Here is a 144,179-nt window from a genome sequence, read left to right as displayed (position 1 = left end):
TAGCATGGTATTCATTCACTGTAGTAGCTAATGTAAATTGGACAGTGAAGAATTTAAGCTTTCTGTCAATATCAGATATGTCTATTTCCTGGGAAACGTTCTTGTTACTTACAACCTACGTTAGCTCAACTGTCCCGCAGGGGACCCACCAATCCTGAAGAAGATTTAAGACATTATCCCATTACGCTACCTTTACAAGCTATTTTTATTAAATGAAAGCAGGCTTTGCTTTTATACTTACAAGACCATCAGGCTTGATTTAGTCAGCTGTTTTGTCTTGTGGTAATGTGGTGCCTGCCTGTATTTCCTTAAACCTTTATAACATTTCCTCATAATAACGTCTTTTTTTTGTCATTATGTGCCCAGCATAACAACAGGTGGTGGTGTGTTGGACACAGTAGCTCAGATAAATAAAGCAAGACCTCATTCCTGATTTCTGTAACGGTAAGCTTACCTGTGTAATATTGAATTAAGCTTAGAACCGCTTGTGTTTTAAACATGGTCCTGTTTTATCAATTGCTGTGTGTCACGTTCTGACCATAGTTCTGTTATTTTATTCTTTGTTTTAGTATGGTCAGGGCGTGAGTTGGGGTGGGCAGTCTATGTTTGAGAATCATACTTAGGTAGCCTGTGTTTCACTTTTGGTTTGTGGGTGTTATTTTCCGTGTGAGTGTTTGTTGCCACACAGTACTGTTTCGGTTTTCGTTCATGTTCACATTTATTGTTTTGTATTTCATAGTGTTCCATTTATGTCTTAAAATAAACGTTATGGGCACTTACCACGCTGCGCATTGGTCCTCCAATCCTTCTCGCTACTCCTCCTCAGAAGAGGTATGAAGAATGCCGTTACAGAAACACCCACCACAAATAGACCAAGCAGCGTGGTAATGGGCAGCAGCAGAGATCACAGGACTCCTGGACATGGGAACGAGATCTGGACTATGTCACTACTTGGGAGGAGATAGACAGGTGGTCGGTCGACCCAGGGAGAGTGCTGGAGCCCGCCTGGGATTCTCTGGAGCAGTGTGAGGAGGGATACCGGCGAATGGAGTCAGCACGGCGGCGCGGAAGGAAGCCCGATAGGCAGCCCCAAAAATGTATTGGGGGGGGCATACGAGGAGTGTGGCGAAGTCAGGTAGGAGACCTGCGCCAACTTCCCGTGCTTACCGGAGAGAGAGAGGGACCGGGCAGGCACCGTGTTATGCGGTGGAGTGCACGGTGTCTCCGGTGCGTGTGCATAGCCCCGTGCGGTACATTCCAGCTTCCAGGTGCCATGAAGCCGGCTCAGCGCATCTGGTCTCCAGTGCGTCTCCTCGGGCCGGTGTACATGGCACCAGCCTTACGCATGGTGTCCCCGGTTCGCCAGCACAGCCCAGTGCGGGCTATTCCACCTCGCCGCACTGGCCTGGTTACGGGGAGCATTCAACCAGGTAAGGTTGGGCAGGCTCGGTGCTCAAGAGCTCCAGTGCGCCTGCACGGTCCGGTCTATCCGGTGCAACCTCCACACACCAGCCCTCCGGTGGCAGCCCCCCGCACCAGGCTGTCTCTCCGTCTTCTCCCTACAGGTGCTCCCGCCTGTCCAGCGCTGCCAGAGCCTTTCTCCTGCCCAGCGCTGCCAGAGCCGTCCTCCTGTCCGGCGCTGCCAGAGTCTCCCGTCTGTCCTGAGCTGCCAGAGTCTTCCGTCTGTCCTGTGCCGCCAGAGTCTCCCGTCTGTCCTGAGCCGCCAGAGTCTCCCGTCTGTCCTGAGCCGCCAGAGTCTCCTGTCTGTCCTGAGCCGCCAGAGTCGCCAGTCTGTCCTGAGCCGCCAGAGCCGCCAGTCAGCCAGGAGCCGCCAGAGCCGCCAGTCAGCAAGGAGCCGCCAGAGCCGCCAGTCAGCCAGGAGCCGCCAGAGCCGCCAGTCAGCCAGGAGCCGCCAGAGCTGCCAGCCAGGAGCCGCCAGAGACGTCAGCCAGCCAGGAGCCGCCAGAGCCGTCAGTCAGCCAGGAGCCGCCAGAGCCGTCAGTCAGCCAGGAGCCGCCAGAGCTGTCAGTCAGCCAGGAGCCGCCAGAGCCGTCAGTCAGCCAGGCGATGCCAGAATCGTCCTTCACTCCGCCTGTCCGGTGCTGCCGGAATCTCTCGTCCATTCGGGACCCGTGGCGAGGGTCCCAAGTCCGGGGTCGGCGGCGAGGGTCGCCGCTCATAAGAGGCCATGGGGGCGGTTATATATATATACATGGATGGACGCTTCTCCCTCTCTGTCACGGGTGCCATGGTTGCCCTTAGTTTGATGATGTAATCCGGAGACAGGTGTTATATACAACAGCGTGTTGCCTTTTCGACTCAATCTGCATTTTTTGCAATCAAACACCAGAATTTCCTTAGCTTTCATACTCTGATTCCACTGGGCATTCCACTGATTTCAAAACTCAGTCCTCCAGAAAGTGGAAACAACATTTTTGCAGTTCAACCTTTCATCTTTCAAAAAAGCTGCGTTAGAAACAATTACCTACACATATTGACCAGGTCATGTTATAGACAGAAGCTTGCTACATAGCAGACCATTCAAACTCTTCTCTCGGCATGTCCAGCCCATCCATATCTCAGCCAATCATGGCTAGCGGGAAGGTTCCTAACTTTTTCCGTGGCTAAACCAACTAGGCTCGTAACTTAACAATTTTATTTGTGTTTACAGATGGCATACAAGTTCGTTGTGAAAGTTCACATGTTCCAGAAGCTCTTTGTTTTTTTTACACAGATCACTTCAGCCTTGTATAAAAAACCTTCCTTGGCAAAATATTGGCAGCTAGCTGTCCTCACTTGTTAGATAGCTAGCCAGCTAATTTTAGCTCTCATCTGACTGGTAACTTATTGTATCTGTGGTATAAGGTTACTTAGCTAGTTAGCTAATGTTACAGCTGCTGGCTAGCTAGCTACCTAACATTAGCTAATCAAAACAAAACCACATTAAGCTCACTAATAACAACTGACCCATTTTTCACGTTTAACAATTATCTGTATGTATTTATTGATTTTGGTATTTTTTGGGTATTTTATTAGGATCCCCATTAACTGTTGCATAAGCAACAGCTCCTCTTCCTGGGGTCCACACAAAACATGAAACATGACATAATACAGAACATTAATAGACAAGAACAGCTCAGGGACAGAACTACATCAATTAATAATTGTTTTAAATAAAAAATAATGGCACACGTAGCCTACATATCAATACCAATACATGCACACAAACTATATAGGTTAAAGGGGAGAGGCATTGTGCCGTTAGATGCTGCTTTGTCTGTTTTTTGAAACCAGGTTTGCTGTTCATTTGAGCAATATTAGATGGGACGTAGTTCCATGCAATAATGGCTCTTTATAATACTGTAAGCATTCTTGAATTTGTTCTGGATTTGGGGACTGTAAAAAGAGCCCTGGTGACATGTCAGTGGGGTAAGTATGTGTGTCAGAGCTGTGTGTAAGTTGACTATCCATATAATTTGGGATTTTCAACACAGACTCTCCTCAACTCTTAGCCAAGAGAGACTTACATGCAGAGTATTTATATCAGCCCTCAGATTACAATGAAGAGCAAGACGTGCCACTCTGTTCTGGGCCAGCTGCAGCTTAACTAGGTCTTTCCTTGCAGCACTCAACCACACGACTGGACAATAATCATTTTAAGACAAAACTAGAGCCTGCAGGACTTGCTTTTTGGAATGTGGTGTCAAAAAATCAGAGCATCTCTTTCTTACGGACAGACCTCTCCCCATCTTTACAACCGTTGGATCTATATGTTTTGACTATGACAGTTTACAATCTAAGGAAACGCCAAGTAATTTAGCCTCCTCAACTTGTTCAAAATCCTCACCATTCATTACCAGATTCAGCTGAGGTCTAGAATTTAAGAAATTATTTGTACCAAATACAATGCTCTTAGTTTTAGAGATGTTCAGGTGGTTGAATCATCAGCATACATGGACACACATGCTTTGTTTAATACCAGTGGCAGGTCATTGGTAAAAAAATTAATAGAAAAGAGTAGAGGGCCTAGAGAGCTGCACTGCGGTACACCACACTTTACATGTTTGACATTAGAGAAGCTTCCGTTAAAGAAAACCATTTGAGTTCTATTAATAGATAGCTCTGAATCCATGATATGGCAGAGGTTGAAAAGCCATAACACATACATTTTTTCAACAACATGTTATGGTCAATAATATCAAAGGCTGCACTGAAACAGTACAGCTCCTACAATCTTCTTATTATCAATTTATTTCAACCAATCATCAGTAATTTGTGTCAGTGCAGTACATGTTGAGTGTCCTTCTCTATAAGCATGCTGAAAGTCTATTGTTTTATATGTTTTACATCATCAACATAAGAGACACAGCTAAATCTTTTGTATGATCTCTTATACACTATTTTAGGCCCAGCTTTTGGAACATTGGCCTTCCTGGATATAGCCACTATATTGTGATCACTGCATCCAATGGGTACAGCTTTAGAACAATGTCCTACAGTATTAGTAAAATTCTGATTGATAAATGTGGATAATCTTGTCCCTTTAGTGTTTGTAAACCCTGGTAGGTTGATTAATACTCTACCAGGGTAATCCGGCTATTAGGTTATTAATTATTGATTAATAAGCTAATAGCCAGATTACAGGCCCTGGTTACAGTGAGAAGCTTCCTCTTGAGCGGACAGCTTGATGAAAACCAGTCAATATTCAGGTCCCCAAGAAAGTAGACCCCTCTGTTTACATCACATACACTAGCAAGCATTTCACACATATTATTTACATGCTGACTGTTAGCATTTGGTGGCCTATAGCAACACCACACAATAAAAGGCTTTAGATGTGCCAAGTTAACCTGCAACCACAACACTTCAATAACATAAATTGACATAACACTTCAATTGACATAAGTTATGCTCTAAGCATTACAGGGATATGACTCTGAATATATACAGCAACACCTCACCCATAAGCATTTCTGTCTCTTCTATAGATGTTATATCCTTGTATTGCTACTGTTGTATCATCAAATTAATTATCTAAGTGAGTCTTAGAAATAGCTAATATATGAATGTTATTTGATGTCAGCCCATTCCTGGGTAGCTTATCAGAGAGAGACATAATATAGAAAAGAGCAAACAAAGCAAGAGAAAAAATATATACATTCAGCAGTCCATTAATCAATTGGTGTATGTGTGTGGTGTGCTGCAGGGTTGAAGCTACAAACCCATAGGCTTGGCTCTCTCATCCCGTCCAAGCTTCTTGAAGGGAGGGTGGACATTGAGCCTGTCATAGCAGATGTAAGTAATGTCCTCACGCATTCTGGCAGCTTTCATGGCTGGGATAAATTATTTCCTCTTTTGGCGCACAGCTTCAGGGTAGTCCTCGTTGAGAAAGATATACTTTCCTCTCAAGTTCTTGGCTCTTTCCAGAACAGCTACCTTGTCCTTGAAGCTCAGGAACTTGACCACTATCGGGAAGGTGTTGGGTTTTCCAGTCCTGTGGGCGCACACCACCTCAATCTTCTGGTGGTCCATCTTCAATTTCTCAGAGATCATTTCCCTCACGTTGTCCTCAGACTGTCCAGGTCTCATGTGGTGATTCTGCAATTCCGTCCACAACCATGTTGTTCCACCTTGATAGTCCCTCAAGGTAGTCTAATTTATCCATTTGAAGCTATTTTCTTGTTGTTGTAACAACTGCTTGTGGAACTATTTTTGTTTGTTTAAAAGATCCTTCACCTGTGATAGAGAGACACCAGAGAGACACCACTGTCCTCAACGGTTCTCCCGCCAGCTTTGGTCTTTGTCATGGTAGCTAGCAATGTAGGTTACACTGTTACCCCTCGCAGTTCCAGTCAGGGTAGGTCACAGGGAAGATTGAACACAACAAACAGCAGGGATCTAGACAGCCACAAACCCAAATCCGCGGTACTGGCCTGCATTCAAGCCCTCAAGAAACCCTGCTAGCTTAATCTTGGGGATAGGCATCCCGCTAGCGGGACACCTGTCGACAACTTAGATAAAATCCTTCTTTATATCCCAAAAAGTCAGTTTAGTTGGCGCCATCGATTTGTGTAATCCACCCTTTCCAAATACAGAGAAAGGAATCCAACAACCTACCACTAAACTTTGTTAAAAACAAGTCAAAATATGTTTCTGTCTAATCCTCAGGTACCCTAAAATGTAATTAAACTATAACATTTCATACAGAAACAACTATGTTCAATAGGAAAGCGATATTAGAAGGTGCGCATCCTCTTCATCACGCGCGCACAGACTGATTTAGTCCCAGTACTGAGTCCCAGTACTAAAACTCAAAATTCTTCCTCGTTTGGGAAGAAGCAAGCCTGACACCTTGAACAAAGACTACAGACATCCAGTGGAAGCCATAGGAATTGCATACTGGGAGCTGGATTACATTTTTTCCCTATACGTTCTAACAGAAGAGCATGTGCTCTCAAATTATATTTTTTTCTGGTTGGTTTTTCTTTGGATGTTTTCCTACCAGATCTATCGTGGTATAGTCTCCTACATTATCTTAACATTTCTACAAACTTCAGAGTGTTTTCATTCCAATGGTACCAATTATATGCATATCCTGGCTTCAGGGCTTGAGAAACAGGCAGTTTACTTTGGGCACTTCAGCCAGGCGGAAATGGAGAAAAATAGACCCAAGTTGTTACAACAACAAGAAAATAGCTTCAAATGGATAACAAGATTTATTAATTAATAGGCAGCTGGCTAGCAGCTAGGCTAGCTGCTACGCCAAATAGCTCCTCAGACCCAGCCTTGGTTGGCAGGATCTCTGGACAGAGAGTAGCAGTCCTAGCAACTGATGTCAAATGCATCACGGGATCCAAACTAAAAAGTTAGCTAGCTACTAAGAAACTTTCAAAACAAAAAACCTTTCAAAACAACAAACCGAGCTCTCCCTCATTCCGTGTTCAATAGGAAGTGTTCAACAGGAAGTGAAATTAACCTCAGCTTAAGTACCAACATATAGCTATCTATAGTAGCCTAGGTTTCTCCTAAACCACTTCTTATCATGGTTGGCTGCTGCCTGGCTGGTGCAGTCGGCGAGCTGTTTGTGTTGCTGAGCGACTGAGTTACTGGCCTGTTTCAATAGAACTCTGAGATTTGGTTGGAAAAAGATGTTAGCATTGTCAGAAATGCTACGAAAAGGTAGCACATTGTTGTTTCTTAATGGACAGAAATGCGCAAGTGAGAGCGATAAATTATCAATTTAATAAATACCTTTGCACATAAAAACGTAGTCAATCTGGCATTGTTTATGTCCTATGGTCACTTTATGGATGCTATTGTCTCGTTCTAATCCGAAGTCTATAATATGAGCTAGCTACCCTAAAAACTAAATTGCTAACTACCCTGTTAAAATTCTGGTATGTGTTTCTCGGTAACAGACAGACGGCTCATGACGAGAGGTGAGGAGTATGTTGTGTACATCCAATCAAGTTGATTTGCGAATATTCATCATAATTGGTATCATATTTGTTTAGATATGATGTTAGGGAAATTTGATTTTAACAGTGAGCTTCAACCAATGCCTATATAGATGCGACTATCGTTTCACATTTATTCAATCAGCCTGATGCCTTGGGGTTGTGTTATACCTGATCAGATAAGAGCCACAGACACCTAGTGGCAGGTAGAGAGACCTACACACAGCAGACACTCTGATTGTGTGTGTAGGTGAGTTGTCATCAAATGAGACATTGAGACACATAACATACATTGCTGATAGGATAGTGCAATCAAAAACATTATTTTCCTGTGTTTTATATAATGAACAAAAATCTAAACGCAACATGCAACAATTTCTAAGCTTTTACTGAGTTACAATTCCTCTCACTGTCAACTGCGTTTATTTTCAGCAAACTTAATGTGCAAATATTTGTATGAACATAACAAGATTCAACAACTGAGACATAAACTGAACAAGTCCCACAGACGTGTGATTAACAGATATGGAATAATGTGTCCTTGAACAAAGGGGGGAGGGTAAAAATCTAAATCAAAAAGTCAGTATCTGGTGTGGCCCTAGCCCTCACCCTCCGATCCAACAGGTCCCAGACATGCTCAATGGGACTGAGATCCAGACTCTTCGCTGGCAACGGAAAAACACTGACATTCCTGTCTTGCAGGAAATCACGCACAGAACGAGCAGTATGGCTAGTGGCATTGTCATGCTGGAGGGTCATGTCAGGATGAGCCTGCAAGAAGGGTACCACGTGAGGGAGGAGGATGACTTCCCTGCGTTGAGATCGCTTGCAATGACAGCAAGCTCAGTCCGATAATATTGTGACACACCTCCCCAGACCATGACAGACCCTCGATCTCCAAATCGACCCCGCTCCAGAGTACAGGCCTTGTTGTAACGCTCATTCCTTCGACGATAAACAAGAATCCGACCATTACCCCTGGTGAGACAAAACCGCGACTCGTCAGTGAAGAGCACATTTTGCCAGTCCTGCCTGGTCCAGCGACAGTGGGTTTGTGCCCATAGGCAATGTTGTTGCCGGTGATGTCTGGTGAGGACCTGCCTTACAACAGGCCTACAAGCCCTCAGTCCAGCCTCTCTCAGCCTATTGCAGACAGTCTGAGCACTGATGGAGGGATTGTGCGTTCCTGGTGTAAATCAATGTTTAAACCCTTTACAATGAAGATCTGTGAAGTTATTTGTATTTTTTGTGCAAACCCACAGTTTCATCAGCTATCCGGGTGGCTGGTCTCAGACGATCACACAGGAAGCCGGATGTGAAGGTCCTGGGCTGGCATGGTTACACGTGGTATGCGGTTGTGAGGCCGGTTGGACACACTGCCAAATTCTCTAAAATGACGGAGGCGGCTTCTGGTAGAGAAATGAACATTTAATTCTCTGGCAACAGGTGGACATTCCTGCAGTCAGCATGCCAATTGCATGCTCCCTCAAAACCTACATTTCTATTTTTGTTCAGCATATATTTATATACTATGAGGTTGGCACAATACTCTGAAATTGTGAAAATGACGGTAATTCCCTTTTAGTGGAAGAGCTGTTTGAAAACACCAGGATGTAAATTAGTTAATAGACCAATAAGAAAGACCGTTCCGAACCTCTCTGCCAATAACAGCTAGTTTTCAGTGTATCTCCTCCCCGCTCAGACCACTCCCAGACAGTCCTAGCAAAATTCTTGCTTCAGTCAAAAGCCATACTGTGGACTTAAACACATTAAGATATCAAATCAAATCAAATGTTATTTGTCACATACACATGGTTAGCAGATGTTAATGCAAGTGTAGCGAAATGCTTGTGCTTCTAGTTCCGACAATGCAGTAATAACCAACGAGTAATCTAACCTAACAATTTCACAACAGCTACCTTATACACACAAGTGTAAAGGGATGAAGAATATGTACATAAAGATATATGAATGAGTGATGGTACAGAACGGCATAGGCAAGATGCAGTAGATGGTATCGAGTACAGTATATACATATGAGATGAGTAATGTAGGGTATGTAAACATTATATTAAGTGGCATTGTTTAAAGTGGCTAGTGATACATTTTTTACATGTATGGCAGCAGCCACTCAATGTTAGTAGTGGCTGTTTAACAGTCTGATGGCCTTGAGATAGAAGCTGTTTTTCAGTCTCTCGGTCCCTGCTTTGATGCAACTGTACTGACCTCACCTTCTGGATGATAGCGGGGTGAACAGGCAGTGGCTCGGGTGGTTGTCCTTGATGATCTTTATGGCCTTCCTGTGACATCGGGTGGTGTAGGTGTCCTGGAGGGGAGGTAGTTTGCCCCTGGTGATGCGTTGTGCAGACCTCACTACCCTCTGGAGAGCCTTACGGTTGTGGGCGGAGCAGTTGCCGTACCAGGCGGTGATACAGCCCGACAGGATGCTCTCAATTGTGCATCTGTAAAAGTTTGTGAGTGCTTTTGGTGACAAGCCAAATTTCCTCAGCCTCCTGAGGTTGAAGAGGCGCTGCTGAGCCTTCTTCACCACGCTGTCTGTGTGGGTGGACCAATTCAGTTTGTCCGTGATGTGTACTCCGAAAGATGTTTGTTTCTGTCGGCGCGATGCGTGAAGAAACCAGCTGGCTGTACCGACTCCCATAGCGTGTCTCGTGTGAGACATGTTTCTGTGAAGCAAAGAACGTTACAGTCTCTTATGTCTCTCTGGAATGCTACCCTTGCTCGGATTTCATCAACCTTGTTGTGAAGAGACTGGACATTGGCGAGTAGTATGCTGGGATTTCATCAACCTTGTTGTGAAGAGACTGGACATTGGCGAGTAGTATGCTCGGGAGCGGTGTGGTAGGGAGTAGTATGCTAGGGAGTGGTGTGGTAGGGAGTAGTATGCTCGGGAGTGGAGTGGTAGGGAGTAGTATGCTCGGGAGCCGTGTGGTAGGGAGTAGTATGCTAGGGAGCGGTGTGGTAGGGAGTAGTATGCTCGGGAGTGGAGTGGTAGGGAGTAGAATGCTCGGGAGCGGTGTGGTAGGGAGTAGTATGCTAGGGAGCGGTGTGGTAGGGAGTAGTATGCTAGGGAGCGGTGTGGTAGGGAGTAGTATGCTAGGGAGCGGTGTGGTAGGGAGTAGTATGCTCGGGAGCGGTGTGGTAGGGCGTAGTATGCTAGGGAGCGGTGTGGTAGGGAGTAGTATGCTCGGGAGCGGTGTGGTAGGGAGTAGTATGCTCAGGAGCCGTGTGGTAGGGAGTAGTATGCTAGGGGGCGGTGTGATAGGGAGTAGAATGCTCGGGAGCCGTGTGGTAGGGCGTAGTATGCTAGGGAGCGGTGTGGTAGGGAGTAGTATGCTCGGGAGCGGTGTGGTAGGGAGTAGTATGCTAGGGAGCGGTGTGGTAGGGAGTAGTATGCTCGGGAGCGGTGTGGTAGGGAGTAGTATGCTAGGGAGCGGTGTGGTAGGGAGTAGTATGCTCGGGAGCGGTGTGGTAGGGAGTAGTATGCTAGGGAGCGGTGTGGTAGGGAGTAGTATGCTCGGGAGCGGTGTGGTAGGGAGTAGTATGCTCGGGAGAGGTGTGGTAGGGCGTAGTATGCTCGGGAGCGGTGTGGTAGGGAGTAGTATGCTAGGGAGCGGTGTGGTAGGGAGTAGTATGCTAGGGAGCGGTGTGGTAGGGAGTAGTATGCTCGGGAGCGGTGTGGTAGGGAGTAGTATGCTAGGGAGCGGTGTGGTAGGGCGTAGTATGCTCGGGAGCGGTGTGGTAGGGCGTAGTATGCTGGGGAGTGGTGCGCGATGTGCCTGTCACTGGAGCCTGACCAGAAGACCGCTTCGTCTGCCCCTTTTACGGCGTCGTTGTTTTTGTTCGCCGGCTGGGATCCAATCCATTGTCCCGGGTGGTGGGAGAAATACAGGATCCGCTTCGGGAAAGTCGTATTCCTGGTCGTAATGATGGTGAGTTGACGTTGCTCTTATATCCAGTAGTTCCTCCCGACTGTATGTAATAAAACCTAAGATTACCTGGGGTACCAATGTAATAAATAACACGTAAAAAAAACTAAATACTGCATAGTTTCCTAGGAATGCGAAGTGAGGCGGCCACCTCTGTCGGCGCCGGAAGTTCCATCATGGTCACTGACTCCTTCATCACTCCTTAGCAATATCCACTTTCACTCTTTCTACATCTATTGTTTTTCGTCCCAGTGAGCACAAGATGTTAAAAACACGTATTTTCAACGTCTTTCAACCAAAAATATATATTTTATTCTGCTCATAGGTTATGTATTATCATTTGACCTTCCCTATCCCTATGTGGTCCAGCAGGCTGAGTTTGGCCCTCATTAGACCACCAATTATCCCTCGTCATCTGTCTGTGACTCAGCACCCCTTCATCTGCTGTGTCCTCCTGGCCATGGTCCTGCCTCACTGAGAACAGGTGGGCTTCCCTCCTTCACTCCTTCCCTCCCTCTTCCCTCTCCTTCCCTCTTTCCTACCTTCCCTCTACTCATGAAGGAGCCACCGCCAACCTTTCACTTAACCAACGCCCAATGTGTCACGGCCTGTTACCTGTATCTTTCAAGTTCCCTGAATTGTTAGCCTATACAAATAACAGCTATTGAGAGAGTTTGCAGACCATAAAGTGTTGTGCATTTTAACTTCGACATGGTTTACGATAAAAACAACCCCAATATTGTACAAAAAATAAAAGACACCAACACTAAAAGGAGAATGTGTTTGTGTGAGAGTATGAAGAGTATACTTTTCAAGTCCTGTGGTTTGTTTACAATTTTAAAAAAGGGTGTTATTGTTTGTTGTCAAGGGAGAATTAAAGGAAGGTGTGGTACTTGGACACTCAAGGACACACCAATGGAATAATACCATGACTGTCTATGACGTAACACAAGTAATTTAAAGAGCAGCGCTTGCTTTGAATCAATGGGTTGCAGAAATTGCCAAATGTGTGTCAAAGGTCCTCATGATTAATTTGGTTACGCAATATGTTCCCTGACAGTTCTCATTCAGGAGTGAGAGGAGTGAGAACCTGAAAGAGTGAGGAGCTGTGGAGATGGAGGAGAGAGAACCTGAAGGAGAAAGGAGCTTTGATGAAAATAGATCAAAAGTGAAGAGGAAAGCAGTCAAGAGTAGGAGGAAAGAGGAGACAGGAGTGAGGAGACAGGAGAGAGGAGATAGGAGACAGGAAATAGAGAGGAGGCAGGAGATAAGAGACATGAAATAGAGAGGAGACAGGAGATAGAGAGGAGGGAGGAGATATAGAGGAGGGAGGAGACAGGAGATAGAGAGGAGACAGGAGATAGAGAGGAGAGAGGAGATATAGAGGAGGGAGGAGACAGGAGATAGAGAGGAGACAGGAGATAGAGAGGAGAGAGGAGATATAGAGGAGGGAGGAGATATAGAGGAGGGAGGAGACAGGAGATAGAGAGGAGAGAGGAGACAGGAGAGAGGAGACAGGAGATAGAGAGGAGACAGGAGATAGAGAGGAGAGAGGAGATATAGAGGAGGGATGAGATATAGAGGAGGGAGGAGACAGGAGATAGAGACGAGACATGAAATAGAGATCAGACTGGAGATAGATAGGAGACAGGAGATAGAGGGGAGGGAGGAGATATAGAGGAGGGAGGAGACAGGAGATAGAGAGGAGAGAGGAGACAGGAGATAGAGAGGAGGGAGGAGATATAGAGGAGGGAGGAGATATAGAGGAGACAGGAGATATAGAGGAGGGAGGAGACAGGAGATAGAGACGAGACATGAAATAGAGATGAGACTGGAGATAGATAGGAGACAGGAGATAGAGGGGAGGGAGGAGATATAGAGGAGGGAGGAGACAGGAGATAGAGAGGAGAGAGGAGACAGGAGATAGAGAGGAGACAGGAGATAGAGAGGAGGGAGGAGATATAGAGGAGGGAGGAGACAGGAGATAGAGAGGAGACAGGAGATAGAGAGGAGGGAGGAGATATAGAGGAGGGAGGAGACAGGAGATAGAGAGGAGACATGAGATAGAGAGGAGAGAGGAGACATGAGAGAGGAGATAGGAGAGAGGAGATAGGAGACAAGACATAGAGAGGAGACAGGAGAGAGGAGACATGAAATAGAGAGGAGACAGGAGATAGAGACGAGACATGAAATAGAGATGAGACTGGAGATAGATAGGAGACAGGAGATAGAGAGGAGGGAGGAGATATAGAGGAGGGAGGAGACAGGAGATAGAGAGGAGAGAGGAGACAGGAGAGAGGAGACATGAAATAGAGAGGAGACAGAAGATAGAGACGAGACATGAAATAGAGATGAGACTGGAGATAGATAGGAGACAGGAGATAGAGGGGAGGGAGGAGATATAGAGGAGGGAGGAGATATAGAGGAGGGAGGAGACAGGAGATAGAGACGAGACATGAAATAGAGATGAGACTGGAGATAGATAGGAGGGAGGAGATATAGAGGAGGGAGGAGACAGGAGATAGATAGGAGACAGGAGATAGAGAGGAGGGAGGAGATATAGAGGAGGGAGGAGACAGGAGATAGAGAGGAGACAGGAGATAGAGAGGAGAGAGGAGACAGGGGAAAGGAGACAGGGTGGAGGAGACAGGAGATAGAGAGGAGAGAGGTTAGAGGTTAGAGGAGATTGGTGCTGTGACAAGAGAGGAGCTGGAGGAGATAAGACCTGGAAGAGAGAGGAGTGTGGAGCTGGTGAGGAGAGGAGACATAAGTGAGGAGAGGAGGTGAAGGCAAGAGCAGTGTAGAAGATGAGGAGGGGAAAAAATAGAAAGAGGTGATGGAAGAGGAAGAGATGAAAAGAGAGAGTGGTGTGGAAGAGGAGGAGATGAAAAGAGAGAGCAGTGTGGAAGAGGAGGAGATGGAGCGAGAGAGAGAGAATGCACAAACCTAAGAAAGAAATTGAGAAGCCGATCCAACCAAAACATAGAGACCCAGAAAACCTGAGCCTATGCCTTCACTATGATAAATCACTAAAACATTACAGAAATACACTACGGAAAAAGAACAGGACGTCAGAAATCAGCTCAGTGTAATTGAAGAATCCAACCACTTCTGGGAAAATTGGAAAACTCGAAACAATCAACAACACGAAGTTATACAGTATATCCAAAATGGGCAAACCACTTCTCCATTCTTTTTGGCCCTATAACAAAGAACAAGCAGCAAAAACATATTCATGTTCAAATACAAATATTAGAATCAACTATTTAAGAACCCACTGGATTCTCCAATTACAATGAATGAACTACAGGACCAAATACAAAACCTCCAACCCAAAAAGGCTTGTGGTGTTGATGGTATCCTAAATAAAATGATAAAATATACTGATCACAAATTCCAATTGGCTATACTAAACTCTTTAACATCCTCCTCAGCTCTTGCATATTCCCCAATATTTGGAACCAAGGACTGATCAACCCAATAACTGCCAGGGGATATGCATCAAAAGCAACCTTGGGAAAATACTCTGCATTATCATTAACAGCAGACTCGTACATTTCATAATCCGAAAAAAATGTAGTGAGCAAATGTCAAAAATGGCTTCTTACCAAATGACCGTACAACAGACCACGTATTTACCCTGCACACCCTAATTGACAAGCAAACAAACCAAAACAAAGGCAACGTCTTCTAAAGCTTTCGACTCAATTTGGCATGAGGGTCTGCTCTACAAATGAATGGAAAGTGGTGTTGGGGGAAATACGACATTATAAAATCCATGTACACAAACAACAACTGTGTGTTAAAACTTGGCAAAAAACACACATTTCTTTCCACGGGGCCAGGGGGTGAGACAGGGATGCAGATTATGCCCCACCCTCTTCAACATACGAATTGGCGAGGGCACTAGAACAGTCTGCAGCACCCGGCCTCACCCTACTAGAATCTGAAGTCAAATGTCTACTGTTTGCTGATGATCTGGTGCTTCTGTCCCCACCCAAGGGAGGGCCTACAGCAGCACCTAGATCTTCTGCACAGATTCTGTCAGACCTGGGCCCTGACAGACCTGGGCCCTGCCAGACCTGGGCCCTGACAGTACATCTCAGTAAGACAAGAATAATGGTGTTACAAATAACGTCCAGTTGCCACGACCACAAATATAAATTCCATCTAGACACCGTTGCCCTAGAGCACATAAAAAGTGCTGCCCTAGAGCACACTAAACATCCGTGCCACAGGTTCACAAAGCTGGGAACGATCTGAGAGACAAGGCAAGAAGGGCCTTCTATGCCATCAAAAGGAACATCAAATTTGACATACCAATTAGGATCTGGCTAAAAATACTTGAATCAGTTATAGAACCCATTGCCCTTCAAGGTTGTGAAGTCTGGGGTCCGCTCACCAACCAAGAATTCACAAAATGGGACAAACACCAAATTGAGACTCCACACGCAAAATTCTGCAAAAATGTCCTTCCTTGTACGTAAAACACAGAATAATGCATGCAGAGCAGAATTAGGCTGATACTCACTAATTATCCAAATCCAGAAAACAGCTGTTAGTTCAATTCTACAACCACCTAAAAGGAAGTGATTCCCAAACCTTCCATAACAAAGCCATCACCTACAGAGAAATTAACCTGGGAAAGAGCCCTCAAGCAAGCTGGACAGCAACACAATTAGATCCAACCAAATCATGAGAAAACAAAAAGATAATTACTTGACACATTGGAAAGAATTTACAAAAAATCTGAACAAACTAGAATGCATTTAGCCCTAAACAGAGTTTACACAGTGGCAGAATACCTGACCACTGTGACTGACCCAAAATTAAGGAAATCTTTGACTATGTACAGACTCAGTGAGCATAGCCTTGCTATTGAGAAAGGCCGCTGAAGGCAGACCTGGCTATCAAGAGAAGACAGGCTATGTGCACACTGCCCACAAAATGAGATGGAAACTGAGCTGCACTTCCTAACCTCCTGCCAAATGTATGACCATATTAGAAACACATATTTCCCTCAGATTACACAGACCCACAAAGAATTCGAAAACAAATCCAAGTTTGATAAACTCCCGTATCTATTGGGTGAAATACCACAGTGTGCCATCACAGCAGCAAGATTTGTGACCTGTCGCCACAAGAAAAAACACCATTGTCAATACAACCTATATTTACAGTGGGGAGAACAAGTATTTGATACACTGCTGATTTTGCAGGTTTTCCTACTTACAAAGCATGTAGAGCTCTGTAATTTTATCATAGGTACACTTCAACTGTGAGAGACGGAATCTAAAACAAAAATCCAGAAAATCACATTGTATGATTTTTAAGTAATTAATTAGCATTTTATTGCATGACATAAGTATTTGATCACCTACCAACCAGTAAGAATTCATGCTCTCACAGACAGCAGTGTATCAAATACTTGTTCTCCCCAATGTATGTTTATTTCTTTTCCCTTTTGTACTTTAACTATTTGCACATCATTACAAAACTGTATACAGACACAATATGACATTTGAAATGTTGTTATTCTTTTGGAACTTCTGCGAGTGTAATGTTTACTGTTCATTATTTACTGTTTATTTCACTTTTGTTTATGATCTATTTTACTTTCTTTGGCAATGTTAACATGTGTTTCCCATGCCAATAAAGCCACTTAAATTGAAATTGTATTGAAATTGAATTGAAATTAAATTGAGAGAGAAAGACAGACAGACAGACAGACAGAGACACAGAGACACAGAGACACAGAGACACAGAGACACAGAGAGACAGAGAGACAGAGACACAGAGACACAGACAGACAGAGACACAGAGACACAGAGACACAGAGACACAGAGACACAGAGACACAGCGAGACAGAGACACAGAGACACAGAGAGACAGAGACACAGAGAGACAGAGACAGAGACACAGAGAGACAGAGAGACAGAGACACAGAGACACAGAGACAGACACAGAGACACAGAGCTCTCTCAGAGGTCTCTATGTGCCCCCAGGCAGAGCCATCTGGCTGCAGCCCACTGAAAGCCCCTCCAGTGCATTTATCAGGGAAACACACAGAGAACAAATCACCTAATAAACTCCATACCAGGGGATAATTAACCAGGCAAGAACATTAAACAAGACCAGATTAATGTCAAAGGAGTGCCATTAGTTCTACTTACACAACAGCAACTGCCTGGTAGTCAGGCTTTTGCCAAAAGCCGAGATGAGAATGTTAACAAAAAGGATGAAAAGGGGGTTGGGAAGTGTAGAGTGCACTTGCCCTTTAAGGGGCCAGAGGTGGGTGGGTGGATGGTTATGCACTTGCCCTTTAAGGGGCCAGAGGTGGGTGGACGGTTATATCAGTTACATGAGTCTTGTGTTCTTTTATCCTATACAAAAGTACATTTGGTTTCAGACATCCTTCTGTGGAGGTTTAAAGAGGCGATATAGTATTCTTGTGTGTATGGTAAAAGTGTTGGGTTTTGTGTGTCTGGCTGGTTGGTTTTGTCTTTGGCTGTCTTCCCTGGTGGTATTTGCAGAGTTCGCCATCTGTCCTGTCATGTTGTAAACCTGTCGCTCTCTGGAGCGGAGGAGGAAGGAAGATTTTCACCAAGCAGCAGAATCATACTTGTGGTCTCAGCTTCTTACAAGGAAAAACTCCCATGTTAGCACAGATTTACTAATTCCTCCTTCTTTAACCTTCTCTCCCTCCCTCTCTCCCTCCCTCTCTCCCTCCCTTTTCCTTCGCTCTCATTCTCTCTCCTTTCAATCTCACACCAGATGGTCTGTATCTCAGATGCATATCTCAGGGTGTAAATGTATTAATGAGTTCTCCACGTCTTTTTCCTTGGGAGTCTGGCATGGGACTCACATTAGGGGGCGAAGAGCTTCGCCCTGACATAACCAACCCACATAAACCTCTCCAATAAGAGGCTGTTTACTTTACAACCTCTGGGAAGAAAACATGACTTCTCCTTTGATGATGCTTCATTAAAACATGTCTTGTTCATAGCTTTGGTAAAATAGCTTTTTACTGTATAAGGACGTTAACATGCTAAGGTCAAGTAGGGTTCGCTAGTGAGGATCCCTTAGCAATGTCTAAGTAGTGCCATTTCTTGCTACCTTGTCATTTTTCACATAATTTACTGTGCAAATTGTAACAATCATGCTCAGTATATCAGTAGGGACAGTGAAGGGCTGTGGAAATAATGGCACAGCTGTTGTATTGGCAACAATATAATATGCAATATTGTATCAACAGTTGGGCCTGCTCCAGTTATAACTGACCACATTAAGTTGTGATTATACACAGTCGCTTTTCAACTGTCATTGGTCAACAGTCCTGCAATATTCTATACTAAACACACTACTTACGTTAGGATTCTTGGGGAAGTGGGCAAAGCAGTGGACAGAACCAACTTTGAACTCTTCAACAATTCCGGGGGTGTCCTCAGCTACATTAGTATTCCAACACTGACAGGGGGTGCCCTGGTGTGTTGTTGGAGGGAGTGCGCAGGCAGCTGGCCAGCACCCCAGAGCACCCCCATCAATTGTCCCCTGGTTGGTTGTTCCATATTGATGAGGGCATCCAGCAGGTGTGAAGAGCTGCTGTTAACCTGATTAGAGTATTACACAGGTGTCTGGTTCCTGCACACCTGGCCTGTCCTGGTGCCAGTGGCCTCTAGTAAGTCTATAGGCTCATTTTACAACAAGGCCTTGTTCTTTGTCATAAAACGAACGGCAAAAGTTATTACCACAAGAAAAAAAGAGTACATTCATACATTGGTCACAAGTTTTTGACCAGCCCAAATGACAGCCAGGTGTTCACAACCCTCTTTAATGTGAGAGAATAGGGTCTTGGTCATCTGATACACAGCATGGTTCTAGAAAAAGAAAGCCAGCTTAATAAATAACCAACATCGTAACAACGTGACCTATCTGGCCCAGGTACCTGGCTCAGGTACTTTGATATCTAATAATACATCATTGGGATATTGTTCCTAAAAACATTATTTTTATTCTCTGTGCTCTGTGATATCAGATACCTTGGGTGGTACATGGTTTTCTTCCCACACGGTCAGTCTTTAATCACACAGGCATGTGTATCATGTTTCTGAAACCCCACAGCTTATTCACAGCCGCAGATTGTTGAGATGGGCCCAATTTCTCATGCGAAACTGGAATGCATTCGTTTTTACGTACATCAGTGCCCTAAAGACTCCCTCATGCCCTGGCTCCTTGGAGGCACTGTTCCCATAAGTGTAGGGGGGGGGGGGGGGGGGGTTATGACAGGAGTGCTCTGTGCTCTTTGGTAAATGTCACTCCTACCTGAGGGAGGCCTGCTTTGTGGATTAATGAGGTCAAACAGAACCCAGACCAAAGGGGGTAGGTGCTGTGACCTTCTCATGCTCTATGCACTACTCTACAGTGAGGGTTTTATAACCATAATCACCACCCATAAATGATGAGATTAGATTAGATTTGACTTTATTGGCTGATGTGTTTTGCATCACATGCTCCTTGCCACACAGGTATGATCATGATTAGCATCAGAGCTACTGTACTGTCTGGTATAAAAGTACTCCTGCTCTTGCTGCTCCCAGATTATATACTTAATGACAAGGCAAACACAGAGCTTTTAGCCAAATGTAATTCAGTGTGTTTTTCACAACAGTGCTTATGTGGACTATAGAAGGAAGGTGTAAACATGGACACCCCAAAACAACTTGGAGAAGAACAGTAGAATTGGAACTAGGTTGAAGGTAAATTGAAGGTAAGCTGCAAAACATTTGGACTGTTGGAGTGGTCTTGTCTCTTGGCTTGTGTGCCAGTAGGCAAGAAACGGATAAGAAATTGTCTTCCATATTCTAAAGAATTTATCCTCATAGCGTGCTGCCAGCAATTAAAGTGTGTTTTAACTAGATTGGAGGGTTGAGAGGAAAGCTTAGACCCAGGGTCTGTAGCCTCACCCTACTGCTGAGTACAGTATACAACTCCCCTAAGTTTCCTGTTCACAGACTCAACCTCCACTCATATCTCCTGCCTACGTCAAAACACCTCTGGATAGCCTGGTTTACTGGCATGACATGTTGCACAACTACCTCTTAGTCCAATAAACAACGTTCCTTTTCCTCCAAACATGCTGAAATGTCCCATTTCATGTTCTGAAGAATGACTGCAGCACAGACAGCAATCAGTCTAATGTCCAATGTACTGTACAACCGAGGTAACTCTACCATGTTATCTTTGCGTCGTTGCATCAATTAGGTGCCTTTTGAGTTGTGTAACTTAGTGGGGGGAAAAAACTTTGATTTCACCTAATTTTGTCGTTCTGTTATAAAGAGGACGTGTTGAACTTCATGAAAAACATGTTTTACCATCTCAAAACAAATACTGGGTAACAATTAAACACCCAACTGTGATTGTTTTCAATTAAAATTGCCAAAAAGTCACAAAGGTTGCTTCTTAGAAAAGAGCAATTTTTCACGCAAGATTTTAGCTAGGACTGTCTGAGAGTGGGCTGAGTGGAAAACTGAAAGCTAGCTGTTATTGGCAGAGATTTTCCACCTGGTGATTTACCACCACCTAATGTTTCGCCTGGTGATGTCACAAGGCAGGCCAAAACTCCATCCCACCAAAACAGGTTGAAATTTCAGGTGGTCTTTTCATACAGCTCTTACACTAAGGGAATTATCATAATTTTCACAATTTCACAGTATTATTGTGGAGATATATAAAACACTGGAAAATCACGTTTAGTACTGCACTGGGCCTTTAAGAGCCAAATAAAGTAACAGAGTTGACTGTAACAGGGTTGACAATTTCATTTTTAAACAGCCATAAATCCACTTGTGACAGGGGGAATGGACATTTGTTGTGCGCAACAGGGAGGGGAAATTAAAAGTAAGCTTCACCCCAAACAATGTATTGTAAAAAATAATTTGAGCCTGTCTATCTATGGGTAATAGTGTTTACATGTTATGTTCGACCCACTGACTTTTACATCACAAAACACCAGAACATGGTGAAAAAGAGTAGAACCAGCTCACCTGCTTTTATTCTAGGGTTTGACTATTAGACTTTAGTTCAGTTTAAGTAACAGGGTTGACTTTAAACTGAGGGACAGACGTAAATGAATTACTAAACACATGAAATAAATAATAATGTTCAAAAATGACTTTGTCAAAGCAATAAAATTACTATGGCTGCAATGATGTTGAAAACCTGGAGAAAGTTTGGGATTAAGTGTGTTAAAAACTTCCTAGAAGTCACGAGATTTATTTAATTCTCCATGTGGTCTATATTAAGGGGCATTTCAATTAAAACAGTGCATTCGGAATGTATTCAGACCCCTTGACTTTTTCCACATTTTTGTTACGTTTCAGCCTTATTCTAAAATGGATTCAATACATAAAATCCTCAGAAATCTACACACAACACCCCATAATGACATCACAATACCCCATAATGAGAAAGTGAAAACAGGTTTTTACTGAGCAATCGGGGGAGAAGGTCCTTGGTCAGAGAGTCACTCTGACAGAGTTCTAGAGTTTCTCTGTGGAGATGGGAGAACTTTCCAGAAGGACAACCATCTCTGCAACACTCCACCAAATAAGGCTTTTTGGTGGAGTGGCCAGACGGAAGCCACTCCTCAGTAAAAGGCACATGACAGCCCACTTAAAGTTTGCCAAGAGGCACCTAAAGACTCTCAGACCATGAGAAACAAGATTCTCTGGTCTGATGAAACCAAGATTGAACTCTTTGGCCTGAACGCAGAGCATCACGTCTGGTGGAAACCTGGCACAATCTCTACGGTGAAGTGTGGTGGTAGGACTGGGAGTAGGGACTGGGAGTAGTCAGGATCGAGGAAAAGTACAAAGAGATCCTTGATGAAAAGTACAGAGAGTACAGAGAGATCCTTGATGAAACCCTGCTCCAGAGCGCTCACGACCTCAGACTGGGGCGACGGTTCACCTTCCAACAGGACAAGGACCCTAAGCACACAGCCAAGACAATGCTGGAGTGGCTTCGGGACAAGTCTCTGAATGTCCTTGAGCAGCTCAGCCAGAGCCCGGACTTGAAAATCTGTTGATGTATCCTTGAGCAAGGCACTTAACCCTAATTACTCTGCTAAATGAATCAAATGTAAATGTAAAGTGCCATTGTTTCAATATTTCCTTTTCCAAGCCAATTGATTTGGCAGTTGAAAGGGGGCATCAAACACTTTATTGTCAACACTTTAGCAAGGACACTACTGTGTTCTTGACAGAGCCACTACAGCCCTTTGTCAGTGGCTAGTATCTAGATCCATGGTTCACAAACTAATAGCAGTTAATGTCTAGCACAGCTTCAGAAACACAGGACCAACTGTAGCTGCAACTATTAACAAACAATAATCCTCCACCCACCCATGGGGCCTTGCAATTAGAAAATAATACTGTAGGAACGCCAGGAATCTCAAACCAAACACCCAATTCCCTGCGAATGAATGCTATTGCTATCAATCTCCACGGGGCTTACAGAATTCTACATAGATCCTATCAACATCATGTGAGTTGTGACTGTGTCCTGTGGGACCCACTGCTGTAGCTTCAGATGAAGGGGGAGTGGAGGTGGGGCCTTTGGGGAGAAGGAGAGGGGAAAGAGAAGGCAGTGGATGTGGATGTGTTGGGTAAAGAGTAGGGCTGATGAGCTGGGCTCCTGATTCCTGAGAGAGAGAGAGAGAGAGAGAGAGAGAGAGAGAGACCAGAGAGACACCAGAGAGAAACATTTCACTTGCTTTGGTAATGTAAGCATACAGTGCATTTGGAAAGTATTCAGACCCCTTGATTTTTTCCAGATTTTCTTACGTTACAGCCTTATTCTAAAATTGATTAAATAAAACATTTCCCTCATCAACCTACACAGAAATACCCCAAAAAGACAAAGCAAAAATAGTTTTTTAGACATTTTTGCAAATGTGTCCACCAGGCCAAACTGAACAATCGGGGGAGAAGGGTCTTGGTCAGGGAGGTGGCCAAGAACCCGATGGTCACTCTGACAGAGCTACTGGGTGTTCCTCTGTGGAGATGGGAGAACTCCTCCCTAATCATCCTCCATAACCATCCTCCCTAATTTTACTCCCTAATCATCCTCCCTAACCATCCTCCCTAACCATCCTCCCTAATTTTACTCCCTAATCATCCTCCCTAACCATCCTCCCTAACATCCTCCCTAACCATCTTCCGTAACCATCCTCCCTAACCATCCTCCCTAATCATACTCCCTTATCATCCTCCCTAACCATCCTCCCTAACCATCCTCCCTAATTATACTCCCTAATCATCCTCCCTAATCATCCTCCATAACCATCCTCCCTAATTATACTCCCTAACCATCCTACCTAATCATACTCCCTAATCATCCTCCCTAACCATCCTCCCTAACATCCTCCCTAACCTTCCTCCCTAATCATCCTCCCTAACCATCCTCCCTAACCATCCTCCCTTAACCATCCTCCCTAACCATCCTCCCTTATCATCCTCCCTAACCATCTTCCGTAACCATCCTCCCTAACCATCCTCCCTAATCATACTCCCTTATCATCCTCCCTAACCATCCTCCCTAACCATCCTCCCTAATTATACTCCCCAATCATCCTCCCTCATCATCCTCCGTAACCATTCTACATAATCATACTCCCTAAACATCCTCCCTAACTATCCTCCCTAATCATCCTCTTTAACCATCCTTCCTAATCATCCTCCCTAACCATCCTCCCTAATCATCCTCCCTAACCATCCTCCTTAACCATCCTCCCTAATCATCCTCCCTAACCATCCTCCCTAATCATACTCCCTAAACATCCTCCTTAACCATCCTCCCTAACCATCCTCCCTAACCAATCCTCCCTAATCATCCTCCTTAACCATCCTCCCTATCAATCCTCCCTAATCATCCTCCCTAACCATCCTCCTTAACCATCCTCCCTAATCATCCTCCTTAACCATCCTCCCTAACCATCCTCCCTAACATCCTTCCTAATCATCCTCCCTAATCATCCTCTCTAACCATCCTCCCTAATCATCCTCCCTAACCAACCTCCCTAATCATCCTCCCTAATCATCCTCCCTAACATCCTCCCTAACCTTCCTCCCTAATCATCCTCCCTAACCATCCTCCCTAACCATCCTCCCTTAACCATCCTCCCTAACCATCCTCCCTTATCATCCTCCCTAACCATCTTCCGTAACCATCCTCCCTAACCATCCTCCCTAATCATACTCCCTTATCATCCTCCCTAACCATCCTCCCTAACCATCCTCCCTAATTATACTCCCCAATCATCCTCCCTCATCATCCTCCGTAACCATCCTACCTAATCATACTCCCTAAACATCCTCCCTAACTATCCTCCCTAATCATCCTCTTTAACCATCCTCCCTAATCATCCTCCCTAACCATCCTCCCTAATCATCCTCCCTAACCATCCTCCTTAACCATCCTCCCTAATCATCCTCCCTAACCATCCTCCCTAATCATCCTCCTTAACCATCCTCCCTATCCATCCTCCCTAATCATCCTCCCTAACCATCCTCCTTAACCATCCTCCCTAATCATCCTCCTTAACCATCCTCCCTAACCATCCTCCCTAACCATCCTTCCTAATCATCCTCCCTAATCATCCTCTCTAACCATCCTCCCTAATCATCCTCCCTAACCAACCTCCCTAATCATCCTCCCTAACCATCCTCCCTAATAAATCTCCCTAACCATTTTCCCTAACCATCCTCACCTAACCATCCTCCCTAATCATCCTCTCTAACCATCCTCCCTAATCATCCTCCATAACCATCCTCCCTTAACCATCCTCCCAAACCATCCTCCCTTATCATCCTCCCTAACCATCTTCTGTAACCCTCCTCCCTAACCAATCTCCCTAATCATACTCCCTTATCATGCTCCCTAACCATCCTCCCTAATTATCATCCCTAACCGTCCTCCCTAACCATCCTCCCTAATCATCCTCTCTAACCATCCTCCCTAACCATTCTTCCTAACCATCCTTCCTAATCATCCTCCCTAACCATCCTCCCTAACCATTTTCCCTAACCATCCTCCCTAATCATCCTCCCTAATCATCCTCCCTAATCATCCTCCTTAACCATTCTCCCTAATCATCCTCTCTAACCATCCTCCCTAACCATCCTCCCTAACCATCCTCCCTAATCATCCTCCTTAACCATCCTCCCTAATCATCCTCCCTAATCATCCTCCCTAACCATCCTCCCTAATCATACTCCCTAAACATCCTCCTTAACCATCCTCCCTAATCATCCTCCCTAACCATCCTCCCTAATAAAATCTCCCTAACCATTTTCCCTAACCATCCTCACCTAACCATCCTCCCTAATCATCCTCTCTAACCATCCTCCCTAATCATCCTCCCTAACCATCCTCCCTAATCGTCCTCCCTAACCATCCTCCCTAACCATCCTCCCTAATCATCCTCCCTAATCATCCTCCCTACCCATCCTCCCTAACATCCTCCCAAATAATCCTCCCTAACCATCCTCCTAAATCATCCTCCCTAACCATCCTCCCTTTTCATCCTCCCTAACCATCCTCCCTAACCATTCTCCCTAATCGTACACCCTAATCATCCTCCCTAAACATCCTCCCTAATCATCCTCCCTAACCATCCTCCCTAATTATCATCCCTAACCGTCCTCCCTAACCATCCTCCCTAATCATCCTCTCTAACCATCCTCCCTAACCATTCTCCCTAACCATCCTTCCTAATCATCCTCCCTTACCATCCTCCCTAACCATTTTCCCTAACCATCCTCCCTAATCATCCTCCCTAATCATCCTCCCTAATCATCCTCCTTAACCATTCTCCCTAATCATCCTCTCTAACCATCCTCCCTAACCATCCTCCCTAACCATCCTCCCTAATCATCCTCCCTAACCATCCTCCTTAACATCCTCCCTAATCATCCTCCTTAACCATCCTCCCTAATCATCCTCCCTAATCATCCTCCCTAACCATCCTCCCTAATCATACTCCCTAAACATCCTCCTTAACCATCCTCCCTAATCATCCTCCCTAACCATCCTCCCTAATAAAATCTCCCTAACCATTTTCCCTAACCATCCTCACCTAACCATCCTCCCTAATCATCCTCTCTAACCATCCTCCCTAATCATCCTCCCTAACCATCCTCCCTAATCATCCTCCCTAACCATCCTCCCTAATCATCCTCCCTAATCATCCTCCCTACCCATCCTCCCTAACATCCTCCCAAATAATCCTCCCTAACCATCCTCCTAAATCATCCTCCCTAACCATCCTCCCTTTTCATCCTCCCTAACCATCCTCCCTAACCATTCTCCCTAATCGTACACCCTAATCATCCTCCCTAAACATCCTCCCTAATCATCCTCCCTAACCATCCTCCCTAATTATGCTCCCTAACCATCCTTCCTAATCATCCTCCCTAACCATCCTCCCTAATCATCCTCCCGAACCATCCTCCCTAACCATCCTCCCTAATCATACTCCCTAATCATCCTCCCTATCCATCCTCCCTAATCTTCCTCCCTAACCATTCTCCATAATCATACTCCCTAACCCTCCTCCTTAATCATACTCCCTAATCATACTCCCAAACCATCCTCCCTAATCATCCTCCCTACTCATCCTCCCTAATCATCCTCCCTAACCATCCTCCCTAACCATCCTACCCAATCAAACTCCCGAATCATCCTCCCTAAACATCCTCCCTAACCATACTCCCTAGCCATCCTCCCTAATCATACTCCCTAATCATCCTCCCTATCCATCCTCCCTAGTCTTCCTCCCTAACCATTCTCACTAATCATACTCCCTAACCATCCTACCCAATCAAACTCCCTAACCATCCTCCCCAATCATCCTCCCTAATCATCCTCCCTAACCATCCTCCCTAATCAAACTCCCTAATCATCCTCCTTGAACATCCTCCCTAACCATCCTCTCTAACCATCCTCCCTAACCATCCTCCCTAATCATCCTCCCTAACCATCCGCCCTAACCATCCTTCCTAATCTTCCTCCCTAACCATCCTCCCTAACCATCCTCCCTAACCATCCTCCCTAATCAAACCCCATAATCGTCCTCCCTAACCGTCCTCCCTAACCGTCCTCCCTAACCATCCTCCCTAACCATCCTCCCTAATCATACTCCCTAATCATCCTCCCTATCCATCCTCCCTAATCTTCCTCCCTAACCATTCTCCCTAATCATACTCCCTAACCATCCTACCCAATCAAACTCCCTAACCATCCTACCCAATCAAATTCCCTAACCATCCTCCCTAACCATTTTCCCTAACCATCCTCCCTAATCATCCTCCCTAATCATCCTCCCTAATCATCCTCCTTAACCATTCTCCCTAATCATCCTCCCTAACCGTCCTACCTAACCGTCCTCCCTAACCATCCTCCCTAACCATCCTCCCTAATCATACTCCCTAATCATCCTCCCTATCCATCCTCCCTAATCTTCCTCCCTAACCATTCTCCCTAATCATACTCCCTAACCATCCTACCCAATCAAATTCCCTAACCATCCTCCCTAATCATCCTCCCTAATCATCCTCCCTAACCATCCTCCCTAATCAAACTCCCTAATCATCCTCCTTGAACATCCTCCCTAACCATCCTCTCTAACCATCCTCCCTAACCATCCTCCCTAATCATCCTCCCTAACCATCCGCCCTAACCATCCTCCCTAATCATCCTCCCTAACCATCCTCCTTAACATCCTCCCTAATCATCCTCCTTAACCATCCTCCCTAATCATCCTCCCTAATCATCCTCCCTAACCATCCTCCCTAATCATACTCCCTAAACATCCTCCTTAACCATCCTCCCTAATCATCCTCCCTAACCATCCTCCCTAACAAAATCTCCCTAACCATTTTCCCTAACCATCCTCACCTAACCATCCTCCCTAATCATCCTCTCTAACCATCCTCCCTAATCATCCTCCCTAACCATCCTCCCTAATCATCCTCCCTAACCATCCTCCCTAACCATCCTCCCTAATCATCCTCCCTAATCATCCTCCCTACCCATCCTCCCTAACATCCTCCCAAATAAATCTCCCTAACCATCCTCCTAAATCATCCTCCCTAACCATCCTCCCTTTTCATCCTCCCTTTTCATCCTCCCTAACCATTCTCCCTAATCGTACACCCTAATCATCCTCCCTAAACATCCTCCCTAATCATCCTCCCTAACCATCCTCCCTAATTATGCTCCCTAACATCCTTCCTAATCATCCTCCCTAACCATCCTCCCTAATCATCCTCCCGAACCATCCTCCCTAACCATCCTCCCTAATCATACTCCCTAATCATCCTCCCTATCCATCCTCCCTAATCTTCCTCCCTAACCATTCTCCATAATCATACTCCCTAACCCTCCTCCTTAATCATACTCCCTAATCATACTCCCAAACCATCCTCCCTAATCATCCTCCCTACTCATCCTCCCTAATCATCCTCCCTAACCATCCTCCCTAACCATCCTACCCAATCAAACTCCCGAATCATCCTCCCTAAACATCCTCCCTAACCATCCTCCCTAGCCATCCTCCCTAATCATACTCCCTAATCATCCTCCCTATCCATCCTCCCTAGTCTTCCTCCCTAACCATTCTCACTAATCATACTCCCTAACCATCCTACCCAATCAAACTCCCTAACCATCCTCCTTAATCATCCTCCCTAATCATCCTCCCTAACCATCCTCCCTAATCAAACTCCCTAATCATCCTCCTTGAACATCCTCCCTAACCATCCTCTCTAACCATCCTCCCTAACCATCCTCCCTAATCATCCTCCCTAACCATCCGCCCTAACCATCCTTCCTAATCTTCCTCCCTAACCATCCTCCCTAACCATCCTCCCTAATCAAACTCCATAATCGTCCTCCCTAACCGTCCTCCCTAACCGTCCTCCCTAACCATCCTCCCTAACCATCCTCCCTAATCATACTCCCTAATCATCCTCCCTATCCATCCTCCCTAATCTTCCTCCCTAACCATTCTCCCTAATCATACTCCCTAACCATCCTACCCAATCAAATTCCCTAACCATCCTCCCTAATCATCCTCCCTAATCATCCTCCCTAACCATCCTCCCTAATCAAACTCCCTAATCATCCTCCTTGAACATCCTCCCTAACCATCCTCTCTAACCATCCTCCCTAACCATCCTCCCTAATCATCCTCCCTAACCATCCGCCCTAACCATCCTCCCTAATCATCCTCCCTAATCTTCCTCCCTAACCATCCTCCCTAACCATCCTCCCTAACCATCCTCCCTAATCAAACTCCCTAATTGTCCTCCCTAACCGTCCTCCCTAACTGTCCTCCCTAACCATCCTCCCTAACCATCCTCCCTAATCATCCTCCCTAACCATCTTCCCTAACCATCCTCCCTAATCATACCCCCTAATCATACTCCCTAATTATACTCCCTAATTATACTCCCTAACCATCCTCCCTAACCATCCTCCCTAATCATCCTCCCTAACATCCTCCCTTATCATCCTCCCTAACCATCCCCCCTAATTATACTCCCTAACCATCCTCCCTAATCATCCTCCCTAACCATCCTCCCTAATCAAACTCCCTAATCATCCTCCCTAACCATCTTCCCTAACCATCCTCCCTAATCATACCCCCTAATCATACTCCCTAATAATACTCCCTAATCATCCTCCCTAACCATCCCCCCTAATTATACTCCCTAACCATCCTCCCTAATCATCCTCCCTAACCATCCTCCCTAATCAAACTCCCTAATCATCCTCCCTAACCATCTTCCCTAACCATCCTCCCTAATCATACCCCCTAATCATACTCCCTAATTATACTCCCTAATTATACTCCCTAACCATCCTCCCTAACCATCCTCCCTAATCATCCTCCCTAACATCCTCCCTAATCATCCTCCCTAATCATCCTCCCTAACCATCCTCCCTAATCATCCTCCCTAATCATACTCCCTAATCATCCTCCCTATCCATCCTCCCTAATCTTCCTCCCTAACCATTCTCCCTAATCATACTCCCTAACCCTCCTCCTTAATCATACTCCCTAATCATCCTCCCAAACCATCCTCCCTAATCATCCTCCCTACTCATCCTCCCAAACCATCCTCCCTAACCATCCTCCCTAACCATCCTCCCTAACCATCCTAAACAATCAAACTCCCTAATCATCCTCCCTAAACATCCTCCTTAACCATACTCCCTAACCATCCTCCCTAATCATACTCCCTAATCATCCTCCCTATCCATCCTCCCTAATCATCCTCCCTAACCATTCTCCCTAATCATACTCCCTAATCATCCTCCCTAATCATACTTCCTAATCATCCTCCCTAATCATCCTCCCTAACCATCCTCCCTAACCATCCTCCCTAATCATCCTCCCTAATCGTACTCCCTAACCGTCCTCCCTAATCAAACTCCCTAATCATCCTCCCTGAACATCCTCCCTAATCATCCTCCCTAATCTTCCTCCCTAACCATCCTCCCTAATCATCCTCCCTAACCATCCTCCCTAACCATCCTCCCTAATCATCCTCCCTAATCTTCCTCCCTAACCATCCTCCCTAACCATCCTCCCTAACCATCCTCCCTAATCATCCTCCCTAACCATCCTCCCTAATCATTCTCCCTAACCATCCTCCCTAACCATCCTCCCTAATCATCCTCCGTACTTTAGTTTCTGTCTCAATTAACTACACCATTAGTACACTCGTAGAAAATTTTCTATCTTCAACCTTAAAGGGTTCTCCGGGTTTCCCGATAGGAGAACCCTTTTAAGAACCCTTTTTTATTCTGGGTTGAACTCTTTTGAGTTCCATGTAGAACCCTTTCCACCAAAAATGGTTCTCCTATAGGGACAGCTAAAGAACCCTTTTGGAACGCTTTTAGGTATTTTTTGTCTTGGATGTGCTCACAAATATGTAAAGTATATTCCGTATGCCTCTGAGACCAGGCTGAGGAGGGGGTGGATTCACACACCATCACCACCACCCTCCTTCAACTCAACTCCACCACCATCATCACCCCTCTCTACATTAATGGAATGGCCCGGTCCCACTCACTGTTATTGTGTTGTCAGTGTTTATGGTAAACAGTGTTACTATGGGGAAAATAAATGTGGAAGTGTCTTTTTACGTAACATAAAGGTAGTGTCAGCTGATACAGCTGTGAAGCTTGTGCAATACAGTTTTCAAATGTGTTTTCAATTTGGAAAATGCATTGCCTGACTAACTCAGTAGCAAAACAACATCCCACGCTGAGTTCACTTTGGCTAAGTACAGCCATTTTTGAAGATGAAAGGCAAACGAACTAAAGTCATGGCTCGTGGTCTCGTCTGTAGCCCCTGGTTTACAATGTTGGGATTCTTCAATCCAAGAGAGGTGGAAATAATTATGTTGCACAACAATAAGCACAAACACTGAGTCCACTAATTGTACATGTTCTCATGTAGGAATTGGAGTTCAGACAGAGTACATGATTTATAATAAGACAACAGGGACACTATCCCAGACAAAGAGAAGGGACTTTTTGGTTGCTGGACTCAATGCTTCTGGTGAAGGGCCTCATTGACCTGCTCTGTCAAATGCTGCTTAACACAGGCAGACAACAATAAAGATCAAACTGAATGCTGTTTATTCCAGGTGCTTCTGGTGGCTTTGCATGTCACATTATGTATTCAGAGTTATAGCTATAGACAAGCACATATTCCCAATATTCACAGTCTTTTGTGAGCTCTGGTTTAATTTAGTTGGATAAACGTTAGTTGGCAACTCAACCAAATGTACATCAAAACTAGACGTTGAACTGATATCAGTGCCCAGTGGGATCTGTCTGTTAAACTGACGTCTGTGCCCAGTGGGATCTGTCTGTTAAACTGACGTCTGTGCCTAGTGGGATCTGTCTGTTGAACTGACGTCTGTGCCTAGTGGGATCTGTCTGTTAAACTGACGTCTGAGCCCAGTGGGATCTGTCTGTTGAACTGACGTCTGTGCCTAGTGGGATCTGTCTGTTAAACTGACGTCTGAGCCCAGTGGGATCTGTCTGTTGAACTGACGTCTGTGCCCAGTGGGATCTGTCTGTTGAACTGACGTCTGTGCCCAGTGGGATCTGTCTGGTAAACTGACGTCTGTGCCCAGTGGGATCTGTCTGTTAAACTGACGTCTGTGCCTAGTGGGATCTGTCTGTTGAACTGACGTCTGTGCCTAGTGGGATCTGTCTGTTAAACTGACGTCTGTGCCCAGTGGGATCTGTCTGTTAAACTGACGTCTGTGCCTAGTGGGATCTGTCTGTTGAACTGACGTCTGTGCCCAGTGGGATCTGTCTGTTAAACTGACGTCTGTGCCTAGTGGGATCTGTCTGTTGAACTGAAGTCTGTGCCCAGTGGGATCTGTCTGTTGAACTGACGTCTGTGCCTAGTGGGATCTGTCTGTTGAACTGACTTCTGTGCCCAGTGGGATCTGTCTGTTGAACTGACGTCTGTGCCTAGTGGGATCTGTCTGTTGAACGGAAGTCTGTGCCTAGTGGGATCTGTCTGTTAAACTGACGTCTGTGCCTAGTGGGATCTGTCTGTTGAACTGACGTCTGTGCCTAGTGGGATCTGTCTGTTAAACTGACGTCTGTGCCTAGTGGGATCTGTCTGTTGAACTGACGTCTGTGCCTAGTGGGATCTGTCTGTTGAACGGAAGTCTGTGCCCAGTGGGATCTTTCTTTTCTTTTATTTATTTAATCTTTATTTAACTAAGCAAGTCAGTTAAGAACTAATTCTTATTTACAATGACGGCCTACCAGAAGGCAAAAGGCCTCCTGCGGGGACGGGGGCTGGGATTCAAAAAAATTTATTAAATCAAAATATAGGACAAAACACACAACACGACAAGAGAGACACCACAACACCCAAGACAACAACATAGTATAGCAGCACCACATGAAAACACAGCATGGTAGCAACACAACATGACAACAACATGGTAGCAAAACAACATGGCACAACATGGCAGAAGCATAACATAGTAGCAGCACAACATGGTAGCAGCACAACAAGTAATGTCTATACTCAGTGCAATCTGTCTGTTGAACTGACGTCTGTACCTAGTGGGATCTGTCAATAGTATTATTTATCGTTTTCACAGAGTTAAAACATTTGGTCAATTTGGAGTTATGAACTCCTGCTGTACCCCCTATATGTACAGACTTTTGAAAACATGTTGTACAACCAGCAGTCTTTGTGATTCTACAGACAAAACTTCAAAACCACTTAAACTTTCTACTAAACATCATGTTTTAATCTGAAGGTACTGCATGTGCTTCAGGCTTCTGTTCAAACTGAACCTTTCCTTCGGGACAACTCTCACCGCAGTGACTCAAAAAGTGTTTCAAGCCAGTGATTTCCAGTCAATATAAAACAATGCATAAACATACTAATTATTGTCATCTTTTCAGGAGATGACAATAAAAATTCATTGCAGGCTGACATTTCAGATCCATGTGCCAGTAGTCTTGTGTTTTCTCTGATTCTAGGGAAGACAGACATAATAAAACCTCATTTCTGGTCATCTCAGGGAAATGAATCCCAGTTCCGTTGGTAAGAGGATTACATTATAGTAAAGGTAATTATTGGCTTAGCCTCTGGGAATACAAGACTATCTACCCACGAGAATCCCTCCATCATTCCATCATTTCTCAGAGAGCAAGATTTATAAATGTAAATTTCCTGAAGTGCCTGTGGGATGACATCCTGTGATCTTTTCTAGAAGCCCCTCATTGTCTGCTTCCAAATATTCATGTGGAGAAGTTTAATGACGAAGGTATCTAAATGTCCCTTACATCAGATCAGACGTGCTCCACAAGTGTGTCATAAAGAAATATGCATATTGAGTGGGACAGTCGCATATAAAGTACGTCATAGTATTTTTCTCTGAAATGGGGGACAAAAGGACTCTGTTTGATTTAGCTTTGTTTCATATCCAAACTCAAACAAACTAGTGATTCCTGTACATGAATGGCATGAACAGTGAGAGTCACAAACTAAGAATTGAGTGCAACAATGTACTCCAAAAAATAGGGTTACCACCATTTTCTCCTTTATCTCACAGAAAGAGATTCTACTCAGTTGACTCATTTGATGACATCTCTGCTATCTGTGTCTGTTTAATGGCAGGATGGGGATGGAGTCTGACTGTAAGTCGCTCTGGATAAGAGTGTCTGCTAAATGACTAAAATGTTAATGTAAAGACAGAGAATCAGTCGCCCGCTCTGAAAAGTAAAATAGCCTGTTTCTCCTGGCTTGTGCAACAGTAGTGACGCTGTCCAGTCCGAGACTGCAGCATGCTGATGTTGGTGCAGTTACTCCAACAGGCATCTGCTTTCCACCGTGCCTGCCATTCCAAGTAGGGTTCCCCAAGCCAGCAGATAATGTGTGCACAAAGAAGCCATTATGACCAATGAAAAAATACCCTACCCACTGAGTGCCGGCTTGTCTCAGACCTTGTGTCTCATTCACAAATAGTTTCCGCAGAAGCAGGTCAATAGCAGTTGCTTGGATGCTGGGTTGGTCACCGAGATCTTGCCAAGGTTGAGCTTAAATCAATGAGGAAGGTGCCTGCTTTTTATGCCTGAGACAAAATCTGCACTCCGAGCAGTATTTGTTTGTTTTAAGACAATATTATTGCAGGTATTTAAATTCAGGTCCTTGCTCTTGGTCTGCTGAAGGTTCTAGAATTCGGAAGGTGTAAGCTGACATTATATATAATTCTATTGATAAAGGATAGGAACAACTGCAGGTTAGGAATGACGTCTCTACAACCTTTTGTAGGGATTTGGGCTGATTACATTGTTGTTTGTGATAAATAACACAGATTTATTCGTTTAGCAATGCAACAGCAGGAAACTCAAGAACCAAAATTATACCGACTAATAGTATTCTGTTTTGTTGTTGGCCAAAGATAGGAAGGTCCACATGAAAAAGAAGGTATGTTGAGACTGTTTGTGATTGCAGGGCTTACAGTGAACGTACATAGTGACTGGACAGATGACCTAAGCTATTAGTAAAGTCAAAGAAATCTAAACCTTGCAGGGAGAATCCAATGACCAAATATCCAGGTAATAGTGTCTCTGACGCCTGTCACATATAGTTTAAGGTTAAAGTAGATGGAGATAAGTGACAGACATTAAAAATGCAAAAGGTTCATGAATATCCAATACCAGTAAACTGAATGCAAAGGCCTGAGTTTCTCCTTAGAATGCCCTGAGCATCTCATTAGAATGCTCTGAGCATCTCCTAAGAATGGCCTGAGGATCTCCTTAGAATGGCTTGAGGATCTCCTTAGAATGGCCTGAGGATCTCCTTAGAATGGCCTGAGGATCTCCTTAGAATGGCTTGAGGATCTCCTTAGAATGGCTTGAGGATCTCCTTAGAATGGCCTGAGCATCTCTTTAGAATGGCTTGAGCATCTCTTTAGAATGCCCTGAGCATCTCTTTATAATGGCTTGAGGATCTCCTTAGAATGGCTTGAGGATCTCCTTAGAATGCCCTGAGCATCTCTTTAAAATGTCTTGAGGATCTCCTTAGAATGGCTTGAGGATCTCCTTAGAATGCCCTGAGCATCTCTTTAAAATGGCTTGAGCATCTCTTTAGAATGCCCTGAGCATCTCTTTAGAATGCCCTGAGCATCTCTTTAGAATGGCTTGAGGATCTCCTTAGAATGGCCTGAACTTCTTTCAGATGTATATCCTGACGGATGTAAGTAGTGAGACATCTCTGGGATATCCCTTTACATGTCACTGTAACAATTAAACACTTTGGGGATAGATGTCTTTAGCCCGGCTTTAGCTCAATGAGCCATGTCGTATTCACAGTAAACAGTATGCACAACAGAGTGCACAACCTGCCACTACCCACCAATAACACATAAATCCTGATTATGACTCAGCGCTCTGTGCGGAGAGACGTATCTGTGCAAATACTTTTCAGACAGTTGTTATAACAGGGATTTGTGTGGATGTACATATTATGTCTCAGGTGGGGCCTTTTATCAACTTGAAGGTAGCACTTACTACCCCCAGGCCTGCTGTTCTTACAAATACTTCAGATTGGCTGGATTAAAGCGCTCCAATTTCTCTGTCAATGTCACAGAGGACACACTACGCAGACTAGCTGAAACTATTGTTTTAGGTTAAACCAATAAGAGATGTGATGGCACTGTAAGCTGTTTTTAGAAAAATGTCCTGTAATTATACTACACTTATGTTGTCAGACATGGGACTGCCTAAATGCTAATAGGTTGAATTTGGTGAATTATGTGAAACACTCTATCTTAATCACATCACATGATGCTGTAAACATACCAGTTCCAATATCAATCAGTTGATATCTCTTCACAAATACTCTTCCCTATTTATCTATGAAGCCTCATCATGTCAAAGCAAATCGTTTCTGAGTATTATTCATCAATTTTCGTATTCTGACAAATGAATCATCCCTCAGACACATTGACACAGCTGCTCTTTTAATGGTTTATTATTTGATGAACACCCAATATAAGTGATTCACCCGATTGAAATAATAGCTCCAAAATTACTCTGTACTAAATTGTTAAAAAGCATACTCTGTGCCAGAGAAGATACAGACAGATAGACTACACATGGGGCTTATTGAGTGAGGGGAGTGATAGCTAGATGTTGTTTGGACAGGGGTGCAGAAATCCTATTGCAGACTGAGGTTGCGTCCCAAATGAAACCCTATTCCTTATTTGGTGCTCTACCTTTGACCAGAGCTCTATGGGGTGTCATTTGAGACAGCCTGAAAAGCATCAGTGGTGTGGAGATAATGGTGGGTTGCATTGGGCCTTGTGGGGCTAATCAGCTTATTTTACTGCTGTTTATTTACATTGTGGTGGGATAATGTGCTGGTTCTTGCCTAGCAACCTCAGTGACAGCTAAAACCTGCAGGGCTTTATTTTCCCACAATCCACCCACACTAATCTCATGCAATGTGGATTATTGTTGGGCTGCACTCCAGTTTAGCATTCTCCCACAGAGAATCAGACACCCTGCCTCCATTCCCCCAGTCCTTCTATCCCATTGGCCAGGAGTGTTCGCCTGTGTTCTCCGCTCCTACAATTACTCTGTTCCCTTCATCTTTTTTGACGAGCCCAGAGCTCTCTGTTTGGACATCAGGTTTTCGATGCAGATGGGTTTATCGCACCACTAGATTACATCAATCCCACAATACAACATTCAAATAAACCATCTCTCTCTCGACCGACACAGACACTTACAGATTAATCATGTTCAGAAAAAACAAGGAAATATGGATCCTGTGAGAAAAGGTTCACCATTAATCAGCTGAATGTGTTTTGGAGGATCTTCCTAGCACAAATAACTTACTGGCTTACTGGTGTTTCTTATATAGTAGAGGACCAAAGGGAGTGCTCTCAGCGACATGATTCTGGAATGCATCACAGAATGAAATCCCCAAACACCAGTAGAAGGTATAAAGAGATCCTAAGTATCCTAAGAGATAAGGCCAAATCCCTATGAAAATACCAGAGAGATGTTCCATACTGTATGTTCCCCTATGCAGTATGCACATAGTACAGAATGTTCTTCCTGCTGTCTGAAACTGTTATCACTATCCAGCTGGGTCTGTTGACAGCCTGGTACAGCCCTGGATTCCTTTACTTATATGAGCAAATCTGGAGCCTGATGAAAACTTGTCTTTTCACCCCAAGCCACTCTGACTGACTCTGACTATGGTTCTGGAAAGATCTAATAAAAAAAGCACATCAGTTGCTTCGTGAACTTTATTTTGAAGTTTATGTAATTCAAGTAAACAGTGACCACAGACATCCAGGAAGTATACATTTGATGCATTTCAAATGTCAAATGTCAGCTGATAAATGTGGACTGCACTGTTAGTTTTTAGAAGTGCCTTTTATATAATCAAGGTAACTTATATAACATCAACAACAAACCTGCCCTCTCTGTGAAATACCTCAAAATAGTACAAATCCTTGGCTAAAATGCGCTGCTTCCACCAGCAGCGGCTAAAGCTATAACTTACATAACCTTGTCTGTGAGTGTCCTTCACATGACTCACCAAAAACCAGACATTTTGATGATGAGAATTATGTATGTAAATCTGCTGAGGCATAAGGCACAACATGTACTGAAGCATGGAACAGATCAACACTGCTGCAGGTTCCTGGCATGTGCTAATGCCTCCTTCTGTTTGTGTGTTGAATGAGATGTGGGAGCATTTGGTTCAAATCATTTTAAATGGTCCTGTCTTAGATAAACAGTTTTGTTAGAGAGTTGAGAGAGTTTATTAGATAACTATTTATGTGGCGGTACAAATCATATACAAAGGACATTGTGGTCTGGTTTAGTTCTTTCCACTGTTCCCTGACCTGGTTCCGATAGCCAGTCACTCTATATGCTCACGAGAAATCTATATACTGCTCAAACTGTTTCAGGTTAATAAAGGTTATTTCCAGGATTTTAATATTAAGAAACTGTATCTTTGAGATTGTTGCGCACACTCTTGTTGGACAGTTGATAGACACTTGAATACAAAGAATGCTTTTTCTATCGTCAATAAAAAAAATTGTCTGCTCAATGTTGAGAGTTCTTCAACGCGTTTCTGAAATAATTTATTTTCTCTGGTAGTAGGATGACCCACGTGGTGAAACGTGGAGAGAATCTGGCACCAACAGTTAACTTTCAATTAACTTTCAACAGCTGCCTGTCATTTCAAATATGGCAGTTCCTACCTTCAGTTCAGTTTCTCAGACTGACAGTGATTCACTCAAGTATCCACTAGAGCTTGTAATGGCTTGATTGAGTTTGATGTGAATTATTCATGTAACTCAATAAGTAAAAACATCCCTATATATAATCAAAATGGGATTAAAACAATTTGTGGACCATAAAAAAAAAATTGAATTGTATCCTGTCGTAATATAATGTAATGTAGATTATAATACTGGGTTGTGTTCTATTTAAACAGACAATCATCCCCTCTTTAGCCCTATGGGCCCTGGTCAAAAAGTAGTGCACTATGAATGGAATAGGGTGCCATTTGGGAGGTAGACATGATGATCTATGGCCCCCCCAGGCTCAGGCAAATTAGGATGCCAAGGTCTTTATTCGCCTGACAACGTCAACAGTGGCACAGCCCTGCTGTTGATTTCACTCATATCTCCCAGTCATACTGCACACCTAGTGGACCTTATAAATTCCTATGTAAGCTAACAGCCATCGCGGACATCTAATCAAATGGCTACATAGACTATTTGCACCCCCCCCCCCCCTTACACTGCTGCTACTCTCTGTTGTTATCATCTATGCATAATCACTTTAATAACTACCTACGTGTACATATTACCTAAATTACCTTGACTAACCGGTGCCCCCGCACATTGACTCTGTACCTGTACCCCCCTGTATATAGTCTCGCTAATGTTATTTTACTGCTGCTCTTGAATTACTTGTTACTTTTATGTCTTATTCTTATTTGTACTGCATTGTCGGTTAGGGGATTGTAAGTAAGCATTTCACTGTAAGGTCTACACCTGCTGTATTCGGCGCATGTGACTAATAAAATGTGATTTGATTTGAAGTCGTCCCTGGGAGTGAGCCAGCATATGTCACATACATATATCAACTCAATGTTGTTAAAGACATTGGACCGGCAGGATTCAGACACTATATATAAGTGAAGGTCCATCACCAGCATCAGACATGATGAGGATCAGAAAGCAGCGCTCCTTTTCAGGAGTTGGTTGGGTTTCCTCAAAATGACTCAGAAGGTCACAGGCACATATGAATGCACACATGTAGGCCTTGGCGGTGTCCCAGCAGCACCCTGAAAGGTGAACGTGAATCAATGTCATTTTTGCGGTCAGCAAACAGGCGTCTTTGGCGGAGATGGACTGTGTGGACTTGATTAATCATCGCCTTCACTGGAACAACTAATGTTTGGAGAGACCCATCTCCCCATCCCACTCTGTATGCGTCCCAAATGGTATCCTATTCCGTATATAGTGCACTACTTTCCCAAAGCCCTATTTTGACCGGGGACCATAGGGCTCTGTATGGAATATGGGAGGGAAAATGTAGGGAATATGGTGCCATTTGCTACTGAGAACCCAGAGAGTTGAAACGTAGCTTAGCTGATCTGTTTGGGTTTCATAGCAAGACCATCTTTTGTCAGAAAAAAGGCTGCATTTCCACCAACTCTGGCAGGGCCCCTCCATCAGTGACATTATCGCATCCAGTGGAAGACAAAGAATAGAATACAATGTTTGACTTAGGGATAAAGTTTACTTTGGGCTGTGAAGTAGTTCTGTGATAGACCATTGTCAAGGGAACTAAAAGCACACAGACACAGTACAGGTGTGCTCCTAAGAGATGGGGAGTTTATCATTTCATAAACAGTTGTGCACGTTGTCTAACCCATAAACGTAAGCACAGCTATTTTTTAAAATATAAATACTTCAGGTTAAATGAACTAAAGTGCTCAACTGATGATCTGCTGAATGTTAAACTTTGTTATTCAATTGTACACTTTTTGGATAGCATTAAATGTTTCCAATGCTTGAACTGGATGGATCCTGAATGGATGAAGAAGGTATCACTGTCTTTTGTGGGTATGTATAAACCAGGTCAACAAACATAAACTATCATTGATTTGCACTGATCCAATTGACTGGAATCCAGCTTCATCAATCTCTTCTCGTTGTGAATAGCTTCAAGTCAAACAGGGCAAATGTTACAGTTGGATTGCAAAGAATGACTTGTGCTTAGCTTCAAATTTAATTAGCTCACTTTTCATTTTTCCACACAGCTTCTGAGAGGCTGCAGAAAGAGACATTTCATGGAGGCTGGTATGAGTGAGTGATGACAGATGGGTTAAGAGGATTGGCTGAAAATCCAAGCCAGGAAAAGAAGGGTATATTCTGGTGAAGGCTTTCTGTTCACCAAATTATTGTAGCACAAATGGGAGGGTCAAAAGGTTTTTCTCAGGGCTATCTTTTACAAGGAACAACTCTGCATGGTAATCTGCAAAGAAACAATGGGTACATGTATTCCCATGTACCCCTATTAACATTGTTTATCCACAGATGTTCCAAATAACTGTTTTATTATGACGAAGACACAATATGCCAACACGTCTACAGTCAATCACTTTCCAATAGGATGTTATAAGAAGCATGACTTCAGTTGGCTGACTATAAATTGCTATTTTGAACTTTTATTTGGTTTTGATACATTTTCAAATAAAATAGCACTCTGTTGTTCTATGGTATATGATCAAGGAATGGGGACAATTAATTGAGTACAAATGTTTTCTCATCAATTGCAATTATACTGTATGTCCCTCTATTAATGATCATCTAATTACTTCCAGATGTGTCAGTGTTTCAATCTTTCTCAGGAATTTAAACAGGATAATCCCTTTGGAACGTCTTTGACGTCTCTAAATTGCTGGAAAAGTCTTGAGACGGCACCAAAGTACTATTTCACCACTACTGTGATTATATGACATGTTTGCCTTAGAAACATGTGTCAGTAGATTCAATCAGCCTGAAAATACATATTTGGAATGGAGAGGCAGTGTGGGCCATGCACAAATGATCCTACACTGTTAGAATAGTTTGTGGAAAGTTGCTCTAGCTGTCCCAGGCAACTTTGAAAATCAGCATAATGCTTCAATCAAATATATAATTAGTAGGCTAATCTAATTCTAAACTTTCCATTTTCCTCTCCTTCTTTAGTGTTTTTTCATAACTATTCCACTCTCTTTTATGTATTCCACTTCTCTTTTATGTATTCCATTTCTCTTTTTCAAGTGTTTGATTCGTTGGCTGGCTGTGCATATTAATGAGATGGGACAGAGCTGGTTTTTAAAAGCTGCTGCTCAACAACATGTAGGGATAAAAGGCAAGAAACGCGAGTGCCGTCAAATGCGGATTACATTTCATCTGATCTGAGCGCTCGGGATTTAAGGAGTTCGTCAAAACTCGAGAGTATTCGGAAGAATAGAGATCAAATACTGGTCCTCCTGTCATCTCTAAAGTTAAGGAGCGAATACAAGGAAAGTGTTGTTTGAGTGATTTTTACTAAGCGAAACCAGTCGGGAGGTCCGAATCTGAGGTTCATCATCAGCAGACAAGATGCATCGTTGTACAACAGCAGCGTTGCTTTTGTTAATTATTGCTTTATATTCCCTCCAAGCAGAAGGTAATTATCTATTGCTATTTGAGTAATGAAAAACGTGTTTTAAGCATTTTACATGTTAAACTGATGGTAATGAGTTTTTTAAAACAATTGGTTGGTTTGGCAGCCAAATTGCACCTGTAATGTTTTACCATTGTCATTAATTTACCATCTCCAAATCTGCTTGCTCACTTTTGGCAACAGTAGGCTATTGTTGTTTATAACCATTGAGTTATTACCTTGTTGTACTTCTTGGGTTGTTTTGTAAAATTTTGGCTTTGTTCGTTTGTTGTGTTCACCACTCACCCACAGTCTGTAGCCAGGTTACTTTGTATCAATTTTATTCTTCATAGTTTTACATTTATCCAATTCAGGGTGTTAGCCGGTGCTGGTCTTCACCTAACAAAACATATTACAGTTTTGTAACTGCAGTAAAAGTGCAGTAACTGCACTCAACTGTTGTATTTTGGATGCAGTAATTGAAGAATAACTGCAGTGTACGCAGTTGAACTGCAGTGATACTGCACTGTAACTGTAGTTACACTGCAAAATTACCTCATATTTTGGACAAGTATTTGTAGCATACTGAAGTTATACTACAGTGTACTGCAGTCATACTGCACTCTGACTGCAATCGTTTATTCTGATTAGTCTTGGTCAGTTATCGTGGTTGATGATGAGAATTGTAATGCATTGAGGAATTGGAGATGGTTGATGAGGTCGCCTTGAAGATGTGGGTCACAAGTTCCATAGTGAGCACGAGCCTGGCCACATGCATGCGCGGGAAACAGCGCGCCTTGATTTACAGTGGAGATAATAATTACTTTTTCTGTTTTACACTGCCGTTACTGAGCCCTCTTAAATCATTCTCTTTGTTTTATTCCATACAGGTTTAGTGAGTACTAGGCCTATGCTGCACCTGGCAATCTGTGTGAAGTCAGGAAATCATACCAGAGAGTTAGTCTATAGATGGCTGAAAACGTTCACACCAAAGTGTTTATTTGAAAGCTTTTATAAAATACATCTGTTTTCTTCACAGCCTACAAGTGCAGGTGCACAAGAAAAGGGCCAAAGATTCGCTACAAGGATGTGCAAAAGCTGGAGATTAAACCCAAACATCCTTTCTGCCAAGAGAAGATGATATTGTGAGTCTTTCTTTGAATCATTTTTCTCTCTTGCTCTCTCTCTCTTTCTGCATTGCCATTGTCAATCCGATGTTCTGTTTGTTTCAGAGATGTCATTGTGTGCTATTCTGTTTGTTTGCCAAATGCAGTGTCTTGTCTAAATAGTCACTCTGATGTTCTAATCTCCTACTGTATCAAAGCAGCTGATTGACCTATAAATATATTGCTCTGGAATGGAATCTGATAACTCCTCAATCTAGACATTCTTGAGAAAGCCTATTAGCTTAAATTAGACAGTAAATTATGGTCTTTGTCCACATGCACCATCCAGTCGCCTATTACTCCCTATCATTTGATCTATTACTTTTAAAGCATTGCTTGCTCAACTGGACCACAGCACAGACAGCTACTGTTGTCAGTGTGAGTGGCCTTGGCATCCAATAGGGACTTTCCCTCTCCAGATAAGAGTGACTGTTTACCTCTTTTTGAGGGTTCCAAAGGGAATTGTATTGCCCTATACTACTGCATGCATCAGACCCCATTGTCAAATAGACACTGATCTTACATTTGAGTCATTTTCGGTGGAAGCAGACCTTACTTTTGTAAAAGGTCACATACTCTTTCGCCATCTGCTGTTCACTTGAGGTATCACACAGAAATGTGTTCCCATCAACAGCATAGCAATACCTTGAAAACAAATGTTGTTTGTTTTGGAGTACAGTACATTGCTATGGAGTACAGTACATTGCTCTCAATATGATCTTAAGACTTTAGAGTCCGTCCAACAAAGAGTTGTGTTGGCCCTTGGACTATTAAACTGCTATTTACTGCTTTATTTACTGCTGTCCTGGGGTCAATGTGATAAACTTCATATTCAGGCAGATTAATGCCAACCAGTTAAAGCAGGCCTGCTTGCATAAGATGTTGGGGCCACTGACCTCAGTGTAAATTGAGACTCAGCAGGCTCCAGAAAGAGTGCGTCTTCTCTCCTTTGTTGGCTGGCATTGGGTCACATCTCAGAATTTAACATTCTGGGGGGGTGGGGCACCCAAACTGTCACAGCAGCGCTTCCAACTCCAATTTAGGAGTTAACCAAATTAACCAAGACCTCTTTTGGCTGGGCAGGTGAATCCTTCACTAAGAAGCAGACACACTAATAAGAGATTGATTTGAGAAGCCCCTGCATAGCTCTGGGCACAACACACAGCACATGTCATGACCGGCCGAAATATGCCATAAAGACAGACTAGTATCTCTAACTGCTGCTCTGAATGTCAATGGGTTCATCTGGCCATGCTCAGAGATAATGTATAGGCCTGCCCACCCAGTGCTGTTTCTAAAGCCTGTTCATAGAACCCCTCCATGAGTGTTTACATTTAAGATGTCAGAGATAGAATGTATTAACGTTATTGCAGTATTCTTACCACATTGCTTGGGTTGTTATAATTACTTTGCAGCTAACATTAACCAACATCGCTTATGATTCTAAAGCAGTAAGGTGGATTAGCTATTTTCTCTTACACTTTTCCTCGCTTCTTTGTTTGTCAGTGTCACCATGGAGAATGTGTCACGCTTCAAGGGGCAGGAGTACTGTCTGCACCCCAAACTGCAAAGCACCAAAAACCTGGTCAAGTGGTTCCGGATCTGGAAGGATAAGCATAGGTGAGAGATCATCCCACTCCATGAACTAAAGTTGTAAGAGTACTGCTGTTGCATACAGATATATGATCTTATTTTAATCACCCTGTTGCAGGAGAACTTTACTACAAGGCAGGAAATGTAAAACTTGTAGTGTATTTGAGATTTAATAAGGCTTCTGAAGTTTTCATCATTAATTATAATCTACATAATAATTCACATTTCCTGTTGCTGCAGGATCATTTTCCTGCTGTAGCAAACTGGCTCAAATTAAGATCCTACATCTGTACTGCAGTAGAAACACATTTAGCATTTTGCCGACGGTTATGTTACACACTGCTTTATAGGAACAGAACTGGCACCTATTGTTCATAATACGAACTATAGTGTATTATAGTGCTATTGAAAGTTTGGTTATAGGAATCTATATAGCTATGTAATTTTGTATGATATTTGGCTGTATTTAACACTTTTTTTCTTGTCTCCTTTGTAGGGTGTATGAAGCTTAACATATAGATTATGTATACAAAGGGAACAAGTGGGAAAAAAACAAGACTGTTTTTGTGAAGAACAAGACATTATCTCCCAGCAATCAGTACTTGGTCTTGGAGTGAGATTTATCAAGCAGTGATGTCTAGTTTTCTGGTGCCGTTTAAGTTGGCCATCAGGCTAATTATTGTTACTCACTTAAGTCATTTCAACTGTAATAATGGTCATATTTCTACAATGCCAACGTTCAAGGCTGTGGAAGATGATACAGGAGGAAATGCTGTGAAAGAGGTCCTTCATTAATCTGGCCCAATGTGTTTTTCTTTCGAATAGGAGATGTTTTGTATGTCCTTGAACCATTTGTTTATTCTGGTGACTACAGTATGTGGATGTCTTGTAAGATGAAAGGAACATAGGGTTCTTGTTATTGTACCAACTGGGAGTAATCCTGCTGTATCTTGCTGTGCACTCCAGAAGTGTCAAACATAGCACACTGTATACGTGTCTAGCGAATGTGATGAAGATAATTATTTAAAAACAACTCTATGTATATCATTCATTTTGTACATTTGAGTCCATTCAAAGAGAATAGTGTAGAAGAGAAAGAAACACATTCAGATGACAAGGTCAATGTAATTTTAGATGTCCTTGGTGCCATTCCCTTTCCATTATGCAATACATCAGTTGTAGGTTATTATGAGGGGTATGTAAAGTCAGCCTGTTCATTTAGATCTTGTAAGACATATATTTTCTGTACCTGGTAGGAACTATTGTAAACAGCTATTGTATAATAAATTGTCCATTTGTCGTATTTTGTATCATTTTCCTGATGTCTTCAGTGTTCTTCTACTGTATTTTACAAAGACTGGAGTTCATCAATATGTTCCATTGTAGAAGAAACTCTTATGGAAAAGTAATCTTATCAAGATATATCTAATTGTACATCATAAGAGTCAAGACATTGAATCATGAAATTGTTACTTAACACGTGGTTGATTAGAAAGCATTTTCATGATATTATCCAATATCTTTCTGAATGATAACCTTCAGGAAGGTGTGGTTATTTTGTAAACCATTGATATACATTGTTACAATGACAGATACATTTTTATTTCACCAAACAGAATGCTCAATATACATTTTCTTCAAAGAAGGTGCATCCTCATTTTATAGATACATATATCAATAAACATTTTGTAAATAGACCAATAGCCTATGTTAGTGAGAATGAATTCATCTCAGACTTTCTAGTGTAATGTATTGTATTATTGAGTTTTTGTTGTTTTGCTATTTAAATGTTCATTCGGTAAGAGAATTTAGGAGTATCTGTTTGGACTGACCCACCAAGCACACATTAAAAACATTCTAAGGAGTGTATGTCAACAAGCACAGCTATATAAAACATTTCAAAAGCACTGTCTAAAACATCCCTTTTATTGTTTCCTTGATATTGTATGTTAGTTGCTAAATCAACGTTGTATTTTCACTCCACACGTCTGAGCTTTCACACAGCCTAAATATCAAAACATCAGTCCATTTGTTATCGCTAGATGGTGCTGTGGTACTTAATGAACTGGTCACTGAGCCAACCCTCTGGCAGGCAACAAAGACACTACACAGATTAGAAACAATTAGTATTTCCTTATTTTCAGTGTACCTCAGACAGGACCCAACACACAGACAGCACACGCGATTATATCACACTGCAACTTTGCATTTGCCTTTCTAGAAATGCAGAGATGTCTGCATCACAAACACTGTTTTCGAAAATTGAATTGTGTGGCTACCAATCTCAAATAATAAATAAACAATGGAACAAGTTTGCGATTTAAATATGGTAGGGACACTGATGAAGAATGCATTGAGATTATGGTTGTTTTATTGAGCAGGGCAACAACAGCAAAAACTATCTAGTATTTTCCCCAGTAGATGGCGCAATAACTCTTTCTATCTGATCATTGTGGACAGTCCCAAATTATTACATTTCAAATCCAAGATACACAGTCTGTATCAAATAAAGTAATCTTTGGTTTGTAATCATGTCGAATCTATTGATCAAATATATTCAGGTTGGGACAGTCTGAAAAGTAAAACCTTTTAACCCGCCGTGACCAGTGCATTTTCAAGCAGTAGCTAGTTATATGTTGTAAATATTATTTTCAGGCCATATAATTTAATTTGTTAAAAATGATATGTGAACGAGTGCAATTGTATGTATAGACAATTTGACACTTGCATATTTATTCATATGGTCAATTATTTTTTTGTAGGCAGCATTACTGTATGTACATTTACCTGAAAAACACCTGGTAAACATTCAGATTGTCTAAACTGTGACTGTCTCTTCAAAATGTGTAATGCCAAAATATAGCTAGATATGATATATTCTGCATTTGAGTCGGCTGCAATGCTGTTAGTGTATCTGACATTCAGATGGTGGTGTTTGCCTGCTGCTAATGTGAGATGCGAAGTGGATGAATGAGGAAGTTTTCAATTTGGTTGTCTGGTGGTGCATCTGGGTAATATTCATTAGAGCACAACGTAGAAAAACGTTAAATAAAATGTGCACTATAAAACGAAAACAAGCTGTTATTATTGGACAAGTTCATGTAGTCCCTTCCTGTTTTAGTAAAACAAAATCGTTTGATGCCTTATGAATACAAACCTGTTCGATGGGAGAGGCGGGGATAACATTTGGCAGCTTCATTTCTTGTGGGTGTGAGCTGCGAACGGCATCTGAATTTTAACAAACAGGAACCGAATTGTTTTCAAATAGCTAGCTGTGTTTTCGACATTGTTGGTTTGCTAATATCTGTTTAATTTTGATCAAATTTGTCGTCCGTTAAGACGTTAATTAAAGACTCAAAACGAGAATTGATGGTTTTTGCTCTCCGTTCCTGTTGGATTTGACCTGGTAGGTGCACAACATTTGCAAGCCAGTTTAGCTAACATCGTTAGCATGCTAGCTTACATTTCCTAATTATGTGTACATGTATTTTTTGCTGTTTGTTTGACTAAATAATTGCATTGTTCTGTAGACACATTCACAGGCTGTGTGGTGGTTATGAATTTGGCAAAACGTCTTGCTAAAGATGTTCATTGTTTTCATTTAAACCATTGCCAATAATTGTATGCTAGCTAGCAAACGTTGGCAAGCTTGGAAAAGCAGCTTTTGCTAGTTAGCTTGCTAACTTAAAGGGGAATTGAAACACTAACGTTTGGCTTTAGAACACCAGCTAACTGTAAATCGCCATATTGGCATTGTTGCATCATCGCTAGGAGAGTTTTGGAATTCCTGAATTTACTGAGACCATGACCTCTGCGTACATTAATGAACATAATTTGCTGGTGTCAAACCTTATATGAAAACATGATACATGTTGAGAAACGGCCCTTTCAAATGATGACAGTGCAGGAGCTTTCATCTTTCCAAGTCCGTCCATTAGACTATGTTCACCGAAATTCACAAATTACATTATGCTATAGAGACCTCTGATTATTCACTGTTTAGGGTTTTAGGTGTTTTGGGGTTTATACACATTTTCCATGACTTCTCTATGAATTTTGACCACATTTTCATGACTTATTATAGCCTACATAGAAAAAGTTAAGATTATTGACACTGGAAGGCTGCTGTGTCTGATCCCATGTAGACCTGCCGTTGTGCCCTTGATCAAGGCACTTAACCCCCCACAAAGTAGAACTTTACCGTTAATTACAGGTTGTTAACATGTGGTCAACCCTCCATCTGGGGAGCTCCTGGTTGTGCAGGCAACTTTACAACCAAATACTTTTGTATTTTATTATATTACTAAATCAGGGATCAAATGAATAAGGTAGGCTACTTCAGAGCAAAGTTTAATAGGGAAATCCAATCTTTCCAAAGTTTCAGTGCTTGTAGAAAGGCTCCATTAATGCTTAACTATGGTTAACTAGCAAGAACTGCTCTAAGTTATATTTTAAATTGGCTATATAGTTAGCCTGTCATTATTTTATATCTGCTGCTGAAATATTATCGGGCACTGGCACACATGCAGCACACAGACACTGGAAGGGTGTTTCTGAAAATGGCTGATACTGTAGATTTTTAAGTGATTGATAATATTTAAGTGTGCCTTCATGACTCCATGACTTCATGGCCTTCCAAGTTATCAAATGAGGTTTGTAACAGCGCATCATGCACATACATACTGGCATTTTCAATCTGCGCAATCTCAAACAGCCTACTGTCATGCACAGATTCACAGACTAGTGGCAAATAAACTTGATAAAAGCAGAATTGGAAAATTCATTCCCACTCTCCATTGCTATTCAATGTAGATCCTGCCGTAATTCCGTTTTGATCAACCTTTTTTTGCATCTGTAGCCGGCGATAGGCTACTGTTTGTTTGTTTTTAAAGAGGAACCGGTACGCAATTCCCCCCAAAAAAGGGCCCGTACAACACTCCGGCCCATGTCACGCACTGACAATAGCACCACATCAATCAAATGGTAATCAGTCAAGAAAAAACACCTGTGAAAATGTGTCTTATACGCCAAACAACTCCTAAATACACAACTTTCTAATGCAGGTGTTGTCAAAGTGGTATCCGAGGTAGTGCACGGGGTCCGCAGCCAGATTTGAAAAATCTATAACCTTTTTTAAAAATGAATATTACTAAGAGATTAAACAACTTTTGGCCAAGCTATCAGTGGAATAAGTTTAACATGTGCAGTATACTGAACAAAAATCTAAATGCAACAATTAAAAAGATTTTACTGAGTTTACAGATCATATTAGGAAATCAGTCAATTTTAAATTCATTAGGCCCTAATCTATGGATTTGACATGACTGGGAATACACATGCATCTGTTGGTCACAGATACCTTAAATAAAAATATCAGGGAACCAGTCAATATCTGGTGTGACACATCTCCTTTGCATAATCAGGCTGTTGATTGTGGAATGTTGTCCCATTCCTCTTCAATGGCTGTGCGAAGTTGCTGGATATTGGTGTGAACTGGAAGACGCTGTCATTCACTTCAATCCAGAGGATCCCAAACATGCTCAACGGGTGAAATGTCTGAGCATACAGGCCGTGAAAGAACTGGGACATTTTCAGCTTCCAGGAATTGTGTAGAGATCCTTGCTACATGGCGCTGTGTATTATCATGCAACATAAGGTGATGGCGGTGGATGAATGGCACAACAATGGGCCTCAGGATCTTGTCATGATATCATTGTGCATTGAAATTGCCATCGATAAAATGCAATTGCGTTCATTGTATAACTTACTGTGCATTCGGGAAGTATTCAGACCCCTTGTCTTTTTCAACATTTTATGTTACAGCCTTATTCTAAAATTGATTAAATTAATAAAAAATACATGTCAATCTACACACTATCCCATAATGACAACTAAAATGAGTTTTATACATTTTTGCAAATGTATTAAATAAAAAATGGATACCGTCTCTACATAAGTATTCAGACCATTTGCTATGAGACTCAAAATTGAGCTCAGGTGCATCCTGTTTTCGTTGATCATCCTTGATGTTTCTACATCTTGATTGGAGTCCACCTGTGGTAAATTCACTTGATGGGATTTAGAAAGGTGCACACCTGTCTATATAAGATTCCACAGTTGACTGCATGTCAGAGCAAAAACCAAGCCATGAGGTCAAAGGAATTGTCCTTAGAGCTCAGAGACAGGATTGTGTCGAGGCACAGATCTAGATTCTTTGGTCTGATGAAACCAAGATGGAACTCTTTGGCCTGAATGCCAAGCGTCACACCTGGAGAAAACCTTCCCTACGGTGAAGCGTGGTGATGGCCGGATCATGCTGTGTTGATGTTTCTCAGCGGCAGGGACTGGGAGACGAGTCAGGATCGAGGGAAAGATGAACGGCGCAAAGTACGTAGAGATCCTTGATGAAAACCTGCTGCAGAGTGCTCAGGAACTCTTCCAACAGGACAATGACCCTAAGCACACAGCCAAGACAACAAAGTGGCTTTGGGACAAGTCTTTGAATGTCCTTGAGTGGCCCAGCCAGAGCCCGGACTTGAACCGGATCGAACATCTCTGGAGAGACCTGAAAATAGCTACGCAGCGATGCTCTCCATCTGACCTGACAGAGCTTGAGAGGATCTGCAGAGAAGAATGGGAGAAACTCCCCAAATACAGGTCTGCCAAGCTTGTAGCGTCATACCCAAGAAGACTCGAGACTAATTGCTGCCAAAAGTGCTTCAACAAAGTACTGAGTAAAGGGTCTGAATACGTGTATATATATATATATATATATATATATATAAACCTGTTTTTGCTTTGTCATTATGTGGTATTGTGTGTAGAGGGATTAAATCAATTTTAGAATAAGGCAGTAACGTAACAAAATGTGGAAAACATCATCAAGGGGTCTGAATTCTTTCTGAATGTGCTGTATGCTTGCCCATACCGTAGCCCCACCGCCACCATGGGGCACTCTGTTCACAACGTTGACATCAGCAAACCGCTCGCACACACACCATACACATTGTCTGCGGTTGTGAGGCTGGTTGGACGTACTGTCAAATTCTCTAAAACAACTTTGGTGTCGGCTTATAGTAGAGAAATTAACACGTTTCTGGCAACAGCTCTGGTGAACATTCCTGCAGTCAGCATACCAATTGCATGCTCCCTCAACTTGAGACATCTGTGACATTGTGTTGTGTGACAAATCTGCACATTTTAGTGGCCTTTTTATTTTGTAATGATCATGCTGTTTAATCAGCTTCTTGATACGCCACACCTGTCAGGTGGATGGATTATCTTGGCAAAGGAGAAATGCTAACTAACAGGGATGTAAACAAATTTGTGCCCAATTTGAGAGAATTACGATTTTTGTGCGTATTGAACATTTTGGATGTTTTATTTCAGCTCATGGAACATGGGACCAACACTTTATATGTTGTGTTTATATTTTTTGTTCAGTTTACAATACAATGTAATATTAATCTACAGTTTGTTCTCAACCCTGGGAACCAAGGGCCTGGGAGGCTCACAGGGATATTGGTATCCACAGTACTTTCAACTGAAAACGTATGTACTTAAAAGCACATAAAAGCTTTAAAACAGCTAAGTTTTCTCTCTGCCTCATGGCAAAATGTGTAGAATTGCAGGATATTAGCTTTAAAGCTGCACCAACGAAAAATCTCTGCCCCATGACAAAATATTTAGAATTGCAGGAATTTAGCTTGAAGTTTCTCTGATAAGAGGCGGGCCTTTTAAATGTTCTTTCCCTGGGCCTGAGACTTGGTTCGTCCAGCCATGCACTGCAGACGTCATACTAAAACTCCTTGTAGACTTAAACTCAAATCACTTTTTTTATTTTTTATGTTCTGATCACGAGGGGTCCCTGATGAATTTGCTATCACAAAAAGTTTGAGAACCCCAGCCTAATGAAGATATATAAACTCTTAGAGCATATTGAGTCATCCTTATTTTGTAAAGATTGATAATCTGAAATCAGAATGGTATTAGCTTTTACTGTGAAGGAGGTACACATGTTTTAGTGACTGGTGGAATGTACTACTATGGTATGTTCTGTTATCTGGCTAGCATATTAAACACATATGCACCAAAACCTATTACAAATTTAGTCTTACATTGATAAGGAAAGACATACACAAGTAATATAACTAGAATAAAATAACTTTATTGAAAGAATAAGGTTAGGGGAATTCATTCACACCTGGAAACAAAGTTACATCATGCTATCATAACAACCTACAGTTGAAGTCAGGAGTTTACATACACCTTAGCCAAATACATTTAAACTCAGTTTTTAACTATTCCTGACATTTAATCCTAGTAAAAATTCCCTGTCTTAGGTCAGTTAAGCTCACCACTTAATTTTAAGAATGTGAAATGTCAGAGTAATAGTAGTGATTTATTTCAGCTTTTATTTCTTTCATCACATTCCCAGTTGGTCAGAAGTTTATATACACTCAATTAGTACTTGGTAGCATTGCCTTTAAATTGTTTAACTTGGGTCAAACGTTTTGGGTAGCCTTCCACAAGCTTCCCACAATAAGTTGGGTGAATTTTGGCCCATTTCCCCTGACAGAGCTGGTGTAACTGAGTTAGGTTTGTACGCCTCCTTGCTCGCACATGGTTTTTCAGTTCTGCCACAAATTTTCTATAGGATTGAGGTCAGGGCTTTGTGATGGGCCACTCCAATACCTTGACTTTGTTGTCCTTAAGCCATTTTTTCACAACTTTGGAAGTATGCTTGGGGTCATTGTCCATTTGGAAGACTCATTTGTGACCAAGCTCTAACTTCCTGACTGATATCTTGAGATGTTGCTTCAACATATCCACATAATTCCTCATGTTGCCATCTATTTTGTGAAGTGCACCAGTCCCTCTTGCAGCAAAGCACCCCAACAACATGATGCTGCCACCCTCGCACTTCACGGTTGGGATGGTGGTGTTCGGCTTGCAAGCACCCCCCTTTTTCCTCCGAACATAACGATGGTCATTATGGCCAAACAGTTGTATTTTTGTTTCATCAGACCAGAGGACATTTCTCCAAAAAGTACGATCTTTGTCCCCATGTGCAGTTGCAAACCGTAGTCTGGCTTTTTTTATGGTGGATTTGGAGCAGTGGCTTCTTCCTTGCTGAGCGGCCTTTCAGGTTATGTCGATATAGGACTTGTTTTACTGTGGATATAGATCATTTTGTACCTGTTTCCTCCAGCATCTTCACAAGGTCCTTTGCTGCTGTTCTTGGATTGATTTTCACTTTTCACACTAAAGTATGTTCATCTCTAGGAGACAGAACACGTCTCCTTCCTGAGCGGTATGCCGGCTGTGTGGTCCCATGGTGTTTATACTTGCGTACTATTGTTTGTACAGATGAACGTGGTACGTCCAGACGTTTGGAAATTACTCCCAAGGATGAGCCAGACTTGTGGAGGTCTACAATTTTTTTTCTGAAGTCTTGGCTGATTTCTTTTGATTTTCCCATGATGTCAAGCAAAGAGGCACTGAGTTTGAAGGTAGGCCTTGAAATACATCCACAGGTACACCTCCAATTGACTCAAATGATGTCAATTAGCCTATCAGAAGCTTCTAAAGCCATGACATTTTCTGGAATTTTCCAAGCTGTTTAAAGGAACAGTCAACGTAGTGTATGTCAACTTCTGACCCACTGGAATTGTCATACAATGAAATAATGTGTCTGTAAACAATTGTTGGAAAAATGACTTGTCATGCACAAAGTAGATGTCCTAACCAACTTGCCAAAACTATAGTTTGTTAACCAAAAAATTGTGGAGTGGTTGAAAAATCATTTTTAATGACTCCAACCTAACTTCCGACTTCAACTGTACATACAACGTTCATTAAGGTATGTCATCAAAATTCAACTGTAATTACAAAATATTTTAAAAATAAGAATTGGCTTTTACAACTTCAATTCTTCTTGCATGCATTCCACTAAGTCTATAGCCTAATGAGAATTTGGCTGTGCCCGCTATAAAATCTGCTAAACTGTGTATGGACCAATAAACTGATTTGAATACAGGAACAGTCAGAATGGGAACAAATTAAAAGCTTGCAAGAAAAGGGGAAAGACCAGTGAGAACCTGAGCTACTGCGTGAAGACTAGGATTTATCTTTGCTCGTAGCTATGTATGGTATGTATGTCTGTGTCATGTGAGGGTGTGATTGTCCCTCAGCCCTGTTTGCAGCCACAGCAGCATGTTGTCCAGTCTCTCCAGCCCCTGCCTATCCTTGTCACCGTGGGGGCAGCTATTGACTGCCTGGCTCACAGGAGACATGTCTATAGTGTCGTCCTCCTCACAAAGGTCTGAGAGCTGACATCCATCACAGGGTCCTACAGACAGAGTGAGTATTTAAAATAAAAAATGTAAAAACAAATTTTATATATAATCTGCCTAATAGTACATTCAGTTACTTTCCAGTCAAAAAGCTGAGCTGAGGGGGACCACGTGGTGGCTCTAACTTCCTCCAGCTCCTCCATTTCAATCTCATCCTCTTTGTCCTCGTCTTCCCCAAGTAGCACATAAAGGGAATCATGAATGGAAGGGAATTGTACAAGTTATCAATCGGCTTGCAAGGCGGCAAAGTTAAATTTTATTATCCAAAGGTTTTCATTTGAGAACATATAACAATGTAATCTGATAGTCCCTAACTGAAATAATGTATGCATGTAAGTAGCTGTCATGAACCAGCTACACCAGGATAGTTTAGTTACAAAGCTGACTACCAGCGTTAGATTTCAGAAGTCGTTATAGATATGCTTTTGTTGTTGGACATAACACTAAAATCACCAAGAAATCAGCTTTGTTGTTGTTGGAAAATCTGTTCCCAAGTATTCCTATGCATAAATAGAGGCACATTTGTGATCATATCCCATTGTTAACTAGGTTTGAAATGATTCAGTTTTTGTCTAATTCTATATCTGTTAGGGATTCAGCCGCTCAAAGCCATGGGACAATTTGTCCAAGTGTAATTGGGGACCCCTGTCATAAGGGTTTTGCTTAGGCTACATACATTCTTGCAATGAACATCCAGCAGGCTTATTATTGTTCGCTAGGATTCCTATCACAGATAACTTGATATATTATGTTGTTTTTATGTAGTTAGCTAGCTAGATAATTACTATAGCTTGTCTACTCGCCTTGTTATCAATTTCATTTCACAGACTAATCAATCTGAAAAAATAAAGTAAAAACAAATTGTTTCTCACCTTTATTGATTACCTAATCTCAGTAACTGAGTTGTGAGACATTTTTCAGGTCCAGTAGAGGAAAGGTGCCTGCCAGTGGCAGCATTCACTTTCTGTATCCACGCTAAAACTCACATTTTGCTCACTCCTATCAGCGAGGCATTGGCGTCAGTCGTTAGTATGGAAATTCAAGATGGCGCTACCCAGACTTCTAATAAACATTGTTCAAGATCAAAATACTAAATATAGAGATCTTTCTGTTACAAGCACATGTTTAGTATTAGTGGATTGAAAACATCTCTTTGCTTAGATCTACTTCCTGAAGTGTTTCCATTACCCTTTAACAACCTAAGTCACAAATATACTAACCAGCAAGCTACCATCAGCCCTCCAAGAGATCACTAGCTACGATTTAATTTTGGTTTAGTATTAATGTTAATATTAGACATAGGTATGACGTGACCCCAACGTGCATTTTAGTTTTCTCACAAATACTTTTTATTGTACGTTTGATGCCTGAAATATGATGGAATGGTCACTCAGAATAGTCTGCAGTACATAGGCAAGTCCCCCACATCAACAATAATATTTAGCTTAAAAAGCTTTGTTGTCATGTCCTCTGCTCTGCAATTACATTTTCTTTAGAGTAATCAATGCCAGGTCTCCCCATCCAACAATTTCTTACTTCAAATGCCAAGTTTTCATGTCCCCTGTTATTTTGTCTTGCCCATTCACCCTCTGAAGGGCACACATACACAATTTGTCTCAATGCTTAAAAATCCTAATTTAACCGGTCTAATCCCCTTTATCTACACTGATGGAAGTGGATTTAAGGAGTGTGCAGTTATGAACTTCAAGTTGTTAATAAACCAATTAGGCACATTTGGGCAGTCGTCTTTACAAAATTTTGAACCGAAATGCAATGGTTCATTGGATCAGTCTAAAATTATGCCCATACACTGCTGCCATCTAGTGGCCAAAATCTAAATCCCCCCTGGGCTGGAATAATACATAATGGCTTTTCTCTTGCATTTCAAAGATGATGGTACAAAAAAAAAACGTTTTTTTTTTCTTCTTTGTATTATGTTTTACCAGATCCGATGTGTTATATTCTCCAACATTAATTTCACATTTCCACAAACTTCAGTGTTTCCTTTCAAATGGTATGAAGAATATTCTTATATCCTTGCTTCAGGTCCTGGGCTACAGGCAGTTAGATTTGGGTATGTCATTTTAGGCCCAAATTGTTTTTAAAGGGGCGGCTCCTCAAGAGGTTTTAACAAATTACATCAATAAGAGATCATAGCTTTCACCTGGATTCACCTTTATTTAACTAGGCAAGTCTGTTAAGAACAAATTCATATTTTCAATGACTGCCTAGGAACAGTGGGTTAACTGCCTTGTTCAGGGGCAGAACAACAGATTTTTATCTTGTCAGCTCGGGGATTCGATCTTGCAATCTTTCAGTTACTAGTCCAACGTTCTAACCACTAGGCTACCTGCCGCTCATAAATTGAAGAATGGCAGGACAGGAACATCAAGTCACTAAGTGCACAGCCTCCTGCCATGTGAGATTGTTGTTGCTAGAGGATTGTTTTGTAATGGAAACGGGCCAAGCATAACCAAATCTGGTCAGATTCCCTGTCGAGCCTAGGACAGGACATCCAAAAAGCCTGAAACCGATGAGTGTGAAACTAACCGGCTAACCCAAGAGGTTCTCTTAACAGAAAAAGGTGAGCCTTAGAATAACTACCCTTGCCTAGGTAGGCCTATATCCAAAGGGGTACAGGCCTATCTTGTGATCAGATGCTTATAGAAGATGCGTTGAGGTGTCCTGTACTTTAAACCTGCTGAATGTCTCTGTTCAGATTACCACAGCCTAAATCAGCTGTCTATCAGGCCAGGGGATTTCTCTGCTTGGTTTGAGCTCTCCTCCTGGTCTTGGTTTGCCACTCCTTTCCATCACTGTCCCTGGCAGTGTCGATGGACAGTCGTGAACCAGGTGGTGTCACCAGTATGAATTATCCCCTCCACATACTGTAGCTGTTGTGACTGTCTATCACTTTGTATTGAGTGAAAGTGTTCCTATGTCTTTAGGCTTATGTCTTGTCGTGATAACTAGACCCATGAAATAAGTTATTTTGATTGTTTAGCTTTATAAGTGAAATGTTAGAACCTGATGTAGTCTGTCTGTAGCCAGGGAAGTGTTTGACAGCAGAAGATTAACATGTTGGGATGAAGCACCATCTGACAACTGCTACATTGAGGCCATTTTGTTTTCCTGTTGATTGAGTGGAGAGAGCAGTGGAGTTGAAGGCACAGGATTTTTCTTAACTTCTTAAAGCGTTGTTTAAGGGCTTGTACGTAAGCGTTTCACTTACGTAAGTCTGTTGTAGACAGCTCTTAGAGGGCGACTTCAATTTAAATGTTTTGTCAATTCAGGTTACTTCAAGTTACTTTAAAAATGTTCCATCTGGAAAATTCTGTATGTATTTTCAGTTTGTTTCAAATGATTATCCTGTTCTATCTTGAGTTAGTGTATTTAAAATGGAATGATCCCACTACTGCTCATGGAGATGATGGATTCTGTTGTAACATTCCAGACTTTGATCTGCCTAGTGTTAACTGCCTCTTGTCACAATGACTCATGCCTTGGTGAGGCACTTACCATTATTACAATTCAGTTGTTACTTCCTTTGAGCCCTCTCGGCAAGATGGCAAAGGGAGCTTCTGTCTGCAACGTCATTCTGTGTAGTTTTGTCATTGTCTTGAGGTGAGGTTAGGATAATTTCGCGTTAGATATTAAATTCACACACAAATATCCAGCTGTTGTTTTGAAAAAGCTTTGCCTATGTTTTAAGGCAGTGGTTTCCAACTCCAGTCCTCTTGTACCCCCAACAGTACATGTTTTATTGTAGTCCCAGACAAGCACACCAGAAGCTTTTTCCATATCATTGATTTGACAATGGTGTTTTTTTTTATGCTGGTTTTATTTTATTTGAGCAAGAGGTGATAAAGTCGATGCTTAATCAATAGTCAGAATGTCATTGTTTTAAGGCAAGCAGACCAACACTGCTAAGGCGCAGGCATTTCATGTCTACACCCACACCTCAAGCCTTCACAGATGGCTGACATCCGTATCAAATATGGAATTTGTATGCAAATTCAACAATATGATTCGCTCTGCCCATACTCAGACAGTAAGATGGCATTGTGACTGTATGAGACACTGCAGTAGCCGGAAGGCACACTAGGTCCCAACTAGAGGTCGACCGATTAATCAGAATGGCCAATTTTTTATTAGGGCTGATTTCAAGTTTTCATAACAATCAGAAATCTGTATTTTTGGGTGCAGATTTGTCAATATTTTATTTATTAATTATTCTTTAAAATATATATTTTATTTAAATTTTACCTTTATTTAACTAGGCAAGTCAGTTAAGAACAAATTCTTATTTTCAATGACGGCCTAGGAACAGTGGGTTAACTGCCTGTTCAGGGGCAGAACGACAGATTTGTACCTTGTCAGGGGATTTGAACTTGCAACCTTTCGGTTACTAGTCCAACACTCTAACCACTAGGCTACACTGCCGCCATATATATATAACGACCTGCCTCTCTCTCGTTGCACTCCACAAGGAGACTGCCTGTTACGCGAATGCAGTAAGCCAAGGTAAGTTGCTAGCATTAAACTTATCTTATTAAAAAACAATCAATCATAATCACTAGTTAACTACACATGGTTGATATTACTAGACATTATCTAGCTTTTCCTGCGTTGCATATAATCTGACTGAGCATCTAAGTATCTGAGCGGTGGTAGGCAGAAGCAGGCGCATAAACATTAATTCAAACAGCACTTTAGTGCGTTTTGCCAGCATCTCTTTGTTGTGCCTCAAGCATTGCGCTGTTTATGACTTGAAGACTATCAACTCCCGAGATGAGGCTGGTGTAACCGAAGTGAAATGGCTAGCTAGTTAGCGCGTGCTAATAGCGTTTCAAACATCACTCACTCTGAGCCTTGCAGTGGTTGTTTCCCTTGCTCTGCATGGGGTAACGCTGCTTCGAGGGTGGCTGTTGTCGTTGTGTTCCTTGTTCGAGCCCAGGTAGGGGCGAGGAGAGGGACGGAAGCCATACTGTTCCACTGGCAATACTAAAGTGCTTATAAGAACATCCAATAGTCAAAGGTTAATGAAATACAAATGGTATAGAGGGAAATAGTCCTTTTAATTCCTATAATAACTACAACCTAAAACTTCTTACCTGGGAATATTGAAGACTCATGTTAAGGAACCACCAGCTTTCATATGTTCTCATGTTCTGAGCAAGGAACTGAAAAGATAGCTTTCTTACATGGCACATATTGCACTTTTACTTTCTTCTCAAACACTTTGTTTTTGCATTATTTAAACCAAATTGAACATGTTTCATTATTTACTTGAGGCTAAATTGATTTTATTGATGTATTATATTAAGTTAAAATAAGTGTTCATTCAGTATTGTCATTGTTACAAATAGATTTTAAAAAATCGGCCGATTTTTAATCGGTTTTGTGTTTTTTGGTCCTCCAATAATCGGTATCGGCGTTGAAAAATCATAATCGGTCGACCTCTAGTCCTAACCAGTTGTCTGTTTCCATATGCTTACTCAGTAAGATCTACAGAACAATCTATTGCCAACCTGTATACATGTATATAAGCACTGTAACCTGAAACTTTTTTATGTACAGGCAGCCCAATTCTGATCTTTTTTTTCACTAATTGGTACTTTGACCATTCAGATCAGCTCTTCTATGAAACTATGTGAATGGTCAAAAGAGCAATTTGTGGAAAAAAGATCAGAATTGGGCTGCCTGTGTAAATGCATCCTCTGCCACCCTGGCCTCTGGTTTAAATAACAAGTCCTTCTCATTCCTATCCCTTAACTTCTTGGCGCACCCATCCTGTTAGCGGGATCATTTTCGTCAACATCCGCTGAATTGCAGAGCGCCAAATTAAATGACTAAAAATATTTAATTTTCATGATCACAAGTGCTATATAGCAAATCACAGCCTAGCTTGTTGTTAATCCACCTGGCATGTCAGATTTCAAAAAAGCTTTGCAGCAAAAGCTATCCAAGCGTTTATGTTAGGACATCTCTCTCAGCACACAAAATATTACAAACAGCTAGCAGCCAAGTAGATTGGTCACAAAAGTCAGAAAAGCAATAAAATGAATCGCTTACCTTTGATCTTTGGATGTTTGCACTCACGAGACTCCCAGTTACACAATAAATGATCCATTTGTTCGATAAAGATTATTTTTATATCCAAAAACCTCCATTTGGTTGGCGTATTTTGTCCAGAAATCCACAGGATTGCGCAGGTCATAATGGGCAGACAAATTTCAAATAGTATCCGTAAAGTTTGTAGAAGCATGTTCAATATTTTTTTATAATCAACCTCAGGTTGTTTTTACAATAAATAATCGGTAATATTTAAACCGGACCGTAGCTTTTTCAATAGGAGAGAGAGAGAGAGAGAGAGAGAAAATGTCTGCTCCAAGCTGTTGCGCATGCAAAACTCTGCCGGCACCCAGACATCCACTGACGCGAAGAGATCGGTCTTGCTAATTTTTCAGAATAAAAGCCTGAAACTGTCTAAAGACTGTTCACACCATATGGAAGCCACAGAGAAAGGAATCTGGTTGATATCCCTTCAAATGGAGGGAAGGCATGCAATGGAACAGAGGATTCAGGAAAAACAGAACTTCCTGCTTAGATTTTCCTCAGGTTTATGCCTGCAATATCAGTTCTGTTACACACAGACAATATTTTGACAGTTTTGGAAACTTTAGAGTGTTTTCTATCCTAATCTGACAATTATATGCATATTCTGGGCCTGAGAAATAGGCAGTTTCATTTGGGTACGTTTTTTCATCCAAACATCAAAATACTGGGGCGGCAGTAGCCTAGTGGTTAGAGCGTTGGACTAGTAACCGGAAGGTTGCGAGTTCAAACCCCCGAGCTGACATGGTACAAATCTGTCGTTCTGCCCCTGAACAGGCAGTTAACCCACTGTTCCTAGGCCGTCATTGAAAATAAGAATTTGTTCTTAACTGACTTGCCTGGTAAAATCAAAAATAAATAAAATACTGCCCCCTACACTCAACAGGTTAAAGTATCTAGTTATTAACGCCATGGGAGAGGATCAGGCAACAGTAGCATAGCCTCCCTGGCACATCCCTACTACCCCCTGTTGTATCTCTCTCTCTCTCTACCTATATTATTGACACTCAATTAGAATGTAGTCCATTGGCAATAAGAGTTCAACCTCAGGAAGAGCATTCGGGTCAACTGTAGTGTTGACATTGCAGACAGGGTCTCTCTGTCAAAGTCCTCCTAACCTATATCCTTCTCCCATCTTCCCTCCAGTCAATACCACACTGCCCTGTTGTGAAACCTCTGTCAACATCTCCTGTTCTCTTTCAATGCCAGTACCACAGAGGTTAGGTGAGGCAGTACTTTGTGGTCACCGCAGCCCTACAATAGGAATCTGGCGAGGTGGAAGTCAATGACTTGGGTCTGTTTTAGTCATCATACCTTGTCTCCGTTGTGCTCTCTACTTGCTTTCAACACTGCCACCAACACATAACCCCTTTATCACTTCTGGAGATCAGATAAGAGAAAATCACATGTTTGTGTTTGAATAAGGTATTGATAGTGTAATGGATTGGAACTCGAGTCTCAATGGAGTCGTGAGCTTCTCAAATGACCATAATCTGCTGAAATCCTGGGAGTTTGACAGGTTAAGTAGCATCGAATAGCCCCCTGTGATATGCAACTTTTCAGGGAAGTTAGGAACAAATATACAGGCAGTTAGAAAAGCTAAGGCAAGTTTTTTTCAAACAGAAATTTGCATCCTATAGTACTAACTCAAAAAAGTTCTGGGACACTAAAGTCCATGAAGAATAAGAGCAGCACCTCCCAGCTGCCCACTGCTCTGAGGCTAGGAAACACTGTCACCACCGATAAATCCACTATAATTGAGAATTTCAATAAGCATTTCTCTACAGCTGGCCATGCTTTCCACATGGCTACCCCTACCCCGGTCAACTGCCCGGCACCCTCCACAGCAACCCTCCAAAGCCCCCACCATTTCTCCTTTACCCAAATCCAGATAGCTGATGTTCTGAAAGAGCTGCAAAATCTGGACCCCTACAAATCAGCCGGGCTAGACAATCTGGACCCTCTCTTGCTTAAATTATCTGCCTAAATTGTTGCAACTCCTATTACTAGCCTGTTCAACCTCTTTTTCGTATCGTCTGAGATTCCCAAAGATTGGAAAGCTGCCGCAGTCATGCCCCTCTTCAAAGGGGGTGACACTCTAGACCTGCTAAAGACCTATATCTATCCTACCCTGTCTTCGAAAGCTAAGTTAACAAACAGATTACTGACCATTTCGAATCCCACCATACCTTCTACGCTATGCAATCTGGTTTCAGAGCTGGTCATGGGTGCACCTCAGCCACGCTCAAGGTTCTAAACGACATTATAACCGCCATCGATAAGAGATATGACTGTGCAGCCATATTCAACGACCTGGCCAAGGCTTTCGACTCTGTCAATCACAACATTCTTATTGTCAGACTCTACAGCCTTGGTTTCTCAAATGATTGCCTCGCCTGGTTTACCAACTACGTCTCTGATAGAGTTCAGTGTGTCAAATCGGAGGGCCTGTTGTCTGGACCTCTGACAGTCTCTATGGGTGTGCCACAGGGTTCAATTCTCGGGCCGATTCTCTTTTCTGTATACATCAATGATGTTGCTTTTGCTGCTGGTGATTCTCTGATCCACCTCTACGCAGAAGACACAATTCTGTATACTTCTGGCCCTTCTTTGGATACTTAACTAACCTCAAGACGAGCTTCAATGCCATACAACTCTCCTTCCGTGGCCTCCAACTGCTCTTAAACGCAAGTAAAACTAAATGCATGCTATTCAATCGATCACTGCCCGCACCTGCTCGCCCGTCCAGCATCACTACTCTGGACAGCTCTGACTTAGAATACGTGGACAACTACAAATACCTAGGTGTCTGGTTAGACTGAACTCTCCTTCCAGACTCACATTAAGCATCTCCAATCCAAAATTAAATCTAGAATCGGCTTCCTATACAAAGCATCCTTCACTCATGCTGCCAAACATACCCTCGTAAAACTGACCATCCTAGCGATACTCGACTTCGGTGATGTCATCTATAAAATAGCCTCCAACACTCTACTCAACAAACTGGATGCAGTCTATCACAGTGCCATCTGTTTTGTCACCAAAGCCCCATACACTACCCACCATTGCGACCTGTACGCTCTCGTTGGCTGGCCCTCGCTTCATACTCCTCGCCAAACCCACTGGCTACAGGTTATCTACAAGTCTCTGCTAGGTAAAGCCCCGCCTTATCTCAGCTCACTGGTCACCATAGCAGCACCCACTCGTAGCACGCGCTCCAGCAGATATATCTCACTGGTCACCCCCAAAGCCAATTCCTCCTTTGGTCATCTTTCCTTCCAGTTCTCTGTTGCCCATGACTGGAACGAATTGCAAATATCTCTGAAGCTGGAGATTCCCATCTCCCTCGCTAGCTTTAAGAACCAGCTGTCAGAGCAGCTCACAGATCACTGCACCTGTTCATAGCCCGTCTGTATACAGCCCATCTATCTACCTCATTCCCATACTGTATTTATTTATTTAGCTCCTTTTGCACCACAGTATCTCTACTTGCACATCCATCTTTTGCACATCTACCATTCCAGTGTTTAATTGCCATATTGTAATTACTTCGCCACCATGGCCTATTTATTGCCTTAACTCCCTAATTTGACCTTATTTGCACTCACTGTATATAGACTTTCTTTTTTTTCCTACTGTATTATTGACTATGTTTTGTTCTTTCCATGTGTAACTCTGTGTTGTATGTGTCGAACTGCTATGCTTTATCTTGGCCAGGTCGCAGTTGCAAATGAGAACTTGTTCTCAACTAGCCTACCTGATTAAATAAAGGTGAAATAAAAATGTTTTTAAAAAGTTGCAGCGATGAGACAAGACAGTAACTACTACTAATTGGAGACCACGAAATTGGGGAGAGAAAGGTGTAAAAAATAAATAATAAGACAATTTGTTTAAACATGTAATCTGTGAATGTCTGAAATCAATTATCTTGTTGTTAACCAAATGATGTTGCTAGTGTGAGACTGTGACATACAGGCATGACTGATGGCATGAAAAACCCATGTTTTAAGTTGGCAAGAAATAGTCATGAATGTTCATAAAATATGCTGTGCATATATCAGCACATCTCTTAATTTTAGATAAAAGATTTCATTTTTCTACCTAAGATAAGTGATAATGTGTTTATCTGAGGGTAGCCTTTGAAATGTGGAACTTACACAATTGTCAATAACTTAATAAAACATCTGATTGTCTTAATAAAAAGCTTATGGATATAACGACTAGATTAATTAGTTGAAACAAACAGCAGAAAATGTCCGTACTTTTTTTATTTGAATCCAAATATAAAAGTGGGCTTGATGGGTATGCTTACCTTAAAGCTCCTAACCTGCTGCGTAAATTCTCCTAACCTGATAGGAAATTTCAATTTTAACATAAGTTGTATCCCATCTAGACAATCCTATAATGGTCCCACATGATCTTGCCTCCTACCTGCCTTCCATCTTTGAGGACATGTATTTTCATTGTTCGAGCGACCATTCGACTATATTCTCAATATAATAGAACGTCTTGGACCTAACGAAGCAGCTTCTTTCAAACACTTTATTTTCTTACTCTCCATTCTCTCCTGCAGCTTAGCTACTGAAGTCCTGATCAGGATTCGCGGTCTGTCAATGAGGAACTACAGGCTCATCTTTTGCCATAACCTGAAGCAGCCATAGATGACCATTCGATTCACTGCTAGTGAGTGGTGCTGAAGATAAGGTGAACTACTGGGTGTTTTAAGTGCTGAACGGTGAGTACAACAACATATAGGTTTGTGTGAGCATTGAGCTAACATTTTTGTCCACATGTTTAGAACAAATGGAGAGCCACAACACACTGTGGTTGAATAGAGGCTGCAGTCAGTCATTGATGTGTGAATGGGTCAGATCTGGATTTGTTTTCAGACTATTATGCCCTAGGCTGACCTGTATTATAAACTGGGTTGTTCGATCCCTGAATGCTGATTGGCTGACAGCCGTGGTATATTGGACCGTATACCACGGGTATGACAACACTTCTTTTTACAGCTGTAATTATGTTGGTAATCAGTTTATAATAGCAAATATGCACCTCTGGCGTTTATGGTATATTGGCAATATACCACGGCTAAGGTCTGTATCCAGGCACTGTGCGTAAGAACAGCCCTTAGCCGTGGTATTTTGGCTGTATACTGCACCCCCCCGAGCCTTATTGCTTAAGTAGAGCCATTCTTTAGGGAGGTCGCTGGCCTGGGTAGTATTTGTTTAATAGGGCACAGAACACTGAAACCCATCACTGAAATGTGGCCTAGCTAGCCCTCCAAGCCCAAGCACCTGCTCCCATTAACATTGTAACTATCTATGCTTGTTCTGATGGGCTGTCAGACACATGCACATGACACTAATTAATAACCCACTCACTCCGAGCTAGCTGGAACCTGATAACAACTACACTGGCTCAGCACTAGCTGGGTCTGATAACCACACTGACTGCCCTGTGTGTGTTTAGATATGTATGTTGGATGGAGAACACAGCCCGTGACAGTGTCTCTGTCTCTCTCTCCGGTGTGTGTTTGGTGGTGGCGGACATCCAGACCTTCGGAAGCAGCTCGGCTGTGGAAGCGATGAGGAAGAGCCTCTCTCCTTCCCCCAGCAACTCCCTGACACCAGCCAGGGTTTTTGGGGTTCCCCTAGATGAGGTGCAGCAGAGCGGCCAGCCAGGCCAGGAGGTCCCTCTACTGGTCAGGCACATCGTAGAGTACGTCGAAGAGCATGGTGAGTGGAACATTCACAAGCTGTATTTCTAACTAGAGACTCATTCCTCAGGCATCAAACGGGAGCCAGTACTTTGTCCAGTAGTTTATTTCCTGGTTGTCTATCAACCGAGAGCAACACAGGAGAGCTGCACAGATTGGACCTCCAAAATACATGCTCTCTCTCTGGCAAATGAATCACCTCATTGAGCATCACATTTACCTTAATGTATATTTTTATGTTCACTGTAAATCCCATTATTCTGCCACTTGTCTTGTTTTATATCGTCAGGGATTGTTTTGACAATTCTCTCCGGTACTTTAGATGAACATGTACCTGCTGTCATTTCAGCTTCTGTAATCAATCCCCACTGGCGACACTTCGACCTGTCGTTATTTCAGCTTCTGTAATCAATCCCCACTGGCGACACTTCGACCTGTCGTTATTTAAACGGCTGTAGTCAATCCCCACTGGCAACGATTCTACTTGATTGACATAACCTGCACCCTATCATCGGTGTATTTATTATTTAGGAAGAATCTGCTCATGTTCCATATAGCCTAGCCGAACTACTGGCCGAAAAATAAACATTTACAGTCATGACTGTCCTCCTTGCAACACGATAAACCAAACATGTAGTTGAGAGATCTTCTCTTCTCACATGCTTCTTCCGTTGCATAGCTTTCTTTTTTACCAACCTCGACTCCTTTTAAACTATGAAAGGATGGGCGTAGGGGGAAAAATGAGCTAGTCAAACCAATGCAGGCATAATGCTGCAACTCTACATGCATAAACATCCATTCAGTTCCTATTACCATGACTGGGATTCTCACTTCCTCCTATGCATTTCAACTTGTTTTATCTCCAGGTAGCTTATCAGTCAACTAAATTCCATTTGACATCAGGTGTAATACATCACACACACCTTTCATTCAACCGGCCAGTATTAATGATAATTGTGCAGTCCAGAAATGAATGTCTGTTTGCACTCACAACGGGATGCCATCACTGTAACGTAAGACCTCTGTGTGCATCAGGAGACCAGGCCAGCGAAATGCTGCTGGAGCCCTAGTGGGGTTTTATAGGCTGGGCAGGGAGGTAAGCAGGGGGCCTGCTGCTGGAGTCCCAGTGGTGTTTTTATAGGCTGGGAGGGGAGGTGAGCAAGGGGCCTGCTGCTGGAGTCCCAGTGGTGTTTTTATAGGCTGGGAGGGGAGGTGAGCTGAGCAAGAGGCCTGCTGCTGGAGTCCCAGAGGTGTTTTTATAGGCTGGGAGGGGAGGTGAGCAAGGGGCCTGCTGCTGGAGTCCCAGTGGGGTTTTATAGACTGGAAGGGGAGGTGAGCAAGGGTCCTGCTGCTGGAGTCCCAGTGGGGTTTTATAGGCTGGGTATGGAGGGGAGGTGAGCAGGGGGCCTGCTGCTGGAGTCCCAGTGGGGTTTTATAGGCTGGGCAGGGAGGTGAGCAGGGGGCCTGCTGCTGGAGTCACAGTGGGGTTTTATAGGTGGGGAGGTGAGCAAGGGGGCTGCTGCTGGAGTCACAGTGGGGTTTTATAGGTGGGGAGGTGAGCAAGGGGGCTGCTGCTGGAGTCACAGTGGGGTTTTATAGGTGGGGAGGTGAGCAAGGGGGCTGCTGCTGGAGTCACAGTGGGGATTTATAGGCTGGGCAGGGAGGTGAGCAGGGGGCCTGCTGCTGGAGTCCCAGTGGGGTTTCATAGGCTGGGTGGGGAGGGGAGGTGAGCAAGGGGCCTGCTGCTGCAGTCCCAGTGGGGTTAGTTAGGCTGGGTATGGAGGGGAGGTGGGCAGGGGGCCTGGTCTGGGCCAGGTCACCTACCAGAGCGCTCTCCCTTACAGTTACCGCCCACTGTTTTCTTTAACCAGGCAGCTCACTATGAACAAAGCCTAGTGGCAGATCTCCTCATTCACTGTGGTGAAACAACCCAGAGTTGTGGAATGACATGACAGTGTAATGATTGCGTTCTTTGTTTCCTGGTTGTGGACTTCCTTGTGTACAGTACACACCCCCTGCTTCAATAGTGGTAATTGATTCAACGGACAGGCCAGGATGTCATCTGGCTGCTGCATCTGGAAACAGAGGACGCCACTAACACAACCACCAACACTCACTGAAAGGGATGGTTGGTAAAATAACATTCCTTCCTCCCCAACATTAATACGCTCTGTGATTGAGCTGGTAGTACATCTGCACAAATTGTAGTACCACTACAAATCTAGGAAATGGTGCAATTTCACCCATTTGAGAAATGACAAGTTGAGAAGTTTATTTGTGTAATTAAATCACTGTGGGATCTGTTTGAAAAAGTCAAGCGGCCATTCTACTAATTCAAAGCGAATTAATGCTGTATTCACAGTCCTCATTGAAATGGTCCATAGAGGATTAATTCATCAAGAACTTAAGCGGAGTGAGCCAGTGATTGACTACTATCCTCTGTGCCTCTGTGTTGCTCTCAGGGCGTCTGGATCTGGAGGGGCTGTTCCTGGTCAACGGTAATGCGGAGCGGGTGGAGTGGCTACGGCAGCGCTATGACTCTGGGGAGGAGGTGGACCTGGAGAAAGAGGCTGACCTGGCCTCGGCCGTCAGCCTGCTCCGTCTCTTCCTGCAGGAGCTCCCAGAACCCATCATCCCTGCAGGCATGCAGGCCCACATCCTGCAGCTCTACCAAGGTATGTTTATCTTAGTCCTCTTCATCATTCACCTCTTTACTGTCCCCTACCTCTTCATCCTCCTGTTGATCTTCTGTGGATCTGACCTGTACTCCCGATTTAAAGGTGATGCACATTATTCCTTCTCTAGCTTTCCACCTGCCCTCTCACCTTACTTTCTTCCCTTGGCAGCATCATCTATAAACCCTTGTTGTTGTGTGTTGTCCAGACTACAGCAGTGAGGAGGAGCTCGCCCGCAACATGAAGTACTTCCTCCAGCAGCTGCCTCAAGTCAACTACAGCCTGCTGCGCTTCCTGTGCCGCTTCCTGTCCAGCGTGGCCTCGCTCCAGGAGGAAAGCTGGAGCGTTGGAGCCCTTGCCGCCGTCTTCGGACCCGACGTCTTCCAGTACGACCAACAATAGTGACAGCACATCAACTATCCATCCTAAATACCTCATACCTAAGGCCTGTAGTACTTGTTCATACCTGCATATCCATGGCTCTTTCACTTTGCTGCCACTTTTGCTCAGAAGTGGTTATAGAGCACAAATTATATAACCGAAAGGTTGCAAGTTCAAATCCTCGAGCTGACAAGGTAAAAATCTGTACTGAACAGGCAGTTAACCCACTGTTCCTAGGCCGTCATTGAAAATAAGAATTTGTTCTTAACTGACTTGCCTAGTTAAATAAAGGTAAAATTAAAAATAATGACAATAAGGCACCTCGGGGGTTTGTGGTATACAGTATGGCCAATATACCACGGCTAAGGTCCGTATCCAGGCACTCCGCGTTGCGTCGAGCAAAAGAACAGCCCTTAGCCGTGGTATATTGACAATACACCACACCCCCTCAGGCCTTATTGCTTAATTATGTAACGTTAATTTATATTCTGAAATAAATAACCAAACCCAGATGACACCCAGACATGTTTTGGAGACACGTGAGGAGTTGCTCTGCAAAATAATAAAATAATCTTCTAGACTCGAGATCATCTGTAGCCAATGTTCTGAAAACGGCCGTGTTCTGTTGACTTCAGGGAGATAACGGCCGTTCTGTCAATGCCAGAATCTAATTATAATACCACTAGCCGTATACGTGTTTGAAATGCATATTTCAAATCAAATGTTTGTCACATGCGCCGAATATAGCAGGTGTAGACCTTACCGTGAAATGCTTAACTTACAAGCCCTCAACCAGCAATGCAGTTCAAGAAATGGAGTTAAGAAAATATTTACTAAATAAACTAATGTAAAAAATCTAAGTAACAATAACGAGGCTTTATCATTGTGTACTTACTAACATGTATTAGTCATCTGATGTGAAGTCTGATGACTATCTGAAGTCAAACATAATGATGCAATAAGCTACTGTATTTTTGTACGGTGTGATGGTTGGGATAACAGCTGATCTGAAGTCATTTCCCCTCTGTTTTTGTACTGTAGTTTACACATAAACGTAAAAGTCCTTTCAGTTATGAAGGTTCATCACAGCTGATCTGAGGTCATTTCTTGCCTGTACTGTAGTTTAGACACTGATGTGGAGGACCTGAAGGAGCAGGAGTCAGTGAGCCGCATCCTGGCGGAGCTGCTGGAGAATCAGGAGGAGTTCTTTGACTCAGAGGACGATGACGTTTCTACCACCAACGACTACAGTTCCATCAACGAACAGGTAAGGCCCTTCTCTCCGTTTTCCGCTCAAAATGTCTTCTATTCTGAGACTAATATTCAACCTCACTCACCCTATTGCATGGGTTAACGGCTTAAAGCTTGGAGGTAGGGAGCCCGTATTTCAAGGCAAAATGGTCTTTGGTTGTTATTACCTAATTGGGTAACTCCCTTCTGCCCTGCATGTGTTGAGCTAAAGATATGTTCTGTTGTATTTCAGTAATGAGGAAGTAGAAGCGTTTAACGTTATTCCAGCCACTTGAGTCTGGCACTACCATGGAAAAGGAGAGATTATGAAACAGATTCTGGAATTACTGCAGTGTTGCTTTTGAAGGCAGTCTAAATGTTGAATATTGTTTCTTGGCCCCAAGCCAAAGACAACTTGACAGAATAGAGAAAGTAAAGGGGTGTTGAGGAGTTCTGTCTGCATACCTGTCTGTATGGCTTTCTGTCTGCATACCTGTCTGTATGGCTTTCTGTCTGCATACCTGTCTGTATGGCTGGCTGTCTGCATACCTGTCTGTATGGCTGGCTGTCTGCATGTCTTTGTATAATAGGGATGGTTGCTCGAAGTAGCCAGCATTTAGTGGTAAAATGGGTGTTCAGGAGTTCCTCTCGGCCATGTCTCCCTAGCATCCACAGAACACAAACACATCAGTCTTAAGATCAGCGTTGAGGACAGTACCAGTCAAAAGTTTGGACACCTACTCATTCGAGTTTTTCATTTTCCTTTTACTATTTTCTACATTGTAGAATAATAGTGAAGACATCAAAACTATGAAATAACACATGGAATCATGTACAGTCATGGCCCAAAATTTTGAGAATGACACAAATATAAATTTTCACAAAGTTTGCTGCTTCAGTGTTTTTTAGATTTTTTTTGTCAGATGTTACTATGGAATACTGAAGTATAATTACAAGGCTTTTATTGACAATTACATGAAGTTGATGCAAGAGTCAATATTTGCAGTGTTGACCCTTTTTCAAGACCTCTGCAATCCGCCCTGCCATGCTGTCAATTAAGTTCTGGGCCACATCCTGACTAATGGCAGCCCATTCTTGCATAATCAATGCTTGGAGTTTGTCAGAATTTGTGGGTTTTTGTTTGTCCACTCGCCTCTTGAGGATTGACCACGAGTTCTCAATAGGATTACGGTCTGGGGAGTTTCCTGGCCATGGACCCAAAATATTGATGTTTTGTTCCCTGAGCCACTTAGTTATCACTTTTTTCCTTATGGCAAAGTGCTCCATCATGCTGGAAAAGGCATTGTCACCAAACTGTTCCTGGATGGTTGGGAGAAGTTGCTTTTGGAGGATGTGTTGGTACCATTCTTTATTCATGGCTGTGTTCTTAGGCAAAATTGTGAGTGAGCCCACTCCCTTGGCTGAGAAGCAACCCCACACATGAATGGTCTCAGGATGCTTTACTGTTGGCATGACACAGGACTGATGGTAGCGCTCACCTTGTCTTCTCCGGACAATCTTTTTTCCGGATGCCCCAAACAATCAAAGGGGATTCATCAGAGAAAATGACTTTACCCCAGTCCTCAACAGTCCAATCCCTGTACCTTTTTGCAGAATATCAGTCTGTCCCTGATGTTTTTCCTGGAGAGATGTGGCTTCTTTGCTGCCCTTCTTGACACCAGGCCATCCTCCAACAGTCTTCGCCTCACTGTGCATGCCGATGCACCTGCCTGCTGCCATTCCTGAGAAAGCTCTGTACTGGTGGTGCCCCGATCCCACAGCTGAATCAACTTTGGGAGACGGTCCTGGCACTTGCTGGACTTTCTTGGACGCCCTGAAGCCGCCTTCACAATTGAACCGCTCTCCTTGAAGTTCTTGATGATCCGATAAATGGCTGATTTAGGTGCAATCTTACTGGCAGCAATATCCTTGTCTGCGAAGCACTTTTTGTGCAAAGTAATGATGACGGCACGTGTTTTCTTGCAGGTAACCATGGATGACAGAGGAAGAACAATGATTCCAAGCACCACCCTCCTTTTGAAGCTTCCAGTCTGTTATTTGAACTCAATCAGCATGACAGAGTGATCTACAGCCTTGTCCTCGTCAACATTCACACCTGTGTTAACGAGAGAATCATTGACATGATGTCAGCTGGTCCTTTTGTGGCAGGGCTGAAATGCAGTAGAAATGTTTTGGGGGGGATTCAGTTCATTTGCATGGCAAAGAGGGACTTTGCAATTAATTGCAGTTGCTCTGATCACTCTTCATAACATTCTGGAGTATATTCAAATTGCCATCATACAAACTGAGGCAGCAGACTCAGATGTATATTTGTCATTCTCAAAACTTTTGGCCACGACTGTAGTAACCAAAAAAGTGTTAAACAAATCAAAAAATATATTTTATATTTGAGATTCTTCAAAATAGCCACCTTTTGCTTTGTTGACAGCTTTGCACACGCTTGGCATTCTCTTAATCAGCTTCTTGAGGTAGTCACCTGGAATGCATTTCAATTAACATGTAATGAAACTGGCTCTCATGAGGACCGCCACAGGAAAGGAAGAACCAGAGTTACCTCTGCTGCAGAGGATAAGTTCATTGGAGTTACCAGCCTCAGAAATTGCAGCCCAAATAAATGCTTCACAGAGTAACAGACACATCTCAACATCAACTATTCAGAGGAGACTGCTTGAATCAGGCCTTCGTGGTTGAATTGCTGCAAAGAAACCACTACTAAAGGACACCAATAAGAAGAAGAGACTTGCTTGGGCCAAGAAACACGAGCAGTGGACATTATACAGATGGAAATCTGGACGATAGTCTGAGTCCAAATTTGATTATTTTGGTTTCAACCGCCGTGTCTTTGTGAGATGCGGAGTAGGTGAACGGATCATCTCTGCATGTGTGGTTCCCACCGTGAAGCATGGGGGTGTGATGGTGTGGGGGTGTTTTGCTGGTGATACTGTCAGTGATTTATTTATTTTTTAAATAATTTAAAATTGAATTCAAGGCACACTTAACCAGCATGGCTACCACTGCATTCTGCAGCGATATGCCAACCCATCTGGTTTGGGCTTAGTGGTCCTATCATTTGTTTTTCAACACCTCCAGGCTGTGTAAGGGCAATTTGACCGAGGAGGAGAGTGATGGAGTGTTGCATCAGATGACCTGGCCTCCACAATCACCTGACCTCAACCCAATTGAGATGGTTTTGGATGAGTTGGACCACAGAGTGAAGGAAAAGCAGCCAACAAGTGCTCAGCATATGTGGGAACTCCCAACACTGTTGAAAAAGCATTCCAGGTGAAGCTGGTTGAGAGAACGCCAACTTTGCAAAGCTGCCATCAAGGCAAAGGGTGGCTACTTTGAAGAATATAAAATATATTTTGATTTCTTTAACAACTTTTTTTTTTTTGGTTACTACATGATTCCATGTGTTTAATATTTTTGATTTCTTTGCTATTATTCTACAATGTAGAAAATGGTATGAAAACATTAACAAAAAATGCTTGCGTTAGTGTGAATGAGTAAGTGTCAAGTTTTGACTGGTACTGTATATGTGCCGCTAAATCTTGATCTAATCCTCGGCAACAGCAGCATATTTGCGTTTGAGGCAGACGCTCTCTTACACAGGAAGCTGACAATGATAAGCAACAAAGTCCTTCCATGTGACTCTCCTTTCTCCACCCTGTATTGTGACTGAGTAGCCCAGGATTAGGCTGTTCAGAAATGGCCCTTTGTTCTCTGAAGGAAAATGTTTAACTGCTGTGCTTACAAAACCATGGTGATGTAATGGTGGAACTGACACCTGCGGCTGTCTCCGGGGACATCTCAGTTTCCTAACGGACCTTAAGGAGTATTAAGACAGTCTATCCAGGCCAGGCTAACTCACACAGCACAGGCAGACAGTAGTGCTTATTCCATCCTGTCTGGCCAGAGACCATGGGTTGGAGTGGGAAGTGCTGCCTTTAGTTTCACTGCATTTCAGCCTTGGGGCTGGGCTGGGCTAGTCATGGCTGGGCTGGGCTAGTCATGGCTGGGCTGGGCTAGTCATGGCTGGGCTGGGCTAGTCATGGCTGGGCTGGGCTAGTCATGGCTGGGCTGGGCTAGTCATGGCTGGGCTGGGCTAGTCATGGCTGGGCTGGGCTAGTCATGGCTGGGCTGGGCTAGTCATGGCTGGGCTGGGCTAGTCATGGCTGGGCTGGGCTAGTCATGGCTGGGCTGGGCTAGTCATGGCTGGGCTGGGCTAGTCATGGCTGGCTGGGCTAGTCATGGCTGGGCTGGGCTAGTCATGGCTGGGCTGGGCTAGTCATGGCTGGGCTGGGCTAGTCATGGCTGGGCTGGGCTAGTCATGGCTGGGCTGGGCTAGTCATGGCTGGGCTGGGCTAGTCATGGCTGGGCTGGGCTAGTCATGGCTGGGCTGGGCTAGTCATGGCTGGGCTGGGCTAGTCATGGCTGGGCTGGGCTAGTCATGGCTGGGCTGGGCTAGTCATGGCTGGGCTGGGCTAGTCATGGCTGGGCTGGGCTAGTCATGGCTGGGCTGGGCTAGTCATGGCTGGGCTGGGCTAGTCATGGCTGGGCTGGGCTAGTCATGGCTGGGCTGGGCTAGTCATGGCTGGGCTGGGCTAGTCATGGCTGGGCTGGGCTAGTCATGGCTGGGCTGGGCTAGTCATGGCTGGGCTGGGCTAGTCATGGCTGGGCTGGGCTAGTCATGGCTGGGCTGGGCTAGTCATGGCTGGGCTGGGCTAGTCATGGCTGGGCTGGGCTAGTCATGGCTGGGCTGGGCTAGTCATGGCTGGGCTGGGCTAGTCATGGCTGGGCTGGGCTGGGCTAGTCATGGCTGGGCTGGGCTGGGCTAGTCATGGCTGGGCTGGGCTGGGCTAGTCATGGCTGGGCTGGGCTGGGCTAGTCATGGCTGGGCTGGGCTGGGCTAGTCATGGCTGGGCTGGGCTGGGCTAGTCATGGCTGGGCTGGGCTGGGCTAGTCATGGCTGGGCTGGGCTGGGCTAGTCATGGCTGGGCTGGGCTGGGCTAGTCATGGCTGGGCTGGGCTGGGCTAGTCATGGCTGGGCTGGGCTGGGCTAGTCATGGCTGGGCTGGGCTGGGCTAGTCATGGCTGGGCTGGGCTGGGCTAGTCATGGCTGGCTGGCTGGGCTAGTCATGGCTGGGCTGGGCTGGGCTAGTCATGGCTGGGCTGGCTGGGCTAGTCATGGCTGGGCTGGGCTGGGCTAGTCATGGCTGGGCTGGGCTGGGCTAGTCATGGCTGGGCTGGGCTGGGCTAGTCATGGCTGGGCTGGGCTGGGCTAGTCATGGCTGGGCTGGGCTGGGCTAGTCATGGCTGGGCTGGCTAGTCATGGCTGGGCTGGTCATGGCTGGGCTGGGCTGGGCTAGTCATGGCTGGGCTGGGCTGGGCTAGTCATGGCTGGGCTGGGCTGGGCTAGTCATGGCTGGGCTGGGCTGGCTAGTCATGGCTGGGCTGGGCTGGGCTAGTCATGGCTGGGCTGGGCTGGGCTAGTCATGGCTGGGCTGGGCTGGGCTAGTCATGGCTGGGCTGGGCTGGGCTAGTCATGGCTGGGCTGGCTGGGCTAGTCATGGCTGGGCTGGGCTAGTCAATGGCTGGGCTGGGCTAGTCATGGTGGGCTGGGCTAGTCATGGCTGGGCTGGCTGGGCTAGTCATGGCTGGGCTGGGCTAGTCATGGCTGGGCTGGGCTAGTCATGGCTGGGCTGGGCTGGCTAGTCATGGCCTGGGCTGGGGCTGGGCTAGTCATGGCTGGGCTGGGCTGGGCTAGTCATGGCTGGGCTGGGCTGGCTAGTCATGGCTGGGCTGGGCTGGGCTAGTCATGGCGGGCTGGGCTGGGCTAGTCATGGCTGGGCTGGCGGGCTAGTCATGGCTGGGCTGGGCTGGGCTATGTCTATGGCTGGGCTGGGCTGGGCTAGTCATGGCTGGGCTGGGCTGGGCGTTAGTCATGGCGGCTGGGCTGGGCTAGTCATGGGCTGGGCTGGGCTAGTCATGGCTGGGCTGGGCTAGTCATGGGGCTGGGCTGGGCTAGTCCAGTGGCTGGGCTGGGGCTAGTCATGGCTGGGCTGGGCTAGTCAATGGCTGGGCGGGGCTGGGCTAGTCATGGTTCTGGGCTGGGCTGGGCTAGTCATGCTGGCTGGGCTGGGCTAGTCATGGCTGGGCTGGGCTGGCTAGTCATGGCTGGCTGGGCATGGGCTAGTCATGGCTGGGCTGGGCTGGGCTAGTCATGGCTTGGCTGGGCTGGGCTAGTCATGGCTGGGCTGGGCTGGGCTAGTCATGGCTGGGCTGGGCTGGGCTAGTCATGGCTGGGCCGGCTGGGCTAGTCGCTGGCTGGGCTGGGCTGGGCTAGTCATGGCTGGGCTAGTCCGGGCTGGGCTGGGCTAGTCCTGGCTGGGCTGGGCTGGGCTAGTCATGGCTGGGCTAGTCCTGGCTGGGCTGGGCTAGTCCTGGCTGGGCTGGGCTAGTCCTGGCTGGGCTAGTCATGGCTGGGCTAGTCATGGCTGGGCTGGGCTAGTCATGGCTGGGCTGGGCTAGTCATGGCTGGGCTGGGCTAGTCATGGCTGGGCTGGGCTAGTCATGGCTGGGCTGGGCTAGTCCTGGCTGGGCTGGGCTAGTCCTGGCTGGGCTGGGCTAGTCCTGGCTGGGCTGGGCTAGTCCTGGCTGGGCTGGGCTAGTCCTGGCTGGGCTGGGCTAGTCCTGGCTGGGCTGGGCTAGTCCTGGCTGGGCTGGGCTAGTCCTGGCTGGGCTGGGCTAGTCCTGGCTGGGCTGGGCTAGTCCTGGCTGGGCTGGGCTAGTCCTGGCTGGGCTGGGCTAGTCCTGGCTGGGCTGGGCTAGTCCTGGCTGGGCTGGGCTGGGCTAGTCCTGGCTGGGCTAGTCATGGCCGACAACAATGAGACAGCCTATATGGAGGAGGTCAGAGAACTGTCAGTGTGGTGCCAGGACAGCAACCTCTCCCTCAATGTGAGCAAGACAAAGGAGCTGATCGTGGACTACAGGAAAAGGTGGGCCGAACACGCCCCCATTAACATCAACAGGGCTGTAGTGGAGTGGGTCGAGAGTTTTAAGTTCCTTGATGTCCACATCACCAACAAACTATCATGGTCCAAACACACCAAGACAGTGGTGAAGAGGGCACGACAAAACATTTTCCCCCTCAGGAGACTGAAAAGATTTGGCAATTGTCCCCAGATCCTCAAAGTTCTACAGCTGCACCATTGGGAGCATCCTGACCGGTTGCATCACCGCCTGGTATGGCAACTGCTCGGCATCTGACCGTAAGGCACTACAGAGGGTAGTGTGTACAGCCCAGTACATCCCTGGGGCCAAGCTTCCTGTCATCCAGGACCTATATAATTGGCAATGTCAGCGGAAAGCCCATAAAATTCAGAGACTCCAGTCACCCAAGTCATAGACTGTTTTCTCTGCTACCACACAGTAAGTGATACCGGAGTGCCAAGTCTTGGACCAAAAGGCTCCTTTAACAGCTTCTACTGCACTGTCGGGGCTTGTAAGCTATTTCATAGTTTGTAAGTAAGCATTTCACGGTCTACACTTGTTGTATTTGGCGCATGTGACAGAGTTTGATTTGATCTAGGATCAGTTTTGTCTTTTAGATTATAATGAATAAGATTTATAGGTACAGATCCTAGATTAGCACTTCTACTCTGAAATGCTTTGTGGTGCTACAGGAAAAGGAGCACCGAGCACATCCCCATTCTCATCGACGGGGCTGTAGTGGAGCAGGTTGAGAGCTTCAAATTCCTTGGTGTCCACATCAACAACAAACTAGAATGGTCCAAACACACCAAGACAGTTGATTCCTAACTATAAAAATATTTGGCATGGGTCCTGAGATCCTCAAAAGGTTCTACAGCTGAAACATCGAGAGCATCCTGACCGGTTGCATCACTGCCTGGTACGGCAATTGCTCGGCCTCCGACTGCAAGGCACTTCAGAGGGTAGTGCGTACGGCCCAGTACATCACTGGGGCAAAGCTGCCTACAATCCAGGACCTCTACACCAGGCGGTGTCAGAGGAAGGCCCTGAAATTTGTCAGACCCCAGCCAGCCCAGTCATAGACTGTTGTCTCTACTACCGCATGGCAAGCGGTACCAGAGTGCCAAGTCTAGGACAAAAAGGCTTCTCAACAGATTTTACCCCCAAGCCATAAGACTCCTGAACAGGTAACCAAATGGTTACCCGGACTATTTGCATTGTGTGCCCCCCCCAACCCCTCTCACGCTGCTGCTACCCTCTGTTTATCTTATATGCATAGTCACTTTAACCATACCCACATGTACATACTACCTCAATAAGCCTGACTAACCGGTGTCTGTATATAGCCTTGCTACTCTTATTTTGAAATGTCTTTTTACTGTTGTTTTTTTCTTCTCACACACACACACGCACACTTTTTTTTTCCCTCCTCACTATTGGTTAGAGCCTGTAAGTAAGCATTTCACTGTAAGGTCTACTACACCTGTTGTATTTGCCGCACGTGACAAATCAACTTTGATTTGATAAGGCCCTCCTCCTCAACACTCCCATATGGGCTCTCTGGGGGGCATAAAATGCACTTTTTGGTCCTTCAGCCACTGGCAGGTGGATTTAATAATCTACCAGATCCACAAAATGATGAGCATGCTTTGTAATGTTTCTTAAACATTGTGGTATATTTTATGAGTCTTTTAATCAAAGTGTCACAGATGAGCCAAACATTTTCACCTGCCCCTTTTAAGGGTGGGAGGTTACCACATAAACACGACTCATCATGTTTGTGCCTCAGATTGAGTCTGACAAGTAGAGGCGTTGTCTTCACTTCCCTAGCAGTTGAAACTCAAACATAGGAAAACCTAGCTTGTGAACAAAACAATGTAAATAGCCAAGAAGTATAAGGACAGTCTCACCTCAGTAGACTTTTTTGTTTCAAGTAAATTAGACCAACTTTGATGTCTGTCACCAGCTAGGCAGTCTTGCAGCGCGAGGTGGAATAGGCTATATAGGATTCATAGTTCTTTGTGCGATTTTAATTTACCTGCTATGAAACAAAACGGCATAAATACTTTGAAAACATCTACTGCAGGATTTATTTTTGCTATAAATGTCGTCATACTTCATTATTTTATGAAACGCTCACACTGTGGAGCCCTGACCACCTGCCAACGTGGTAAAATAGATTTTGGCATTGACAGGTAAAATGTCTGGCTGGCATTTTAATTTTATGCCCTGATCTCTGACTGCACTCCTCCTCCTCAACTCCCTTATGAGCGCTCTCTCTCTCTCTCTCTCTGACTGCACTCCTCCTCCTCAACTCCCTTATGAGCTCGCTCTCTCTCTGACTGCACTCCTCCTCCTCAACTCCCTGATGAGCTCGCTCTCTCTCTCTCTGAGACTGCACTCCTCCTCAACTCCCTTATGAGCTCGCTCTCTCTGACTGCACTCCTCCTCCTCGACATAAAATGTGGTGCCAGACAACGTGACCGGGAAGATTTTTACTTTACTGGCAATTTGATACATTTTACAGACCCATATGCATTGGGTGCATACCCCATTAGGGCATCTACCCACGGTGCTCAGAATGACCGAAACCACATTTAGGTTACGGTAATACATCTTAAAAGAACGTGTAACTCGTGATGAAGCAGCCAGTAAAACGTCATTTTCAAACATTTGCCAAAATGCAATTAGTGAGAACACCATTCAAAACAGTGAATGTTAGAAACTTAGAGGGGGAATTTAAAGATGCAACAACTAGGATGGGTTGCTAATATTACATGGCCTTTGGCTTCTGGACAACAGAAAAAAACGTAGATATGAAAACTAATAGAACAGGAGAGAAATGGCATAGTGCTGGGTCCAATAGGGAAGTAAATGGAAATGCATGTTTTACTCCAGCAGCAACAGCTGAGGAGCTGCAGGAGAAGCCCAGCTCAAAATAGGCTCTATATGCTGTGTGCGCATGATAGTTGTGTTGTGAAAAAAAGATGCATGATGACCAATGAAAATAAACACAGGCCAATTCCACTAAATTGTCAAATGAACCTTTCCATCAATTAATAAAAAGTTATTATAAAATTATTTATCAATGGGATTTTTTTTCTCCCGGTAATTTTGGCCGCCAACAGTTTATTTATTTACTGGCTTTTCATAATTTTTAGGGGAGCAAAATCTGTCAATTGCCGGCTAATGGAAACCCTGACACACATACTCACACACACAGAGAAATCAAGGTTATGCCCTCTTTAGTTCCTCACATTCTTGTCTCTGACCACTGACCCACACTGAGCCCTCTTTCTGAAACGTCATCCATTAGCTAGCTTGTTGGGTCTGGAACTTTCCACTGACTCTAAGGGCCTATTCTGTTTCTCTGATGGTGTGGGATACAGAGTCAGCTTGTGGCTGGTTCACTGTGTTTGACTTGGACTCGTGGTGACAGCCTGGGATATTGGCTATCACGTTCACTAGTCAGAAACTAGGGGTGTAATGGTTCACCAAACCCACTGTTCGGTATGTATTGCGGTTTTGGGTGACATTTCGGTACAGCAGGAAAATGAAATGCCAACAGTTACTTTTTAGTTTATTTTTGTTTATGAAAATCCAAGGTGTTATTCCTAATTCCATATACAGTGGGGAGAACAAGTATTTGATACACTGCCGATTTTGCAGGTTTTCCTACTTACAAAGCATGTAGAGGTCTGTAATTTATCATAGGTACACTTCAACTGTGAGAGACAGAATCTAAAACAAAAATCCAGAAAATCACATTGTATGATTTAAGTAATTAATTTTCATTTTATTGCATGACATAAGTATTTGATTCATCAGAAAAGCCGAACTTAATATTTGGTACAGATACCTTTTGTTTCTAGCATGAGTGTAGATTGTTGACAAAAAAATGAATTGAATCCCACTTTGTAACATAATTAAATGTGGAAAAAGTCAAGGGGTGTGAGTACTTTCTGAAGGCACTGTAAAGGGGTGTGAGTACTTTCTGAAGGCACTGTAAAGGGGTGTGTCATTTCCCAGTCCGGGGTAATGTGATATGACTGTCACTGTGAAGTAGCTCTCTGTAGCCCTGGAGGTCCATCCATTGGTAGTAAGCTCACAGGGTGCATTGGCCAATTCGTTGGCAACTTCAGCTTTACCTTGCTTATATAGAGCAGGTACTGCCTGTTTGCTGAAATGGGCAAGAGGGTGAAGTTTGTAACGAGGTACATTACATTGTACAAGATGTTCCATAAAGATCTAAAGATACTATAGATCACACCATTCACCACCTTAGCTACAAATTGTTCCACGCACCATGTTTAATCTCATTGCAAGGAGAGAGGTTACCCCACTGAGTCGGTCTAACTGAGATTGGGAGTGACTAATAGATATTCAGTTTGCATCTGTGGCTCTGTTTACAGAGGCAGTACAATTCTGATATTTTGCCAATAATTGGTTGACTGCAGTCTAGAAGACAGAGCATTCCCCTACTATTCTGAGATATCTCAGAACCCATACTCGGTGTCGCGACATCTCTCCCCCTCCCTACCTCCATGCCAACTGTGATCTGCTGCCGTGTCACAGCTGCATTGCCAAGGTAACAGCTATCTGACACCTCTGATTGGATTTCAGGGCCTTCTCCCTCATCGTATATGCAGATGGTTATGACTCATGCTTGTGTTTTCATGGCAGCGGTGTCTAGCCGCTGGCTGTAGTGTAGCAGCAGAAAAACAAACCAGGCCCAGAGGGGCGAGAATTCTCACTGTTCCACCTGATTTAAACCCGTTTATCCACCTCAACAAAGACCAGAACATTGTGCATTTAAATATGCTGACGGGGGAGACCACAAAAGAGATCTTAATAGAGAAAGAGCTCAAACACCTAAAAAGGTCTCTAGTGGATGGATGGGGAGTCAAAGTAACCTTCACGTTTTACACCTAAAAAGGTCTCTAGTGGATGGATGGGGAGTCAAAGTAACCTTCACGTTTTACAACACCAGGTCCTGACAGCACTGACAGCTGGGGAGAGAGAACTAACTCCGACAGGGTCAATTCTTTTTGAACAGTCATCCAACTTTCCATGTCAGAAACGCAGACATCTTTCTAGACCTCAGACTTTCTGACCTGAAGATCACTGACGTCATGATTTGACCTAGTTTTTTTCCCTCTGAGTTACCAGTTGTCTTGAAGGCACCAAAAGTTCTGATGAGTTGAACTTTTGATGGGCTGATGGATACGTAACAATCCGTTTAGCCAATTTACCCACACATTCAAGCATTTAAAACGCCACACAGACCACGGGCCAGAATGTATCCGTTGTGATTTTGTTTAAATTCTCCACGGATCAGTCTGGCCAGGCCTTGCCCTTTAATTTGATTGGTCAAAATACCAATTATTGGCTAAATATCTGAATTTTACTGTCTGTGTAAACACAGACATAGATGCAAAGACAGAATCTATTAGTAATTCCTATTCTCAGTTAGGTTACCCCAACGAGTCTCTCTCCTTGCAATGAGATTAAACATAGCTGTAAATTGTTCCGTGCCCTAAGGTGGTGAGTGGTGTGATCTATAGTATCTTTATGGAACCTATTGTACAATGTAATGTACTGCCCATATTAGCAGCAGGCTCTGCACCAACTGCAGTGTCATTATCTAGGTACATTTCAAGGGATGTCAACCTCACCGAGTCATTTAGGACCTATTTAAGGAACAGCCAAGCCTGGCTGAAAATGTACAGCAGCAATCACTAATTGGTAACAGATGTTTGCTTTGTTTCTAGTCGTTCTATGTTGTGAACTGTACACAGAAAACATTGGAGCCCACATGACCGGTCCTGTATGGGAGATGTTTGCCGCCTGTCTATATGTATGTTATTTGTTGATAGTGGTGCAAATTGCTTATTGATTCATTAGGTCAATAATGGGGTAGGTACCAGTATGGATTTTTACAATACCGTCTAACAATATTTTGATACCGCTAAATAAAAAGTAGATTTGTCTTTCTTTTGGTTGAGTATAAAACATTCTGAATGGTGAAAGCAAATTCATGCTCTCTCCCGCCGTGTAGAAATTAGACTGCAACCACAGCGCACACACCCGAGGTACCGAGTGTCGGGACCGACAGCAGACTGTCAAACCAGCAGGGTTTCCCTGTCACTGCTCACTTTGTGTCCTATAAATAGATCACTAGAAGATACATATCATTCATTCTACCTGGAGAGGGTTCGGCTGACTTTAGTTCATTTAAGTGGGGAAGTACTTGGCTGAACATTATGCTGTAGTCGGCTGTATAGCCAACAGCCAGCACTAGTGGAAAACACTGCCATCAGAAATGAGAAAAATATTGTGAAATGATATTTTGGCCATATTTCCCAGCCCCCTGTAACCTACATAATGTTGCATAATGTCTGGCTGAAAGTTTGGTACAGCTCCATCAGAGGTGTTATGTATGATGATACTTAAACCTTCTCGCCTACTTCAATAAGATGCCATCTGTTGGAGTGCCTCTGTCTAAAATGTCCCCCTACCCTTCTCTCTCCTGCAGATCACAGAACTCCTGGACGATGACAAATTAGAGGCATTTGAGGAGCTGCCCCAAGATGGCGAGGATGGCCCCCCTTCCGCCTCTGAATCCCCCCAACACAGTAACACCCAGGTCACCCCCTCTTCAAGGTAAGATCAAATAAATAATGACTTGGTTTATGGCTTTGTGCATATATTACAAACATATCAAGCGTAGACAAAGGACATGGACAATTACAGACCATAAATACACTGAGAATAGAAAAGTGTAACTCTTATGATTCATCTGTACACTATACACATCTACACTGTATAAACACACAGACCCCTCCGTGTACTCTTGTAGCCTCCCTGGTATACATGCACCCACCTCGTGTGTGGACATGTTCAGGCTGAATATGAGCGTGGTGTCACATTCCAGTCCAGCTGCCTGCTTCACCACAGCTATGTTCTTGAATCTGGTGGGGGAAGCCATAAAGAGCTCTTAAAGAATAATGTTATAGGGTCAGCTCAGCTCCCACATGATGCAGTCTTACATAATTGGAATCGTGATCCCATTTTTCAATCATGTGACCCCACATGGGCTCCTGACCCCAAGCTTCAATACACTGAGAAAAGTAGTGACTTAGATCATTATCACATTTTTCTCATTCAATGCATGGAGCATTATAGTGCTAGTCCAAACAACAGACTTTTCCCAGAACCGGGGTAGCAGCGTCTCTGCCAGGTCAAAGCTCCTGGGATCTCAAGTCTCCACAGTGCTAAATGTGCTAAATGGATGAGTGTGTCTCCTTTCAAAAGTTCTGATGTCTCGTTCTGAGAGAAATTCCTCTTCCCTGGAAGTATTTGTCCTGATCTCCTCTCTCTGTTTAGTTCCAGTGCACCTGCACCCACTTTGATCTGAGCGAAGCGCCAACAGGGCTGTTGAGAGCTCCACCACAGGGCCACCATACAGCAGCTAAATGTCAGGCTGGTCTGGAATGACAGGCCGGTTAATTTATATTAATCAAATCCAATTGTATTAGTCACATGGGCCGAATACAACAGGTTTAGACCCTACAGTGAAATGCTTACTTACGAGCCCCTAACCAACAATGCAGTAAAAAAAGAAAAGAGAAAGTAATTGAAGAGCAGCAGTGAAATGACAATAGCGAGACTATATATAGGGGGGTACTGATAGTCAATGTGCAGGGGCACCGGTTATTTGAGGTAGTATGTACATGTAGGTAGTTATTAAAGTGACGACAGAGAGTCCGTGATTTCCTGTAGAGCCTGCCACATACGTCTCGTGTCTGAGCCGTTGAATTGCTACTCCACCTTGTCCCTGGACTGGCATTTCGCTTGTTTAATTGCCTTGCTGAGGGAATAACTACACTGTTTATATTTAGCCATATTTCCAGACCTCTTTCCATGGTTAAATGCGGTGGATTGCGCTTTCAGTTTTGCTCGAATTCCGCCATCCATCCGGTTTCTGGTTAGGGTAGGTTTTAATAGTCACAGTGCGTACAACCTCTCCAAATGGCGTGGCTTCCGATTGGTCAGATCAGCGTTGAATGGTTCTCGTCACTGGTACATCCATTTTGAGTTTCTGCCTTTAAGACAGAATGAGCAAGATGGCATCTTGGTCAGATTTTCCGAAGGGAGGGTGGGGGAGGGCTTTGTATGCATCGCGGAAGTTAGAGTAGCAGTGGTCGAGTATTAACCCTACCTGTCGTGCAATCAATAAGCTGATAGAATTTTGGTAGCCTTGTTCTCAAATTTACTTTGTTAAAATCCCCCGCTACAATAAATGCAGTCAGGAACTTTCTCTGTCTTCTTGGTAAGCAACTCCAGTGTATATTTGGCCTTGTGTTTTAGGTAATTGTGCTGCTGAAAGATGAATTCATCTCCCAGTGTCTAGTGTAATCAATTTGAAGTTCAGGCTGTAACACAACAAAATGCAGGAAAAGTCATGGTGTGAATACCTTCTGAAGACGCTAGATGGAATGGTGGAGTTGGGGCAAGCACTGCAATTTTTTTACCTCGTTATTTAACTAGGCAAGTCCGTTAAGAACACATTCTTATTTACAGTGACGGGCTACTTGTAAAGTCCCCCTGTCCAAACCCTCCCCTCACCCGCATGACGCTGGGCCAATTGTGCGCCACCCTATGAAACTCCCGATTACGGCCGGTTGTGATACAGCCCATCACGGCCGGTTGTGATACAGCCCGGGATCAAACCCGGGTCTGAAGTGACGCCTCTAACACTGCAATGCAGTGCCTTAGACCACTGTGCCACTCGGGAGGCCTTAATAGAGATGAAAAGGCAACCAACAGAACTAGTGGCTGACAGTATCCCTCACAACTATTGTCGTGATGCCTGGGGTTGTTCTGCAGTCACAGTTCTGCTTTTGAAGGAATGTCTGTGCGGTATTAAGTTGTCATGTCTTTTTTTTTTTTTATTAATGTCCAATTACATAGTCTTAACCCAATTTTTCATATTTTTATTCAAGACAATTGACCACCATCCTCAACAAGAAGAATGTTGTCTTAAATGTCTTGATAGGCAAGTTTTGCTTCTGATGGTGGTCATGGATCAACAGTAAAACTTGACCGATCATGTCCGATGTCGTTCAGTCATGGAGGGAAAAACTGCAGGCTTTGCTGACTTGTTTGTGCCGAGCCCTGACAGACATTAAGCTTGTCCCCCATTGTGCCCTGACAACATCTCAGCGACAGCTCCCATCAAATCTAAATATAAGCCCATTGGACCGTCCACTATCCGTTCCCCCCTCCATTTTTTTTATGGGGCACAGAAATAAACTCTGGTGATGAGGAACAGCGTTCTTGAGACATGCTGAGGTGCGAGACAGGGGAATGTGGGAACAGCTGTTTGCACCATAGTGACTGTCTGCGTGAGGTGGTAGGGTCACAGACCTCCCTCTTCCCTCACCCTGTCCACCTCTCCAACTCAGTGCCTGCCTGCATGCCTTCCTTCATGACACCAACACCACTCGCTTGTAAAGCCAGTGGTTGCATCTGAAATGGCACCCTATTACCTACATTGTCCACCACTTTTGACCAGGGCCCATAATAGGGTGTGGACAGTGTCCAAGCCAGAGGATCAACAGCCCCTGGGCCAAACTCCTCCTCATGGTCTACTTTCTCCAGCCAGACCTGTCCTGAGAACCCTGTGGACATTATTTATGAGGGCTCCGAGGCCACTGCATGCCACAGAAACCTGCCGCTCTTATCTGTGTCAACAGAGCACTTGCTGTCTCTTTCATGAGGACGGATGAGTAACTCATCGTAGACTCATTGAGAGGTGTTTACATGGTTAGCAGCACCCCGAAGGTGGACTCCTGCTCCACTCGTGGCCTGGGCCCATCAAAACAAGTTCCTCCTACTGAATGTATTCCATATACCCACTCCTGGTGTTGGTCTGCTCCTGGGTTTTTTTAAGTAGCTGATCATTTATGTCCACTGCTGTTCCTCTGCGGGCGTCATGTCCAGGTACATCCCACCCCCTTCACCTCTTAGTTACTTCCTACTACCGTCCTTTCCTAGCTTACCTTGTCTCACTACCTGATTATGTCAAGGCTATATGTTTAGAAACGTATGTTTAGAATATATGGCTCTGATATGCACTACCTGGCTTGGAATATAGTATCCACACGACCTACATAACAAATATAACATATGTTATCAGTTCTCACCCACAGTAGCTGGACAGACTTATCTTCATTTCCTAGGAATTCGAACATACTTTCTACCCAGGAAAGATTACTTTTATAGCAACTAAACAACTGTAGCGATGATAAATGGGTCAACAAAACATTCAGTTAGATTAACAACAAACCTAACCCTTTTGCTGCAAGTGGAAAATGATGAAGCATTGTCAGAACACATTGAACTCTCTGAACTGATTCCATCATGGTTAGTTCAGGCGGGCCGGTGACCTGGCTCAGGATGTATGGAGAGTGTATCTCTGTGTGTTTGTTCCTTATCACTCCCGAGACAAACAGATGAGGTAATTGCTAAAGAGAGCCTGGGTGTGGCCATCCTGTCCCCCTAGCTGAGCTCCAGTCAGAAGCTATAAGTGGGCCAGCCCTGCCAGTGGGCCAGCCCTGCCAGTGGGATATGATTAAGTAGGATATGGGTGCCAAGCGGATATAGGGGTGATGTGCACGTAATATAAAAGCCAGGGTGATGGGTGTGTGTGTGTGTTTAGTGATTGGGGGGCTGCTGTGTTGTATTATGTGTTTACTGGGTGTCGGTTGGGGAAGCCCGCCCCCCTCAGGCCAGGTAATTGGCCAGCGGGTCAGGTTCCCTGGTTGTGTCAGGCAGCCCTGTATTTGAGCAGAGTTTTGGATTGTTTACTGCAGCTGAGCCCAACACTACGCAGCCAGCCAGCCAAGTACAGAGCTCCACAATATGTATCCAGATTATCAGGGTTTGCTCTATGAGTTGCTCATACAGAATTTATCACCAATAAAGGCTCAGTCCAGATAACCCACAACAAAAACTACTCGACTAACCAAGCAGAACCAAGAACCAGTGAAAATGGCTTGTGAAATTCTGCTGCACAGGTAAAGTCCCGGTGGGAAGGATGAGAGGGAGGAGGATTGTGACAGCGTGTGTGTATTGTCACATACAGTTTTGAGATTTGTAGTGTATGATAGATTAATACAGCCCCATGATGTCACAGAGGTCTTGCACAGGTAGTTAATGATGAACTTGTTAATCAGAGGACTAATTCTACATCTCCACTACCCTACCCACAGCAAGGTTGCAGGTCTGATTGACAGACGTTTAGTTTTCATAAGGAAAAGAGGTGTTTACGAGCTGAAAGGTCAAGCCTGGGAGAGCGTGCGTTTTCTTGAAGTACCTGCTGCCATACATCACTGTTTTAGCATTTGGCTCCTGGAAGAGTTTAAGAGTCAAAGCCTAGGCTACCTCTATTTTGGAAGAAGATTGTTCTGACCTACCACTTGGAGCCCTTTTCCCTGTGATCAGGAGGTTAGCAATCTACTTTGTCAAAGAGCTATGTGGCAGATGATATGGCAGTCGTCCTCATTACCCAAATCACTTTGTCAAAGCTGGCGCGCTTATTTCACCTCATTACGTTAGCCAAATGCATGAGGCGCTCCAGGCCTTTCTAAAGCTAGTAAAGCTTTTTGTCTTTGACTCCAAAAATCTTGGCCTGTGTTCCATCTTGTCACACATGCTGATTTCTCCACAGTCTGGGAAACGGGACTGATGATGCAGTCTCATCTGATTCAGAGTGGGAGATTCACTAACAGATCTCTCAGTGCTGTGCGCTCTGGCCTGTGTCTGGCCCTGTCCAACAGCGCACTCATTGCGGACTGCAAAATAAGGACTACCTTGGGATTCAGAGAGATGGAATGGTGCTGGTTATGTCATCTGAACTCAGTAGACCAATACTCAACTATACTCTCTCTTGAGCCATACTGGCTGCTTCGCTGGCCAAAGTCCAAACGAAGGCATCATTGTCTAGGTGTGCTGAAATTTGTACGTAACGTGTTTAACTGTCAGAAGGGGAGGTGCGGTGGTGGGTGACTGAGTGTCTGGCCTGTTTAGTCTCTGACAGCTTGTGGCTTCAGTGTTTATGCCTCTTACTGCACAGTCAGTGTGGAATCAGTGTGGCTTTTTTCTCAGTAAACAAAAGGGGGAGGGGGGTGTGACAGGTGACTGTGTTAATAATTAAGGTGTTATTGAATATATTTGAGCAGCTGGGCAGAGACAAGTGAGAGCCAAGGGGTTATATTTTCAACACTAGAGAAAGGGCACAGAATCCTATTGACATATGGAGGTCCTGTTGGCTGTGAAAAGTGATATTGGAGATGGTGAACCCCTTTTAATATTCTGTGGTGGGTCAGAGTTTCCACTGTCAGTGGTTTCACAGATCTAGCCTTAGGATAGGTCAGGCTAGGATAGGTCAGGACAGGATAGGATGGGGCAGTAACACCATTCTACTGTTAACCTTTGTGCCTGTTTGTCTGCATGGTATGCTTGAGGAGGTGACCCACCCTGTCAATATCAAACTTTAGAGTCTTTTCCCCTGGGGTGCCCCTTTCGTTGCCCCCCCCCCCCCCCCCCCCCCCCCGAAAGGGAAACTCCGGCTCAACCCGACACTGGCGCTAACAGTGGTGGATGTTATGCAAGCACAGATTCCTGGCATGCAACACTTTGTTTATGAGCCGGAGGGCGCATACTGCTGAATCAACCCAGTCCCTTCTTCCTGTCAGCTGCCCCAACACTGCCTGATGAGCAGAGAGGCAGGCGGTGTACTGTTTGACATTTACCCACATCATTGGAATGGACCCCGTATTTGTGTGGCATCAGGTAGGGGTTGCTATGTACAGTAAAAAGGCCTCTGACCACCCGCCCGCACGTCCTTCCTGCCCTCTGCCCATCCTTGGTGCTTCTGGGAGTGGCGATTGAGAGTGAAATGAATGACATAAGGAAAGGACATGCAGCGCTCTCATGCAGCGCTCCACAGAGGTGTGATAACTGCCTTGATACCTGGTCCTCTGGATGTACTTCCCTCCCTCGGTGGAGATGGACCCAGGTGAAATAAACACTCACACACGCGCACTCATATGCACACAACCACATGCACACAACCACATGCACACAACCACACGCACACGCTCACCCACGTCGCGCGCGCACACTCACCCGCATCACAGACACCTGTGTCACGTCACACGTACACCACACGCGCGTCACGCGCACACCTACTCGCGTCACGCACACTCACACTCACGCGCACACCTGCTCACAACTACTCGCACGCTCACAACTACTCGCACGCTCACAACTACTCGCACGCTCACAACTACTCGCACGCTCACAACTACTCGCACGCTCACAACTACTCGCACGCTCACAACTACTCGCACGCTCACAACTACTCGCACGCTCACAACTACTCGCACGCTCACAACTACTCGCTCGCTTCACACACACTCGCATCACGCACACTAGCGTCACACATACCCACACCTACACTCACGTCACGCACACCCACACTCACGTCTCGCACAGCTAAATGTACAGCTACACACACACTCACGTCATGCACAGCTACACTCACGTCACGCACAGCTACACTCACACCATGCACATGCAGGTGGCTCAGCCAGAGCCCGGACTTGAACGTGATCGAACATCTCTGAAGAGACCTGAAAATAGCCGTGCAGCAACGCTCCCCATCCAACCTGACCGAGCTTGAGAGGATCTGTAGAGAAGAATGGAAGAATGGAAGAAACGCCCCCAAATACAGGTGTGCCAAGCTTGTAGCTTCACACCCAAGAAGACTCGAGGCTGTAATCACTGCCAAAGGGAGTACTCTGTACTCTGTAAATGGGTTATGTCTTATTTAATGGGTTATGTCTTTTTATTTTACTTTTGCAAACATTTCTAAAGAACTGCTTTTTCTTTGTCATTATGGGGTATTGTGTGTAGATTGAGGGGAAAAAACTCCTATATTTTTGAATTAGGCTGTAAGGAAACAAAATGTGGAAAAAGTCAAAGGGTTTGAATACTTTCCAAGTGCACTGTATGTAAACAAAATGTCCTCTCTGAAAACAGATAAGGGTTTGTTGCAGAGCTGGGCACAGCCAATGATGTCTATACATATCTATTGGGCTCACCACAAAATGGTGACCAGGACTCTATGCAGTCTTGGATTGGGTTCTTGCCAGGGGGTGCTTGGGCTTGACCAACCACTGGCCCCTTTGTAGATGGCTATGCTAAAGCTAACCCTTTATCCATCTATGCACACTTCTGAAGCCAGGAATACAGCAGAGTTCAGTACAGTTTAATGAGCAGGGAGTTTGGTACTTAGTTCATGTAGTGCTGTATTATATATCACAGGACTTGTCCCTGGTTGACTTTATTATACCTGCCAGAGATCCGTAAATGGGTCGTGGAGTGGTTCAACTCAGCTTCTCATGCTCCTAATTAGATGGATTCAGAGGGTTAGTACTGTGGCAACAGAAGTGAATACTTTGAGCTTGTGTTGTTTCTGCAGCATTATAAAGAGGACCATCCATGCTGCAGTGGGACAGCACTTCTTTTACCTCAAGAGCTCTATCGACAATGAGATCTATGAGAGCCAAATGTGAACACACACACACTTAAATGTACTCACAATATATTGCACTTCACACACATACAAATGCACATTGGGCTCCCGAGTGGGTCAGCGGTTTAAGGCACTGCATCTCAGTGCATGAGACATCACAAAAGTCCCTGGTACGAATCCAGGCTGTATCCCATCCGGCCATGATTGGGAGACCCGTAGGGGCGGTGCACAATTGGCTCATCCGGGTTTGGCCAGGGTAGGCAGTTATTGTAAATAAGAATTTGTTCTTAACTGACTTGCCTAGTTAAATAAATAAAATTTCAACATATATGATGCAATTTCGACACATACAGAATGACGTATCAAAGCATGCACACTTAGAGTGAATGGCTAACATGCATTCCTCTGTCACCCTGTTCACCCATACTGTACATTCTGGACAGAACTGGGTGGTAGGCACCTCCAGAAAGGTTGTGTTACCACAGCTGACAGCCAGCAATGCTGATTTTTGCTGCATGGTGCTTATTATGGCTAATGACTTTGGTTCCCACAGGGCGGGCCCCAGTGAGAGGCCAGGGCCGGGGCCATGCGAGGGCCATGGTGAAGAGGGCCTGTGTGAGAGTGAGGAGGGCCCCACAAGCAGTCCCCTGTCAGCCCCAGAGACAGAGCGCAGCCCTGAGGCCCAACAGGTCAGTCATACTGTGGAGTCAGTCACTCAAACACACACACCGCAGACAAACGACTCCACATGCTCTGGCAGTCAGCAGAATATTGAATGTTTACCATACTGAGCCCTGTCGCTATCAATTCATTACAAGGTTGATGCTTGTTGCTATCAGCATGGCCTTTTGTGTAGCCCATAACAAATATGTAATTCTCCTGGGAGGGCTGGGGTGCTGGGAGATGAGAGGAGGTTTGTCAGATACATATACTGTTCTGTTCTCGCCAAGCACAGCCAGTCCTGCCTGATAATCACCATCACACACACTATATAACTGCCAATTCGATGCACTTTAGATATCCTACACAGAATAAGATTTCGCCTCTATAGCATAAGATGATGTCCTGGATTTGGGGGGAGACATCTGAAGAAATCTTTGTAGATGACTCGTCGTCTTCTGAAATGGCAGTCATTGGTCCATCAGTGTTCCTGGGCACCATTTTAGCTCTCCTGGCTACTGGCCTTGGATAGAGGCCTTGGATAGAGGCCTAGATAAAATGGCAGCTCGTTTACGCTGATGTCTACCCAACTTCTCCCTCTCTCCTCCACCACCACAGAGATGGCTGCTGGCTGGGCTCCACAGCCCCTCAGCCCAGAGGTGGGACTCTCTCCATGAATTGGGTCACCCTCTTTAAATAGTCTGCCTGCCCCCCAAAGAATAACCACAACACCTGTTCAGACCACACACTCCTCCCCTCTCTATACATGTATACATACAGGGCCATCTTCACCCACTTAATAGAAAGGAAAGGAGGCCACATTCCAGGAATTCAAGCTATAGCATCTCATCAATATAACCTCTGTTAACCTGCTGTTAATGGTGCCTCTGTTTGACAGAGAGCCTACATGTTTTGCTGTGTGTGTGAGAAATGAAGTCTAATTCTCGAGACATTGTTTTTGTTTTCTCCCAGGATTGTGACTCCCATAACGGGGCCCTGGAAGAGAGTTCTGGAATGAACCTGGACCACACCGAGGCTCTCGTAGACACAGAGAACAATATCAACACGGCCAGGTTGGCTTTGAAGCATTTAATTGTATTGCTAAAATCCACAATTACCTCCGGCTTAAAACACCAAGGCTTTGCTGTCTACTTTACTTCCTGCCTTCCCAGAGAAGGCTGATGGCTGGCATTCAATCAAACAAGTTGTATGCTAATCTGGATTTTGGGGCTTTGTATGAGTGTTTAGTTATTACGTAGAACACAAACAGCCCTAAGATGGTTTTGAAAAGACTGATGTGATGTGAGCCATCCGCTGTGAATAGACTGGAGGGAGACGTTCTACTGTAAATAGACCCAGACATGAGACTGTCATGTTGTCTGTCTTGTGCGGAGTGGAGGCCACTTGACTCGTCAAGATGTCTATTCTAAGCAGTTGGATACAGCGTGATCCTACCTCCACTCAACATAAAGCAAGCATACAGACACACACGCCTGTCCATGACGGTAGTCCTCGGTTATTGTCAGCTGATCAACAGTCACTCTAATACATTGTGCATAAGGCATTGAGTTCAATAGTCAATGGCAAAAATAGCCACAGTAACAAATTAAAACATTTGCATCACCAATGAGGTCAACCATCATACGTGCCTTTCTGTAGTTCAAATGGACCATTATTCATGTGTCTCTCTCTCGCTCTCTCTTGTTGTAGGCAAGAAAACCAAGCCTGTGAGAAGATGGACCAGGCTGATCTCATCGCCTGTGTAAGTGTCTATGTCAATGCCTTCTTCACGACTAGGGTCTACTGTACTCTGTTTAACACTGTCTCTCCATCCAGGTCTCTGTGTGTGAGTGTGACCAGAATGCCAACACAGACGCCAGCTGCCCCAGCTCCCACCACCTCCACCGCATCTTCCCCCACAGCCAGTGGGAAGGTAACTTTCTCACCATGGATGTTGTGTGTTTAATACACAATGTTCCCTAAGTGACAGTTAGGATAGTGATGGAGTGAAGTGGGGGAGGCAGGTAGCCTAGTGGTTAGAGCATTGGGCCAGTAACCGAAAGGTTGCTAGATCGAATCCCCGAGCTGACATGGTAAAAATCTGTCGTTCTGCCCCTAAACAAGGCAGTTAACCCACTGTTCCTAGTCCGTCATTGAAAATAAGAATTTGTTCTTAACTGACTTGCCTAGTTAAATAAAAATGAAAAATAAAAAGTCAGTGGAGACCAACCAAAATGCATATCCAAGTAAACATGGATGCAAATGATGAATTATGTATTGTGCTAGCTAGGTATGAAAGCACCTTAGAATGCTTGCTCAAGCTGGTTACCTAAAACGTCAGCTCACGCGGTGTTCTCTGCCATCTCTCTCTCCCTCCTCCCTTAGCACCATCCCCAAACCATCTCCCCCTCATAGACTTCACATGTATGCACCTGCAGGGGAGAGGTCATGGTAAGTAGGAGCTCTCCATCCATCCATACTTCCTCCCTCATCATCCTTCTCTTTACTAATCCAGACCTTGTTGGACTGGGTCCCTGTCAGTGAGCCTAATCCAGAGTTCTTTGTCCTTCACCTCTCTCGTTCTCTTGTCTCTTCTGGGCGACCAGCTTAGGGCTCACTCAGCAAGTTCATTCTCACACCTCTCCTAATGGTTACTCCTCAGTATCTAAGAGTCATAGAGAAGAGTCAACGGCAGACCTTTACTTTTTCCACATTTTGTTACGCCTCTAAAATGTATTCATTTTTTTTTTTACCTCAATCTACACACAATACCCCATAATGACACAGCAAAAACAGGTTGGGTTTTTTTGTTGCTAAAAACTGAAATACCACAAGTATTCAGACCCTTCACTCAGTACTTTCTTGACACACCTTTGGCAGTGATTACAGCCTCGAGTCTTCTTGGGTATGAAGCTACAAGCTTGGCACGCCTGTATTTGCGGGGGTTTCTCCCATTCTTCTCTGCAGATCCTCTCAAGCTTGATCAGGTTGGATGAGGAGCGTTGCTGCACAGCTATTTTCAGGTCTCCAGAGATGTTCGAACGGGTTCAAGTCTGGGCTCTGGCTGGGCCACTCAAGGACATACATAGACTTGTCCCAAAGCCACTCCTGCGTTGTCTTGGCTGTGTGCTTAGGGTTGTTGTCCTCTTGGAAGGTGAACCTTTGCCCCAGTCTGAGGTCCTGAGCGCTCGGGAGCATATTTTCATCAAGGATCTCTCTCTGTACTAGTCTCCCAGTCTCTGCCTCTGAAAATCATCTCCACAGCATGATGCTGCCACCACCATGCTTCACCATAGGGATGGTGCCAGGTTTCCTCCAGATGTGACACTTGGCATTTAGGCCAAAGAGTTCAATCTTGGTTTCATCAGACCCGAGAATCTTGTTTTTCATGGTCAGTCCTTTAGGTGCCTTTTGGCAAACTCAAAGCGGGCTGTCATGTGCCTTTTACTGAGGAGTAGCTTCCATCAGGAGTGGCTGATTTGGTGGAGTGCTGCAGAGTTGGTTGTCCTTCTGGAAGGTTCTCCCATCTCCACAGAGGAACTCTGGAGCTCTGTCGGGTTCTTGGTCACCTCCCTACCCCGATTGCTCAGTTTCGCCAGGCGGCCAGCTCTAGGAAGAATCTTGGTGATTCCAAGCTTCTTCCATTTAAGAATGATGGAGGCCACAGCATGATTGTTACACAGGTGCACTTTGTGCTGGGAACCATAAAAGGCCACTCTAAAATATGCAGTTTTGTCACTCAAACACAAATTTGAGGGAGTGTGCGATTGGCATGCTGATTGCAGGAATGTCCACCAGAGCTGTTTACAGAGAATGGAATTTTCATTTCTCTACCGTAAACTGCATCCAACCTTGTTTTCGAGAATTTGGCAGGACGTCCAACCAGCTTCACGACTACAGACCACGTGTATGGCGTGGTGTGGGCGAGCGGTTTGCTGTTGTGAACAGAGTGCCACATCACATGGTGGCGGTAGGGTTATGGTATGGGCAGGCATAAGCTACGGACAATGGACACAATTGCATTTTATAAATGGCAACTTGAATGCACAAAGATACCATCACGTGAACCTGAGGGCCATTGTTGTGCATTTCATTCGCTGCCATCACCTTATGTTTTAGCATGATAATGCACAGCCCCATATCGCAAGGATCTGTGCACAATTCCTGGAAGCTGAACATTTCCCAGTTTTCCATGGCCTACATACTCACCAAACATGTCACCCATTGAGCAAGTTTGGGATGCTCCGGATCGCTGTGTACAACAGCTTGTTCCAGTTCCTGCCAAGATCCAGCAACTTCGCACAGCCATCGAAGAGAAGTGGGACAACATTTCACAGGCTACAATCAACAGCCTGATCAACTTTATGGTGGTCACACCAGATACTGACTGGTTTTCTGATCCACGCCCCTTCCTTTTTTTAAGGTATCTGTGACCAACAGATATCCTATCTGTATTCTCATGTGAAATCCATTGATTAGGGCCTAATGAATTTATTTCAGTTGACTGATTTTCTTATGAACTGTAACTCAGTAAAAGCTTAGAAATTGTTGCATGATGCGTTGATATTTTTGTACATTATTTATTTCAGGCCACAAAGTGTGAAATTGAGCAAACAATACCACAATGGAAAAATCTAATGAGAGGTCTAAAGAAAGCTGAGGAAAGAACCATGTCTAGTGTAGTTGGCCTAGGCCTATTTTCATATTATTCTAGCGTTGTGCAACCTAGATTCAACACACAGTAGCCTCGGCTAATCATTTATAATGATCCAGTTCTGAGGACAGCAGAGTTACTCTGCAGCCCATGATGATTCTCGTTGACTGTCACTCGATTCATCTGCACGCTTCGGCACAGACATGCCCACACATCCTAGACAACTACACATGTCTTTAGTGCCACAGCTCCACCAGAGAGGAATATGCTCCAAAACATACTTTGTCAATAGTTCAGGTGACTCTTAGCCCTTCAGCAACCAAAGGAAAGGAGGGGTGCTAAAAAACAAAGGACATATTAGAGGCAGAAAGGAGTTTGAGCACTCAACAAAAATGGCAGTGATTGATTTTAGTTCACTTTACAGGAGGAGACTAGGACACCAATGTGTTGGTGTCCTGTCTCAGTAGGTCCTTGAACTGCAGTGCTGTAGATGACCCTTGTTACACACTGAGACTCATCTGTGCGTTTCTTTTTGTCCCACCCAGACCCCGTGCCAGCCTTCAAGTCATGGCAGGATGAGAGTGACTCTGGTGAGGCCCAGCTGTCCCCCCTGGCCGGGCGCATGGTGCCCCTGCCCCACGAGGAGGACTCCCATCCCCTCATGGCCCGTCGCTTCCTGGACTTTGGCCACAGCCAACGCTTCCTGCAGCACCCCGACACAACCTCGCCCACTAAAGCCCACCAGGCCCTGGGGAGGTGAGAACACACTGGCTCACTCATCAGGAATGGTTATTTCTATAGACATGATGGGCGACTTTGATGTTTTCCTGTTTAGTTATTCGATCTTATAAACCGTGTTTGTAAGCCAGGATTTTGCATTGAGGCTTCAGGTGCATGGTCACCGCCTCTCACACTCTCACTCACTTGTCTCATCTAGGCCTCACCGTGCCTCCTTCACTTCCAAAGAGAGTGCTGTGAGGAACGACTCGGCCCCCCACCAGCTCACCAAAAAGCTGCAGAACCTCAAGAAGAAGATCAAACAATTTGAGGAACAGTTTGAGAAAGAGAGGAACTACAAGGTTAGATACAGTGCATTCGGAAAGTATTCTGACCCCTTGACTTTTTCCACATTTTGTTACGTTACAGCCTTATTATAAAATTGATTCAATTGTTTTTATCCCTCGTCAATTTACACACAATACTCCATAATGACAAAGAAAAAACATGTTTTTAGAAATTTTTGCAAATGTATTAAAAATAAAAAACGGAAATATCACAGTTACATAAGTATTCAGACCCTTTACTCTACTTTGTTGAAGCACCTTTAGCAGCGATTACAGCCTAAAGTTTTCTTGGGTATGACGCTACAAGCTTGGCACACCATAATTTGGGGAGTTTCTCCCATTCTCTTCTGCAAATCCTCTCAAGCTCTGTCAGGTTAGATGGGGAGTGTCACTGCACAGCTATTTTCAGGTCTCTCCAGAGATGTTCGATTGGATGGGCCACTCAAGGACATGCGTAGACTCCAGAGATGAACTCTGGTGCTCTTTCAGAGTGACCAGTTCCTTCGACCTCATGGCTTGGTTTTTGCTCTGACATGCATTGTCAACTGTGGGACCTTAAATAGACAGGTGTGCCTTTTCCTCAGAATAATAGTGAAGACATCAAAACTATGGAATCATGTAGTAACCAAAAAAGTGTTAAACAAATTTTCTATATTTGATTCCTTAAAGTAGCCACCATTTGCCTTGATGACAACTTTTCACACTCTTGGCATTCTCTCAACCAGCTTCATAAGTTAGTCACTTGGAATGCATTTCAATTAACAGGTGTGCCTTGTTAAAAGTTAATTTGTGGAATTGCTTTCCTTAATGCGTTTGAGCCAATCAGTTGTGTTGTGACATGGTAGGGGTGGTATACAGAAGATAGCCCTATTTGGTAAAAGAACAGCTCAAATAAACAAAGAGAAATGACAGTCCATCATTACTTTAAGACATGAAGGTCAGTCAATCTGGAAAATTTCAAGAACTTTGAAAGTTTCTTCAAGTGCAGTTGCAAAAACCATCAAGCGCTATGATGAAATTGTCTCTCATGAAGACCGGAGTTACCTCTGCTGCAGAGGATAAATTCATTAGCGTTAACTGCACCTCAGCATTTATTTGGGCTGAAATCTAACTACTACAGAACACCAATAATAAGAAGTGACTTGTTTGGGCTAAGAAACACGAGCAATGGACATTAGACCGGTGGAAATGTTGGTTCCAACCTCCGTGTCTTTGAGACACAGAGTAAATGAACGGATGATCTCTGCATGTGTGATCCCACCATGACGAATGGAGGAGGTAGTGTGATGGTGCTTTGCTGGGGACACTGATTTATTTAGAATTCAAGGCACACTTAACCAGCATGGCTACCACAGCACTCTGCAGGGATACACCATCCCATCTGGTTTGTTCTTAGTGGTAATGTCACTTGTTTTTCAACAGGACAATGACGCAAAACACACCTCCAGGCTGTGTAAGGGCTATTTGACCAAGAAGGAGAGTGGTGGAGTGCTACATCAGATCAAATCAAATCAAATTAATTTATATAGCCCTTCGTACATCAGCTGATATCTCAAAGTGCTGTACAGAAACCCAGCCTAAAACCCCAAACAGCAAGCAATGCAGGTGTAGAAGCACGGTGGCTAGGAAAAACTCCCTAGAAAGGCCAATACCTAGGAAGAAACCTAGAGAGGAACCAGGCTATGTGGGGTGGCCAGTCCTCTTCTGGCTGTGCCGGGTGGAGATTATAACAGAACATGGTCAAGATGTTCAATGTTCATAAATGACCAGCATGGTCGAATAATAATAAGGCAGAACAGTTGAAACTAGAGCAGCAGCACAGTCAGGTGGAAGTTGAAACTGGAGCAGCAGCATGGCCAGGTAGACTGGGGACAGCAAGGAGTCATGTCAGGTAGTCCTGGGGCATGGTCCTAGGGCTCAGGTCAGTTGAAACTGGAACAGCAGCATGGCCAGGTGGACTGGGGACAGCAAGGAGTCATCATGTCAGGTAGTCCTGGGGCATGGTCCTAGGGCTCAGGTCCTCCGAGAGAGAGAAAGAGAGAAGGAGAGAATTAGAGAACGCACACTTCGATTCACACAGGGCACCGAATAGGACAGGAGAAGTACTCCAGATATAACAAACTGACCCCAGCCCCCCGACACATAAACTACTGCAGCATAAATACTGGAGGCTGAGACAGGAGGGGTCAGGAGACACTGTGGCCCCATCTGAGGACACCCCCGGACAGGGCCAAACAGGAAGGATATAACCCCACCCACTTTGCCAAAGCACAGCCCCCACACCACTAGAGGGATATCTTCAACCACCAACTTACCATCCTGAGACAAGGCTGAGTATAGCCCACAAAGATCTCCGCCACGGCACAACCCAAGGGGGGGGGGGGCGCCAACCCAGACAGGATGACCACAACAGTGAATCAACCCACTCAGGTGACGCACCCCCTCCAGGGACGGCATGAGAGAGCCCCAGCAAGCCAGTGACTCAGCCCCTGTAATAGGGTTAGAGGCAGAGAATCCCAGTGGAAAGAGGGGAACCGGCCAGGCAGAGACAGCAAGGGCGGTTCGTTGCTCCAGAGCCTTTCCGTTCACCTTCCCACTCCTGGGCCAGACTACACTCAATCATATGACCCACTGAAGAGATGAGTCTTCAGTAAAGACTTAAAGGTTGAGACCGAGTTTGCGTCTCTGACATGGGTAGGCAGACCGTTCCATAAAAATTGAGCTCTATAGGAGAAAGCCCTGCCTCCAGCTGTTTGCTTAGAAATTCTAGGGACAATTAGGAGGCCTGCGTCTTGTGACCGTAGCGTACGTATAGGTATGTACGGCAGGACCAAATCAGAGAGAGAGGTAGGAGCAAGCGCATGTAATGCTTTGTAGGTTAGCAGTAAAACCTTGAAATCAGCCCTTGCTTTGACAGGAAGCCAGTGTAGAGAGGCTAGCACTGGAGTAATATGATCAAATTTTTTGGTTCTAGTCAGGATTCTAGCAGCCGTATTTAGCACTAACTGAAGTTTATTTAGTGCTTTATCCGGGTAGCCGGAAAATAGAGCATTGCAGTAGTCTAACCTAGAAGTGACAAAAGCATGGATACATTTTTCTGCATCATTTTTGGACAGAAAGTTTCTGATTTTTGCAATGTTACGTAGATGGAAAAAAGCTGTCCTCGAAATGGTCTTGATATGTTCTTCAAAAGAGAGATCAGGGTCCAGAGTAACGCCGAGGTCCTTCACAGTTTTATTTGAGACGACTGTACAACCATTAAGATTAATTGTCAGATTCAACAGAAGATCTCTTTGTTTCTTGGGACCTAGAACAAGCATCTCTGTTTTGTCCGAGTTTAATAGTAGAAAGTTTGCAGCCATCCACTTCCTTATGTCTGAAACACATGCTTCTAGCGAGGGCAATTTTGGGGCTTCACCATGTTTCATTGAAATGTACAGCTGTGTGTCATCCGCATAGCAGTGAAAGTTTACATTATGTTTTCGAATAACATCCCCAAGAGGTAAAATATATAGTGAAAACAATAGTGGTCCTAAAACGGAACCTTGAGGAACACCGAAATTTACAGTTGATTTGTCAGAGGACAAACCATTCACAGAGACAAACTGATATCTTTCCGACAGATAAGATCTAAACCAGGCCAGAACATGTCCGTGTAGACCAATTTGGGTTTCCAATCTCTCCAAAAGAATGTGGTGATCGATGGTATCAAAAGCAGCACTAAGGTCTAGGAGCACGAGGACAGATGCAGAGCCTCGGTCCGATGCCATTAAAATGTCATTTACCACCTTCACAAGTGCCGTCTCCGTGCTATGATGGGGTCTAAAACCAGACTGAAGCATTTCGTATACATTGTTTGTCTTCAGGAAGGCAGTGAGTTGCTGCGCAACAGCCTTCTCTAAAATTTTTGAGAGGAATGGAAGATTCGATATAGGCCGATAGTTTTTTATATTTTCTGGGTCAAGGTTTGGCTTTTTCAAGAGAGGCTTTATTACTGCCACTTTTAGTGAGTTTGGTACACATCCAGTGGATAGAGAGCCGTTTATTATGTTCAACATAGGAGGGCCAAGCACAGGAAGCAGCTCTTTCAGTAGTTTAGTTGGAATAGGGTCCAGTATGCAGCTTGAAGGTTTAGAGGCCATGATTATTTTCATCATTGTGTCAAGAGATATAGTACTAAAACACTTGAGCGTCTCTCTTGATCCTAGGTCCTGGCAGAGTTGTGCAGACTCAGGACAACTGAGGTTTGGAGGAATACGCAGGTTTAAAGAGGAGTCCGTAATTTGCTTTCTAATAATCATAATCTTTTCCTCAAAGAAGTTCATGAATTTATCACTGCTAAAGTGAAAGTCATCCTCTCTTGGGGAATGCTGCTTTTTAGTTAGCTTTGCGACAGTATTAAAAAGGAATTTCGGATTGTTCTTATTTTCCTCAATTAAGTTAGAAAAATAGGATGATCGAGCAGCAGTAAGGGCTCTACGGTACTGCACGGTACCGTCCTTCCAAGCTAGTCGGAAGACTTCCAGTTTGGTGTGGTGCCATTTCCGTTCCAATTTTCTGGAAGCTTGCTTCAGAGCTCGGGTATTTTCTGTGTACCAGGGAGCTAGTTTCTTATGAGACATTTTTTTTGTTTTTAGGGGTGCAACTGCATCTAGGGTATTGCGCAAGGTTAGATTGAGATCCTCAGTTAGGTGGTTAACTGATTTTTGTCCTCTGGCGTCCTTGGGTAGGCAGAGGGAGTCTGGAAGGGCATCAAGGAATCTTTGTGTTGTCTGTGAATTTATAGCACGACTTTTGATGTTCCTTGGTTGGGGTCTAAGCAGATTATTTGTTGCAATTGCAAACGTAATAAAATGGTGGTCCGATAGTCCAGGATTATGAGGAAAAACATTAAGATCCACCACATTTATTCCATGGGACAAAACTAGGTCCAGCGTATGACTGTGACAGTGAGTGGGTCCAGAGATTGTGGACCTGGTGTCCACAATCCACCGGCCTCAACCCAGTTGAGATGGCCCAGAGTTACCTCTGCTGCAGAGGATAAGTTCATTAGTTACCAGCCTCAGAAATTGCAGCCCAAATAAATGCTTCAGAGTTCAAGCAACAGACACATCTCAACATTAACTGTTCAGAGGAGACTATGTAAATCAGGCCTTCATGGTTGAATTGCTGAAAAGAAACCACTACTTTTTATTTAACATTTATTTAACTTATTATTTACAATGAAGGCCTACACAGATTTCCACGGTCTACTACTGAAGGACACTGATAATAAGAAGAGCCTTGCTTTTGCCAAGAAACACAAGCAATGGACATTAGACCGGGGGATTTTTGGTTCCAACCGCAATGTCTTTGTGAGACGCAGAGTAGGTGAACGGATGATCTCTGCATGTGGTGTTCCCACTGTGAAGCATGGAGGTGGTGGTGTGTGGGGGCTTTGCTGGTGACTCTCTGATTTATTTCAAATTCAAGGCACTCTTAGCCAGCGTGGCTACTACAGCATTCTGCAGCGATATCCCATCTGGTTTGCCAACACACCTCCAGGCTGTGTAAGGGCTATTTGACCAAGAAGGAGAGTGATGGCGTGCTGCATCAGATGACCTGGCCTACACAATGACCTGACCTCAACCCAATTTGAGATGGTTTGGGATGAGTTGGACCGCAGAGTGAATGAAAAGCAGCCTATTGCTCAGCATATCTGGGAACTCCATCAAGGCTGTTGAAATGGCATTCCAGGTGAAGCTGTTTGAGAGAATGCCAAGAATGTGCAAATCTGTCATCAAGGCAAAGGGTGGCTACTTTGAATAATCACTTTTTTGGTTATTACATGATTCCATGTGTTATTTCATAGTGTTCATGTAGAAAATAGTAAAAATAAAGAAACCCTTGACTGAGTAGGTGTCCACATTTTTGACAGGTACTGTATGTAAATAAAGTGTTTTGTTTTCAATGTTTTATGTGCAACAAATTATGACAACCTGTTTTCACTTTGTCATTATGGGGTGTAGATTGAGGGGAAACAATTTTATCCATATTAGAAAAAGGCTAACGTAACAAAATGTGGAAAAAGTCAACTGGGCTGAATTCTTTCCGAATGCACTGTAGATACTGTGATATGAGGAACAGTTTGAGAGAGTGAAAATACAAGTGTGTGTGTGTGTGTGTATTGCAATATGAGGAACAAGTTCATGCTTCGAATAAATGCACAGTATGCAATCAGCTGGCAGGATGCCATTCATCAGTATTCACTGTTCTCCCCACAGCCGTCCCATGGTGATAGTGCAGCTAACCCAAAGGTCCTCAAGTGGATGACCGACCTCACCAAAATCCGCAAACAGTTAAAAGGTAAGAGCAGTCTCTGTCTGCATGGTTGTATTGGGGGGAGTGGGAGGGTGCTTGGTTCCATGGCAGGGGTGGGGTTGGTTGGGTTGGACTCAGTTTGGCAGGTAAACTTTTGTGCCATCCTGTTCCTCCCCTGGGCAACCTGGTCTTGCCCTGACCCGCCTGCCTGACTGCCCAGTCCAGTGGTGGCGGAGCTGGGTCAGTCTCATCAATGCATGGGTATTACAGTACACACCAACTGTGGCTCTAACATAATGGCCTTCCCTCACTGTGTTGGTCCATTGTGAAAGTCCCCCCTCATCCATCTATATCAATTCCATTTGAACCCCCCCCCCCCCTCCCCAATCGGGAGATGCAAAGCCGAATAAGTGTCTCTCTCTTCTTTAAAATTCTAAAACCGGACGTCCCCCAACTGCAGGAAGACAGCATCTCTTTCTCAAAGGGTCCCTGAGGCACCAGGCGGTGCTTCAGTCATACAGACGCCACCAAACCTCCTCCACCTCCGCCCCGAACACACCCCATTTTACACTTGCACGTCCCCTCACTGCCTCTAAACAGACACCCTACCTATGTAAGTACATTAACAGCAGTAAGTAGAAACCAATACTTCCAACTGAAGGTAGACTCTCTGTTCTTTCTCTCTTCTCATAGCTCTCTCTCTCGCTCGCTCGCTCGCTCGCTCGCTCTCCCTCTCAATTAAATTCAAAGGGCTTTATTGGCATTGGCAAAGCAAGTGAAATAAACAAAAGTGACAAAAATCCACTGGTAACACAGAAGCACATCCCCCAGTCTGGGGTTTGGCAGTATGTCATGTAGTGTAGTAATTTGGGTGTAAATCCTGCGGCGAACAGGGTGGGAGTCTCTAGCCAGAGTGTGGAAGCTGGATTCCAACAGTTATTATTTTGAATGGATATGGTCCTTGAGAACATGCCTTTTGGAACATTGTCAAATGTATTTATGTATTTGATTTGCTGCTCATTCATCCGTATGCTCCTGTGGCTTTAGACAGACCTTTAGCAGTGGCTAGTCTGCTGTGTTTGTGTCTGTGGACATATGGTTGATTGTCAGGGCTATCCCCTTTCTGTCTCTGGTTGACAGACAGGAGGACTCATGGTAGCTGCAATAGCAGCCCATCAAGATCCTGTATGTCCACTGTTACTAATGTTAATGAACCCCTCTGTTCCTCAGTCACCCTCACGTTTCTTCTCTTTACCTCGCTCTCCCACTCAGATGCCAAACACAAGGAGGCTGAGCTGACCCCTCAGACGCGGCCACGCAGCAACACCTTGCCTAAGAGCTTTGGTTCCACCCTGGACCAGGCAGGCCACGATGTTGGTGGAGAGGCCAAGGGCCACCAACCCACCAGAGAGGAGACCCTGAACCTCATCCAACGCCGCGTCAAAGGCAAGAGAGAGGATGACTGCTGGCCAGAGGACACCAAGGTGAGACGGGGGAAAAATACACTATCTACAACCAGATAGTGAACAGAGTTCTGTCCTAAAACGTAATGGTCCCTGTGATAGCTGGAAAGCCAAATTTATGGAATGAATGTAAAAAATTGTTATTTCCCTGTAGAAAATGACCAAGGAGCAGCTGTCGTGTGAGAAGACTGTCCTACAGAAGAACCTCCTGCACTATGAGGGACTCCATGGTCGACCTGTGACCAGAGAGGAGAGGCTGGTGGTCAAACCGCTGTACGACCGCTACCGTCTGGTCAAGCAGATGCTCACCCGCGCCAGCATCACCCCCATCATCGCTTCCCCCTCCAGCAAGCGACGCAACCACACCCTGCAGCCCATCATTGAGGGAGAGACTGCCCACTTCTGTGACGAGATCAAGGAGGAGGAGGAGGAGGAGGAGGGTGAAGTGGAGGAAGAGGAGGCCACATCCAAGGAGGAGGAAGAGAGCAGTGTGGAGCTCCAGAGCTTGGGGTCAGAGGTGATCATGGCTCTAGACCCAGTGTTCCAGCCCCAGACCAGCTCCCAGAGACACAGAGACAGCCTGCTCATGCCCAAGATGGAGGAAACCTCTGGGAAACTGGCCCTGGACCTGCGCCTGTCCAGCGCCAACGCCTCGTCAATGTGAGCATACACACACACACACATCACATCTGCATGCCACTACACTCCATTCACAACAGCCTCCTCATTCCTCAATAATCTGGCACAGTCACCAGTGTAAATCTGCCATGTAGTTTACTACACACAAAACTGCACATCCAATTCCGAAAACGTCGGCCGTGGAGGTTAAATGGGCTGTAGCTCTGGCTGTCATATTACGTGTATTTAAAGCACCTGGAACAGGGTTGATGGCTATTAGAGGAGCTGGTCTGAGGAGTGTAAACTGGATAAGGCAGTAAATCTAGCTAGGGGCGTGAGGGAGCACATAGCCCCGGGCGGCAGGGTAGCTTAGTGGTTAGGGTGTTTGGCCAGTAACCAAAAGGTTGCTGGATCGAATCCCCGAGCTGACAAGGTAGAAATCATTTGTTCTGCCCCTGAACAAGACAGTTAACCCATACATAAATATAATAAATTTAGTCTGCTCTGTCAAATGTTAAATCATAGACTTAATTATAATATAATAAACACAGAAATATGAGCCGTGGGTCATTAATATGGTCAAATCCAGAAACTATCATTTGTAAAACAAAACGTTTATTCTTTCAGTGAAATACTGAACTGTTCCGTATTTTATCTAACGGGTGGCATCCCTCTGGCCCAAAGTCTAAATATTGCTGTTACATTGCACAACCTTCAATGTTATTTCATAATTATGTAAAATTCTGGCAAGTTAATTACGATCTTTGTTAGGAAGAAATGGTCTTCACACAATTCGCAACGAGCCAGGCGGCCCAAACTGCTGCATATACCCTGACTCTGCTTGCACTGAACGCAAGAGAAGTGACACAATTTCCCTTGTTAAAAGAAATTCATGTTAGCAGGCAATATTGACTAAATATGCAGATTTTAAAAAATATACTTGTGTATTGATTTTTTTAAATACACTTGTGTATTGATTTTAAGGCATTGATGTTTATGGTTAGGTACACTTTGGTGCAACAACAGTGCTTTCTTTGCGAATGCGCTTGTTAAATCATCACCCGTTTGGCGAAGTAGGCTGCGATTCGATGATAAATTAACAGGCACCGCATTGATTATATGCAACGCAGGACAAGCTAGATAAACTGATATCATCGACCATGTGTAGTTAACTAGTGATTATGTTAAGATTAGATTTTTTTTATAAAATAAATTTAATGTTAACTAGCAACTTATCTTGGCTCCTTGCTGCACTCGTGTAACAGGTGGTCAGCCTGCCATGCAGTCTCCTCGTGGAGTGCAATATAATCGTCCATAATCAGTGTCCAAAAATGCAGATTACCGATTATGAAAGCATGAAATCGGCCCTGCCGATTTAATCGGTCGACTACATATAGATAGATATCTATACAGTACCAGTCAAAACTTTTGACACACCTACTCATTCAAGGGTTTTTCTTTTATTTTTACTATTTTCTACATTACATCAAAACTATGAAATGACACATATAGAATCATGTAGTAACCAAAAAAGTGTTAAATACATTTTAAAATGTTTTAGATTTTTCAAAGTAGTCCCGCCTTGCCTTGACAGCTTTGCACACTTTTGGCATTCTCTCAACCAGCTTCATAAGGAATGCTTTTCCAACAGTCTTGAACGAGTTCCCTGCTTTTCCTTCACTCTGCTGTCCAACTCATCCCAAACCATCTCAACTGGGTTGAGGTCTGTGGATTGTGGACGCCAGGTCATCTGATGTAGCACTCCATCACTCTCCTTCTTGGTCAAATAGCCCTTACACAGCCTGGAGGTGTGTTTTGGGTCATTGTCCTGTTGAAAAACAAATGATAGTACCACTAAGCGCAAACCAGATGGGATGTTTCACTGCAGAATGCTGTGGTAGCCATGCTGGTTAAGTGTGCCTTGAGTTTTAAATAAATCAGTGTCCCCAGCAAAGCACCATCACACCACTTCCATGCTTCATGGTGGGACCACACATGCAGAGATCATCCGTTCATCTACTCTGTGTCTCATAAAGACACAGCGGTTGGAACCAAGATTTCCACCGGTCTAATGTCCTTTGCTCGTGTTTCTTGGCCCAATCAAATCTCTTCTTCTTATTGGTGTTCTGTAGTAGTTAGCATTTATTTGGGCTGCAATCTGAGGTGCAGTTAACGCTAATGAATTTATCCTCTGCAGCAGAGGTAACTCTGGGTCTTCCTTTCCTGTGGCGGTCCTCATGAGAGCCAGTTTCATCATAGCGCTTGATGGTTTTTGCGACTGCACTTGAAGAAACTTAAACATTTCTTGACATTTTCCGGATTGACTCACCTTCATGTCTTAAAGTAATGATGGACTGTTGTTTCTCTTTGTTTATTTGAGCTGTTCTTTTACCAAATAGGGCTATCTTCTGTATACCACCCCTACCATGTCACAACACAACTGATTGGCTCAAACGCATTAAGGAAAGCAATTCCACAAATTAACTTTTAACAAGGCACGCCTGTTAATTGAAATGCATTCCAGGTGACTACCTCATGAAGCTGGTTGAGAGAATGCCAAGAGTGTGCAAAGCTGTCATCAAGGAAAAGGGTGGCTGTCTACTTTGAATAATCTCAAAATTGATTTGTTTAACACTTTTCTTTGTTTACTACATGATTCCATGTGTGTTATTTCATAGTTTTGATGTCTTCACTATTATTCTACAATGTAGAAAATAGTAAAAATAAAAACCCTTGAATGAGTAGGTGTCCAAACTTTTTGACTGTTACTATATATATACACACACACACACACACACACACACACACACACACACACACACACACACACACACACACACTGTGTTCTGCATTTCATTCTGTGATGAAACCCCTGGTTGAGATTGTCATGGTGACCCCTCCTGTACAGGCCTGAGCTCCTGGAGCAGCTGTGGAAGGCCCGGGCTGAAAAGAAGAAGCTAAGGAACACCATCCGCCAGTTTGAGGATGAGTTCTACCAGCAGAACGGCAGGTCGGTACACACACCTACATACAGTGCATTCAGAAATTATTTAGACCCCTTGACTTTTTCCACATTTTGTTAGCCTTACTTTTATCCATTTTAAAAGGTTTTTGTCCCTCATCAATCTAAACACGATACCCCATAATGACAAAGCGAAAACAGGTTTTTATAAATGTTTGCAAATGTATTAAACATTTAAAACAGAATCACCTTATTTACATAAGTATTCAGATCCTTTTCTATGAGACTCGAAATTGTGGTAAATTAATATAATTTAAGGTCCCACAGTTGATCGTGCATGTCAGAGTAAAAACCAAGCCATGAGGTTGAAGGAATTGTAGAGCTCCTAGACAGGATTGTGTCAAAGCACAAAAAATGTCTGCAGCATTGAAGGTCCCCAAGAACACAGTGGTCTCCATCATTCTTAAATGGAAGAAGTTTGGAACCACCAAGACTCTTTCTAGAGCTGGCCGCCCGGCATAACTGAGCAATCAGGGAAGAAGGGCTTTGATCAGGGAGGTGACCATGAACTCGATGGTCAGGGAGTTGACCAAGAACTAGAGCTCCAGTTTTCCAAATGGCACCTAAAGATTCTCTGGTCTGATAAAACCAAAATCAGCTCTTTGGCCTGAATGCCAAGTGTCACGTCTGGAGGAATCCTGGCACCATTCCTACAGTGAAGCATGGTGGTGGCAGCATCATGCTGTGGGGATATTTTTCAGCTATAGAGACTGGGAGACTAGTCAGGATCGAGGGAAAGATGAACAGAGCAAAGTACAGAGATCCTTGATGAAAACCTGCTCCCGAGCGCTTAGGACCTCATACTGGGGGCGAAGGGTCACATTCCAACAGGACAACGACCCAAAGCACACAGCCAAGACAACACAGGAGTGGATTTGGGACAAGTCTCTGAATGTCCTTGAGTGGCCCAGCCAGAGGCCGGACTTGAACCGGATCGAACATCTCTGGAGAGACCTGAGAATAGCTACGCAGCGATGCTCTCCATCTGACCTGACAGAGCTTGAGAGGATCTGCAGAGAAGAATGGGAGAAACTCACCAAACACAGGTGTGCCAAGCTTGTAGCTTCACACCTAAGAAGACTTGAGGCTGTAATCTCTGCCAAAGGTGCTTCAACAGAGTACTGAGTAAAGGGTCTGAATATTTATGTAAATGTGATATTTCAGTAGTTTTATTTTATACATTTGCAAACATTTCTAAAAACCTGTTTGCCTTGTCATTATAGGGTATTGTGTGTAAATTGATGAGGGAAAATAATTGAAACTATTTTAGAATAAGGCTGTAGTGTGGAAAAAGTAAAGGGGTCTGAATACTTTACGAATGCACTGTACAGGGCTGCTGAAGCTTTAGTACCTGCGTCAACCCCCCACCGTGACAGATGAAGCGTTTGGGATGACTAGTTGAGTTGTCTCAGACAGTGCTCCTGTCTTATTTACTACAACAGTTTCTTTGTTTATGACGCATTAGACAACCGGTACGTATCAAACTGGTGTCTCAGGCCTTCTCCCTTTCCCTCGACAGGAACGTCCAGAAGGAGGACAGGCTACCCATGATGGACGAGTACAAAGAGTATAAACGGATCAAAGCCAAACTGCGCCTGTTGGAGGTGCTCATCAGCAAGCAGGATTCCTCAAAGTCTATCTAGAGCGAGAAGACTGAGGGAGGCCACCCTGCTTCCCTCCATCCACCTGACTGAAGGTCCCCCATCTCACCACGGACTGACATGTCACCCCTACATGGCCCCTCCATTATCAACCATCATCCTACCTGCACCCCTGAGAGACGGCACAGCATCCACCGTATCTCACTACTGTCTCCCCAAAACCACCCATCAGATTCTGCCATCCCCAGCTAATGTTCAGTGTAGGCTCCTTTCTAAGGACTCTGATGAAGAGACCTCTTCATCCCACCAGTCAAGACTCGACACACCCTTTTGATTTCTTTCTACCTGTTTCTTTCAGAGGAATTCCCTCTTCCTCTTTAGAGTTTAGTGTTTGTTTAAACTTAATTTTTTTCATTAACTTCATGTATGTTAGCTTTTCATACTGAGAAATCCTATTTAACAGGAGCGTGTAGTGTGTTGTAGTCGCCTGGCCACAAAATTAACTCTCCCTCCCCCAGAGCAAGGACACTGCTCATTCTATTTCCGATATTGATTCAGTTAACCAACTCCACTGTCATCATTTAACACTAGGATGTTTTTTGTGTCGTCTTGAGTGAGATCTTTTTGGAAAAAGTAATTAATGTATGTTTTCTTGTACATAAATATTTACACATGTTTGTATGTTACAGTATGTCATTTTTCTTTAATGAAGAGATTCTCTCAAGTTTGAAAACTAACTTACAGTTTTAAGTGTCTTATGATATTCCAATTGTTCTATTATTACACAATTGCCACTATGGAAACGGAGCGAGTTTTATCAGTTGGGACTGGTTGTGCTCATCCTTTGTTTTAATATTCAGTCATCACTGAAAGGAGTTTGACATACCAGGTAGGCAGGACAGCCAGTTAGGTTCATCACTTAGCATTGTTACCTTAACCGTCTCCATTTTGGCAATAAGGCTGGACTGCTTGACTTTAGCATATAAATATGTCCCAATTTCTTTTACTTATATGCTTTCAATTGCAGAGTGCATCTTTGCGAGGTGTCTTGAGTTGTCTCTGATCTAAAGCTGTTCCAACTGCATCAGTATTATGCTAAATACAGCATATGGCAGTGTTACGGCGGGATGACAATGGTTGGTGAAGTGTATGGGATATGTCCCATAGTGAGCCAGTGTTTTTGGCCAGGCAATGTAGAGCCAGGTCATTGTCAGGTCCTGGGGAGTTGTCTGACCACAGAGCTCTGAGAAGGCTTTACCACAGCCAAGCAGAACCAATAGCACCTCGACCCCTGTCATCAACAATTTGACCCTGTCCCTATATATCCCAAAGTTCCTAAGGGCTTCGTTCGATAGGTCACATACAACTACAACAGAATCATAGTGATGCATGTTGGGAATGACACTGGAGTGTGTCTGGTCTTTTGGCGTCAGGCCTCCTGCCTGCCACTCCGTAGATATTATCGACCCCAACCTTTTGACCCCTAGCTAAACTAGCAGTCAGCCCCGAGGCAGCCTCACATCACTATCCTTCAGAAGCTATCTGGACTTGACAAGACCAAGCAGGAACTTTGTCTGTTCAAATGACTAGTTCTAGTCCTGGCGATAAAATACACAAACCTTTTAAGATCTAGATGCCTACGCACTCCTTAGGGCAGGGTGGGGAATTACTGCTGTATGCTAGTTGTCCAGGAATGGTTTGGAATGAGAAGACATCCCCAGTGGCACTGACTTTAAAGATCTGCATCTGTTTCAGCAGGTAGAATAATGTCAGACCAACACACCCAGAATGACGGAATCTAGTTTTGCCTGAAGGACGTTAGCACTGAACCAGGAGTTTGGCCTTCGTCTCTCACTTCGTCTCTCACAGTCCTGTAACCTTTGTTTTGAGTTGGCAGGGTTTGGTATACTGTATGTACTGGTGAACAGTGTGGAGAGGTTCTAGACGTTATTTGCACAGCATTCTAAGAATGCAGCCCTTGTTTTGTTTATAGATTTGTTCCTTTGTTTTAGAAGCACAATTTATATGGAAGGATGAACGTCAGATTTGTATTATTTTGAACACTTTTGACCCGTTTACTTTCTGTGATGTTCAAACATTAGTTTATTTTTTTTTTTTTATGACCATTTATTTAGAATAATCTTTTTTTGTAACCTTTCACTAATACTTCGATACAGTGTAGAATCTCTATTGGATAGGAATCTTCAGTGTTTTGTATAAGCTAGACTGTAGTTGGCTTGCATGGCAAAGATTTGTATTGTTTCATTTTTGTGCCATGAAGATCGAGCAATAAATTAGCGTTGAGGCCTGTATCAATGGAATGTGGGGCCTTGTTAACCCTGTATGTGCATTTTCTGAGTATACGGCTGATTAATGTTTAATCTATTAATGGAACTAACTGTTTTCTACCTTGCAGACCAACCCATGAAACTGTCCCTTGACTATAACTGCTGTGAGATTTCCACTGCGACTCAGTTTTCTTTCTGCTAAACCAGCATTTATATATTTTTTGTTGTCAGCATAATGTTGTTTGGGGCACTGCTTAAACCAAATGTAACAAGATTATTAATATGGAGGGACATTTGGACCGAACTTTCCGATTTATATTATTTAAAAAGGAAACGAGTGAAATTGGTCGATCGATTTATTTCCATGTCCATTTCTCAAGGGCTTTTTTTACTAGATGATTTTTGCATTGTGCCTGTTCATAGTCCCATGCCATCCCACGCATGTTTGTTTTTCTGACCCAGGTGGGCAGGTTGCATCAACTGACCAGCCAATCAGCAACCGGCTCCCAGAGCTTCTATCTATCTGTGGACCTGCGTTTTACATCTATACTGAACAAAAAATGTAAACGCAACATGTAAAGTGTTGGTTTCAAGAGCTGAAATTAAAGATCCCTGAAATGTTCCATATGAACAAAAAGCTTATTTCTCTCATGTTGTACATTTGTTCCTTTTGCCAAGATAATCCATCCACCTGACAGGTGTGGCATATCAAGAAGCTGATTAAACAGCATGATCATTACACAGCTGCATCTTGTACTGGGGGACAATAAAATGCCACTCTAAAATGTGCAGTTGTCACACAACACAATGCCACAGATGTCTCAAGTTGAGGGAGCGTACATGGCTTATGTTAGAGAAATGAACATTAAATTCTCTGGCAACAGCTCTGGTGGACTTTCTTGCAGTGGTTTTAGAGAATTTGGCAGTATGTCCAACAGGCCTCACAACCGCAGACCACGTGTAACCACACCAGCCCAGGACCTCCATATATGGCTTCTTCACCTGCGGGTTCATCTGAGACCGGACAGATGATGAAACTGAGTATTTCTGTCTGTGGGGAAAAACTCATTCTGATTGGCTCCTCAGTAGAAAACAATATGGATTTCACATGACTGGACGGGGGTGTAGTCATTGTTGGGCATAGGCCCACCCACGGCTGAGCTCCTGCCCAGTCATGTGAAATCCATAGATTAGGGCCTAGATTATTTATTTCAATTGACTGATTATATGGATGATATGATTATAGTGTGCAAAGCTGTCAAGGCAAGGTGGGACTACTTTGAAAAATCTAAAACATTTTAAAATGTATTTAACACTTTTTTTGGTTACTACATGATTCTATATGTGTCATTTCATAGTTTTGATGTAATGTAGAAAATAGTAAAAAGTCAGGTGAAGGCTATTAAGAGCTGAAATGTGTTTTTATGGAGGCCAGAGATGTCTGTGAGGAGAAGGTGACCATGACCCGGCCAAATGAGAGGAAAAACTCCTGAGTCTGCAGGGAATGGAGGTCAGCACGCAAGGCCACTGTTGGAACCAGCTTAATCTGTGATATATTACACCAGAAGCCCCATTTATACCTTCTTTTAACATGTGTCCTTTGTCCGGATCTTGCCCACATTTTCAGGTAGGTGTAGAAAATCAAAAGACACATTGTGATCTGAATGTGATTAGATCTTACTGACCATCTCTGGATATATAAGTGTAGACAGATTTGGACAGAGAAACCATTTAAATCATCATTCTCCACCTAAAATAATTGACAGATGGCACCATTGACTGATTACATCAATACATTTCTTACGATAAATCAATATTATTTTGAAAGAATAGCTGTGAAATAATTAGCATAAAGGAAGGGACCAGGATATCTGGTCACCATGCAGACACAGTGGATGGAAAACAAACACTTTAATACCATGCGTAAACACATTTCTTGAAATGTGGGCACAATCAGAATGTAGACAAGATCATGACAAAGGATCCATTTTAGCACCAGGGAGGTGTAAACAGGGCTAGAGATACACATAAATCCATCTCCCTGGGCCCCTGACTTACCATAGCACATGTTGATCAGCTGCCCATCTGTAGGCTTTATCAAATGAATCTTTAACCAAATGTAGTGAATGATCAATGTATGACAAACATTTTAAAATGTCATTGCCAATCACACACTACCAGGGGAAAGAGCATGGCCAGGTTGCCTTTTTTTATGCGTTACTGCTGCCCTCTAGTGTTCACAACCATCAATAACACTTGGGTAAAACTGAAGTCACACTTTATTTGGAGAGTCGCCATAGACGGCCAATAGATTCTCAAACTACAAAGTGCAACAATTTGTTTGGGTTAAGATTATGGCTAAGGTCTGGGTTGAGCTGGGTGTGGACATGAAGCCATTCTAAGGGTTAGGGTTGCAGTTAGGATAGGGTTGAGGTCATGAAAAGATTAGGACCAGGGTTAGGGTTGCGGTTATGGTGGGTTAGGACTAGGGTTAGGGTTGTGGTTAAACTAGGGGGAAATTGACCTTAAAGAAGACAAGCAAAGCACAGGCACGTGCTCTCTAATTCTATTGCTCCTAGGGATCCATCTTTCTAAAAGTTTTTGTATAAGAAGTGTGAAAACATTCAAAGAGGAAGGTTAAGGGTAGAGCCAAGACCTGGTCTAGTAACCTCTATCTAATGAACCTTTTGAACCTTTCACCTATTACTACCAGTCAGGGCAATGAGATTGAGACTGTAACCTCTTATAAATATCTTGGAATTTTAATTGATGACAGCCTCTCTTTTAAATTGCATATTCAACAACATACAAAAAAATTGAAGCTGAAGTTTCGATTTTATTTTAGGAATAAGGCCTGTATTTCTTTTGAAGCCAGAAGGAGGCTAGTATCAGCTACATTTATGCCTTTACTAGACTATGGGGATATTTTATATATGAATGCTTCCGCTCAGTGTTTGAGATCAATTGACACTCTTTACGATGGAGCATTGAGATTTATTTTAAACTGCAAAACCCTTACGCACCACTGCACTTTATATACCAGGGTTGGCTGGCCTTCTCTAGTCACCTATAGGCTCAGTCACTGGTATACTTTTATTTACAAAGCCATTTTTGGTTTACTACCATTTTATTTGGGCATTTTTATTGTTCAGAAATGTGGTGGGTACTCTCTTTGTTCACTGGACTTTATCCTGCTAACTGTTCCAAAGGTCCCAACTGAATTTGGTAAAAGGGTTTTTATGCACTCTGCGCCATCGGCTTGGAACACCTTACAAAATACTTTTAAATTGGAAGAACTTGTTTCGATTGGTGTTTTTAAATCACTGTTGAAGGATTTTGAGACTGATTCCCTGACCTGTCACTGTTTTTAATTAGCTGTTTTATGATTTTGTTATACTCTTGTGAATTCAATGGTTTTTACTAGATTACTTGTAGTTTTTCATGTTGTCTGTCTGTAATTGTGTAATGACTTGGTGCTGCCTATCTTGGCCAGGACGCTCTTGAAACAGAGATTTCAAAACTCAATGAGCCCTTCAAAGTAAGGTTAAATAAAACATATGTTTTAATAATCTTCAGAAAAAAACAACCAGTCCACCTGTCTTCTCAAAACTGTCCAATAGATGGAGAAAGAGGATCCTATGTGGTCATGCCTTTCACTAATACTTGTTATTCAGACCTGTGGGATCAATAGTACTCTGGGTTTTTTTTTTCATTCAAAAACGCTCCTTAGTCTGTCTCTGTGTTAACGTCCCCCCTTGATTAGATTCTAACCCTGCTATTCTTAACTGTCGTACTATATGAGATCTAAATGTGTGGTTGTACCTGCATATCTTTCACAGTTTTGTTTTGTCAATATGCTGATATATATATTACTCTGAATTGTTGGAGAACCTCATCATCCTTTTTCTTCTAGAAATGACCCTTTTATTACAGAGTTAAACTTCATAGAAGACAGAGTATGTGGGGACAAATGGGAGTTTGTCACCATATACTAGTCCTAACACTACCAGAACATCACCATAACCCTAACCCTTGCAGAACCTCAATCCTAACCTCAACCCTATCCCTAACCTAATGCCTTTTCTTCCTCTCGTTGTTGTATTTGTCTCATTGAACCATCACAGGTGACCCCTCTGAGCTCTCGGCCTCCATTGACCCCTCAGGCAAACAAACGCCCCATGTTTTCCCACCCTCTCCTGACCAATTTGCAAAATGCAGAGCAGGAAGTTGGAATAGGCCTGTGCAACCCAGGGTTTGATACCAGCACAAACAGAAACCCTCTGAAACCGAATCCTAGCACTACCTCTAACCTTAACCCTTACCCTAGCTTCATGTCCACATCCCAGCTCAACCCTAACCTTAACCCTTACCCTAGCTTCATGTCCACATCCCAGCTCAACCCTAACCTTAAAACTTACCCTAGCTTCATGTCCACATCCCAGCTCAACCCTAACCTTAACCCTTACCCTAGCTTAATGTCCACATCCCAGCTCAACCCTGACCTTAACCCTTACCCTAGCTTCATGTCCACATCCCAGCTCAACCCTAACCTTAACCCTTACCCTAGCTTCATGTTCACATCCCAGCTCAACCCTAACCTTAACCCTTACCCTAGCTTCATGTCCACATCCCAGCTCAACCCTAACCTTAACCCTTACCCTAGCTTCATGTCCACATCCCAGCTCAACCCTAACCTTAACCCTTACCCTAGCTTCATGTCCACATCCCAGCTCAACCCTAACCTTAACCCTTACCCCACATCTCAGCTCAACCCTAACCTTAACCCTTACCCTAGCTTCATGTCCACATCCCAGCTCAACCCTAACCTTAACCCTTACCCTAGCTTCATGTCCACATCCCAGCTCAACCCTAACCTTAACCCTTACCCTAGCTTCATGTCCACATCCCAGCTCAACCCTAACCTTAACCCTTACCCTAGTTTCATGTCCACATCCCAGCTCAACCCTAACCTTAACCCTTACCCTAGCTTCATGTCCACATCCCAGCTCATCCCTAACCTTAACCCTTACCCTAGCTTCATGTCCACATCCCAGCTCAACCCTAACCTTAACCCTTACCCCACATCTCAGCTCAACCCTAACCTTTACCCTTACCCTAGCTTCATGTCCACATCCCAGCTCAACCCTAACCTTAACCCTTACCCTAGCTTCATGTCCTCATCTCAGCTCAACCCTAACCTTAACCCTTACCCTAGCTTCATGTCCACATCCCAGCTCAACCCTAACCCTTACCCTAGCTTCATGTCCACATCCCAGCTCAACCCTAACCCTTACCCTAGCTTCATGTCCAAATCCCAGCTCAACCCTTACCCTTACCCTAGCTTCATGTCCACATCCCAGCTCAACCCTAACCCTTACCCTAGCTTCATGTCCACATCCCAGCTCAACCCTAACCCTTACCCTTACCCTAGCTTCATGTCCACATCCCAGCTCAACCCTAACCCTTACCCTTACCCTAGCTTCATGTCCATATCCCAGCTCAACCCTAACCTTAACCCTTACCCTAGCTTCATGTCCACATCCCAGCTCAACCCTAACCCTTACCCTAGCTTCATGTCCACATCCCAGCTCAACCCTATCCCTTACCCTAGCTTCATGTCCACATCCCAGCTCAACCCTAACCCTTACCCTAGCTTCATGTCCACATCCCAGCTCAACCCTAACCTTAACCCTTACCCTAGCTTCATGTCCACATCCCAGCTCAACCCTAACCTTAACCCTTACCCTAGCTTCATGTTCACATCCCAGCTCAACCCTAACCTTAACCCTTACCCTAGCTTCATGTCCACATCCCAGCTCAACCCTAACCTTAACCCTTACCCTAGCTTCATGTCCACATCCCAGCTCAACCCTAACCTTAACCCTTACCCTAGCTTCATGTCCACATCCCAGCTCAACCCTAACCTTAACCCTTACCCTAGCTTCATGTCCACATCCCAGCTCAACCCTAACCTTAACCCTTACCCTAGTTTCATGTCCACATCCCAGCTCAACCCTAACCTTAACCCTTACCCTAGCTTCATGTCCACATCCCAGCTCATCCCTAACCTTAACCCTTACCCTAGCTTCATGTCCACATCCCAGCTCAACCCTAACCTTAACCCTTACCCCACATCTCAGCTCAACCCTAACCTTTACCCTTACCCTAGCTTCATGTCCACATCCCAGCTCAACCCTAACCTTAACCCTTACCCTAGCTTCATGTCCACATCCCAGCTCAACCCTAACCTTAAAACTTACCCTAGCTTCATGTCCACATCCCAGCTCAACCCTAACCTTAACCCTTACCCTAGCTTAATGTCCACATCCCAGCTCAACCCTGACCTTAACCCTTACCCTAGCTTCATGTCCACATCCCAGCTCAACCCTAACCTTAACCCTTACCCTAGCTTCATGTTCACATCCCAGCTCAACCCTAACCTTAACCCTTACCCTAGCTTCATGTCCACATCCCAGCTCAACCCTAACCTTAACCCTTACCCTAGCTTCATGTCCACATCCCAGCTCAACCCTAACCTTAACCCTTACCCTAGCTTCATGTCCACATCCCAGCTCAACCCTAACCTTAACCCTTACCCCACATCTCAGCTCAACCCTAACCTTAACCCTTACCCTAGCTTCATGTCCACATCCCAGCTCAACCCTAACCTTAACCCTTACCCTAGCTTCATGTCCACATCCCAGCTCAACCCTAACCTTAACCCTTACCCTAGCTTCATGTCCACATCCCAGCTCAACCCTAACCTTAACCCTTACCCTAGTTTCATGTCCACATCCCAGCTCAACCCTAAGTGCAACAATTTGTTTGAGTTAAGATTATGGCTAAGGTCTGGGTTGAGCTGGGTGTGGACATGAAGCCATTCTAAGGGTTAGGGTTGCAGTTAGGATAGGGTTGAGGTCATGAAAAGATTAGGACCAGGGTTAGGGTTGCGGTTATGGTGGGTTAGGACTAGGGTTAGGGTTGTGGTTAAACTAGGAGGAAATTGACCTTAAAGAAGACAAGCAAAGCTCAACCCTAACCTTAACCCTTACCCTAGCTTCATGTCCACATCCCAGCTCAACCCTAACCTTAACCCTTACCCCACATCTCAGCTCAACCCTAACCTTAACCCTTACCCTAGCTTCATGTCCACATCCCAGCTCAACCCTAACCTTAACCCTTACCCTAGCTTCATGTCCACATCCCAGCTCAACCCTAACCTTAACCCTTACCCTAGCTTCATGTCCACATCCCAGCTCAACCCTAACCTTAACCCTTACCCTAGTTTCATGTCCACATCCCAGCTCAACCCTAACCTTAACCCTTACCCTAGCTTCATGTCCACATCCCAGCTCATCCCTAACCTTAACCCTTACCCTAGCTTCATGTCCACATCCCAGCTCAACCCTAACCTTAACCCTTACCCCACATCTCAGCTCAACCCTAACCTTTACCCTTACCCTAGCTTCATGTCCACATCCCAGCTCAACCCTAACCTTAACCCTTACCCTAGCTTCATGTCCTCATCTCAGCTCAACCCTAACCTTAACCCTTACCCTAGCTTCATGTCCACATCCCAGCTCAACCCTAACCCTTACCCTAGCTTCATGTCCACATCCCAGCTCAACCCTAACCCTTACCCTAGCTTCATGTCCAAATCCCAGCTCAACCCTTACCCTTACCCTAGCTTCATGTCCACATCCCAGCTCAACCCTAACCCTTACCCTAGCTTCATGTCCACATCCCAGCTCAACCCTAACCCTTACCCTTACCCTAGCTTCATGTCCACATCCCAGCTCAACCCTAACCCTTACCCTTACCCTAGCTTCATGTCCATATCCCAGCTCAACCCTAACCTTAACCCTTACCCTAGCTTCATGTCCACATCCCAGCTCAACCCTAACCCTTACCCTAGCTTCATGTCCACATCCCAGCTCAACCCTATCCCTTACCCTAGCTTCATGTCCACATCCCAGCTCAACCCTAACCCTTACCCTAGCTTCATGTCCACATCCCAGCTCAACCCTAACCTTAACCCTTACCCTAGCTTCATGTCCACATCCCAGCTCAACCCTAACCTTAACCCTTACCCTAGCTTCATGTTCACATCCCAGCTCAACCCTAACCTTAACCCTTACCCTAGCTTCATGTCCACATCCCAGCTCAACCCTAACCTTAACCCTTACCCTAGCTTCATGTCCACATCCCAGCTCAACCCTAACCTTAACCCTTACCCTAGCTTCATGTCCACATCCCAGCTCAACCCTAACCTTAACCCTTACCCTAGCTTCATGTCCACATCCCAGCTCAACCCTAACCTTAACCCTTACCCCACATCTCAGCTCAACCCTAACCTTAACCCTTACCCTAGCTTCATGTCCACATCCCAGCTCAACCCTAACCTTAACCCTTACCCTAGCTTCATGTCCACATCCCAGCTCAACCCTAACCTTAACCCTTACCCTAGCTTCATGTCCACATCCCAGCTCAACCCTAACCTTAACCCTTACCCTAGTTTCATGTCCACATCCCAGCTCAACCCTAACCTTAACCCTTACCCTAGCTTCATGTCCACATCCCAGCTCATCCCTAACCTTAACCCTTACCCTAGCTTCATGTCCACATCCCAGCTCAACCCTAACCTTAACCCTTACCCCACATCTCAGCTCAACCCTAACCTTAACCCTTACCCTAGCTTCATGTCCACATCCCAGCTCAACCCTAACCTTAACCCTTACCCTAGCTTCATGTCCACATCCCAGCTCAACCCTAACCTTAACCCTTACCCTAGCTTCATGTCCACATCCCAGCTCAACCCTAACCCTTATCCTAGCTTCATGTCCACATCCCAGCTCAACCCTAACCTTAACCCTTACCCTAGCTTCATGTCCACATCCCAGCTCAACCCTAACCCTTACCCTAGCTTCATGTCCACATCCCAGCTCAACCCTAACCCTTACCCTAGCTTCATGTCCACATCCCAGCTCAACCCTAACCCTAACGCTTACCCTAGCTTCATGTCCACATCCCAGCTCAACCCTAACCCTTACCCTAGCTTCATGTCCACATCCCAGCTCAACCCTAACCTTAACCCTTACCCCAGTTTCATGTCCACATCCCAGCTCAACCCTAACCTTAACCCTTACCCTAGCTTCATGTCCACATCCCAGCTCATCCCTAACCTTAACCCTTACCCTAGCTTCATGTCCACATCCCAGCTCAACCCTAACCTTAACCCTTACCCTAGCTTCATGTCCACATCCCAGCTCAACCCTAACCCTTACCCTAGCTTCATGTCCACATCCCAGCTCAACCCTAACCCTTACCCTAGCATCATGTCCACATCCCAGCTCAACCCTAACTTAATGTCCATACTCTGGTTCAACACAGCCTAGTTTCATGTCCACACCCCGGTTCAACCCTAACACTAGTAAACTGTTTCATATCAACAGTTGCGGTTGATAGTTTAATGATTGAGTATCTATAGACCAAATAAGGCTCTCCAAATACAGTTTGACCAACATGTCTTCATTTCTAGCTTCTGAATTTCTCATTACCACTTAGCAGACACCTTTATCCAAAGTATTTTAGTAACTACACTGAACAAAAATATAAACGCAACATTCAACCATTTCAAAGATTTTACTTACAGTTCATAAATGGAAATCAGTCAATTGAAATACATTCATTATGCCCTGATCTATGGATTTCACATGACTGGGCAGGGGTGCAGCCTTAGGTGGGCTTGGGAGGGCATAGGCCCACCCACCTGGCAGCCAGGCCCAGCTAATCAGAATGAGTTTCCCCCACAAAAGGGCTTTATTAAAGACAGAAGTACTCCTCAGCACACCAATTCTCTTGCAACAGCTCTGGTGGACATTCCTGCAGTCAGCATGCCAATTGCAAGGCTCCCTTAAAACATAAGACATCTGTGGCCTTGTGTTGTGTGACAAAACTGCACATTTTAAAGTGGCCTTTAGTCCCCAGCACAAGGTGCACCTGTGTTATGATCATGCTATTTAAATCAGCCTCTTGATACGCCACACATGTCAAGTGGATGGATAATCTTGGCAAATGAGGAATGCCAACTAACAGGGATGTAAACAAAATGAGAAATTAGCTTTTTATTCATATGGATCATTTCTGGGATTTTTTATTTAATCTCAATTGAAATCGGAAGTTTACAAACACCTTAGCCAAATACATTTAAACTCAGTTTTCACAATTCACAAATCTAATCCGAGTAAGATTTCCCTGTCTTAGGTCAGTTAGGATCACCTCTTTATTTTAAGAATGTGAAATGTCAAAATAACAACCGTGCTTCACGGTTGGGATGGTGTTCTTCGGCTTGCAAGCCTCCCCCTTTTTCCTCCAAACATAACGATGGTCATTATGGCCAAACAGTTCTATTTTTGTTTCATCAGACCAGAGGACATTTCTCCAAAAAGTACGATCTTTGTCCCCATGTGCAGTTGCAAACCGTAGTTGGGCTTTTTTATGGCAGTTTCGGAGCAGTGGTTTCTTCCTTGCTGAGCGGCCTTTCAGGTTATGTCGATAAAGGAATCGTTTTACTGTGGATATAGATAATTTTGTACCCGTTTCCTCCAGCATCTTCACAAGGTCCTTTGCTGTTGTTCTGGGATTGATTTGCACTTTTCGCACCAAAGTACGTTCATCTCTAGGAGACAGAACGCGTCTCCTTCCTGAGCGGTATGACGGCTGCGTGGTCCCATGGTGTTTATACTTGCATACTATTGTTTGTACAGATGAACGTGGTAACTTCAGGCGTTTGGAAATTGCTCCCAAGGATGAACCAGAATTGTGTAGGTCTACAATTTTTTTTCTGAAGTCTTAGCTGATTTCTTTTGATTTTCCCATGATGTCAAGCAAAGAGGCACTGAGTTTGAAGGTAGGCCTTGAAATACATCCACAGGTACACCTCCTATTGACTCAAATTATGTCAATTAGCCTATATGAAGCTTCTAAAGCCATGACAATCTTTTCTGGAATTTTCCAAGCTGCTTAAAGGCACAGTCAACTTAGTGTATGTAAACTTCTGACCCACTGGAATTGTGACACAGTGAATTATAAGTGAAATAATCTGTCTATAAACAATTGTTGGAAAAACTATTTGTGTCATGCACAAAGTAGATGTCCTAACCGACTTGCCAAAACTATAGTTTAAGAAATGTGTGGAGTGGTTGAAAAATGAGATTTAATGACTCCAACCTAAGTGTATGTAAACTTCCGACGTCAACTGTATTTATTCAGTTACACAGTACCAGTCAAAAGTTTGGACACACCTATTCATTCAAGGGTTTTTCTTTATTTTTACTATTTTCTACATTGTAGAATAATAGTGAAGACATCAAAACTATGAAATGACACATAAAAGGAATTGGGCATTCTCTCAACCAGCTTCATGAGGAATGCTTTTCCAACGGTCTTGAAAGAGTTCCCTGCTTCCCCTTCACTCTGCGGTCCAACTCATCCCAAACCATCTCAACTGGGTTGAGGTCGGGTGATTGTGGACACCAAGTCATCTGATGTTGCACTCCATCACTCTAATTCTTGGTCAAATAGCTCTTACACAGCCTGGAGGTGGGTTGGGTCATTGTCCTGTTGACAAAAACAAATTATAGTCTGACTAAGCCCAAACCAGATGGGATGGTGTATCGCTGCAGAATGCTGTGGTAGCCATGCTGGTTAAGTGTGCCTTGAATTCTAAATAACTCAGTGTCACCAGCAAACCACACCCACACCATCACACCTCCTCCTCCATGCTTTACGTCGGGAACCACATATGAGAGATCATCCGTTCACCTACTCTGCGTCTCACAAATACATGGCGGTTGGAACCAGAATTTACACTGGTCTAAATGTTCATTGGTCATGTTTCTTGGCCCAAGCAAGTCTCTTCTTATTGATGTCCTTTAGTAGTGGTTTCTTTGCAGAATTTCGACCATGAAGCCCTGATTCACACAGTCTCCTCAGAACAGTAGATGTTGAGATGTGTCTGTTACTTGAACTCTGTGAAGCTTTTATTTGGGCACACCTATTCATTCAAGGGTTTTTCTTTAGTTTTACTATTTTCTGCAGCAGAGGTAACGCTGCTGCTACTCTCTTTTATCTATGCATAGGCACTTTAATAACTCAACCTACATGTTCATATTACCTCGACTAATCTGTGCCCCCCCCACACATTGACTCCGTACCGGTACCATCTGTATAGAGCCTCGCTGTTCTTATTTTACTGCTGGTCTTTCATTATTTGTTACTTTTATCTTTTTTTTCTTTTTTTCTTAAAACTGCATTGTTGGTTAAGGGCTTGTAAGTAAGCATTTCACTACCTGTTGTATTCGGCACATGTGACAAATACAATTTTATTTGAACTCTGGGTCTTCCTTTCCTGTGGCGGTCCTCATGAGAATCAGCTTCATCATAGCACTTGAAGAAACTTTCAAAGTTCTTGAAATTTTCCAGATTGACTGACCTTCATGTCTTAAAGTAATGATGGACTGTCGTTTTCTCTGCTTATTTGAACTGTTCTTGCAATAATATGGACTTGGTATGTTACCAAATAGGGCTATCTTCTGTATACCAACCCTACCTTGTCACTGATTGGCTCAAACGCATTAAGAAGGAAAGAAATTCCACAAATTAACAAGGCACACATGTTAATTGAAATCCATTCTAGGTGACTGGGTAGCAATTTTGAAAGCTCTCAAATAAAAAAATATATTTGGATTTGTTTAACACTTTGACTACTACATGATTCCATGTGTTATTTCATAGTTTGATGTCTTCACTATTATTCTACAATGTAGAAAATAGTAAAAAAATAAAGAAAAACCCTTGAATGAATAGGTGTGTCTAAACTTTTGACTGGTACTGTATATAAAGATTAACACCATACACAGTCCCTACTGAATCCTAAGATCCCATACAGTATCGTGTTAATGTTTCGCACTGTTAGACAATGATTCAAGGCCACACTTCCCCCACTTAAAATGCAAGGCCATTTTTATTGGTCATAAACAGAGCAGCTGAAGATATATGAGGACAGGTTGGGTGGAATGGACGCAGTAAGGCCATACAGGGTTTTGGACACCCATGGTCTGTAAACCCAGGCTGGTGTTGTTATGCAGGCTCAGTGCAGGTCCCTGAGTGGTCCAGCTCTGACCTCTGATCACACCTCTCCAGAGGGACCCTGGGAAGATCTCAATTGCATACTCCATACTCCAAATCCCATTGGATGAGAAGGTCAGAGGGGAGGGTCCTATGGCTTTCTCATCCAATGGGTTTTGAGAAGGAGACAAGGAGAGAGGACGCGGAGTATGCAATTGAGATCTTCCCCCTGTGACCCTGCTCAGTCTAGGATTGTCAGTGACATGCTGTAGATAGCTAGTAATAATATATGGTGTATTACTATTCCCACCAATACAGAAAGTAGCCCTACATTCCGTATGACAAGTGGCTTGAAATGTAATGTACAAGGCCACAAACATGGCTGCTGAGCTGATGGCATTCACTAATAAAGTTACTGACAACTACAGATGTCATCCTCATACACTCCCAGTCTGAGTCTCACACACACACCTCCTACCAATCCACATCTTACAATGGTGGCTCACAGTCAGCTGCATAGTCCAAGTTAATAAAAAGCCAGGTTCGTTTCAGTAGCATTGAAAGTGTAAAGTAAAACTGCTCATGGTGATTTGGAAGGGACCTTGGTTCTATGAAGAGTCAGATGTTCTAGAAATTAAAATTAAAAATGGAACCACCATAACCACGTTTCCAAATAGAACCACCATAACCACGTTTCCAAATAGAACCACCATAACCACGTTTCCAAATAGAACCACGTTTCCAAATAGAACCACCGCAACCATGTACAGTAATGGAACCCCCGTAACCATGTACCCAAATGGAACCCCCGTAACCATGTACCCAAATGGAACCCCCGTAACCATGTACCCAAATAGAACCACCGTAACCATGTACCCAAATGGAACCACCGTAACCATGTACCCAAATGGAACCACCGTAACCATGTACCCAAATGGAACCCCCGTAACCATGCACCCAAATGGAACCCCCGTAACCATGCACCCAAATGGAACCACCGTAACCATGTACCCAAATGGAACCCCCGTAACCATGTACCCAAATGGAACCCCCGTAACCATGTACCCAAATGGAACCCCCGTAACCATGTACCCAAATGGAACCCCCGTAACCATGTACCCAAATGGAACCCCCGTAACCATGTACCCAAATGGAACCCCCGTAACCATGTACCCAAATGGAACCACCGTAACCATGTACCCAAATGGAACCACCGTAACCATATACCCAAATGGAACCACCGTAACCATATACCCAAATGGAACCACTCCCTGAACAGAGGACTGATGCTCAAGAGAATTCTAAAGGTGGTACTATCATTTAATATCTACAAATAAACCTTAGAAAATATTTCACTGACCTTGATAAAATATTTAATATACTTAACATTATACAAGTTGCCTATGTCCTGCATATTTCAACATTGCTCTGGGGTGGCTAACCATAGTAAACCTACAGATTGTGCAGTATATAGAATAATTTAAAATACCAGAATCTCAGTGAAAAAAATGACAGTTTAGGCTAGGCGTAGAAAAAGACAGTAGGGGTCAACTCCACTTCAAGTCAAGAGATTCATTATTATTCAAAAAGAAAACATTTAATTGAAACCCTGGTAAAATATGTTCTGAGCTTGAAATAATGTTAACCAGAATTATTGGCCCTGATCCAGAAGTTGTACAGTAGTATTTTGCTCATGTTACAGTAAATTAGCTTAATACAAAACAAAAAGGTGATAATGCATTCATTCTTACACACGGTGTTCATTGTCTAACGTTGTTTTTGCATCAATTTGGCACTTCTCCTTCAGAGAGAGACAAGGTTTGTGAACAAACCCCCAGACACATTATGAAAACAGTATGGCACATACAGCGCGCCAAGTTAAGACTGAGTGTATCTTGGGTATTACTTTGCAGTTGTCTTTACAGTGCATTTAAAACACTACATTAACATGGTGCCCCATTGCAGCCAATTCAAATATGAGAAAAAATACAATATCGATTTAAAATTGGAAATTGTATTTGAGGCATGTGGCTCCTGGTAAATGCTGGTCCAGGTTGGTCCTCCAGTCTGCCTGCTGAGTTCTTCAGACCAGTAGCACAGGTGATATTAAAAAGGGAGCGCCCAATCAGGCTGCAGACAGTGAAAGCCTGTTGGTTTCACCTTGGTAGTGACCATAGTGCCGCAGTCCTGCAGTCCATAGGTCTCCAATCGAGAACAGAGAGACTGACCTGATCATCAGGGCATTTCTACATCAGTGGTCGAGTCACTAAACCTCGAGTCCCAAGTCCCCTGTGCTCGAGTCCGAGTCAAGTCACGAGTCCCTATGGCTGAAGTCCGAGTCAAGTCCAAGTTCGAGTCATGAGTCAAGTCACTAGTCCATCAATTTATAATAGGTCTTATTAAGCCATTGTTTCTAGTTGCCACCAAATGGCTGATTATCACCACTCCCTCATGAAGAAAAGAACCTCACTTACTAATCATCACTACCTCACAAGTTCTACTCTATACCTGTGTTTCACTACTTATTTACTACATAAATTAAGTCAGGCTCTCAGCTACCGCCCACTGATATTTGATTAGGTTTTTTATTGCAGATTGAAAACTAAAGGGAGACTTGTCAGAGCCAGGGGTATAACCATTAAACCGATTCTGTTGCAAAACTTTTCTAAATCATTTACTCCAAACGGAAACCGCAAACAAGAGTTTCTATTGGACAAATTCAGGTACTTCCCTCCCAGTTTCCTTTTCTCTGTTTGGTTCTTAAACTGTAAGTGGTTTCCGTATCGAATACACCCCTGGTTCTTAAACAGTAAACAGTTTCCGTAATGAATTACATCCCTGGTTCTTAAACAGTAAACAGTTTCCGTAATGAATACATCCCTGGTTCTTAAACAGTAAACAGTTTCAGTAATGAATACATCCCTGGCGATGGGATGCAGGGGGGAAAGTGGGCGGCTAGAGCGAGACGACAAATTCAAAGACAACTTACTTCTCTATCCTCAGGGTAGAGAGAGAGACAAATAGCTACAAAGTTGTTTAACTATTAAACTCAACACTAGTACTGTTTTACATTTCAAAAACCAGTTTTTGTTTCTTAACCAGTCAAAGCTAAATAGTAAGCGATGTGTAGCGGCCAATGATTGGAGGCGGCGCCTGCCTTCCGGTCTTGCTCCCCCGCAGCTCACCAGCTGATGTAGGCTGTGTGTGGCACGTCCTTCCCACTGCTAGAGAACAGAACCCTCGATGCTCTGCGCACCCAGTGCTGCTAATATTCTCCTTATTATAGTAGCCTATCCAGTCCAAGTGCAAATACAAAATTTGAAAAAATTTAATAAAATAAAGAAAATCGGGACTTGAGTCAGACTCAAGTCCTACAACACTGCCAGAGCTCATTGTTGGTTTGAGAGGCCCATGTTAGCACAATGTGTGTCTGCACGGTCACAGTCCCACGCCGCAGACTGACTGCAGTCTAGTTTCCCAGGCCAATCAACAACCTTCTTCTTGGTCCTAGCTCATTTAGTCCATCCCTTAAAACAAGGCCAGTTTATTTCCCCCTCTGATCAGTTGTAAGGAGTCCGAGGGGAGTGAGGCCCTCCTAATACTAATGTAGCTAAATGGCCCCGTGAGGCTGAAGGAAAACAGGCCCCCTCCAGTCTTAAGACACTCTGATCCAGGCAGATTTGTTGAGTCTTGGGGTCATTTTGACCATGGAAACCAATGTCTCTCTCAAGTCCACTCTGCCTGGAAGGAATGCAGTTACAGTCACAGGGCTGAGCCTGCAGCTCCGCAGAGCACTGTCCGGGCTGGGGTCTCCCTCCCTCCTGAGCCACCCGTCAGGCTAGTGTTACTCCATGGAGTTGACTGTGAAATCAGACGTCTGTGTGGCTCCCTTTGATTGCTACCTGTGGCTGTGGGGTCCTGCTGCCGTCGGGGCCTGATAGTCATAAAGGCTTGTCTATAACGGATACACCTTGAGTGGATATAGCAGGGTATATCAGGACAATGATTAATAACACACTAAATGCAGCATAACACATTCAACACCAAACCATCTCACGACCAACATGTCTTAATTCTTCAAAGGAGAAGGTTCTGAGTTTGGATGCAGAGACAAGCATTTGAAAGGTGGTATGAAAGGTAGAAGGTGAAAGGTTACCTGCATAGCTTCGGCCGTTTCTCATGTTGGTGGGTATGAGGCTCCACTTGTCTGTGGCAGGGTTGTAATACTCCACTGAGGAGAGGTTACAAGAGCCGTCGTCTCCTCCAATCACATACAGCAGTCCGTTTATAGCACACACACCTGCATGAACACAGGGGAGGAGATTAGTGAGTCACACACACATACACCTGCATGAACACAGGGGATGAGGTTAGTGAGTCACACACACACACTCTAGAGACAATGATATGCAGAACATTTGGGCATAGGGGAGTGTGTGTGTTGCATCAGACTACTCACCAGCGTTCCTCCGACACATGTTCATGTCACACACCTGTCTCCAGGTGTTACTAGGTGGGTCGTACACCTCCACACTCTTCCTCACCAGGGGCCCATCATGACCCCCTGCTGCATACAGCTGCCCACTTAGCACCCCAACACCTGCACACACACACACACACGTCTGATTATATCTATTCCCACAAACACATGTACTTGCACAAGCTACAGATGTTTCCCAGCAATAACTGCAGTCCATTAACTACCCACAAGGAGGAGCGATCACTCCCAGTAATTCTCTTGTTAAGTGGGCCATCTACCTCTACGGCAATTATCTTATTTCAGTGCTCATTGGGTTTAGATTGGTGTATGCCTACGCAAAGAAAATATTGCTTGCAGTGCATTAAAACCACATCCTGTATGGTCTCATTTTCACTGATATGGTTGTGCTGTTCCTTCCTAGCTAATGGGCCAGTAAGTTAGTTAGCAGTAGAGTCCTGGATGAACCCAGGCAGTGTCCATAGGAATCAACGGGCTGCATTGTGTTGGTGCTACTTCCTCTGGCCAGCTGAGCAGACTGCACAATGAGCACAGGACACTCACACACATTCAGAGCCAGGAGGCTCACACACAGAGAGGCCAATGGACCTCCACCAGATCACATTCAGAACAACAACCTTCACTGAGACAGAGACACTCTCACAGGACCAAGCTAACAGAACGGGGGGGAAAATACACAACAGAACCCTTTGGGAAAGAGAGAAACCATCCCAATAGAATATTTGTATGTACAAGACCTTGGGTCTTGTGACACCTTGCCTATTTCCAAGGATCTCTGTAGAGAGTAAGAGTTACTGTGTGAGGTTAGTCGAGCCCATTACAACTCTATATATAGTCCTATACCACATATCATACTGCACAGCTCCATTACACATTCCCTGGACTTAAAGTCCCAGCACTCCCATGTCTCTGTGGACACTGACAGTGTGAGTGCAGTGTGTCTGTGTGGCACAGAGGTAGCATTGCCTCCTTCTAAACACGTAGGATAGCTAGTCTGTGATAAGGGGAGGGTTGTTGATGGTGAGGACTGTCTGCACCTGCTCCGCTGCGTCTGGTGCTCATGTCAGCCATGTAGCCCCACTGGTTACTGACTGGGTTGTACTCCTCCACCGTGCTGAGACACTGCCGTGATGCCCCGTCGTAGCCACCCACCGCATACAACTTCCCTGTACAACACAATACACACCCACTGAGGAATACAACGAGGAACACATACAAAGAGATGCTCAAAGTACAACCGCAGACAGGAAACTGACAAATACACAGGCACAGAAACACTATAGACACTAAGTGGACAAAACATTAGGAACACCTGCTCTTTCTATTACATAGACTGACCAGGTGAATCCAGGTGAAAGCTATGATCCCTTATTGATGTCACTTGTTAAATCCACTTCAATCAGTGTAAATTAAGGCGAGGAGACCGGTTAAATAAGCTTTAAGCCTTGAGACAATTGAGACATGCATTGTGTATATGTGCTATTCAGAGGGTGAATGGGCAAGACCAAGAATGTAAGTGCCTTTGAACGGGATATGTTAGTAGGTACCAAGCGCACAAGTTTGTGTCCAGAACTGCAACGCTGCTGGGTTTTTCACACTCGACAGTTTCCCATGTGTATCAAAAATGGTCCATCCAGACAACTTGACAAATGTGGGAAACATTGTAGTCAACATGGGTAAGCATCTCTGTGGAACACCTTCGATACCTTGTAGAGTCCATGCCCCAGTGAATTGAGGCTGTTCTGAGGAGGGGGTGCAACTCACTATTAAGGTGTTCCTAATGTTTGGTATGCTCTGAGGAGAAGCTCTATATAGACACTGAGGAGAAGCTCTATATAGACACTGAGGAGAAGCTCTATATAGACACTGAGGAGAAGCTCTATATAGACACTGAGGAGAAGCTCTATATAGACACTGAGGAGAAGCTCTATATAGACACTGAGGAGAAGCTCATAAGAAGCACTGTTGACACTATTCTTCTCTTACCATCCACCACTCCCACTCCGACACTACTGCGTCTCGTGTTCATGGGAGCAACAAACATCCACTCATTGGTCTTATAGCTGTAGGTCTCCACTGACGACAGGCCTGAGGCGGAGGGAGAAAAGGAAGGAGGGAAAAGGGCGAGAAGAAAGAGTTAACAAAGCAGCTCTAAATTACCTTCTGAAAGCAGGGCACAACACTTGGCCAACATTAATGCTCTCTCCTCTCCACTGTATCAGTAACACTAATGCTCTCTCCTCTCCCCTGTCCTCTTTCCTCTCCACTGTATCAGTAACACTAATGCCCTCTCCTCTCCCCTGTCCTCTTTCCTCTCCACTGTATCAGTAACACTAATGCCCTCTCCTCTCCCCTGTCCTCTTTCCTCTCCACTGTATCAGTAACACTAATGCTCTCTCCTCTCCCCTGTCCTCTTTCCTCTCCACTGTATCAGTAACACTAATGCTCTCTCCTCTCCCCTGTCCTCTTTCCTCTCCACTGTATCAGTAACACTAATGCTCTCTCCTCTCCCCTGTCCTCTTTCCTCTCCACTGTATCAGTAACACTAATGCTCTCTCCTCTCCCCTGTCCTCTTTCCTCTCCACTGTATCAGTAACACTAATGCCCTCTCCTCTCCCCTGTCCTCTTTCCTCTCCACTGTATCAGTAACACTAATGCCCTCTCCTCTCCCCTGTCCTCTTTCCTCTCCACTGTATCAGTAACACTAATGCCCTCTCCTCTCCCCTGTCCTCTTTCCTCTCCACTGTATCAGTAACACTAATGCCCTCTCCTCTCCCCTGTCCTCTTTCCTCTCCACTGTATCAGTAACACTAATGCCCTCTCCTCTCCCCTGTCCTCTTTCCTCTCCACTGTATCAGTAACACTAATGCGCTCTCCTCTCCTCTGTCCTCTTTCCTCTCCACTGTATCAGTAACACTAATGCTCTCTCCTGTCCTCTTTCCTCTCCACTGTATCAGTAACACTAATGCCCTCTCCTCTGTCCTCTTTCCTCTCCACTGTATCAGTAACACTAATGCCCTCTCCTCTCCCCTGTCCTCTTTCCTCTCCACTGTATCAGTAACACTAATGCTCTCTCCTCTCCCCTGTCCTCTTTCCTCTCCACTGTATCAGTAACACTAATGCCCTCTCCTCTCCCCTGTCCTCTTTCCTCTCCACTGTATCAGTAACACTAATGCTCTCTCCCCTGTCCTCTTTCCTCTCCAATGTATCAGTAACACTAATGCCCTCTCCTCTCCCCTGTCCTCTTTCCTCTCCACTGTATCAGTAACACTAATGCTCTCTCCTCTCCTCTGTCCTCTCCACTGTATCAGTAACACTAATGCTCTCTCCTCTCCCCTGTCCTCTTTCCTCTCCACTGTATCAGTAACACTAATGCTCTCTCCTCTCCCCTGTCCTCTTCACTGTATCAGTAACACTAATGCCCTCTCCTCTGTCCTCTCCACTGTATCAGTAACACTAATGCTCTCTCCTCTCCTCTCCCCTGTCCTCTTTCCTCTCCACTGTATCAGTAACACTAATGCTCTCTCCTCTCCCCTGTATCAGTAACACTAATGCTCTCTCCTCTCCCCTGTCCTCTTTCCTCTCCACTGAATCAGTAACACTAATGCTCTCTCCTCTCCTCTCCCCTGTCCTCTTTCCTCTCCACTGTATCAGTAACACTAATTCTCTCTCATCACATAAAGTCAGGGTGACATCACCACTGTGCCCAACCACACAATCTAGACATTCATCCTGGGGGTACTACTGTTCCCTGCTCCATTCAGTCACACTGCAACACGCTCCACTGCCTCTCAAAGGACTGCTGGGACACTTAGACAACACACTTTCTTAGACTACACACTGGTCTTGGGCAGTGGTGATGCGAGGGGAGAAGAGCGGTGTAGGACTGTGTACCTGTGCTCCCGTCGAAGCCCCCCACAGCGTAGAGCAGGTCCCCCAGCACGGCTGCACCCAGAGTGCTGCGCCGCTCTTGCATGCTGGGAACTGTGGTCCACTGGTCTCTCATCCCGTCGTACATGTCCACCGTCCTGACCCGCAACGAGCCGTTGAAGCCTCCCACAGCGTACACCCTCCCTGCCATGAACACCACACCTGAGAGAGAGAGAGCAAGAGAGAGCGAGAGGAAGGAGAGAGAGAGAGAGATATTAAAAGCTTTTAGGTTTGCCCAGTAGAACAGACAAGTGTCTGTGTGTGATTTCAGAGGTAGCAGCGGCCAGAGGGAGGTGTGTTTACCTGCTCGACATCGTCTGGACGGCAGATCAGCCACCTGGTACCAGCGGTCCTCCTGGAAGTCATAGCACTCCACACTACGGATGGCCTTAGGAGCCTGCCCACCCACCACTATCATCACCTAACACAACAATAGGGCTCCGGTTGGTTCAGTCAGTGGGTATGAATAACTGTGTGTGAGCTTGTATTGCTCCCCTTGAGGGTACCGGAAATCCCCACAAGGATACTAAAACAAGAAACATTCTCACTCGTGGGGACATTTCCCAGTTCCCCACAAGTAAAGTAAAAAAGGCAAATTTAGGCTTAGGGGTTAGGTTTAGAGTTAGGAGATAGGGGTTAAGGTTATGTTAAGGAAAATAAGATTTTTTTTTAAAGGTTTTATTGGAATAAATGTTTTGGTCCCCACAAGGATAGTAAAACAAACGTGTGTGTGTGTCCATGTGTGATGCAAGTGTTGTCTGACCTTGGGCATGCTGATAGGCGTGCGTGGGCGTGTCCGGTCGGTCTTGATGAGGTGGCGCTGGTCAGCGGGTAGGAGGTGGTACTTCATGGCCTCGATCAGGAAGTCCTTACAGGAGTTGTTGTTCTTGATCAAGGCCTCCTTCTCCACTATCTGCTCCACAGGACACAGCACAGTGAGCAATACAGACACATGAAACAAGTTCACTATCTGTCAAGTACACCATCTTGAATAAAACAATGCAGTGGGTTTTCAAATATCACAGTTTGATTTGTATGATGGAGCATGTGGATACTTGATTAATTATTCATGCTATCTGACAACAAGGTGAATGGTGGTGCTGAGTGACCCACCTGTACTAGGTCATCTCTGGACCGTAGTACCCACCTGTACTATGTCATCTCTGGACAGTAGGACCCAGCTGTACTAGGTCATCTCTGGGCAGTAGGACCCACCTGTACTAGGTCATCTCTGGACAGTAGGACCCACCTGTACTAGGTCATCTCTGGACAGTAGGACCCACCTGTACTAGGTAATCTCTGGACAGTAGTGGCAGACGAACGTGCTCCATCAGCTTTGGCATGTGCTCCAGACGAGCCTCCTTGTCGTGCTTTATCCATGCAACAATGGCCTCAAATACCTGAGGAGAGAGAGAGAACACAAAGGGTTAATTACATTTACCAAGAGGGGAACAAGAACTGGATCTAACTTGTGCTGACTCCCCTCCTTTATCTGAACACAGACTGAGACAGCCATCTACCATCCCTCGCTATTTCTCATCCAACCTGCTCCTCCACTCTCCTGCTCTAATCCCTGAAGATAGAGGATCAGAGCTTTGAATGGATAGATACGAGACGGGGGCCAGATAGAGACAGGGCTGGTGTCATGTTGCTGTGTACTTCGGTTGAAGAGGAGAAGGCTACTTTGCTTTGTAAGCACATTAGCAAGTGGAGCCTGAGGCCTGGAGTGGTGGGTCCGCAGCAGTAGTGCAAGCAGTAATGCCAGCAGTAGTGCCAGCAGTAGTGCCAGCAGTAGTGCCATCAATAGTAACAGCAGTAGTGCCATCAATAGTAACAGCAGTAGTGCCAGCAGTAGTACCAGCAGTAGGAGTAGCAACAGCAGCAGCATCAGCAACAGTAGGAGTAGCAACAGCAAGAGTAGCAGTAGTGCCAGCAGTAGTGCCCGCAGTAGTAAAAGCAGTAGTAAAAGCAGTAGCAGCAACAGGAGTAGCAACAGCAGTAGGAGTAGCAACAGCATCAGCATCAGTAGCAGCAGTCGGAGAAGCAGCAAGAGTATCAGCAGTAGCAACAGCAGTAGCAGGAGTAACAGCTCAGGTACAGCTCTCTCTCCCTATGTGGTAAGTCACTCTGGGACTTGGACCAGGCTGTTTGTGACAGGGCTGTCCTCTATTACAGCAGGACGGGGACTCTGCCGTCACAGGGAGCGATCGGGAGTCGGATCTGTTGTTATGGTGATGGAGAGTCTATTGTCATGGTGAGAGATGGGGAGTCTATTGTCATGGTGAGAGATGGGGAGTCTATTGTCATGGTGAGTGATGGGAAGCCTGTTGTTATGATAAGTGTTGTCTGAGGAAGACCAGGAGGAGAGCGATTGAGAGCTGAGCTGTACTGAGCTCATTGATAGCAAAGAGAAGAAGGAGTTGCCACAATCCTCACTTCACAGTTTAGAATAGGATATGAGCCTGCATTGTCCCTGAACAGAAAAGAAGGGGTTGGTTTGGGATGTTCTGGTGGCTGGCCTACCTTCTCCTCTGTGGACACTGTGAGTTTGTCACTGGATATGAGACCGCACACATGCTGCAGAGACAGGCCCATGAACTCCTCTCCCAGCATCACCTCAGAAAAATGCTGCTCTGTTAAACAAACAAGCACACAGTTAGACAGACAACTAGACTGTTCACGGTCTGTTACACCCCTGAGCAATGACAAAGGTTATCAGCATACGGCCAGCAAGCCCCAGCAGTTTACCACGTCTCTACAACGTAAGGTCAAATTTGATATTCTGTTGACATTTAGATGGGTTACAAGGTTTGAGCAGAACGAGGTCCATGCAAAACAGAGCCAGGGTGGGTCACATCTTCTAAAAGCAGTCTGAGTCAAGAACTCCCTTCACTTCACAAGACAATATCTCTCTCTCGGAGGACCTGAGCCCTAGGACCATGCCCCAGGACTACCTGACATGATGACTCCTTGCTGTCCCCAGTCCATCTGACTGTGCTGCTGCTCCAGTTTCAACTGTTCTGCCTTATTATTATACGACCATGCTGGTCATTTATGAACATTTGAACATCTTGGTCATGTTCTGTTATAATCTCCACCCGGCACAGCCAGAAGTGGACTGGCCACCCCATATAGCCTGGTTCCTCTCTAGGTTTCTTCCTAGGTTTTGGCCTTTCTAGGGAGTTTTTCCTAGCCACCGTGCTTCTACACCTGCATTGCTTGCTGTTTGGGGTTTTAGGCTGGGTTTCTGTACAGCACTTTGAGATATCAGCTGATGTACGAAGGGCTATATAAATAAATTTGATTTGATTTGACTTGAAGCTCAAAGTAGTCTGTCATAAATACCCACTGTATGCTTTTTAACGGCAATCTGTTCATACTGACTGACCAAGACAGAGGGCAGTTTCTCCATCCCCTCCGCTAAGCTTACACTCTCTGCCTGGTGAAACGTGAAAGTGAGGTGGGGCTCCACTAACCAGAGTAGGCATGGGACTGGTTGAGGAGCTGTGTGCAGGTGTGGAGGTCGGCGAAGGCTCGAATGCCCAGACAGTTGGTGGGGTGCAGCTGGCTCTGCAGGAACTCGCAGCACACCTGCCTCACGTCCATCAGCTGCAGGAGGCTGGCTGCAGGCAGGAGCACCTACAGAGACACAACACAGGGATCAGAACACGCAGCAGGAGACTGGATACTCTCAGTTCAGCCATCAGAGAGAGAAGGCGGGCCCAATACAAGACAATATCATTTGGTCAATTAATAGAATACACAGCAGGAAAATGCTCTCCTTGTCATTCATTTCTAACACCAAACAAATCTCCATGTTTTCAATTAGAATTCAGAGGATTTGAATACTATTCAATGGTTTGAGGAATCTATGGGAAGCAAACTTATTTCGGTCGGGTTAATACCAAAATTAAGGGCAACCCAAACGGAGCCCCAACTTCATCTACAGGGGGCCATGATCCATAATGTCAGTGCCACTCAGAATGGACAATGAGTCAGAAACAGACACATATTTACTAGGATAAGAGCTTAAGCTGTGAAAAACCCCAAAAAGAGACAGCAGGGATAACAGGAGAACTCTGCAGCCCTGGCTCTCAGACTATAGCCGGACAACTAGAATGATGTGTACCGGTGGTCAATTCTAAAGGAGACATTTGGCTTCTCTGGTCTATTAGCCTCCAGCCTGCCAGTCCTTCAGTAATATTGTGTCCTTTAACAGGCAGCCCAGCTCTCCCATTTGTCCACATCCCCACACAGGCAGGCACACAGAAACTAGGTCACTCAGCCAGGCTCTCCTTTAATTTAGGCCTGTGATTTCATTTTTGCCTGTTGCCCTTAGGTCTGAACAGGGAGCTGCAGGCTAACTATTATAGTGGGTGTTTTCAGCAGTTGTGGCCCACACATTCTGAGAGCTAAAATGGAAAATACCGTAGCACCACACACATACAATGAAAAATGAGCCAATCTAATGACAAGGCTTGGATGCCATTCTAAAACAAACACACACACGCACACAAAGCAGGCATATTGCAAACATTGAGAGCTTTTCCTCTCCCTCCATGCACATTTCCTGAGCTAATAATAAGAGGAAAAGCCCTGCCTGCAGAAACCTTGGCCTCAACAGCAAGGAAGGAAGGAGCAGACTGGTAATGCTGGAGAAAGGGAAAGGGCTGGTAGGGAGAGACAACTTCCTGCCACATAAAAAGTATAATTCTGAAGAGACCAATGAAGGAATTCCAAAGCAAACATGAAAGAATCCATTGACTCCACTGCTGTAAGCACTTAGACATGTCGGAGGACACAGATAGGGACGCTGTAGCTCACCTGAACGTTGTCCTCCGTTACTTCAATCATAGCTGTATAGATATAGTCCACCAGTTTTTTTAGTGTTTGGCCATCCACATCCCTGATCTCCACCTGCTGGGCTTTGCTCTCACTCATGTCCCCTGTCCACCACACACAGTGAGAGAACCCACTTGAGAAGGTTTTATGTGACATGAGGAAAAAAATAATCTCACTGTCACAATAAGGTGGGCTTCACATTCACAACATCTGTCACTTGACCCGCGGCTTTCACAATGATTACAAATGTAGCCTATATACACAAATACCTGTGAACATCGCACAGAAGTAGGGGCTGCAGGAGGCTAGCACCAACTTGTGAGCTGTCACCTCTACATTTCCTGCCACCAACAGAACGTCGCACAGCATATTCTTACTGTAAACACAAAAGATGGTTGAACAGTGTTTTCCCAAATCACCATACGGAGCGATTTCTAAATAACTGTCAACATCATACTGATGATTTCTAAATAACTGTCAACATCATACTGAGGATTTCTAAATAACTGTCAACATAATACTGATGATTTATAAATAACTGTCAACATCATACTGATGATTTATAAATAACTGTCAACATCATACTGAGGATTTATAAATAACTGTCAACTGTAAATAAGTGCTCCAGCTGTGTGCCGAGGTTACTGTAGTATTAGGTCATTCATTGCAAAGTAGACTATTCGGTGCCAAGGATAAGCCATTATGTATAATGTGAAGGCTATTACTGTGTCTAATGACACTGGGTTATATCAACATCTTACAAAGGCCATCACATGGCTTATTTTCAGTGATGAAAAAAGGGGATACTAGGCAGGGGTGAAACCAACCTACCTCCTCATGTCATTCATCAGCTGAAATGCCTTTCTCATATGGGTGTGGTTGAAGGTGTGCATCCCCACATCCATGGCATCTTCCTCGGGGTCACAGGTCGGCTGCTGGTCATTAGATTCTCGACTGGTCAAGGACAATAAACTGGACATTAATAGGCCCACCCAAGATAACTCAAGATCATTAACCTCATTCATAATAACCCCAGCCCTTTGACTTGTACAAAAATGGTATTAACAAAACCCCACTGTCATTCCAAAGACAATGCTAGAGATAAGTTCGTGTTACTCAAAATAACTGAACACGCATTTTAAACTACAATAAAGTATTGTAATGTATGCTTCAAGAGTAGCTAGCTACAGTTGCTAACTGGCTAACACAGTAATTTAGCAGCTGATGTTCGTAGCTAGTAATTTGGCAGCTCTTTCGCTAGCTAGTAACGTTACTTGGTTACTAGAACCACGTTACAATAAGTATGTGCCACTCTTATTGACGAACGTACTAACAAAGTAAGGTAGGTAACATACAGTTGTCTTGGGCTACCTTTTACTCACGCTGTTCGCTTAGATTGCTAATACTAGAACTACATTGACAAACCAACGAGGCAGTGCAGTACAGTAACGTTAGTTAGCTAAACTAGCAAGTCATCCAGCTATCATGGAATATGTCAAATCTCTCCAAATGATGTAGCAAGTAATCCGACAACAGCTGTACTGAATTCATCGGAAGCGTACACTTTCATCCCGACTATTATGTCAACTTACCCCAAGGTTATACAATCCATGATATCAGATGTGCTAAATAAGTACAGGGGCTGGCAACGGGCACATGCACAAAATGTCTCGTCCAAACTAAGTCCAACGCAACACTAGCATGAAATTGCTTATAATCGAATATTGACTCATTCATTAGCTGACAAATAAACCTAGCTAATAATAAGCAAGCATCTTCCCATGGTTACTGCTTATTTCCTTTTTACCTTAAACTATTACATGTATTTTTCTGAGAACTGATTAAGGAAGGGTAGAGAATGTTTTTCCCAGTCACCACTGCTGCTTCATGCGGCCCCATTTCAATCGACAAAGCGTTGTTCCACGGAGGAACATCTTGGTTCCACTTGCTCCCGCGTTGCTAGGTTACGGAGTGTCGGGTGAGGAGAAGAAGAATCCACCCAAGAGAAGTCGTTGGGACAGTCGGTTACAAAGTAGCCATTCATGAGGTAACTTTATAGCTAATAGTATCAATATTCATCATATCAACTTTAGAATATTGATATACATACAGTGCATTCTGAAAGTATTCAGACCCCTTGACTTTTTCCACATTTTGTTACCTACAGCCTTATTCTAAAATGGATCAAATGTTTTTTTCCCCCTCAATCTACATACAATACCCCATGACAAAGCAAAAACAGGTTTTTAGAAATGTTTGCACATTTATTAAAAATAAAAAACGGAAATATCACATTTACCTAAGAATTCAGACCCCTTACTCAGTACTCTGTTGAAGAACCTTTGGCAGAGATGACATGACAGCCTCAAGTCTTCTTATGTGTGAAGATACAAGCTTGGCACACCTGTATTTGGGGAGTTTCTCCCATTCTTCTCAAGCTCTGTCAGGTAGGATGGGGAGCGTCGCTGCACAGCTATTTTCAGGTCTCTCCAGAGATGTTCGATCGGGTTCAAGTCCGGGCTCTGGCTGGGCCACTCAAGGACATTCAGAGA

At 44.3% G+C, this 144,179-nt stretch overlaps 3 protein-coding genes across 14 annotated transcripts; 2 read left to right on the top strand and 1 right to left on the bottom strand.

Moving 5' to 3' along the window:
- The first annotated feature begins 42,115 nt into the window (after window positions 1–42,115).
- Window positions 42,116–47,160, top strand: LOC109905057 (C-X-C motif chemokine 14-like). The gene is made up of 4 exons (XM_020502205.2): window positions 42,116–42,728; window positions 43,744–43,849; window positions 45,377–45,490; window positions 45,960–47,160. Exons 1-4 carry the CDS (start codon window positions 42,662–42,664, stop codon window positions 45,973–45,975), a joined length of 303 nt encoding a protein of 100 aa, XP_020357794.1. The 5' UTR covers window positions 42,116–42,661; the 3' UTR covers window positions 45,976–47,160.
- A 1,478-nt stretch (window positions 47,161–48,638) lies between these two features.
- On the top strand, window positions 48,639–115,871 carry LOC109905056 (protein FAM13B-like). 11 transcript variants are annotated; one of them, XM_031789871.1, is made up of 20 exons: window positions 48,644–48,869; window positions 66,509–66,670; window positions 67,408–67,673; window positions 70,117–70,329; window positions 70,538–70,715; window positions 71,833–71,977; window positions 85,490–85,617; window positions 94,113–94,248; window positions 95,192–95,292; window positions 95,930–95,981; window positions 96,056–96,152; window positions 96,605–96,670; window positions 99,419–99,629; window positions 99,811–99,952; window positions 106,201–106,282; window positions 106,698–106,850; window positions 107,510–107,721; window positions 107,855–108,360; window positions 111,227–111,328; window positions 112,860–115,871. In XM_031789871.1, exons 3-20 carry the CDS (start codon window positions 67,421–67,423, stop codon window positions 112,981–112,983), a joined length of 2,901 nt encoding a protein of 966 aa, XP_031645731.1. In that variant the 5' UTR covers window positions 48,644–48,869; window positions 66,509–66,670; window positions 67,408–67,420; the 3' UTR covers window positions 112,984–115,871. The 11 variants fall into 11 exon arrangements, with proteins under 11 accessions (XP_031645736.1, XP_031645731.1, XP_020357789.2 ...); XM_020502200.2 differs by having other exon boundaries at window positions 67,493–67,673; window positions 112,860–115,618; XM_031789870.1 differs by lacking the exon at window positions 48,644–48,869 and adding an exon at window positions 55,337–55,825 and having other exon boundaries at window positions 112,860–115,618.
- A 12,360-nt stretch (window positions 115,872–128,231) lies between these two features.
- klhl3 (kelch-like family member 3) lies at window positions 128,232–143,727 on the bottom strand. 2 transcript variants are annotated; one of them, XM_031789869.1, is made up of 15 exons: window positions 143,435–143,727; window positions 142,459–142,581; window positions 141,897–142,003; window positions 141,610–141,731; window positions 140,262–140,424; window positions 139,309–139,418; window positions 138,069–138,185; window positions 137,549–137,698; window positions 137,089–137,206; window positions 136,750–136,947; window positions 134,842–134,943; window positions 133,893–134,021; window positions 132,817–132,957; window positions 132,514–132,657; window positions 128,232–132,327 (listed from the first exon to the last, which is right to left on the bottom strand). In XM_031789869.1, the coding sequence occupies exons 1-15, from the start codon at window positions 143,524–143,526 to the stop codon at window positions 132,299–132,301; spliced, it is 1,845 nt and encodes a 614-aa protein (XP_031645729.1). In that variant the 5' UTR covers window positions 143,527–143,727; the 3' UTR covers window positions 128,232–132,298. The 2 variants fall into 2 exon arrangements, with proteins under 2 accessions (XP_031645729.1, XP_020357787.1); XM_020502198.2 differs by having other exon boundaries at window positions 143,220–143,725.
- Between the last annotated feature and the right edge of the window lie 452 nt (window positions 143,728–144,179).

The sequence above is a fragment of the Oncorhynchus kisutch genome, linkage group LG15 (assembly GCF_002021735.2).
Source record: "Oncorhynchus kisutch isolate 150728-3 linkage group LG15, Okis_V2, whole genome shotgun sequence".
Lineage (NCBI taxonomy): Eukaryota > Metazoa > Chordata > Actinopteri > Salmoniformes > Salmonidae > Oncorhynchus > Oncorhynchus kisutch.
This window is presented reverse-complemented; position numbering and strand designations above follow the sequence as displayed.

Excerpts from the sequence above, each read along its gene's own strand:
- LOC109905056 (XM_031789871.1), top strand. The coding sequence starts at position 67,421 with ATGGAGAACACAGCCCGTGACAGTGTCTCTGTCTCTCTCTCCGGTGTG. Across the intron at positions 96,671-99,418 it reads CCTGCAGGGGAGAGGTCATG|ACCCCGTGCCAGCCTTCAAG; the intron begins GTAAGTAGGAGC and ends TGTCCCACCCAG. Across the intron at positions 106,851-107,509 it reads TAAACAGACACCCTACCTAT|ATGCCAAACACAAGGAGGCT; the intron begins GTAAGTACATTA and ends TCTCCCACTCAG.
- LOC109905057 (XM_020502205.2), top strand. The coding sequence starts at position 42,662 with ATGCATCGTTGTACAACAGCAGCGTTGCTTTTGTTAATTATTGCTTTA. Across the intron at positions 42,729-43,743 it reads ATATTCCCTCCAAGCAGAAG|CCTACAAGTGCAGGTGCACA; the intron begins GTAATTATCTAT and ends TTTTCTTCACAG. Across the intron at positions 43,850-45,376 it reads TGCCAAGAGAAGATGATATT|TGTCACCATGGAGAATGTGT; the intron begins GTGAGTCTTTCT and ends TTTGTTTGTCAG.
- klhl3 (XM_031789869.1), bottom strand. The coding sequence starts at position 143,526 with ATGGGGCCGCATGAAGCAGCAGTGGTGACTGGGAAAAACATTCTCTAC. Across the intron at positions 141,732-141,896 it reads CTTCTGTGCGATGTTCACAG|GGGACATGAGTGAGAGCAAA; the intron begins GTATTTGTGTAT and ends TGTGGTGGACAG. Across the intron at positions 137,699-138,068 it reads CCAGAGATTACCTAGTACAG|ATAGTGGAGAAGGAGGCCTT; the intron begins GTGGGTCCTACT and ends CCTGTGGAGCAG.